The sequence below is a fragment of the Notamacropus eugenii genome, chromosome 2 (genome assembly GCF_028372415.1).
Source record: "Notamacropus eugenii isolate mMacEug1 chromosome 2, mMacEug1.pri_v2, whole genome shotgun sequence".
In the NCBI taxonomy this organism is placed as follows: Eukaryota; Metazoa; Chordata; class Mammalia; order Diprotodontia; family Macropodidae; genus Notamacropus; species Notamacropus eugenii.
Window position 1 is genome coordinate 60712475 of NC_092873.1, and position 132702 is coordinate 60845176.

The following is a 132702-nucleotide window of genomic DNA, read 5'->3' on the forward strand; positions in this document are numbered from 1 at the left end:
TTCGCTTTTACAGTGCCTCACCCCAATAATTAGGGACCCACAAGGAGGTATCAATGCAAGGTACTGCCCCAAGGCATGAGCTGCAGCCCCACCATCTGCCAATGGTATGTTAATCAAGCACTAGAAAGCCCCAGATAGCAGTACCAGTGTAAGATCATCCATTACATGGATGACATTCTTATAACTGCACCCCAGCTCGAGGAACTAGAAAAGTGTTTCCAAACAGTAGAAAGGAACCTTCACGGACTAGGATTAGTCATTGCACCTGAAAAAATACAGAGAGGACCCATTTACAAATATCTGGGATATCAAATACAGGGCACCATCATTAGGCTGGAACCCCCAAAATGGGATATAAAGGTCCAAACACTCAATGATGCTCAGAAATTGGTAGGTGCTATTTGATGGATAAGATCAAAGGTGCCCATACCCCTACCTCTCATGCAACCTCTTTATTCACTACTGACGGGAGACTCCCCCTTAAATTCTCCTCGAACCTTGACTCCTGAAGCAGCCAGGGCCTTAGAGGCAATAAAGAAACATTTTTTGGAGTCCATCACAATCTGGTGGGACCCAGAAAGGGATGTGGAGGTATCCATTATCTCCACTACACCTCCCTATGCCATCACACATCAAAAAGAGAAACCCCTGGAGTGGGTATATCTAAATAAAACAGGAAGCAGTTTTCTAGATAAATGGGAATTTCTAGGATAGCTGGCACTAGAGGCAGTGAAAAGAGCTACCCATATATTCCAAAAACAACCAATTCTCTATACTACACTCACCTCCAAAGATGTAGAAGAGCTAGCTCAGAACCACGTTTCCTGGGCCACAATACTCCAGTGGGCCCAGGTGAAACCAAATTCGACCTTCCTATTCAAAGAGTTGCTACAGTGGGCCCCAACACCAACAAAGAGGTACTCCCCCAACCTAGTAGAGGGGCCTAACATTTTTACAGATGCCACAAAACATCAGAAAGCCTCCATTTATAATTCAGCCACCCAAGAGGTAAACATAGTTAACACACCCTACACTTCTACACAACAGAATAAGTTGGAAGCCATAGTCCAAGCTCTCCAGATATATAATAGCACACCCATCAACATCATTACTGACAGTATGCATCCTTGTTGATTTCATGGATCGAGGACTCTATCATAGATTATCAGTCCACCATCTTTTCACAATGTAAGCAGTTCTTAACCACAATTAGTAACTGGGTACATCCCTTCTATGTTTTACATGTGCACTCACATACCAATGGCGCAGGACCCATCTTTGAAGGAAATCAGATAACAGACAATTCACTATACCTAGTGGGGCACATTACAGAACCGCAGGCAAGGGCCCAAAAGGCTCATGATAGGTTCCATTTAGCTACAGAAGCCCTTTGTAAATTGTATGGGATAACTCTAGAACAGACTAGGAAAATCATCGAGTTGTCTCCAATGCATCCCCTTCCACCTGCCTCCAGACTGGGGTGTCAATCCTCGTGGTCTGGCGCCCAATGAAATTTGGCAAATGGATGTCACCCATGTTCAGGGCCAGTGCATACATGTGACAATTGACACATGGTCCAGATTCCTTATGGCAACCTTACAGTCCAAAGAATTGACCACTAAGGTTATTCAATACCTCTGGCACTGTTTTTCTATTTCTGGCCTACCCTTAGAAATCAAAACAGATAACGGTCCTGCTTACACTTCTCAAACCTTTGCACACTTCCTCCACGACCTAGGGATTAGACATGTTACAGGAATACCTTACAATCCACAGGGCCAGGCCACAGTGGAAAGGGCCAACTCCACCATAAAGGTGATCCTTGCAAAACAAAAAAGGGGAAGAGGCTGCCTGACACAATCAAAGCTCAACACAGCTGTATATACACACAACTTCTTGCATCTTTCAAAAAACTCACACACTACTCCAGCCATGAGATATTTTGTGACTATCCCATGGCAACCCCAGAGGGAAAGTGATACCCAGGCTGGAAATAAGGGCACATGGGACATGACAAAGGACCTGGCCTCAGGGAAATGGCAAGGACCATACAAGGTATTAATATGGGGTCCAGGGTATGTTTGTGTTTCCACAGGAAAAGGGGATGCAAGGATTCCCATCAGAAGGATCCACAGGTGGAAGCCACCGTTGGAGACAATGAAGACGCCAGAAGCGACGGGTCCAGAGGCTCTGGAAAAGGACCATGCACTGCCTGAGTCTACTGCTGATGGCCCTGACCTTAGAGATAGATGAGTTACAGAATTTGATTAACCAGATGGCACAAGCCGCCACCGAGACACATAATCGCCTTGAGCCCTCTCAGGTGGCACAAAGCATTGCAGACTTCTTCCACCATGAATATAAAGCCTGGGGAAAATATGCTTTAGGATTAGTGATTACTCTTCCTCTTGTTGTAATCATTTTATGCTCCATTATTCCTTTAATGCTTAAGATGTCAATCCATATGTTAAAGGCCTCCCTAACCCACTTGCCCACCAACCGCTACTCGCTCTAAGGCCCTATGCGCTCTGCGCCAAATAAAAAAGGGGAGATGTGGAAGCATAGGCTCAGTCTCATAGGAACAGTCTCGGGTCAGGTAAAGGTGAGGGTCTCTTGAAACCGCAGAGCTCTCATGAGGCCCCCCAGGTAACAGTCGGGAATTGAGGGAGTGAAACGGGTTATATCTTCTTTTCCACCTCTTCTCGGCGGGAATGCACTGGGGAGAGCATCCCACCCTTGAGATTGGTCAATGGTCTGAGCACGCCTTTGTTAATTAGCCGATGGGCTGGGAGCATGCACTGTCCACAAGCAAACCATGCGGCTTGGAGAGCTTAAGTAGGGACAGGAAAGCCTGAGTGGGGGGGAGGAGGGGCTCTCTCTCTCTGGGAGAGCTTGTCCTGCATGCTGATATGTAGCTTATATCCTGAATAAAACCTGAACCTCTGCTTCACTCTGGTGGTCTCTTCTCTCATATGTTCCTCCAGCTGATCACCGAAGCGACCTGGCAGCCCACGACATTAGGCCGGACATAATACAACCTCAGACACTTACTAGCTGTGTGACCCTGGGCAAGTCATTTAACACTGTTTACCTCAGTTTCCTCATCTATAAGATGAGCTGGAGAAGTAAATAGCAAACCATGCCTGTATCTTTGCCCAAAAAAATCACAAATTGGGTCATAATGAACTAAATGACAAAGTTTACAATCCTGGTTCATACCAAGCTTGTGGATCACTAAAACTCTCACTTTTTTCACAACCGCTGTCTAATACCCATCTTCTAACTTTTGGAGTTTTCTTCATACTCTAGCATCCAACTTTTTAACTTATTCCCCTATCAAATTTCATCTTATTAGATTCAGCCTAAATGCTCTAATATCTCACGATCCTTTTGGATCCTCATTCTGGCATCCAGAGTGTTAATCATCCCTCTAAGCATTGTTTTATGTGTAAATTTAATGAAAATGTCACGCATGCCCTTTAATGAGTCACTGGTAAAAATGTTATCTTGAACAGGGTCAAACAAGATTTCCCAGTGATTTTAGAGGACTTCTCTCCCCAAGACATGTCAACATGGAATCCTTAGCAGTTATTCATTTTATTACATTCATATTTCAACCTCTCTAATAAGGTTCTCATGTTCATTACATTTAAAAATTCTCTAATATGATTTTTTAGATGGGAAATAAGATTTGCTGACAGGCAAAGACAATTCAAAGGGTTTGACTCCTGAGTTGGTTAAAAGCTTTCCCACATTAATTACACACAAAGAATTTTACTCCATTATGGGTTCTCTAATGGTTAATAAGATTTTTCAGATATCCCCTTTTGTGATACTTCTCCCTAACCCATTATATTGAGGGTTTCCCACTAGTGTACATTTTCTGATGTCTTTTATCTCTCTGAAGCCTTTCCCAAATTCAAAAAAATGCAAAGGGTTTCTCTCCAGTAAGTTCCATGATTAGTAATGAGGTGATTCCTTCTGCAGAAGGAATTCCACACACTCATTACAAAGGACTTATCTGCACTGAGTTCTCTAATAACTTTATTTTTACTAAATAACTACTTTGTTTTTACTAAAGACTTTTCCATATCAACGTACCAAAAGTATTTCTCCCCCAACATCAGTTTGTTGATAAGAAATAAGGCTTGTCCTTTGGCTGAAGCCTTTCCTACATTCATCATATTCAAAGGATTTCTCTTCAGCATGTATTCTCTGGTGGCTTTTAAGTACTACACTCTCAAGGGAAGCTTTCCCATATTCACTATATGCAAAGAGTTTCTCTCTAGTATGAGTTCTCTGATGGGTAATAAGATTCCCCCTTTGGCTGAAGCCCTTCCCACATTCATGACATGCAAAAGGCTTCTCTCCAGTGTGAATTCTCTGGTGGTTAATAAGGTGTTCCCTCCTGCTGAAGCCTTTCCCACATTCACTACATTCAAAGGGTTTCTCTCTAGTATGACTCCTCTGATGAATTTTGAGTAATTCATTTTCACTAAAGGCTTTACCACATTCACTACATGCAAAGAGTTTCTCTCCACTATGGGTTCTCTGATGATTAATAAGATGTCCTCTATGTCGGAAGGCTTTCCCACATTCATTACATTCAAAGGGTTTCTCTCCGGTATGTATTCTCTGATGGTTTTTCAGTATTTCACTCTCACGGAAGGCTTTCCCACATTCATCACACACAAAGGGTTTCTCCCCAATATAAGTTCTTTGATGGATAATGAGGCTTGACCTATGCCTAAAGGCTTTCCCACATTCAGTACATGCAAAAGGCTTTTCCCCAGTATGAATTCTCTGGTGGCTTCTTAGTATTTCACTCTGGCTGAAGGTTTTGCCACATTCATTACACACAAAAGGTTTCTCTCCAGTATGAGTTCTCTGGTGGGTAATAAGGTGTGAGCGGTGCCTAAAGGCTTTCCCACATTCATTGCATGCAAAGGGTTTCTCTCCAGTATGAGTTCTTTGATGTCTAGTAAGATGTTCCCTTCTGCTGAAAGCTTTCCCACATTCACTACAAGCAAAAGGTTTCTCGCCAGTATGAGTTCTCTGATGAGTGATAAGGTTTGTCCTATTTCGGAAATCTTTCCCACATTCATTACATTCAAAGGGTTTCTCTCCAGTATGAATTCTCTGATGGCTTTTGAGTACTACATTATCACTAAAGGCTTTCCCACATTCATTACATGTAAAAGGTTTCTCTCCAGTGTGAATTCTCTGATGTCTCTTGAGTACTACATTCTCACAGAAGGATTTCCCACATTCATTACATGCAAAAGGTTTCTCTCCTGTATGAGTTCTCTGATGGCTTTTCAGTACTTCACTCTTACTGAAGGCTTTCCCACATTCATTACATTCAAAGGGTTTCTCTCCGGTATGTATTCTCTGATGGTTTTTCAGTATTTCACTCTCATGGAAGGCTTTCCCACATTCATCACACACAAAGGGTTTCTCCCCAATATAAGTTCTTTGATGGATAATGAGGCTTGACCTATGCCTAAAGGCTTTCTCACATTCAGTACATGCAAAAAGCTTTTCCCCAGTATGAATTCTCTGATGGCTTTTGAGTATTTCATGCTGGCTGAAAGCCTTCCCACATTCATTACATGCAAAGGGTTTCTCTGGTGGGCAATGAGGTATCCCCTCTGGCTAAATGCTTTTCCACATTCATCACATGCAAAGGATTTCTCTCCTGTATAAATTCTTTGATGGTTTTTGAGTATGTCATTCAAGGGCTTTTTTCTTATACAAGTTTTCTGATGGGTAAAAAGGTTTGACCAGTGTTTAAAAGCTTTCCCACATTCATCACATGCAAAAGGTTTCTCTGTAGTATGAGTTCCCTTATGTCTGATAAGGTGATCTCTCCTACTGTAGGCTTTTCCACATTCATTACAATCAATGAGTTTCTCTTCTGTATTAGTTTTCTGGTGGCAAATTAGATTTGCCTTCCAAGTAAAGTCTTTCTTACATTCATTATATGCAAAGGATTTCCTTCTAATATGAAGCCTTTGTTTGGCTGAGCCTTGTTTGTGGCTGAAGGCTTTTTCATATTCATTGTATTTAGTATGTGCTAACTTATTTCCAGCATACATTCTGTGAAATTTAACTAGGTCTGAGTGGTAACTGAAGGGCTTCCTGCATTTGTTATACTTAGAAAGCTTCTTCCCTAAGGCAAGTGTATTACATGTAATTAGGTCAGGAAAATTCTGGAAGCTTGTTCCATGAGTCTTATATTGATGGAGACATTTTCCCATAGTCTCTCTGCACAGTGAAATCAAGACTGACTTCAGATTAAAATTTCTCCCAAATACAGAACACTGAGGTAGGACCACTTTATTAAAAGTTGTTCTGGGCCTAACTGTTACTTGTCTGGATTGTCTCTCTTGCTTGTACTTCTGTTTCTCCAAATTACCACATTCCCTAGCTTCCCTCATCTTGGAATGCCTGATTATTGTATCCTTTGGCAGTCTTTTCTTGAATGATGTTCCCATCCAAATACCCTGTATCAGACTTGAGTCCTTGCTTTCAAACCTGTTCTCGTGAAGGAAATCTGAAAGAAATAAGAAACAAAAGGTCATTAGTTATTGTTAGCTTGGGCAAGGGAGAAGAATCTATTTCAGAGCAAGTTCCAGTTTCTATCTTCTCTTCCAAGGAGAAAGGTGCTCAAGCTGGACCAAGCAGAAAAATAAACACAATTTGAAGGAACTGAAGTTAAAGTCCTAGGTGCTGAGGACTAATTGAATTAGATTTTAGAGAAATGAAAGCATTTTTAGATGTCATTAAAAACAACTCAGCAAAACACAATTTTTTTTTGCTGTGGAATACAAGAGTGGAAAACCACATAGAAATGAGAAAAGCCTAGCTCAGAAAATTCTTCAACTAGAAATACATTTTAACTTGGAATCTATACAAATATAATTAACAGATCTGGGGAGAACCTAACAATTAATGGATTCTCCCAAGATTATTAACAACAAAAAAATAAAATCAATGTAGTTTAGTGATTTTTTTATTTAAAAAAATTACATTCCCCAATTGATAAATGGTCAAAGGATATGAACAGGCAATTTTCAGAGGAAGAGGTTAAGGCTATCTATAATCATATGAAAAAATGCTCTAAATCACTATTGGTTAGAGAGATGCAAATCAAAACAACTCTGAGGTACCACATCACACCTATAAGATTGGCAAACATGACAGAACAAGAAAATGATAAATGCTGGAGAGGATGTGGGAAAGTTGGAACACTAATTCATTATTGGTGGAGCTGCGAGCGCATCCAACCATTCTGGAGAGCAATTTGGAACTATGCCCAAAGGGCTACAAAAATGTGCATACCCTTTGACCCAGCAATATCGCTACTAGGACTATATCCCCAAGAGATCATAAAAATGGGAAAGGGTCCCACATGTACAAAAATATTTATAGCAGCACTCTATGTAGTTGCCAAAAACTGGAAGTCAAGGGGATGTCCATCAATTGGGGAATGGCTGAATAAATTATGGTATATGAATGTAATGGAGTACTATTGTGCCATAAGAAATGATGAACAAGAAGACTTCAGAGAGGCCTGGAAGGACTTATATGACCTGATGCTGAGTGAAAGGAGCAGAACCAGGAGAACTTTATGCACAGCAACAACCACAGTGTGTGAGAGTTTTTTCTGGTAGACTTAGATTTTTGTAATAACACAAGAACTTCTTACCAAAAAAAAAAAAATCCCAATGGAGGACCTCAAGGCAAAATGCCTGCCACACTCAGAGAGAGAAATATGGAAGTCACTCACATATTGTAGCAGATCATGTTTGTGTATGTGTATGTGTTTGTGTATCATGTTCTGATTTGTTATACGATTTCTTTCATTTATCTTAGTCTGACTACATAGCATGACTATAGTGAAAATATACTCAATAGGAAAGTATATGTAGAATCTATACAGAATTGTATGCAGTCGTGGGGAGGGAGGGGGGGAGTGGGGGGTAGGTGGGGGGGATAAAATCACAATTGTATGGCAGTGATTGTTAAACATTACAAAATAAAAAAAAAAAATTGAAAAAAAAAATTCAACAGAAAATCTATTGACTACCAAATGGAGTGAACATAAAATTCAAATCATAGACATTCATTACTGTCCATCAGCCAAAAAGTAAGAGTAAAATGATTTCAAAAACAGCCAAGAAGAAAGGAATGCAAAGTAAATTTCAACTTGATTTGCAAAAGTTTTTCTGTAAATACAAGAAATTTTAGAGGGGCGGAGCCAAGATGGCGGAGTAGAAAGACGCACATACACATAGCTCCGAACCCACAACCCACAGATCGGCTACAGGGGAGCAACTCATGGTGAATTCTGCACCCAGAGGCCACGGAATATTGGAGCGAGGGAGATTTCTGTTCCAGAGGGACCTGCAAACCTCTCGTGGGGGGTCCTTCGCCCTGCGGACTGGGCACAGGGACTGGGAGCAGAGGGCAGTCCTGCAGTGGCCGCGGCACCAAGAGGAAAAGATCTGAGCAGGCTTCAGGGACAGGATCTCCAGCAGCCACGCGGGTCCCTCCACCCACAGAGGGACCTGCAAACCTCTCGCAAAAGGTCCGTCGCGCTGCAGACACGGAGCCCAGCCCAGCCCAGACCTGCTGCGGCCACAGCACCAAGAGAAACAGACCTGAGCAGGCTTCAGGGATGGGATCTCCAGCGGCCGCACAAGTCCCTCTGCCCACAGGTGACGGGGGTCGGTGAGAGTCTCTTTGGCGGGTCGAGAGGGGAGTGGGGTGCCCCCATGGCTCGGGCCCCCCCGGGAGGTAGAAGCTGAGAGGCGGCTGCAGACAGGGGCTCCCCAAGCGGGCGGGAGCCTGGATCCATTGTGGAAGGTCTGTGCATAAACCCCCTGAGGGAATTGAGCCTGAGAGGCGGCCCTGCCCTGACCACCTGAACTTAATTCTCACACTGAATAGCAGCCCTGCCCCCGCCAAAAGCCCTAAGGCGGGAAGCAGCATTTGAATCTCAGTCCCCAAATGCTGGCTGGGAGGATGAGGAGGCGAGGTGGGTGTGAGAATATTCAGAGGTCAAGTCACTGGCTAGGGAAAATGCCCAGAAAAGGGAAAAGAAATAAGACTATTGAAGGCTACTTTCTTGGAGAACAGACATTTCCTCCCTTCCTTTCTGATGAGGAAGAACAATGCTTACCATCAGGCAAAGACACAGAAATCAAGGCTTCTGTGTCCCAGCCCACCCAGTGGGCTCAGGCCATGGAAGAGCTCAAAAAGAATTTTGAAAATCAAGTTAGAGAGGTGGAGGAAAAACTGGGAAGAGAAATGAGAGAGATGAAAGAAAAGCATGAAAAGCAGATCAGCTCCCTGCTAAAGGAGAACCAAAAAAATGTTGAAGAAATTAACACCTTGAAAACTAGCCTAACTCAATTGGCAAAAGAGGTTCAAAAAGCCAATGAGGAGAAGAATGCTTTCAAAAGCAGAATTAGCCAAATGGAAAAGGAGATTCAAAAGCTCACTGAAGAAAATAGTTCTTTCAAAACTAGAATGGCACAGATGGACGCTAAGGACTTTGTGAGAAAGCAAGATATCACAGAACATAGCGAGAAGATTGGAAAAATGGAAGATAATGTGAAATATCGCATTGGAAAAACAACTGACCTGGAAAATAGATTCAGGAGAGACAATGTAAAAATTTTGGGACTACCTGAAAACCATGATCAAAAGAAGAGCCTAGACATCATCTTCCATGAAATTATCAAGGAAAACTGCCCTGAGATTCTAGAACCAGAGGGCAAAATAAATATTCAAGGAATCCACAGAACACCGCATGAAAGAGATCCAAAAAGAGAAACTCCTAGGAACATTGTGGCCAAATTCCAGAATTCCCAGGTGAAGGAGAAAATATTGCAAGCAGCTAGAAAGAAACAATTCAAGTATTGAGGAAATACAATCAGGATAACACAAGATCTAGCAGCCTCTACATTAAGGGATCGAAGGGCATGGAATAGGATATTCCAGAAGTCAAAGGAACTAGGACTAAAACCAAGAATCACCTACCCAGCAAAACTGAGTATAATACTTCAGGAGAAAAAATGGTCTTTCAACGAAATAGAGGATTTTCAAATTTTCTTGATGAAAAGACCAGAGCTGAAAAGAAAATTTGACTTTCAAACACAAGACTGAAGAGAAGCATGAAAAGGTGAACAGCAAAGAGTAGTCATAAGGGACTTACTAAAGTTGAACTGTTTACATTCCTACATGGAAAGACAATATTTGTAACTCTTGAAACATTTCAGTATCTGGGTACTGGGTGGGAGTACACACACACACATGCACACACGCACACATACATAGAGACAGAGTGCACAGAGTGAATTGAAGAGGATGGGATCATATAAAAAAAATGAAATCAAGCAGTGAGAGAGAAATATTGGGAGGAGAAAGGGAGAAATTGAATGAGGCAAATTATCTCTCATAAAAGAGGCAAGCAAAAGACTCATTAGTGGAGGGATAAAGAGGGGAGGCGAGAGAAAAACATGAGGTCTACTCTCATCACATTCCACTAAAGGAAAGAATAAAATGCACACTCATTTTGATAGGAAAACCTATCTCACAATACAGGAGAGTGGGGGACAAGGGCACAAGCAGGGTGGGGGGGAGGATAGAGGGGAGGGCATGGGGAGGAGAATGCAATCCGAGGTCGACACTCATGGGGAGGGAAAGGATCATAAGAGAATAGAAGTAATGGGGGACAGGATAGGATGGAGGGAAATATAGTTAGTCCTACACAACACAACTATTATGGAAATCATTTGCAAAACTACACAGATTTGGCCTATATTGAACTGCTTGCTTTCCAAAGGGAAGGGGTGGAGAGGGAGCGAGCTAAAGAAGTTGGAACTCAAAGTGTTAGGATCAACTGTAATGTTCTTACCACTAGGAAATAAGAAATACAGGTTAAGGGGTAAAGAAAGCTATCTGGCCCTACAGGACAAAAGAGAAGACGGAGACAAGGGCAGAGAGGGATGATAGAAGAGAGAGCAGATTGATCACAGGGGCAATTAGAATGCTGGGGTCTGGGGCGGGGAGGGGATAAAAGGGGAGAAAATTTGTAACCCAAAATGTTGTGAAAATAAATGTTAAAAGTTAAATTAAAAAAAAAAAGAAATTTTATTTATTTATATTTTAAATTTATTTATTTAGCTTTTAACATTCATTTTCACAAAATTCTGGGTTCCAAATTTTCTCCCCATTTCTCCCCTCCCTCCTCCCCAAAACACCAAGCATTCTAATTGCCTCTATCACCAATCTGCCCTCTCTTCTAACATCCCTCCCTTCCCTTGTCCCCATCTTCTCTTTTGTCCTGTAGGGCCAGATATCTTTGTATACCCCATTACCTGTATTTCTTATTTCTTAGTAGTAAGAACAATATTCGACAGTTGTTCCTAAAACTTTGACATCCAACTTCTCTTCATCCCTCCCTCCCCACCCATTCCTTTTGGGAAGCAAGCAATTCAATATAGGTCATATCTCTGTAGTTTTGCAAATGACTTCCATAATAGTCATGTTGTGTAAGACTAACTATATTTCCCTCCTCCTATCCTGCCCCCCCATTGCTTCTGTTCTCTCTTTGGATCCTGTCCCTCCCCAAGAGTGTTGACCTCAAATTGCTCCCTCCTCCCACTGCCCTCCCCTTCATCATCCCCCCCACCCCTCCTATCCCCTTCTCCTCCACTTTCCTGTATTGTAAGATAGGTTTTCATACCAAAATGAGTGTGCATTTTATTCCTTCCTTTAGTCGAATGTGATGAGAGTAAGCTTCATGTTTTTCTCTCACCTGCCCTCTTTTTCCCTCCACTGAAAAGTCTTTTGCTTGCCTCTTTTATGAGAGATAATTTGCCCCATTCCATTTCTCCCTTTCTCCTCCCAATATATTTCTCTCTCATCCCTTAATTTCATTTTTTTAAGATATGATCCCATCCTATTCTTCTCACTCTGTGGTGTGTGTGTAATCCCACCAACTACCCAGATACTGAAAAAAGTTTCAAGAGTTACAAATATAGTCTTTCCATGTAGGAATGTAAACAATTCAACTTTAGTAAGTCCCTTACGACTTCTCTTTGCTGTTTACCTTTTCATGCTTCTCTTCATTCTTGTGTTTGAAGGTCAAATTTTCTTTTCAGCTCTGGTCTTTTCATTAAGAATGTTTGAAAGTCCTCTATTTCGTTGAAAGACCATTTTTTCCCCTAAAGTATTATACTCAGTTTTGCTGGGTAAGTGATTCTTGGTTTTAGTCCTAGTTCCTTTGACTTCTGGAATATCATATTCCACGCCCTTCAACCCCTTAATGTAGAAGCCACTAGATCTTGTGTTATCCTGATTGTATTTCCACAATACTTGAATTGTTTCTTTCTAGCTGCTTGCAATATTTTCTCCTTGACCAGGGAACTCTGGAATTTGGCCACAATGTTCCTAGGAGTTTCTCTTTTTGGATTTCTTTCAGGAGGTGATTGGTAGATTCTTTCAATATTTATTTTGCCCTCTGGTTCTAGAATATCAGGACAATTTTCCTTGATAATTTCATGAAAGATGATGTCTAGGCTCTTTTTTTGATCATGGCTTTCAGGTAGTCCCATAATTTTTAAATTGTCTCTTCTGGATCTATTTTCTAGGTCAGTTGTTTTTCCAGTGAGATATTTCACATTCTCTTCCATTTTTTCATTCTTTTGGTTTTGTTTTGTGATTTTTTGGTTTCTCATAAAGTCATTTGCCTCCATCTGTTCCATTCTAATTTTGAAAGAACTATTTTCTTCAGTGAGCTTTTGGACCTGATTTTCCATTTGGCTAATTCTGCTTTTTAAAGCATTCTTCTTCTCATTGGCTTTTTGAACCTCTTTTGCCAGTTGAGTTAGCCTATTTTTCAAGGAGTTATCTTCTTCAGCATTTTTTTGGGTCTCCTTTAGCAAGGTGTTGACCTGCTTTTCATGCTTTTCTTGCATCTCTCTCATTTCTCTTCCCAGTTTTTCCTCCACCTCTCTAATTTGATTTTCAAAATCCTTTTTGAGCTCTTCCATGGCCTGAACCTACTGAATATTTATTTTGGGTGTTTGGGATACAGAAGCCTTGACTTTTATGTCTTTCTCTGATGGTAAGCATTGTTCTTCTTCATCTGAAAGGATGGGAGGAGATATCTGTTCACCAAGAAAGTAGCCTTCTATGGTCTTACTTTTTTTCCCTTTTTTGGGCATTTTCCCAACCAGTTACTTGACTTTTGGGTCCTTTGTCAGGAGTAGGGTATACTCTGGGAATCTGTGAGATCTCAGTTCCTCCAAGGTGGCACAATCAAGTGTGTACTGGTCTGGATGCAGAGAGGGATTTTTCTGCCCAGAATCTTAGGAGATACCTCTCCACAGCCACTTGGCCTCCAGTTCCCAAGTCAGAACTTGGGGCTGGTTTTCAGATAAGCTGGATGGGTAGGGCTGCCATTCAGGGTGAGACAAAGAAAGACTCAGCTCTTCAGTGCCCCCAGGGGTTTTTATGCTCCAACAATGGAACTTCTGTATGGGCTGCTGTGTAGGCTCTGTGGCTGCTGCCTGCTGCTAGAGCTATGGGAAAGCCCTTCTCCCTTCCTGGCCAGCTGATTAAACCTCATTTCTGACCTTTGCTGTCTGTAGGCCTAGGGATCTGAGGACCCGCTACTGTGACTGGAGATTCCACCCCCGAGGTATCCTCCTCCCAGAGTCTCTTTGTGCTGTGCTGCTTGGCCAAGGCTGGCCTGGGCTCCGTGCTCGGCTCCATGTCCAGCGCAACCGACGTTTCTGTGCGCCTTTCAGGTCACCATGGGCTACAAATCCCCTCCATTCTGTTGTTCTCCACTTCTGCTGCTCCAAAATTTGTTGAGAGTCCCTCTCTACAGGTATCTTATGGGCTGTGGGGAGGACCCTGCGTAAGTGTGTCTTTCTAGTCCACCATCTTGGCTGCGCCCCCCCAAGAAATTTTAAAAACAAAAATCTGATATATTGAAAATTAAGAGATTTGTCATGATAAAAATCCATGAAAAGAAAAACTGAGGTAAAAAACTCCAAGTATGATCAATTCATTTGTACGAATAGCAAATACCAATAAATTGGTTCCAAGACCCCTCAGTAAGTCAAGGATGCATCTGATAGTCACAGTAACTCTTTTATAGCATTTACACCCTTGATTGGCTGGTGCTGTTTACATCAGTTCCTCACCAGGTGGACCAAAATTCCCAAATTAATATCCTTTGCAAAGTCTTGTTGTGAGCAAACATCCTATGACCTGATTGACTCAGCTCCTTCCATGGTCAGCAAAAGCTTACAGGTCTGAATCTTTGTGGGTGGTCTTTAGTCCATAGGAATAGAAGAATCAAACTCTTACAAATTTTATTAACAGGCCTTATAATAATCAAGTCTGAATTTGATTTATAAATATTGATTAGATACACTAATTAGATATAATTCTCAATAATTAATCATGCACTGTCAATTTTCAAATTTCAAACAGGCAACTGAAGTTACAGGCTTAAGGGAGTTCAAATTCCCTTAATGAGGGGGCTAATCAATATTCAGTGGATTGATCATTAGTTGAGTATAAAATGACTAACCTTTATTAAGATAATACAAAATAAAGCAGCGTATCAATTTTCAATTTTCACAGATTAAAATCATCATTTTCACTGAAATAGGGTCTCATTTAAAAAATTATCAATAACTTGAATGAAATTACATTCACAGTCAGTATAATTTGCTAATAATGTAAAATTTGAAGGGATATCTAACAAAATAGATGAATAAAGATCCAAAGAGATCCTAAAAGGGTAAATCAATGGGTTAGAAATTGATAAAAATACAATAATGATAAGTATAAAGTTCTATATTTCAATCCAGAAACTTACCTCCGCAAAGATAAAATATGGGAGGTATGTCTAAATTGCAGTTCATCTGAAAAAGGTCCAATGATTTTAGCCACATGGAAACTCATTCAACTTAAGTAAAGCACCATACATAGCAGCCAATAAAGCAAATATGATCTTAAGTTAAAAAAGAGTCAGAGTAGAGAACCCAAAAGTTCAGCTTTGCCCAGGTCAAATATATCTGGAGGATTGTTCTGTTCTTAGTACAATAGAGTTATTTATAAACTGGAGAACATCCAAAGGAGGCCAACTAGAATGGTGAATTGTATTGGATGCCTATACAAGGTTCAGCCGAAGCCACTGGGAACACAGCCTGGAGAAGGCCTCCCCCACAACATGTATTTCCCCAAATACAGAGAAGTTGAGGATCTTGCCCTGGGCTAATCATTTGAAGAATCTCCTATGGAAGAGGTATCATACTTGACCTACTGAGTCCCAAAATGCAGAATTAGGAGATTTAAGAAGCAAATTTAGGTTAATACACTTCCTAATAACTAGAGCATTCTCAAAGTCAAACACACTCCCTTTGGAAGTGGCAGGTTTCCTCTCACTAAAAGTCTTCAAATACAAGCTGCATGTCACCTCTCACTTATGTTGTAGAAGGTATTCTGATCAGATATGGATTGTACTAGATAGCCACTAAGGTTCCATCCACCTCTGACCTGTTCCGATTCTGTAACATCTAAAGAAATAAATCTTTCTCAAAATTGGAGAAGTGATACATTATTATCTTTGCAAGAAAATAAAGTAATCATGGAAACACTGATTATAGAAAAATGAAAAATTCATGTGTAAATGAAGAAAATATTTCAAGTCATTAAAAAATTAAAAGCCAATTAAAACAGTGTATCTGCAGAGAAAAAAAAGACCAGGCTATATTTTGTTGAAGGAGGGCATAAGTAGGATAAATGTTACATGCATTTTGAAATTTCTATCAATCCAGACCCTGCAATTTGTAAATATGAATGGAACATGTTGTGAGAGTCTAAAAGCAGTCATTCACTGAAAGATGTAACCAAAAAGGGCTGTAGTTTAGCAGAAATTAGGCACGTACCAACATCTCACCCTTCGAATGCACACCACCTAGATTTAAAAGATCATAGCATAAACAAATTAGGGGAACAAGGAAAGAAAAATCTTTTGCACCTACAGAATGGTACAAAAGTTCTAACTAAACAAAAGACAGATAAAGGAATAGAGAAAATACTTTACACAAATAAAATCAACATATGAACTAATGTGGAGTAAAGTGAGTAGAACCAGGAGAAAAAGTTAGACGGAAACAACATCGTAAAGAAAACAACTTTGACTTGTTTTAATATTTTGATTGCTATTTCAAAATAATTGATTTCCTTTGTAATCCTATATATTTATGCATTTCATAGGCTTCACTAGACTAACAAAGAAATCCATGATACCAAAAAAATGAGAACCACTGTTGTAAAAAATAAAGTAAAATCTCAAAGGTGCAAGAACTCTGATTAAAGCAATGCCCACCACAACTCCAGAGGACAGATGATGACTCACAGAGCAGGGACTGGTTCAAGCACAGCATGGGACATCCATTTTCAGATGTGGCCATCGTGGATTTGTCTTGGTTCACTAAGCTTATTTGTTTGTGTTTTTTTCTTTGCATTTGGATTGGGGACAGAGATCAGTGGGAGTGGTAGCCAAAGGAAAAAGGATTATGGATCACTGCAGCATCGAAAAGAAAATGGACAAAAGAGAACTGAAGAAATCCCAAAGGAGTCAAAGACAAGAAAGACAACTCTGTAACATGTTAAGTTTTTAATACACCTTTTAAAAAGCAGAGAAGTGGTGCTGGGGATAGAGCTCTGGGTCTGGAATCAAGAAGACCTGAATTCCAATCTGACCTCGGACGCTTACTAGTTGTGTGACCCTGGGCAAGTTGTTCAATCTCTGTATGCCCCAGTTTCCTCACTATAAAATGGAGATAAAAACAGCAACTTCCTCCCAGGGTTGTTGTGAGGTTCAAATGCAATAACTGTGGTAGGATACTTCACATGGTGCCTGATATGCAGTAAGCTCTACCACAATGACAACTGTTACTGTTGTGGTTAAAACAAATTGTATGAAGGGGAGATCATGGTTTCACGGGCAAACATCTTTTTGTGTTCTACTTTGTAGATGGAAAGGCTTTCTTTCTTTTTGGTATTTAAGTGTACAATAAACCAAATGTATTAAAAAAAGGAAATGAAGGTAAGGTTAAAGCTGCAGAATAACATCCACTTTCAGACATGACCAACGTGTGTTTTAATTGGGTACAATTATGTGTTACAAAAGAGGACATTCTTTGAGAGGGGGCCGGAATAGCTGGGGAGGGGCAGGGGATGAGACAGAGGCATCCAAGAAAAAAGCAGAAGAAAAACCTGTGCTAATAAAGAATTAAAATGCAACGTGTACAGAGAGGTTCAGGAGACACAAGCAGCAGAGTTCTGTAACTAATATGCTACATTTATTTTATACTTTAAAAAAAGAAACAAACCGAACCTATCAGAGATTCACGGTTTCATATTCTGTTCTCTATGTAGGGATATGTTCATGTTTATTGCTATTTGTGAAATTCAGAATAAAAAATCAATTTAAAATGAAAAATAAGGTGAGGAAAAACAAGATACGACTAAATGTTTCAAAAACATTTTGGAAGGAACACAAATTACTAATAGCCACAAGAAGATTGCTCAAATCCTCCAATAATTATAAAAATTCAAATGAAAGCATCTTAAAACTACCCCATCAAATTCACTAAGTTCACAGGAGAATGACAGAATGTGACGTCAGTGTGACTGTGGAGATGCAGGCGTGATATTACCCAATATGATGAAATGCCGCAGTCTTTTTTGGAAAGCAATAAAGCTGTAACAATAAGAGAAAAAACCCAGTGTCACACGGTGGGCCTTCGTGATGCCACTACGAACAGGAGACCACAGAATGGATGGAGGGACAGGCTACGTGTGGTGACTCACCCAGACAAAGGCCTCCATGACCTTCTCCCTCGGACCTGCACAGTGCTTCTCCTCCCTCCAACAGGGAGATCACGTCCAGTGTACAAACAGGAATTCCTCAACAGCAGAGATAAATGAGAAACTGAGGGGGACACAGAGGTATCTGGGATTTCAATACTCTTCATGGAAAAAAGCAGGTAGCTAAGAAGGCCCAGTGGGTGGTACAAGGCTTTTTGGAGTGTATGCTTTTGTGTTGTATATTCTCAGGGAGGAAGACGGGTCATGATGCCAGGTCCGAGAGTTTGTCTGCCTGTACTGACTGTCTACAGGGGCAGACAAGATCTACAGGCTGCCATCCAAAGGCATGTCATAATACGGACAAGAGACATCCTTTATCCTCTTGTTTTTTCCTCTATGGATGCAAAGACCAAACCATTTAGAACGCTTATCAACCTCTCCCAGAGGGCTCTAAAATGTTCTAGAGCTTGATGCATGTTACCCACTGAGGGAGGACCTCAGAACCTGCTCTCACAGTGGTAAACACCTGTGGAGGGAGCAGCACTGCCTTTGGGAAATGACTAAGTTCTTTTTATGAACCCCAAGGTGGATTCATTCTTTTTAACACCAGCCAGTACTGTTGTAACCGGTGGAATAAGACGATCTAGAAAGAAATGTGAATATTGCGGGAAGGGCAACAAAGAGGTTAATTAATGGAGGGTCTGAACAAGCTGTGACACATGGCCAATTCAGAAGTCACAGACCAGGAATAAAGTATGTCCTAAGAAAATGCATGATAAGAAGGACTAGTGATGCATTGAGGAGATAGACAGACAGCCCAAGTACCCTACTCACGTCAAGCAAAAGGGAGGTTGCCTCCAGCATGCTGGGTGGGGACACCACACAGCAAAGTCATGGGAAAGCATGGGAAATTGTACACAGAATGGTCATGTGTTTATAATCTGCATCAATGGACAGACCTTATAAAGCAGCAACCCACACAAGTAGGAGTCACAGATTAAACTATACTCAGAAAGAAAACTAGTTCATTGGAGACACTTTTTGCTAAGAAATTAAGACCTTTTCACAGATCTCAGCTGAGACTCAGGGATGTAATCAATTGACAGGTGCTTAATGAGTACCTATTATGCACCAGATACTAGAACAAGCAATGCTGATACAAAGACAAGAACACAGGAATTAATGTCAATAAGTAGCTTTAATTCAATGGAGGAAAAAAACACATACATATATGAATAAAAAAATGTTTAAAAAAAAGACAATTTTGGCACTGGAAGCAGTGGGGATAAAGAAAGGCTTGCTTCATGGAGGAGGCAGCTGGCCCCAGAGCTAAGTTATTCAAAGAGTGAGAAGGTGGATTGTACAGTGGGAGCATAGGAAGTAAGCCAGGCACACAGTAGGTGCTTCGTAAATGTTTACTGACCAACTGGACCCTAGAGTAGCCAAAGCAGGAATAATGTGTCATAAGCCTGAAGAGGAAGTTTGGAGTGAGGCAGGAAAAGGTTCTAAAGACCATGGATTCTGTAACTGAGCATAGAGTTGACAGGAAGCCCTCAGAGCTTCTTGAGCACAAGAGTGAAGTGGTCCGACCTATGAACTTTAACTCGAGACTTTAAAAAATATTAATCAAAAAGTTCTTTATTACTTCCTAAAGACAGAAGGCGGGCAGCTAGGTGGTGCAGTGGACGGAGCACCAGGTCTGGGATCAGGAAGACATGAGTTCAAATCCAGTCTCAGACACTTACTAGCTGGGTGACCCTGGACAACTCACTTAACCTCTGTCTGTCTCAGTTCCTCATCTGTAAAATGGGGACACACTGTGAAGGGAAATGGCAAACCACTCCAGTATCTTTGCCAAGAAAACCCCTGCATGGACAAAGTCCACAGTGTTAGACTGAAAGACACAGACAGAAGACCATGGTGAGAGAGACACCAAGTTCAGCTCAAACATGGTTTTAACCTGTTTTAACCCTGCTTGCCTTTCCTCTCCAGTGTGGGGGAAAGTAAAACTCATGCAAAGCAAAGATCCAGGAAATGTGATCCCAGGGAAGAGGGGGAGGAAAAACTTCCTGGAGGAGGTGGTCTTATCATTCTCCTGGAAATTTAGCAAGAATCAGTGAACTAAGAGTTCATGAAGCAGGGAAGCTGTAGCATGAAAGGCAGCACAAGGATACTCTGGGATTTCCATGAGTACAACTGCACTGAGTCTATAGAACAGAAATATTATCTATTGGACGTAAAGGATCTGGGACACTTCCCATATGATGACCTTAAATACCCTTGCGCAATAAGTCAACACTCATCTGCATCACAATCACCATCAAGGAAAGTACAAAAACACTCTCGTGAGTGGATTCTGAGTCACAAAGGGACAGCTGTGCTCACCCACAAAGACCAGGTTCTCGTAGGTCTCCAACATCACATCCCTGTGCAGGGCCCTCTGGGCAGGCTCCAGGCACCTCCATTCTTCCCAGGTGAAGTCCACAGCCACGTCCCTGAAGGTCACCAACTCCTGAATCAAGAATATTCCTGCTTAATGATGATTCTTCTGGATACTTCTTGATTTTTTATGGAAGTGCCTCACTTTGTATTAGACTTAGTAGCATATATACACATATAGTTTCCCTGGAGGGTTCAAGTTCATCAAAAATCTCTCTTCATGCAGCCCCATACATTTTACTTGGAGAGCCCCAAACCAAACCACAGAATCAACCTCCATTTGATACTTAATAGGAATATTGGCAATCACACTCCAAATACAATTTCTAACATTATAGCAACTGTTCTCCATTGCTAATTAACTTATTCTGTCCAGACTGACAAGGGAAGCAATACCAAGAAAGACTAAGAGTTTTCCCCAGTTCTAAGCACCAATGGCAACCTGCTTGGACTCTAAAGTTACTATCTTCTTTATCCTGCAGAGATCTGGAATAAAATTCTGCCTCTCTGGCTATGACATTAATTGACTACAGATAACATACAGAGCACTGGGTTAAGTTTCCAGGGAGAGCTTTTCTCTAGTATTTCAATGGTACTCTGACCTTCACCTTGACTACTAACTCCCCTCAGATGATGGTGGAGACTGCTCAGGATCCTAAACCCTTAGGAAGAGCCTTGGGGATGGCAATGCTTCTATCTCAGTGTCCCCAGCCCCCATCTCCTAGCCCCAACGGAGACACAGTCTAGCCACTACTCTGGCAAGGGCTGCAGCCACAGGACCTGAAGACCCAGAAAAGAAAGGTCTTGTCACTACAAGTATCAGGCACAGACAAACGGTTCAGAATCAGAAGCTGATAGGATTTCATTGATGAAAATGGCATCAAAGAAGAGGCCTTACTACTGGCTTCACTGCTGTACCTTAAGAACCATGGACTCTCTCTCTCTGACTTGCAAAGATGCTGTCTCTCCCATTAAGATGTGAACTCTTGAAAGCAGGGGCTATCCTGCTTCTCTGTTTGTATCCCCAGTGCTAAGCACAGTGGGGAGCACTTAGTAAGGACTTCATTCCTTTATTCTCCAATTGTACAGGTTATAATCCATCTATGCCTTCTAAGCATGATTGATCAATCATTTTGTCTCTCCTCCCAGAAAAAACCTCCAGAAGGAGGTCAATCAGGATGCAGGAGCTTCCCTCTTTGTTTCTTATCCTGCATGGGTACAAATACAGCCTGGGGGCTGTTCTTCCCTCATCCCTCATTCTCTGACCCATCACTGACCCATTTCTGGTCAAACTTCTCCTGTTGATGACATTTTGTGCTGCTTCTGGCACGTAATTTTTGACTGGCAATAGACTGCATCCTATTGACACCCCATACATCACCTTCTGATGCCCTTCAGTTGGTGCCAAACAGGAAATGTCCAGAGTTAGTGGTATTCTTTGCTTTACCAAGGGTAAAAACAAGGGTAATGCTTCTGTTTCAGGCAAAATCTTGTGTCATTCAAAGAACTACATAATTTCCCACTTTAGCCCACTGACTTCCATTGGTTGTTTTGGGTCCAGTTTGAACAAAATACATGAACCTATAGACCAACTCTATGACCAGTCCATATGACTGGCTATCATAGTCTGGGCAACAGGCCTTCTTCCCCACCTTGGTTTTTCCTTTGATGATGGCTAGGTCAAACCCACCTGAGGACTATAGATCTCTTTCAGGAGGTTCTCTAGTGTGTATGGTCTGAAGGAAACCATATCAAAGACAGATTCACAGCAAAAGAGCATTTGGAAAACTTACCAACAATCTTTTTTATGATGGCTCTTGGGCAGGAAGAGTTTCCATGACAGCAGCAAACAGTATCCTTCTCTGAAACTTGACTTAATATAAATAATTAGAAGCTCATCCAAAAAATTCATTTTGTTGTCATGTCAACCAAGTAATTTTCTATAACCTTAGCACTCTCCTGGTTATCAATGATGCTGCCAAAAAGTCATGCAGTAAATTGAACAGAATATTCCAGACCTGCATCCCTGTATCCACAAAGCCTGGCACATAGTGAGAACTTAACTATGGTGAAATGAAGGGAAAAATAATCTTTGAGTCAACTAGCCCAATTTTTTGACTCACATTTAAACGCTCAGGTCCCATCATTCAGATGTTACTACAGTCATAAAGACAACTGGTTTTCAAATTATATACATTTGTTCTCAAATTTGCTGCTTCATATTATAGAGACATTCCAGTTCTATGGATTTACCTTCTCTGCCATGGATCAAGACAGCCAGAGGATTCTGGAGGAGAATCACTGAGGCTCAGGAGCCTTGATGAGACTTGGGTGAATTGAGAATGTTGAAGATTATGGAAAGAAATGTTACACCAAGAACTATAAGGCACAACACAGGACACAGGAAGAGAGAGTAAACTCAAACTCACTCGAATCCTCACTGTCAGGAACCCAGAATTCATTCCCTTCTCATGGTGTGTAGGCTGAGCTGGACAAGAAGAAAGATGTCATGGGGGAGATCAACCCAGCCTCACAGCTCTAGTCCAAGCTGTCACTGACACCAGACTCCCTCACCCCCAACTCCTCTCCACTGTCAATCCCACACACTAGGTCAAAGGTGTCACCCGCAAGGGCCTCATGTAGTCCACAATGCAGCTGAGTGAAGCCCAAGCCAGAATAAAATTGGGAAAGATTTAACAAAAGAAATTGGTGAAAAAAACAAATATATAAACCTGGGGGGTTTTCTAAGTCAATGTATGCCCACAGGGATCCTTATGTATGGTTCAGTGACCCTCAAGTCCATGTGACTTTGACTCTGCGGATCTACACCTGCACCCACACTGTCAATCAGATACCAATCACTACTGATGAGTATCCAGAGGCTGCTTCTCATCAGGCTCCTCCTACTTCTGCCAACCTTCAGCACTTAGACTTTAGGTACATAATCAATGTTTTGTGATTGATGGTTTAATCTCCTAATTGAATGAAACCACCTCCCAGGACAGTGGTCCTGGGTCAGAAAATAGCCTGCCCCAATGGAGAGAGAGAGAAGAGAAAGAAACTAAGAAGAGGACCAAGACTACCCTCACTCTCCTTCCCCTTGGGGCCCTTTTCTCACCAGTGGGCAGGTGGCACTGTCCCCCAACACCTCTCTCCTCCATGGTCACCGTCCTGGTTGGGATCTCCCTGCTCAGTCCTCACTCCAAGGCCTCTCTGCCCAGAGTCACCGCCCCATCAGCAGGGCCAGGGGATGCTCCTTCACCACATGGGCTGCCCTCAAGACATAGCGGAAGATCTCAGGGCAAGAGTTGCCTCTTGGGGCGGGGGGCTGCTTTTCCTGGAATGTTCTCTACACTCTTCACCTTCCAGGATAGCTGAGGTCTGCCTGGAAAAGGAAAAGCAAGGTCACTTTAAATAGGCTCTTCGTTCTGGGGTTCAGATCCCCCTCCCCAGCTGGATTCTTTACATCTGCTGCTGCCAGTGGGTCCCAAAGACTCTTATCAAGAGCTAATTGAGCAGGAGGAAGCACACAGGCCATCCACAGGCCCTAGACACAAGGACTGATGTGTAATATTTCATTAGAGAAGACACCATTAATGCCTCACATTGATGCCACAGCAAAGAGTCAGAAGTGCTGTGCACTGGGGTTTGGGGGGTGGTAAGATTACAGTTTCCCTTTCTCCAAAGATATCCAAACTTTTAAACTTATGCAAAGACCCTCAAAGCATGCACATGCTCCCAACAAACCATGACTACTATGCTTACACGTCCCTCTCAAGGTATATGTAGGTCACACACACAGACACACGAATGTTCACAAACACACCCAACACACTATAATTTGGTGCCTTCTGAGATAGTCACAGATCTTGAACACAAAAATAAGTGAGTAATGAACTTCATTCAATTGAGAAATATTCTATTTAAAAAGTGCTGTGTTGCTGGCACTGTAGGAGAAACAAGGTAAATCTTGTGATCTAGTACAGTGGTCAGTAAATATCAGAACACTGGGCAATTGAGGATTGCTTTCTTGAGTGTGGCAATGCATCCTTCCATGCACAGAGACCCAGACAGAGACACACAGATTCATTACATTAGGATGAGAGAAATGATGATCCAAACTTATCTCCAATCAGCCAGCTTAGTGCGATTTCATAGGGGTAATGATTGTTAGCAATTATTAGTATTATACTTATCTACTAACACACATTTAGTCAGTCAACTAACACAAGTATAGGAATTACATATATTTATATATATTTTATGTATTTTAGATACAGGAATAATTAGATATGGTTAGATGGATTCTTTCTTATATTGTGTCCTAAACTTTAACTACAAGCTATAAGTTCACTGTTCATTAACTTGTTATAAATAAAGCTCACTGGTTGTTATAAGGTTCACTTATTTAACAAATAAGCTGACCAGAGGACCTGCACCCTTTTGGATGATGGGTGCAAGCCATGCCCTGCATGGGTGGGATGTCTTGATGTGATATGGAAAGTCTCCCAACTTATTTTTGTATCTCAGACCACCCTCTCTTGTCCAGCATGATGAAGGGTTCATCTTATGACCACTCAGTCAGTGGAGATGACCCGTGCTATGCCCAGCCTGTGACCACCCATGCTGACCCTGCTGGAGTCAAAATCAAGGTCCATCATTAATGAAACTGTATTTTACTCTGCCCCTTCTATGTGTGAGTATCAAGCACTACAAAGCTAAGTGCCTGAAGTAAGGGGGCATCTCAGATGGTGAGAAAGATCTGAGGTCCGCTTCACTAGAGGGGGCCACGGACCTCTGATAAAGTGCTCCAGGCTCGGAGGGTTTTCTTGTAGACTGGACAATTTTGGACCCTGGAAGGATGTGCCCTGAGAACATCTTTTTTAAGACAAATATTGATTGAATTCTCAGTCATGAGAGGCTCGATTCTTAGTTACTAGACTAAAGAAAGCAAAGCTTAACTAACCTCAATTTCTTTCAAAATTAAGAAATTAAAGTATAAATAAAAGAGATTCTTTAAATCAAACTAATCTAAATAACACTCTCTGAATCTTATTTTCTTGGCTAAATGACATCTTTGCAAAGAAACTCCAGCATTCAGGCAGCTCAAGAAGCAGAGCCTGGCCCCGGCCTGGGGGCAGCACCAACCTGAGCCTGCCAGGACCTGGGTCGAGCCATGACAGCAGGAGCTGCCCAGGGCCTGGAACAGGGCTGGTCACCGGGTGGCTGTGCCCTCACCCACGCTGCCTGGAGAGCAGCTGCCAGGGGCACCCAGGAGGGAAACATCAAGAGGGCATTTCCCAGGACAGTCGCTCTGTGGCCTGGGACTGGGCCAAGCCTCCCTGCCCCCCCCCAGATCCTACGTGAGCCCCTTATTCCTCCCCCCAGCCCCTCTCCCCATTAGAAGGCGGATTGCTGCCTCTGTTTCCTCAGTCCCTGGAGCAGCCATTAGGATACAGTAAGCGCTTAATAGATGCTTGTTAACTGGCTGCCGGGATGGGGTTCCTGGGGCATGGAAGGGGGGAGGATCTGAGCGAGGAAATGGAGGGTCGGATTCAGGGGGTGAGGAGGAGGAGCTCAGGGGGCTGGGGTGGGGGAGAGGTCGCTGTGGAGGGTCCAGGACGCTGCTGGAGGTGCGAAGACTGGAGGCGGGCACGAGGCTACTCGACATGACTGTCACAAGCAAAAACAACCCCCTTCCCCCCCATTCTCATACGCGTGTGATCACGTGGAGATCCAACCCACAGGTGCTCTCAGGAAATGGTGGGGGAAGGAAAGCTGGGTCCGCGCGTGCGCACTGCCTCCCCGCTCTCACCCAGGGTAGGGGGGACGTGGAGAGAGCACCGCGCGTGCGCACTGCCTCAGGTTGACACCTCGAGTCCTCCCAGCAGGAACAGGGAAAGGGCGGGGGAGCAGAGCCGGATTGCGCGTGCGCACTTCTTCCCGGCTCACTCACCTCTCAGCTCGAGCGCCCACTGCAGGGGCAGAGGAGAAAGGAGCAGGCGCTGTTGGCGGGACAAGGCGGAGGTAAAGTCTCACTCGAGAGACTGCGGCTTCACGCCATGCCGTACAGAACAGTCCATCCCACAATGCATCACGCTCCGCGGCATTGCACCAAGACTAGAAGAGCCAAAAGGCAGCACGGCTAGGGATGCATTCTGGGAAATGTAGTCCGGAAGCAATTAGCCTCGGGCGCGCCCCTGGCCCCAGACTCCATTCCCCAGAAGGTATTGCGGTGTTCCTTTTCAAAGCGTGAGTCTGCGTACTGGGCGGGACTTTGTCCTGGACTGGTCTGCGCCCCCTAACGCTTTTACTTATATCCCTGGAGAAGACTCGTTTTACGCTGAATGTATTTTAAAAGAAACAAAAAGAATTCAGGTCACCTCCCCTATGTAGGCCTCAGGGTCATTCTCTGTGCCCAGAGTCTGACCAAGGTTGGGGGTGTGTCCCTTTTTTGGGGAAACTGGGTCCCTCAATGTGTCCTAAAATTGCCCAAATCATGTTTCTTTGTCTCTGCACTTTTTTCAGAAATTCAGCTAGCCTGTAATAAATAGCCTCTCAAAATCCAGTCCTCCCACTAATCCCCAAAGACCATTGACTCCTAATGCAAACATTAGGACCCCCAGATCTTCTTCACAAAGACTGGTTGTCTGGACCAGCGGTGTCCAACTCAAATATCAGGAGCCATTAATCCATAATGGGATCCCCGCAGGCCATATTGACTTAGTTCTAGGGTCTGGTGTTGTCTGTGTCTTAGTGTATTAGCGTGAATTCTCTTAAATGTCTCTCCATGAGATTTTAATCTGGTTCACTTGTTTGGCACCTGTGCTCTGGAGGATCACTCAAATCATGCAACAGGAAAGTATCCTTGGTCCTGGGACCATTGAAAGCAGTCCCTTTTTAAATTATATTTTATTTTTTAAAAATAGGAAAAACCTAGAGTCTCTCCCTCCCACCCTGTCCCCCTCTTGAGAATAAACGGGAAACAAAACCATTGTTACAACTTTGCAGATGGACCACAGGCACAAAAGAAGCAACTTGTTCCACACTCTGACCTTCACCGCTGTACCTGGAGGCCTTTGTATGGGACCACCCTGGTCTTCTGGAGTATGGTGGGTGATTACACTGGTCAGAGTCCCTGAGTCTTTCAAGGGTTTTGCTTTTACCGTGTTGTCCTCACTGTGTAAGCTTTTCTCCTTTAGTCTGCATCAGTTCATACAAGTCTTCCCAGGTTTCTCTGAAACCGTTTCTCTCTGTAAGGGGGCAGGTCCTATTCTTCCCTGATTATGCCAATTGTAGGCTCATGCCAGCTTTGTTATTAATAAGTTTTATGAGGGTTAATTGAGGGAACTTACTCACAAGAGTCCAGTCTGGGTGGCATCAAGACAAAGCAAAATGGATCATTGCATCAACTCCAGGTCTGGTTCCTGCTGTACACTCCACCTCTCATGACCTGCTCGTACATTCTTTCTAATAGTGTCTTCCACAGGGTTCCCTGAATGGTATACCAGTGGTTTTGTTAATATGCAGAGGAAACTACCAATTAAGTACAATGGAGGCACAACCTGCATCAGTACAAATCAAGTAAGGAAACAACAGGAGCAATACGAGAAATACCACAGTGGCTACCATTTTCTTCCATCCCATCCCAGGGAGGCAAAGGAGGAGTCAATGGCCTTTGGTGATTAGTGGGAGGACTGAAATTTGAGAGGTTATTTATTACAGGCTAGCTGAATTTCTGAAATAAGTGCAGAGACAAAGAAACATGATTTGGGCAATTTTATGACATATTGTGGGTGTCAACTGGGTGAAGCCCACCCCTCCAATAGAGAAGAGTCCAAGTTGAGTTGAATGCAGAAAGGTTTTATTAGAAAGAAAATCAGAAACTAGTGCTGGGGCAACCAGGTAATAAAGCCCCCAGCCTAGGAGAAGCAGATGCAACTTACACTTGAAAAACCACACAATAGAGGTTCTGGGAGGGGTTGGAGTAAAGAATTGACAGTTTTTCCCCAGAATCAGGTGGGACACAGAAGTAGGATGTTTTGCAGGAATAGTGGACTGCCAGGCTGGTTTAAGCTGGTTTGAGATGTATAGTTCATCAAGGTCAGCCATCGAACACCAGCAGAGGTGTCTGGGAGTAAGAAAGACTTTGGCTCACTTCAGGTTCCTGATTGGCTCCTTTCAACAAATAGGTTTACTCTGTTCTGATTATAGTAATTGGTTATAAAAGAAAAAAAACCAGGGACATAATTATAACAACATCAAAATTGGTCTTTCAGGTAAGCCTTAAGGCACAGAATGACTAAAAAGTATACCAGGATAAAGCATGCTTAGCTTTGTTTAATTTCAGGTAAAAATGACAGTTGACAACCCCTCTTGCAGTAGCAATTTCACTTCATAGCCAGACCTCACAATAACCAGGTGGGAAACATTTCTGTTCAAAAGGAACACAATGGGTAAACTGAGTGAAGAGGATCCTACTGTTGGTCATGCCAAGGCTGTTCCCTCAATCTTTTTTCCCAGATACAGATTCCACCTGAAATTCAGAACCACATTTCCTCTAAATAGCTTCTGGCATTTCCCTTGATGGTGGATTATTGACTTAATGACCCATCAGACATTGGATTGCACAACTAATCTATTCCACTAATTCACCACTCCATTTCTTAGCCAGTATTTGATTGTTTTGATGATTACCACTTTATAAAACAGTTTGAGATCTTGTACGACTAGACTACCTTCACATTTTTTTCACCTAACTCCCATTCCCCCAGTTGAAAAGTTACAAACATGCACAATCAAGCAAAACAAATTCCTTTATTGGTCATGTGAAAAAAAAGTCTCAGTCTGCATACTGAGTCTATCACCTCTGTTAGGAGCTAGATAGCATGTTTCATACTGAGTTCTGTGGTCACGAGGGGACCAGAGTTTCTAAGTCTTTCCAAGTTGTTTGTCTTTACAATATTTTCCTTGCATAAATTGTCCTCTTGGCTCTACTCACTTCACTTTGCTTCAGTTCATAAAAGTCTTCAGGTTTCTCTGAAACCACCCTTTTTATTTTTTTTTACAGTACAATATTATTCCATCATATAAATGAACAAAATATTTATTATCACTTGCTCTGTGCAAAGCACTATGTTAAGTGCTGAAGATACAAACAGAAAAGTAATGGCCTCAAGGCTACACATGGTCCTCAAATGCTACCCTCTGACTGAATCCAAACTTCATAGAACAAATCCCCTCAAAGGCCACATGTGGCTTTAAACCACAGGTTTCCCACCCATTAGGGATTTAGTGGCAGAGCAGATGGTCATGCCTCTTTAAGGTTATGTCCACTGATAAAAAACCACTACCTTAAGATATTAAACTGTTTGAAAATGCCAAGAGCTTTGGTGACAGAAACTTTCTTTTGTGTCTTCAATAGATGTGGCGAGCAGCAGCACTTGCCAGATCCCCTCTCTTCTGGTTGCTTCACAGGATAATGGCTGTGGCTACCTGGCTGGAAGCACTGCTATTCCCAAAGCTGTGGGTTTAGGTCCTAGGCTGTCTTCAGTCAATCTGGGGAGGATTTTGGTAACCGCAGAGATGGTGGTTTTGACCTGCGTGGCAATGCTGCCTCTTGTTTCTTGCCCAGGTTGCCCTTATTGTTCAATGAGGCTGGCTTGCCTACTCTGTAGAGGCAGTTGATATGCCATCTGCCATAAGTTATTCAGGCATTCCCCAACTTAGGGGCACCCCTCCCACAGCTTCCAATTCTTTGGCACTGCAAAAATCAAGAACTGCACTAAATATTTGTACTTATGGGTTCCTTTTTCTCTTTTTATACCACCCTGGAAAAGGTCTCTCAGATAAGGGAGGAAACTACCATAGGCCTTTCACTAGAGCTAACATCCAAGGCCTGATGCCAAAGAACAGATCCCTCAACGGGGTGGTACTACAGGCCTCCTGGCTGGACAGGGAGCCTCGAGCTAACTCAGAATGAGATGACCACAGGTACATTGGCCCTAATCCACAGGCAGATCACAAACTTGGTGGGGTGACTGGGCTGTGACCAGCAGGGGGAGGTCCCTGGGGAGGGTCCTGCGGGAGGAGAAGCCCAGCTGTTCGCCACACCCTGGTCCTGCTCCGCTTCCCCAGCCCTTCTTAAGGCTATTCCAATCAGCTGATCGATCATCAATCAACATTTACTGGATTTAAAAGCAGCATCCCCTGGGGCGGCCGACGGCGGTCCAGACGCTTCTAGGGAGCGTCTCCAAGGGGTCTGGGCCAGCGCCCGGCGTCTGCGATGGCTACAATGTTGCAGCGCATGTTACAGCCTCCCTTCGACGCTCGCGAGCCAGTTGGGAGGGCAATCGCTGCGATTCCCCCACGTTAAGTCTGAGAGGGCTGAGGCAGGAGCTTGCAGTCACGTGGAAGATTCCCGGAGGACAGCCCGGTAGAGACAAACACGAAGACAAGGCGTTTTTTGGGGTGGGGAGGGAGCGTGTCTCACCTTACTCCATTGCTTCCAATAGAGGCGGGAAAGACTCCCCGCAGACGTGCCTGGTCCCCACGTGTAGGGGGAGGAGCAGGCATTACTGCTTAAATAAGGGTGACCGCGGAGCCTTCTGGGAGATGGAGTCCAGGGCGGCGTATACACCTTGCGGCCCCGGTGGGCGCGAGGTAGCGTGGCTGCGCCTGGACTCCATTTCCCAGAATGCCCCGAGAGGTTCCTCCGGGTCTAGGACGGGTCTCTCCTTTTGCCTTCCTATGAGGGCTGTGGCAGAGCGCGTTGCCTTGTGATACTTTTCCGGCCAGACTCTGACCAAGCTTGGTACCTGGTGGGGCTGTAGGCCTCTAGGCCCACTAGTTGGGCGGGTGAGTGAGAAAATCAGTGCGCAGGCGCCAAACCATGACAGCTCTGAATGTACGGCCGAGGGCGTGGAACTGGATTGAACGAGTGCGCAAGCGTCGCGCTTCCGCCTCCCCTTTTCCTGCTCCGGGGGCGCAGTTCCTTGGGGGCAGGGCGGGTGGAGTGCGCAGGCGCGGCTCCTGGCGCGCGGTGCACGTGTGTGCGAGCCAAAGGATGTTTGGGGATGGGGGTGGGAGGAGGTGCGTGGTGGTTGTGTGACTCTGTGTGTGTGTGTGGGGGGGGGGGGGGGTGACAGTGTGTGTGTCGGAGGCCGCAGTTCTTGTGCACGTGTGTGCGTGCCCGGGGGACTTGTGCAGCCCGTGGCCGTGGGGCCTGGGGGTGGGCGTGGGTGCCACTTTAACTTAATGCCCGGGGCTTCGCCGAGGCCAGAAGCCATCCTGGGTACCTTGCCCACCTTATGGTCACTTCCGGGCCGCCCCCTCCTGTAGGGGCCGGGGACAGGGGGAGAGGAGGGGAGGGACCCTTGGAAGGCCCCCAAGTGCAGCTTTACTAGAAAGTGGAAACCCTCCCCAGGAAAAGGAGAAGACCCTACCCCGCCAGGGATCCCCCCAGGAAGGGGCAGAGCCCGGAAGGGCTGATGCAGCGATCCCCGACCCTCCTCGGACCCGAATTCAGAACAGGGGGAACCAAGCCCAGAGGACAGCGGTGAGAACTGGGGCAGGGCGGGGGGAGGGCAGTGGGGCTTTGTGGGGCAAGGTTCCGGGGGGAGAGGAGCCAGCTCAGCCCTCACCCTGTACAAGGCAAGAAACAGGGAGTGAAAGTGGGGGTGGCAGTGGACGATGATGATGGGGGGGCCGGTAACCCAGAAAATGGGACTGATGACACAGAAAGACTTGGTGGAAGGAAACCAAGCTGTGCTTCACGGTCGGTCCGACCTTTTACTTCTTTCTCCTTAACCAGCTCAGTCTCATCAGGCATTGGCTCTTCCCCAAGACAGGAGTATGGAGAATGAGGAGGGAATGACTTTTGGGTTCCTGACAGCAAAGATTCGGGTGAGTTCAAGTTGACTCTCAGGTCTTTCCTGTGCCCTATTTCATGCCATCTACTTGTTCTAAGAGTAATGCCCCTTCCTTTCTCAGTGCACTGGGATCGCATCTAGGCTGCTGAGTCTCAGTTATTCTCAAGCCTCTGTCTGTTCTGATCACTCAAGTAGAGAAGTCAGGTCAACAGAAATGGAATGGCTCCATAATATAAATTAGGAAATTTTAGAACAAGTGTTTGTGATTTGAAAAGTAGTTGCCTTTTATGCTTGTAGATGAATGGTATGAGTTAAACAGGTAAAGATCAGTCAAAACTTGTACTCCCTGACATCAAAGATTTCTTCTAATTTAAGATTTTTTTCTTACAATTTAGCAAATATTAAGTTGATCCACTAGCAATACCCAGATAAAAATGGAACTGCCCCTGCCCCTGCCCCTGCAGACCTTACATTTCACTCTAGGATAGACTTAGACACCAATAAGAGACAAGCAGAAGATACAGAATAGGAGAGAGAGGAAGTATGGAGGAGAGGCCAGGGGAGAAGGAACTATTTACAGGACAAAAGAAGGCACAAAGGAAGGGAGAGAATATAGGAGAAATAGAAGACATCCATCCTTGGTACCTCATGCTGGCGCTGCAGTTCTGGAGTATTGTGAACAGCATGCAGCCTCACTTGTTCGGTAGAGGATTGGCAAACAGTTGGGTGTCCAGAGGAGGCAATACAGAATGATGATGATACGAAATATTTGTATCAGTTGAGTGGTCTAGTGCAGGTGTGGGGAACCTGTGGCCTTGAAGCCACACATGGCCCTCTAGGTCCTCCAGTGCAATCTTTTGACTGAATCAAAACTTCATAGAAAAAAAATCCCCTTAATAAAAGAATTTATTCTGTGAAATTTTGACCTGATCAACAAGCCTCACATGAGGATCCTAGAGGGCCCCATGTAGCCTGGAGGCCAATTACATTTTAATCTGTTTTGGGCCTCAAGAGTTTTTGCCATCGTGCAGCCTGGCTATGTGTTTGACACTCCTGCTCCATAGTACACAGTTTGTCATTTTAATGAAAGATAGTATTTGATCCTATAGAACAAAAATACGACATTGAAGCCTCTCCTCCACCGATATGTATCCCATGGATATGCTAAGGTATTAGAAGCTTCCTTGATTCATATAACAACAAAGATAATTTTTGGATGCTCTCTAGATTATTTATATCAAGCATGGCTTCAGAGAAGGGGGAGACTGTGTTTGCTACAGTCATGGAGACTGTCCTGCTCAAGATCCATCCCAGAAATGTGATGTATAAAATGTTCCAGACAGAGTTTCTGGGTAATTAATCATTTTATTAATAGTGCTAGTATATTATTAATGAAAGACTGGTCCTTTGACCTTCTCTCTCAAACCACAGACTAATCATGGAACCTACTCAACGTTTATATGCCATTGGAAGAATGGGTTCCTGATGGTAGCAATTGATTCTGGTTAATAAGTAATGAGAAGAATGAATGTTATAATAAGAAGTGGGCTTATTCTAATGAGGGGCTGGACTGGGTTTGGGATCACTTTGTTTTGGTTGAAGAGAATTACCTGTATCCATATCACCCATCTGACAAAAGGGAGAATCCACATTTTCCCAGACCTGTCTGAGTAAAACACAATGGGTTGGAATCCATCAATTCACCTAACTTTATCTCTTGAACAGATCTGATTTCTTCCTCTCAATATGGACCCAGCACTTCAAAGTCTGCCTGAATAAACTACAGGGGCTGATTGCTGAATAAGGAAGTAGAAAAGGGAAAAAAATCTTTGTACTTATTCAAAAATTAGTTGTTAAATACAAGAGAGAAATAATCATTTCTCTCAGAGAGGATTATCTTTAGTATATTTTCCAAACTGTCTTCTGAGTACATAAGATCTCCATTAAGACTCAGCACATTGATGAACCTCCTAAATGACATTGATAAGCACTCAGAGTACTTTGACCTAGATATTCGAAGTGGAAAAGCCAAGGCAGAGAAGAATGACTGTTGTCCAGAATGTGACTGACCTTGGTATTGGTTGGAAGAGCGCAGCAGAAGGACTTTTGGGAAACTGCAGCACTTTTTAAAAAGTGTAAATAGTATTTTATTTTTTCCAATTACATGTGAAGAAAGCATTCTTCCCTTTCCTCCCCTTTCCCCAAAATGGCAAGCAATTTGATATAGGTTATACGTGTACAGTCATGTTGAACATTTCCACATTAGTCATGTTGTAAAAGAAGAAACAAAAGGAAAAAACCATGGGGGAAAAAAACAAAGTGAAAATAGTATGATTCGATCTGCATTTGGACTCTTATCAGGTGTGGATGTGGAGAGCATTCTCCTTTATGAGTCTTGAGTCTTCTGGTGTTGTAGAAGAGCTAAGGCTATCATGGTTGATCATCGCACAATGTTGCTGTTATTGTTGTACAATGTTCTGGTTCTGCTCACTTCACTCAGCATTAGGTCATTTAAGACTTTCCAGGTTTTTCCCAAGTCCGCCTGCTTATCTTTTCTTACAGCACAATAGTATTCCATTACATTCATATACCACAACTTGTTCAGCCATTCCCCAGTGGATGGGCATCCTCTCAATTTCCAATTTTTGGCCACCACAAAAAGCTGCTATAAACATTTTTGTACATGTAGGCCCTTTTCCCTTTTTTTAATAATCTCTTTGAGATACAGAGTTATTAGTGATATTGATGGATCAAAGGGCATCTGCAGCGCTTTTAATAACCCCCTGCTTCTGCATGAAATAAAACATCACTTGTTTTCCTAGTGGTTCATTATGACTGTGAATTATGCAATACCATCTTCTTAGAAGAATTTATATTTTGAGAAGACTAGAAGTGCAGCAGAAGGACATGAGATGGGTATAAATACATTATAGCATATTGCTAGTAAAGAATTGAGCCCAAGAATCAACTCCAGTTATCAAACAAAAAAGTATGACTGGAAAATAAAGTGGGCAAGTCATGTGGGGGGAATGAGGGATGAGAAAAGGCCATTCCCCAGGCTACACTGGTACCTGTGTGTGAGAAGAGATCTAGAGGAAGGTTTCCTGCTTGTTAGTTGGACCACCCCTGGAGGTCAGATGATGGAAACTAAGATGATATGTGCTGAGATGTGATTGAATTTCAACTTTCACCACTACAGAGAAGTACCTTTGTCAGGAAAGCCAGAGAACTACTGAAATATTAGAGAAAAGCTTTTCCTTAGAATTGAACACTGTCTGTTCGTTGTGTATTTTAAGTACATAGTAAATGTTATGATAAAGAGGGCCGAATTTTATTCCAGGGCTCCACAGTACACAGGAGATGGTGACCCAGGAGAGAGAACAGAATGCCATTAGTATTTGGAATTGGGGAGAACTCTTCACTTGTTATACTCTTTCTGGTATGCCTCTTGAATAAATCTGCCTAGAATAAATAGGTGGTCACTGAGGGAGAATGATAACCCAAAGGGTAGAAATTAATATTTGGAGTTTGCCATTGTAAGTAATATGGATGGTTCCCAATTCTGTTATAGAGTTTGGGAATCTTAAGAGGTAAGACGACTGATCTCCCTGGCTTCTTTCAGGCCCCAGCTAAACTCCCACCTTCTACAGGTAGCCTTTCCCAACCCCTCTTACATCCAGTGCCTTCTCTCTTGATTAGTTCCTATTTATTCCAGACATAGCTTGCTTTGTTTGATCTGATTGCATATTTTTCTCCTATTAGATTGTAAACTCCCTGAGGGCAGGGATTATTTTTTTTTACCTCTCTTTCTATCCCTGGTGCTTAGCACGGTCCCTGGGACATAAGGGGCTTAAACGTTAATTGATTAATTAAGATCATGATTTTCTTGAGTTTACTTGCAGAGAGAATTTGTGAATATGAACTTGAACAGTACTGACTACTGAATCTAATCCAAATTGAGACACACCAGAAATAGGTAATAAGGAAATATTTGGAGAAATGTTCCCTGGCTAAGCAGTTATGGGTTTCATTTAGGAATCGATGACATTCAAAGATGTGGCTGTGGACTTCACTTGGGAGGAGTGGAGACATCTGGATCCTGCCCAGAGGGAGTTATACAGGAAGGTGATGTTGGAGAACTGTGAGAACCTCATCTCTGTGGGTAAGCATGCTGCCCCCTGGGACTCAGAATCTAGGACCCATCCCATATTCTTCCATAAGTTTACCATATCAAATCCATCCCACATCTCTCTCTTCTTTGATATTAAGATCTAGCTTTTGTGAGAGTGTCAGTGGAGTTCTCAGGCAGTCCCCCTGTATTCTGTCACCCTCACCATGTGGCCAGCTTCTCATCTTTTCCTGTCATGTTTTCCTTAATTATGTCTTTTGTTCCTATTCTTTGGAATTCCTTCTTGATTATATATGTTGCATTCAGTTCAAACCCCCCATGTTCTTACTCATTGCCCTGTGTGTAATACTCACTTTTGCATCTTTGGAGACTGTTAGATTCCATACCTCTCTGTCTGAAAGCAGTACCTGTTGAATATTGAGAGTAAAAAGATGGCCCTTTATTTCCAGGGAACCTTGGCATCATTAAAGGCACTTTGAAATTTCACAAAGGCAGTCCAGTTCATCTTCCATATCTGCTCTCTACTGATGCTCACCTCTGTGATAGAGAAGATCCATCAGAGAATACAGGTTGAAGACGACAAAACTCCTCTCTCTAGGTTTTCACAACACTATCTTTTCCTGGTTCTCTTCCTATTTACCTGACTGCTCCTTTTCAGTCTCCTTTGTTGAATTTTTACTTGGGCTACCCCTGCTAGCCGTGCCTTTGTCCCAAGGCTCAGCCCTTGGCTCTCTTCTCTTCTCCCTCTATAATATTTTGTTTGGTAATCTCATCAGCTTCCATGGATTCCGTTGTCATCTCCATACTGATCACTCTCATATCTCTTGTCCAACCCCAATCTCTGCTGACCACCAGGATCACATCTCCAGCTGCTTATTGGAAATCAGCTAGTGGATGTCACATAGACATGCCAAACTTCCCATTTCCAAAATGGAGCTCCTGTTACCCTCCACTCCCATCAAACTACTCCCATCTTCCTTGTCTTAATACTGTTAAAGGCACCACTTTGTCATCGTTGACTCCTTCCTTTCTCTCACCCTCCATAAGACCTGTCAGTTCTATCTTTCTGATGTCGCTCCTGTAGCCTTCCTTGTCTCTGCTGACACTGCTGCCCCTCTGGTACAGGCCCTCATCACCTCATGCCTGGACTGCTGGTACAGCAGCTTCTGCTTGTCTTCTTGCCTCCAGTCCATCCTTCACTCAGCTGTCAGATTAGTTTTTTCTAAAACACAGATCTGATCATGTCCCATTTTTTCCCTTCCCCCTGATTCATTAAGCTCCAGTGGCTCCCTGTTACCTCCAGCCTCAAATAGAATATCCTCTGTTTGGCCTCCAGATCCCTGCATAACGTTCCCCCCACCCTCTACCTTTCTAATAATCTTATTCCTTACTAGTAATTAAGTGACCCTGGTTTCCTTCCGTTTCTCATACAGGCCATTCCATCTCTTGACTATGTGCCTTTTCACTGGTTGTCTCCCATGCCTAGGCCTTTCTTCCTTCTCATCTCTGTCTCTTAGCTTTCCTGACTTCTTTCAGGTCTCAGCTAAACTCTTGCCTTCTGTGGGAAGCCTTTCCTAATACCCTTTAATTCTAGTGCCTCCTTTTGTTGCATATCTCCGATTTATTTTGTATATGTAGACACGCATATATGTTTGTGTATCAGCTATTTGTACATAGTTGTTGGCATGTTGTTTCCTTCCATTGGATTGTGAGATCCTTGAAGGCAGAGTTGACTTTTGCTTTTCCTTGTGTTCTCAGAGGTTATACAATAGAAGGCACTTGACGAATGTCTGTTGATTTGATTTGGCTTAAGGGATGGTTGTCTGTGGATGGTCCCAGTGTCCCTATTTGTAAATAACGTTGTCCTGGCCACATCAAGTCCTGGAACTTTTAGAGTCTTCTAGAAAAGAACTATAAGCATCTAAATAGTTTGGCCTGGTTGTCACACGCAAAAAAAGGACAAGGAAGGACAAGTCTGTTGGACAAGGACAGTTTGTTGTCCAGATGTGTTTGGGTAGACAGCCTGTAAAACTTGTCCTTTAGTGTCTGGGACAGAGTATAGGTGGATGTGGAATTTGGCTTGGAATTCTGACTCATTCCATTGGAATACAAAAGAGTCTGTTTCTAGGATCTTTTGTACCACCCTCTGTTTTCTCTGCCTTTTACTTTTCAGTGAGTAGAACTGAATTCTTAGCTATATTTCTGTTCTCAGCATTTTCTCATTTCTCTCTCTGTATATAGGAATTCCTGTCTCCACAGTGGACATGATCTCCCTGTTGAAAAAACAAGATGCGCCATGGATGCCAGGAGAAGTCTTCAGTGACACCTGTCCAGGTAAGTGAAAATTAGGCAGACAGGTGTCATTGCAAGCAGCTCCTCGCTGGATCAGTTAGGGTGCCACCACGCTTTGTAGCGGCATCACTTGGTATGACCATTTTAGGGCTCTTGTTTTTTGCTGTATGACTTTCCAAATAGATGACACCATAGCCCTGTTGGCATTACATTTTATTATTCTCCTTTGAATTGAATGGATTTGATGTGTCCCAGAAATGTTTTCATCTGAATTCTTGGAATTATTGGAGAGTAAAAAGAGGGTTTTTTTTTTTTAAGGCTTTTGGTTTTTGTTGTCATTTTCAAAAATTATTTCTTTTCTTTTTAAAATGATCTTTTCATTTTTATATCACCTTTTTTTTAAATTTGTTAAAAATTTCTTTTTGTTATTCTGAACTTAACACCAACAACTGTGAATGTTTCCATAAACGAAGAACTGCTAAAGAGGACATCGCATGAAATGGCAAATCTACATCCTTCAGGTTTCCAAGGTTTTAAAATGATACGAGAAATTCAGCTCTTTGGTCTCAAAGCTGTTTTGTGTGTTTATTTTCCCCTAAAAAGAAAGAGTCCATTCCTTTTTTAAGTATCACTCTCAGTACCTCACTATGTATCCCCCACATCCTCCAAAATCAAGGAAGACAAATTCCTTCACTTGCCACCCTGCCTGAAAGTAAAGTATGCCTCATTCTGATTTTTTTTGCATCAGTTTCATTTTCCAAATATTCCCCACTGCTCTCCTCCCTAATGAGTCATCCATCTATGAATCTAGAAAATTAACACGTGAGCTTAGTCTAAGTATCAGCTGTGTTCTGCATTTGTCTCATCACTGCAAAGAGGCAGCAGACGTTTTTTCATCTCTCCTGTAGGGCTAAGCTTCATTATAGCTCTGTGGTGTTGAGTTTGGGTCCCCCTTCTTTCCATTTATATTGTATTCATTAAATATTGTGTTTTCCTGCCCTTGCTTACTTTATACTGCATCAGTTCACATCTTCTCTTGCTTCTCAGGATTTTTTGTCATCTTTATTGGTGCTGTGGCACAGTGATATTCAATTGTATTCACATACCATGATTTTTAAAATATTCTTCCTGGTTAGTGAACCTTGACTTTGGTTCTAACTCTTAGATACTGTTAAAAGGGCTATTATGAATATTTTGGTGTGTAGGGGACCCCTCCTGTCTTTTACTTCCTTGAGGTATATACCTAATAATGCAATTTCTGATTCCTAGGGCATACATTTCCTAACCTTAACTCCAGACTACTTTCCAGAATGATTGAGACAATTCACAGTTCTACTAGTAGTACATTAGTGTGGGTACCTTGCCATAAACAACTGAGAAAGTGACTAAAATACACATATACTTTAGCCTGTAGACCGTGTTTCTTAGCGAATATCCCAAGGAGATCAAAGAAAGGTTCCATGTATAGTCCTGCTTTTTACCCCTCTACATTTACCTTGAGATTCTCAACCTTTTGTTCCTTCAAGTGAAGGTTTTTTGTGATCTGCCTCTATTAAAGAATTCACTACGTTTTGATTTGTAGAGCAAAAAAGTTATAGTTTAATTTAGGTAAGTATATTGACATTATTAAGTTATTTCACCTTGAAATGAACAGTATGGATAACATACATATATGTATATACATACACACGCAGCTCTCCATATTTGTATATATTTCTTTCCATCTGTGGTGTTATAGTTTGTGCATATTGATTTCCTGCTTCAGTTGATTTCACTTTGCCTCAAGTTATAATTATCTTTCCATAGATAGATGCATAGACATAGATATTATCTCCTTGAGAGATCTCTTGCCATATCGACATTGAATTCTTAGCAACTACACTTGGCGACCAGTCACTTCTGAGTTTGGTTCTGTTCTGCCTTATCCTTTTTTTTCCATCTTCCCCACAAGAACAATGTGGCATTTTTTATCAAAACCTGCTAAACTCTAGGTAAAGTATACTTACAGCATTCTCCTCATCTACTATTTTAGTTATGCCTGGGATGAGCTCTTTATGAAACCGTGCTATCTCTTTTTAATCACTGCTTGCCTGTCTAGATATTTGCCACTTATCTCTCGAATAGTACATTCAGGAGTTTTTTCAGGAATTGAAGGGCAAATTTTGTTTATGTACTGTTCTTTTCCTCTTATTGAAGATTGGAGTAACATTGGCCTTCCTTCTGCCTTGTGATCAATCCCCTTTTTTCCGTGACTTTTCAATTATCACCCACAGTGGCTCAATTGTTTACAAATAACAGCCACAAATGCAAAAAAAGTCACTATTTCCAAGTCATATTTGTACTTGTGATATAAGGATTTGTCAGCATTTGGGAAACAGTAGAATATATTTTTTTTAAAAACACCAAACCACATGAATATACTAATTGTTATATAACATAAAACTACAACATTTATGCAAAAAAAAACAAAACAAAACAAAAAAAAGACTTCTAAAGTAAAGGTTTGTCAGGTCCATTTTTTCATATAATATAAATTATATACCTAAAATCAAACACTAACATTAGTTCCAGTAAGCAAATACATATGTCTCTATTTGGCATAAATCTTTATTTCTTTTGTTTTTACCATCATTTCCCACTGTACAATCCCTATCCTTCCCAGAGTGCCATCCCTTATGATAAAGATTTTTTTTTAAAGAAAGAAATTTGTTGTTGTTATCGTGAAACTAAACAAAGTAAAGTGCAGTGTTCTGTGGGATAAGCCCCTGAAGCCTTGGTGTCACTTTTCAAGCCTTTGGGAGCACTCTGTGCGCACCCCGCCCCATGGGGGCAGCAGGAGCAGGGAGTCCTCCCTCAGGTCTTCAGGGCCGGGCCCAGACGTTGGGATTTCTCCACATTTTGTTGGAACAGCTTCATTATTGTTCTTTCCATTTATGTTGTTGGAATTGTTTTGCCTGTGGATTTCCTGCATCACTTGTCTTCACTTTGCCTGCTCTTATTTTTTGTTTTTCTGTGCTGCTTTCTAGTCGTGTTCATCATTTCTATACTACAGTAATAGCAGATCTCATATTTTAATACTATTTGAAGATTTTTTTCACCTAAGGTCCTTCATTAGTTTCTTTTCTACTTTAAATTTCGATTTTGTTTCCATTGGCAAATACAGATACTCAGATATGTTAAAAGATCAGGGTTTTTAAAAAAGTGTTATGTGTTTTTAAGATTAAAAAATCAAAATCATTCAATGGCACATGAATATACTTCTGTCTGTAAATGTTCTTTAGTGTTTATCTTTAAAATATGTCTTAATGGTCAGTTATGGTACCAACATCCTTCTGTTCACCCTTCTTATTTAGCTTTATAATGTAGTTTTGTTGCTATTTTCTGTTGTCTATATCATGGGCAGTGTGTACATTTTTCTTTCAGCACTTATTTGTTCACTTTCACCATGGTATAGAAACCTCAGATTTCCTTGATTCTTCTTTTTCATCCTTCTGATAATAATATTCTGTTATATTAATATAACATGGGGTGGCTGGGTCACACAGTAGACAAAGTGCTGGACCTAAAGTCAGGAAACTCCATCTATCTTCTTGAGTTCAGATCTGGCCTCAGACACTTTCTAGTTGTTTGACCCAGGACAAGTCACTTAACCCTGTTTGCCTCAGCTTCCTCATCTGTAAAATGAGGTAGAGAAGGAAATGGCAAACCACTTCATTGTCTTTGCCAAGAAAACTCCAAATGGGGTCATGAAGAATTAGATAAGACTGAAACAATGGAAGAACGAAAGTATTAGTATAACATACTTTGCTCTCCCTGTTCTTTATTCTAACCAGTGACTCTGCTAGGAATATTTTTATTTTATTTTAAATATTTTTATACAGAATTCTTTCTATTCCTTGGATCATTGACCTAGAGCTGGAGAGAACTTCCAGGCCCTTCTAGTGTATCTAATTTTATAGCTGAAGCAATGAGGTCCAGGGAAATTAAGTGTTTTAACCTGGTTTACCTGAAGTCACATAGTTAATTAAGAGGGATGAAACCAGGATCTGAAACCAGGTTCTCTTGTTCCAGAGCTAGTGCTCATTGTGTTGTAATACATTGCCTCTGTTCCTGTCCAAATGTCATTTTAAAAGTAAGAACTAATGATTGTAAAGATTTTTCCCAGTTTCTTTGTTATTCTGTAAATATTCTCAAATATTCTCATTGTGGAAAAGTACTTTATTTTTATATTACATTATTTCTATTTCTATTATATATGATATTTTATATTATCAAACATTGTTCTCTTATAACATCTCTTTTTCTGTAATAGAACATTCTTTTTTCCACAGTCATTATTTATAATTATCACTTTTTCTAGCTATGTAGTATCACTTGGGACACCTGCTCCCACCCTTCAACCTGCACAAAGCTATCTTAACTAGTATACTTGGTAGATCAGAATCCTCCTACAGACCATTGCACAGAAGCCCCCCATTAATGTGTTTATTTTTACTAGTCAGCTTGCAGAAATCCTTAAAGCAAAGGCATGTCAGGAAATTTAGTAATAATAGTGACAACGTGCTCCATGTAACCTTTTCACAAATAACTACCTATACATTGGATTTCCACAAATAAACAACTCCCATTGAAAGAGTGGTTTAGATAGGGATCTCTTGTGTCCCTTGTATACATGGGGAAACTAGATGGCCATGACACCCATATGGATGGACTCTAGCTGTGAATTCATATGATTAGGATAAATGCATAGAGGGTCATCTCATACTTCTAATATTGCAGTGTTGCAGATGTCTTCCGCTGATGTTACCATATTTGTCTCCCCTTTTTACTGGATGTCAGTTCTCTCCCATTCTGAACTGGGCATTGCATCTCTGCTACACTCTCTTCATTGCTTGTCATCAGTCAATCTTATCTTGATTCTGTCTTCATGGAAGCCTAAATTCTGTTGAAAATCCACAGGGATAGTAAAACTTTCCCCTGTAGGAAGGAGCCACAGGGAAATCATCCAGCTCTTTCAATACCTTCCACCATTTTCTGGATGATAACATGGTTTGTAAGCCTATCCATGGCAAGCAGGGACTATAGCTGTTTTCAACCAGATCTTCCATCTGTTGACTGCTTTCATCTGCTTATCATCATGCCTCTCTTGTCTATATAGACCATAAGGGCAGTTCTGATTGAAGAAGGGGAAAAGACTTGTGAATTTTGTACCACTGGTCTCTCTTTTCTCTGTAGACGTATTTAAAATTAAAGAAAAAATGTTTGTGATTATAATTATTTTCATTTCATTCTTAGCTTTTTCATTTTTATAATCCATGTGGATTTCCATAGTCTATAATACCTTCCTTCAAAAGATAAAAAATATACAAATTATACATAATTGAGATTCTTGTAATTTTGGAGAATCATAGAACTTCAGTTTTGGATAAGACCCATCTATCTATCTAGTCCATACCTGATTTTAAAAAAATGTAATCTATTACCATGGTGTATGAGTTACCATTCAGATTGTGCCTGAAGAACTCCAGTGAGAGAAAATTTATTACTTTTTTGTTTGTTTTTAACATTTTTTAAAATTTTGAGTTCCAAATTCTTTTCCTTTCTCCAGCCCCTTCCTCTCCCATTGAGAAGACAATCAGTATGCTATCCATTATATATGTCAAGTCATCCAAAACATTTCCATATCAGCCATGTTGCAAAAAAAAAAAAAAAGCAAGAGAAGTAAAGAAAGTGGAAAAAATATGCTTCAGTCTGCACTCAAGAGTTCATCAGTTCTCTCTCTGGAGGTAGTTAGCATTTTTTATCATGAGCCCTTTGGAATCGTCATGAATTGTTGTCTGGATCAGAGTAGCTAAGTCTTTCATAGTTGATCATTCTTACAATATTTCTGTTATTATGTACAATGATCTGGTTCTGCTCACTTTACTTTGTATCAGTTCATGTAAGTCCAGGTTTTTCTGAAAGAATTCTGCTCATCATTTCTTATAGCATAATTGTATTCCACCACAATCATATGCCACAGTTTGTTCAGCTGTTCCCCAATTGATGGGCAATCCCCTCAATTTCTAATTCCTTACCACTGCAAAAAGCTGCTATAAATACTTTTGTACATGTAGACCCTTTTCCTTTTGATCTTTTTGGGGTATAAGACCTGGTAGTAAGCCCACTATTTCCTTAAGTGGCTGGTGACATTTTTAGAATCCTTTAATTGTTGAGATTTTTTTTTTTAATTGAACCCAAATTTGCCCTTTTGCAATGTCTATCCATTGATTCCTAATTTTGAATTGTGGGGCCACAGAGACCAAGTCTAATAGCTTTTTCACATGACAGCCTTTCATATAATTATGTTTCCCATAAATTTTCCACGGAGGCATCATAGTAGATAGACCTAGTCTTAGAAAATAGTAGTGCTGGGTCCTGCCTCTGACACACTTGGGCTATGTGTCCCTGGACAAGTCGCATTTACCTTTTGGTGCATCAGGTAATTTTTCATTGGTAGTGGAAATTGCTTGTGCAACTCTCTCCCTACCCTGACAAAATCATATCTGTTGGGAAAAGCAAAACTATTGTCCAGGGTAAAAATCCCCTATTCTTTTGGATTCTTGTACAAGATCCAAGGTTATTCAGCATGCTTATTACTCTTGGTTGGATGTTCCTCAATTTACCAATACTCCTTTTATGATATAGCATGCAGAACTAAATACAGTACTGCAGCTGTGGTTTGACCAGGGCAGGATCTTGACCTTCGATATTTTTTACCTCTCAGTGCAGCTCAAAATAATATTTGCTTGATTGGTTGCCATGTATTCTGCTTTAATTCTGTTGAGCTTTTGATTCCTTAAATTTTTTTCAGATGAACTGCTCTCTGGCCACACCTCCCTGCTTTATGCCTTTCAAAATGAGTTTTTCAACTCAAATGGAGGGCTTGACATTTGTATCTATCATATTGATTACTTTCAACCCATTGGTTTAGCCTGTTGATCTCTTTATAGCATTAGCTCTATCTTCCAGTTTTGTGTCCTTTATACATTACATTGGCTAATTGTATATTCCTTCAATCATTGAAGTAAGCAGGCTAGTATTTTTTAAAATAACGATCTCCTATCATGTCGAACAATAAGATCATTAATCACAGCCGGCAATCATGTTTAGGTTTTTGTCATTTCTTATTTTTTTGTTGAAAACCTTTTGCAAGTCAAGTGGATGTTTGATACGTGGTGCCTTTTGGGCTGCTTTTAAAATCGTAATGTTGTAGGTAGACAAAAAATAATGGTTCTGTATGAGTTGAATTTGGTGTAAACTAAAATTTATTGAACTAATAAATACTAGATTTAATCTGCCTCTTTCCCTGGTGTTTTTTGGAAAAAATAAAGTAGACCTTCCCGAAACATTGTTTTGCCCTTTGAAATTTTGAGGAATCTCAGTAATTGTTAAATTTTCCCCAGTTGCTTAGATTTCTATCACTTTACTCTGCATACATTCCAAGTTGAATAAATTTCCAGACAAGTGATTTTCTGAGCTAATTTCCCTCATCCTGTCAGTTTTTCTACTCATCTCTACTGCCAAAAATATTTGTTTTTTATTGAGTGTTATTAATAATCTCTGTAAGTGCTTTCTGTGGCCTTTTATGTAATTCATTTAGTCCTGGTCAGCTAGGTGCCCTATTGGTGTCTTCTCAGTTGTTTTTGGTATTATTTCCCTCAAACAATGAGACCTTGGTTTTTGCTAAGAGTTATATAAAGTATAAACTCCTGAAGAGGAGGCCTTTCCCAGTTCCCATAATTGCTACCACTTTTTCCTTGCATCGGTTCATCTGTTCTATATGTATCTTATATATCCAAATTATGTCTGTGTTGTTGACTCCAGTAGAATCTAAGTTCCTTGAGAACAGGAAATTGTTTTTGTTTTTTCTTTTGTACACCCAGTGCTAAGCACAGTTCCTAGTATGTAGTAGGAACTAAATATATGTTTGCATAAATTGAATATCAGTCTCAGTGATGACAGACAGAAATTAGTTCTTGCTGTAAAGAAGATTCTGTCTTTCAGAAAAGCAAACAGTGATTAAAGACTTTTTAAACATTTTTTTCAGATTCCCTTAGTGAGAAGATCAAGTTTGAATCTAAAGATTCCAATCCAAGGCAGGCCTTTTGCATGGAAATGTCATCCAAGATAAGACTGTGCAAGGCTACGGTAGCCTCTCATTCCACCATGAGAGAAACAGGGGAATGTGAAGCTAATAACATAGAGGAGCTGAAGCCCAACCAGGAGAGACAATGGAGACAAGGAACAGTCACTCCCAGAACAACTTGTAATCAAGTGCTAGCACCTCAACACAATCCTAGAAATATTATTCTAGTGTCAGACTTGGTTGCAGCATCAAAAGGGATAATAGGAGAAGATAAGTTCCCTGAAAAGAGCTTCAGGGATGATTTTCCTTACTTAATTACATATGATGCATTGTTCTTCCAAAAGGAACTTTTTAAGTATACCACATGCAAGAAGCCCTTTAGATACCATTCAGACTTAATTAAATTTCATAGAATTCATGCTGGTGAAAAGCAGTATGAACAGAATGAATATGGAAAATCCTCTGGAAGAAGATCAGATATTATTGGACATCAGAGAATGCATAGTGGAGAAAAAAACAACAGTTATTATAAAGATGAGAAAGTTTTCAGCCATAGGGGAAGCTTGAGTAAATATAATATAATTTATACTAGAGAGAATTCCTTTGCATATAATGAATATGGCAAAGCCTTCAGTGAGCAGGAAATCCTTAGGTCACCTCTGAGAATTCACATGGGAGAGAAAATCTCTGAATCTCATGAATGTGAGAAAACTTTCAGCCAGAGGGGAAACTATATTAGCCATCAGAGAACTCATACTAGAGGGGAAAACTTTGTTTATGATGAATGTGGCATGAACAGTAAGGAACAGCTTATTGTGCATCAAAGAATTCATCATGAAGAGAAACTCTTTGCATGTAATAAATGTGGATCAGGCTTCCAAAATGGAGTAAGCCTTATTACCCATCAGAAAATTCATTCTGGAGAGACGTCCTTTGCATGTAATGAATACAGGAAAGACTTCAAAAAGAGTGGGCATCTTACTGCACATCAGGGAATTCACATTGAAGATAAACCCTTTGTATGTCATGAGTGTGGGAAAGGCTTCAAACAGAGTGCATATCTTATTATACATCAGAGAACTCATACTGGAGAGAAACCCTTTACATGTAATGAATGTGGGAAAACCTTTACCCAGAAGGCAAGCCTTATTACTCATCACAGGACTCATACTGGAGAGAGACCGTTTATATGCAGTGAATGTGGGAAAACTTTTACACAAAGGGCAAACCTTATTACCCATCACAGGACTCATACTGGAGAGAAACCCTTTGCATGCAATGAATGTGAGAAGACTTTTACCCAGAAGTCAAGCCTTATTACTCATTACAGGACTCATACTAGAGAGAAACTCTTTGCATGTAATGAATGTGGGATTGCCTTTACCCAGAAGGCAACCCTTATTGCTCATAGAGGAATTCATTCCAGGGAGAAACAGTTGGCTCCTAATAAACGTGGGAAAGGCCCTCAAAAGAAAAGAGTTACTACCCATCAGGGAACTCATACGGGAGAGAAACCCTTTGAATGTAATGAATGCGGAATAGGCTTCCGATACAAAGTAAACCTTAATATCCATCAGAGAACTCATACTGGAGAGAAACCCTTTGCATGTCCTGTATGTGGGAAAGGCTTCAGACAGAGTGCGCATCTCATGACCCATCAGAGAACTCATACTGGAGAGAAACCTTTTGCATGTCATGAATGTGGGAAGACCTTTACTCAAAGGTCAAACCTTAATAGCCATCAGAGAACTCATACCCAAGAAAAACTCTTTGCATGTAATGAATGTGGGAAAACATTTACTCAAAAGGGAAGCCTTGTTTCTCATCAGAGGACTCATACTAGAGAGAAACAGTTTATATGTAATGAATGTGGCACAGGCTTCCTACACAGAGTAAGCTTTATTGTCCATAAGAGGATTCATACTGGAGAGAAACCATATATATGTAATGAATGTGGGAAAGGCTTTAGACAGAGTGGACACCTCATGATCCATCAGAGGACTCATACTGGAGAGAGACCCTTTACATGTAATGAATGTGGGAAAACCTTTACCCAAAGATCAAACCTTACTAGCCATCAGAGAACTCATACTGGAGAAAAACTCTTTGCATGTAATGAATGTGGGAAAGCATTTACCCAAAAGGGAAGCCTTATTACTCATCAGAGAACTCATACTGGAGAGAAACAGTTTGTATGTCATGACTGTGGAACAAGTTTCCTTCATAGAGTGACCCTTATTATCCATAAGAGAACTCACACAGGAGAGAAACCATATGCATGTAATGAATGTGGGAAAGGCTTCCGACAGAGTGGACACCTCATTACCCATCAAAGAACTCATACTGGGGAAAAACCCTTTGTATGTAATGAATGTGGGAAAACCTTTACACAAAGGGCAAACCTTACCAGCCATCAGAGAAATCATGCTGGAAATAAACGTTTTACATGTAATCAGTGTGGGCAAGCTTTTACCCAAAAGGCAAACCTTAGCACCCATCAGAAAACTCATGCTAGAGAAACGTTCTTTGTGCATAATGAATGTGAGAGATCTTTTACTCGTAGGACAAATCATATTAGCTATCATAGAACTTTTACAGAATGAAAATTCTTTATGTGTAATTAATACAGAAAAGGCTTCAGCCATAAAAGATACTATATAACAGAGAATTAATCCTGGAAAAAAAAAACTTAGTGTAACAAATGTGGGAATGCCTTCAGTAGGAGAGGATGCCTTCTTGTGTGTTAGAAAACTTATATTGAAGCATTTAAGTATAATAAATAGAGTTGCACCAAATGGCTTATTGTCACTGTGTTGAGTTGAATACCCCAGGTGTTGGTGTTTCACTGTGGACTGTGTAACATTTTTACAATGACTTGCATAAATGGCATACTCATAAAGTTTTCACATGAACCAAAATTGGGATAGATAACCATGTATAAGAGAGCTACTTAAAAGGATCTTGACATCATTGGGCTGAAAGATGAAATTCAGTAGTGACAAATGCACATAGAGTACAAAAAAAAGTCAACTTCACAAATGAATGCTTATTAAGCACTTATTATTTGCCAGACCATAGGTATAAATACAAAGTAGTTGTTGTCATCAAGAAGTTCATATTCAAATGAAGTAGACTGTATGTAAACAGCTATGTACATAAGATATACATAATATATATGTGTGTATGTATATATATTCACACACAGGTATATACATATATATATATGAGGAAGGGGATCGTTCCAGGTGTGGAGCAACTAAAGCAAAGCCACAGATGTGTTGAATGGGTGAGCATTTAGCAGGTTGGCAACATCAGGATCAGAAAGCTTATAGAGTAGAGCAAAATGCTCCATGTAATCGAAACTGTCCATTTCCTGTGATCTTCTAGCCTTTCTTTGATCATCTACTCTTTCCATAGATACAAAAGGTAATTTCTTCGATGTTCCTCTAATGTACTGTGATTTTACTCTTTATGTATAAATCCTATATCCATTTAGAGGCTTTTTTGTTTATTTTGTTATGTAGTGTTTTATATTGGCTTATACCTAAATTTCTCTCCAATTGCTTTCAGTTTTTCCAGCAGTTTTTGTCAACATATTGAGTCCTTATCTTAGTAGTTAGGGTCTTTGGGTTTATCACAAATACATTCCTTTATCTATTTACATCTCTGTTGTATATTTAATCTATTTTTAAAATAAATACCAAATAGTTTTAATGATATTGCTTAGTAATAAAGTAAGTTTGTAAGTTAGTGATAAACTACTTTTTTGCCCTTCTGTGTGTCTCCACCATTTAGCATGCAGAAGGTGCTTAATAAATATTTGTTGACAGACTGCTTTATTTTTTTAGGTAATATTTTTGAAAAATCTCACTTCCTACCCTCACTGAGCATTTTTTTTAAATAAAAAAATACTATTGTTAATACATGGTTGCATAATTTGGAAAAATGAATTCCTTTGTGGTCCATTTCTGAAAATGCATGTCTCTGCATTTTAAGTGCAGTGCTTCTTTGTGAGGAGGTGAATGTTGTGTTTCATTAATTTTTGGAGTTGTGGTTTATCATTGCATTGACCAAAGATGCAAACTTTTTGAGAATTGTTTTTCTCTATAATGTTGTCATTGTAAAACATTCTCCTGCTTCTGTTGACTTCACTTTGCATCATTTTAGAGGTCTTTTTTGTTTACTCTGAAACTGTCAATTTAACTATTTGTTATGGCAAAATAATATTACATTACATTACTATGCCACAGTTTTTTTTAGCCACTTCTCAACAGGAGGATAATACCTTAATTTCAGTTTTTTGGCTACTACAAAAAGACCTGCTATAAATATTTGTGTAGATATTGAGCTCTTTCCTCCTTCTTTGGGGTATAGGCCTAGTAGTGGTCTAGCTGGGTAAAAGTGTATATAGGTTTTAGTAATTTTGGGGGCATAACTGAATTGCTTTCCAGAATAGTTGGACCAGTTACCAACTCCATCATTAGTGTGCCAGTGAACTTATTTTCCAACACCCCATCCAGGGTTATTTTCCACATTCCTCATCTTTGATAATCTGATAAATATGAAAGGGAACCTAAATGTTGGTTTAATTTGCATCTTTCTTAATTATTTATTAGTGATTTAGAAAATTTTTATGTGACTATTGATAAATGGAATTTCTTTGAGAACTGCCCATTCTTATGGAGTCAGGTCTGATGTAGGATATTTGCATGGGGCATTAGCCAAAACAAATCTGTCAAGTGACAATCCCTGGTATTCCAAGATGAGAAAAGCCAGGGAATGTGATACTGTTAACCAGAGAAAGAACCAAGAGAGAAGTTCATCATCACCACTCCCCAGAACATTTTTTTGGGGTGGGGTGGGGAAGAAGCTTTAGTGTGGAGTCAGTTTTGTTGCACTATGGAGAAGGAGCTATGAGACAGTGTCTCCATAAATCTAAGATACTTAGAACTTTCACATGTAATTGCATGTGATACATTCTTCTTAGGAAACAATAATAACTAACGTTTGTGTAGTGCTTACTAAGTGTCCAACACTGCTAAGCCCTTTTATAATTATCATTTAATCTTCACAACCACACTGGAAAGTAGTTGCTATCTTTGTCTCATTTTCGAGATGAAGAAACAGATGTACAGAATTTAAGTGACTTGTCCAGAATTACACAGTTAGTAACTGCTTGAGGTTGGAGTTGAACTGTGCTACCTAGGTGCTCAGTATCACGTGCAGAAAGCCCTTCAGTTACCACAGAGACCTCATTAAATTTCATAGAACATATCCTGGAAGAAATCAGTATGAATAAAATGAACGTGGAAAAGCTTTTGGCAAAAAGTAAAATCTTATATTTCAAAGTAGTGCTACTGTCAAAGGAAAACAAATCCTGTACTCTACTTATTAGGCACAAGTCTGCCAGAAACCTCAGTATCCTGCCAGATTAAATCCGCCTGATACTCAGATCTCAGTACCTTCTGCTCCCCTGATTGAACTCTTTGATTGGAAAACAGGGCCATGGACTCCAGAGTCTCCATTTAAGAAAGGAGTTTATTACAGGCATCTGTAATAAACTTTTCCACCAGCTACATTCCTTTTGAACTTCTTTATCATGCCCCCATTTCTGATACCTCCCTCCCCTTTGTCCATCTTCCTTATGTGTTCATCTTTTCCTTTCCATTAGATTGTAAGCTACTTGAGGATGACAGGGACTGTCTTTTTTGAAAATTTGTATCTCCAACACTTAGCACAATGCCTGGCATATAGTAAGCATTGAATGTTTATTGTCTGATAGAAAGTTTTTATTAATTTGCCATTATTTTAAATCCAAGCATTTCTAGCATAGAGAAATGTCCAAACTGACATAGTTCCCTTTCTCTATGTCCTATATGGCCTCAAGGCAATTTGATGTAACATTTATAAAACAAGGAAAATTTCACAAAATTATAAAAACAGTTCTAGGTTGACATTCTATTCATCTAATAAATCAAGGCACTTAATCTTTCAGAAATCCACTGGAGAACTGTCTTGAGCTCATTCTTCTTTGCCCATTCCCTGAAGTCCCTCCCTCTGATTAATACCCTAATCTCTCCAGGATTTGAGAAAAGAAGGTGCAATAATCCAATCACTTCAGGGGGTGGGAAAGGCAATGATGTTAACTGTAAGAGAATTAAATTTAGTCATTGCCCTTAATCCATTTTCTGAAGAAGGTTTTAGCTTTTGTTTTTGACCTTTTAGGAGACTGAATAAGAGGAAGTTAATATTTATTAAGGCATACTATATGCCAGGTATTGTGCTAAGTGCTTTGCAAACATCTTGTTTGATCCTCACAAGGGTCCTGGGAGGTGCCAGTATTATCCCTTTTTCACAGTTGAGGAGACTGAGGGAGACAACTGTTAAATGATTTACTAAGGGTTAATTAGCTAGTAAGTGTGGTCAGATTTAACTCGTTTTCTGATTTCAGGTCCAGCACTAAATCCTCTACATCACAAAGTTTGCACAGAATTAGACAAGATATTATTTCTTATTATTTTCAGTTGAACTAAAAATAAGGTTTTTTACATGCTTCTAAGCTTTTCTACAGCACCACCTAGTGGTACTCCAGTGTATCCCCAGCATTCTACCTAATACCTTCCTGCCCCTCCCCATTTTCTACTTCCTTTTGTGCATTCTCCCTTTAGATTGTAATGTCCTTGAGGGCAGGTACTGTCATCTATACCCCTAGTGGTTTACACAGTGTCTAGCACATAGGAGGCACTTAACTGTTGATTATTTAGTTTTTTGAGATACACAACACATCAGAAAACTGTAAGCATTTCACCTACCTGTGACATAAAAAGATCCTTTCATGGAGAAATCAGGCAGACATGCAGAGAAGGAGAAGTAGCCTCGTAGATCTGGACTTCACCTTAGGTTTACTGAACGAGGGACGGATGCCAGCCTTTGTCACCTGATGGCCCCTAGTGGAGGCTAGCAAAGGTGAGGAGTTTAAAGCCGGAGTTCAGGTACTACCCTGATTTGAGTGATATGTATAGCCAAGAGGATTGAACAGGTGTGTATTTGGTAGGACATCTAGCCCCATGTGTGAGAAGAATGCTTGGTCCAGAAAGAAAATCGTCATTGTGAAATCAAACTGAGAATAACAGTTAATAGTCCCATAAAGTCTTGAATAGCAAGTTCCAGTAATCAGTTTCAAATACAACTATAATCTCATGTTGGTTAAGGAACATCTTTAAAGTGAGCCTTCAGTAGCTCACATGCATTTCTACACTTGTTTTAGTCCCTCATTAAATAACAACATAAAATCAAATTTTCCATTTCTCCCCATATAACCTTCTAGGTCTTCGGGTATCACAACTTCACAATAGTAACAAACTTTGAATAAAGTTAAATTTCCCATCAATGCAAAAGTGTTCCACAAATTACCTCCCTCTAAGAAAATTGCACTGAAATTATTTTCCCTAAATTGTAGATGTCTCTTAGTTTCAAAAATTAAGTCACTCAATTGTATTAATACCCAATTATTCTTACATCATTTTGAAACATGTAAGGATCTTATTGCAGATATACTTTTATTACAGTAACTTTAAGTGTATCCCAGTCATAGTCTATGGGATAATGATTCCACATTGTGATTGTATCTTTGTTTCTTTTCCTTTATCTAATTATTCTCATAACATTCAGAATGTCCTATTCCAGGGATTTTATTCCTTCACATGGCTATGACTACCCATTCAGATTGAAAACAGCAAGATTTCACACACTTGCATTATGCTCATATTTTTCACTAACTACTTGCTTTGATTACAGAAACCTGCCATAAAAAGGAAAAGCAAGGACCTGATTAAAGTATTATAGCCTTCCATATGCAGTATCCCATCCACCTTATTAAGACTCAGGAATAGTCAGGTGGAAAACATTCCTTTTCAAAGGAACACAATGGGAAAACTGAGCCAGAAGGATCCCATCCCAGGCTGATGCTAGGATGATCCTTTCAGCTCTTTCCCATATGCAAGCCTCCACTTGCAACAGTCACATTCTCTGAGTAGCTAATGGCATGTCCCACAGATGGTGGGTTATGGAACTCAGAACGCAATTTGTTATACTCCCAGAAGCTTTTCATTAGATGGCAAGTTTCTATTGATCAAAACTTTACAAGGACTGATATCTTAAATTTTAAATTTGTACTATACTTTTAAGAAAGCAAGTTTACCCAAGTTTTGAGGTTGGCTACTTTCTAGCTTCGAGCTACTTGGGTAATGCTTCCAGGCTTTCTAGCCTGGGGGCTCAAGGTCATTACCTGTACGGCCCTCACTGTAGCTGCTGCCCCTTCCTTCTTCCTTTTTGCCAGGTGGGGAAAGGTAAAAGCTCTCTCTTCTTATGTTGACTGAGGAATGGGGAAAGGGAATGAGGAGACTGTGAGGGCGCTGTTTCAAAACTCTTTACTCAATCTCAAAACTTCCAGAGAATGCTAAGAAGCCTTTTTTTTACCTCTACTCAAAAATTTAGAATTAGACGTTGAATGTGCCTTTCTTAGGGTACTTAAAGCACAAAAATCACCCATTTAAGGCCAATCCAAGGATATTGATGAGGATACAAACAATGCCTTAAGGGTTAAGAGTTGCCCCCTTTCCTAGTTTATTCTCTAATCTGGGGGTGTCCCAAATTCTCTTCTCCTTATCTTGAAATGCCATAGAATTTCCCCCTTTTCCTGGACCATAAAACTTCTGATCTCCCCTATTTTGTGTCTCCTATCCTGTCATCCATCTTTAATCCTCTATAGAAAGAGGATATACAAGCATAACTCCCCAAATATCGTCTCACCGAGAGACTCAGAAAATTCACAGTAAGTTTAAATACTGTCGTCAGCATCAAATTACTACAACAAATTAGCTTACAAGTAGAAATTTAGTAAGCCTTTTAAAATTATACAAAAGATTTTGCAAAATGTTTCTTCATAAAAATATTTCCCTTTCTTAATAACAGCTTACAATTTATCCTGATACTATTAATTCCTAAATACCACAAAGTTCCTAAATTCTCTGGTCACCAAACCCCTTGCACACCTTTTCTTTGCATAATTACCAAGTTTCCTTTCACAAACATACTTTTGAAAACACTTGATTTACAGCACGTGGTCAAATAGAATGACAATAGCTTCTTAAACTCATTCGTCATTTTTCTCTGACTGTATACTTCTTAATCCGATATCATTTTAGAACACAAGATAAATTGTTTTTCTAACACAAATGGTACAATTGTTTACTAATGATAATGTTTAATATAAAATTTTGGAATAATCTCTTTGTTCTCTGAAGTAAACTCAGAGAGTGCCTCTTCCTATGTCAACAAAAGCCAGCCAAGGCCGACTCTACACTCCTTAAGGAGACCTTTAACCTAAGACACTATATCTTGAATAATGGGACTTTCCTTTGTATCTTATTATCTATAGACATATACTAGGTTATGGCATATTAATGGTAAAGAAAATATAGACATCTTAGGTCGTAATTTCTATTGAACATTGTTTACCCTTTCCTATGTCAGTTATCTGTTTAGGGGAGGAAGCCTGCCACTTACTAGTGGTGGGATTTCTTTCCTTATCACCGAGACATATGCTTACCCAGCCTGGAATCTCAAGGCCTGACTGACATTGCTTTGTTAATTGTCCTGTCTTACTGAATTTATGATTTGCTTAATTAGGAGAGTTTCTTTCTCATGGCAAAATGTACTTAAGACAGATGATTTCTGTACTAGGTAGTCAGAGTCACCTCTGACTCCATAGTGCTATGTAACTGTTTTCTTTATGGGGAATTGATTAATTAATTAAATCATAAAATGTATGCATTTAGCCTGTTGCCTTTTCTTTAACCAAGTTTCAGGTCAACACTAAATTACACAATTTAGAAATGTATCAATGCCCTGAACATTATTATGTATTTAAAACTTGTAACAAACATCGATTTAGGTGAATCACCTTGCATAGAGAATCATTCATCTAGTAATTAATATGTGGAAGCTGTAATTTTAAACCATTGTATATATTTTCATAATAGCCAAGATTCAAATGGAAAATCTGCTATCATAGAAATATCAGTATTGTTGTTATTATTATAATTATTATTACTTGTTTATAACCAAATGTTTCAAATTATCAAATTTTTTCACATCCTTTCTTTTAAAAATCGATTCATATACAACAAAATCTAGATTAAAAATTGCTTTAACACCATTTCTACCAAACTTTACAATCTAAGAAAACTTTTAGAAATACAGTACAATTTGGAAATACACTAGTAACACAAACAATATACTTCAGATGATAACAATTGTATTTCTTATTACTTCTGATATTTAAAAATCACTTCAAAGTTATCAGGTTTGGAACAATCACCTTAAATTAATAATGTTGTGTCTAACATATGTCAGTCATTGTGTTAAGCACTTTTCAATCATAATGTCAAATAACAATGTGTACACATTTTCATTACATATATATATATGTATATATATATATTTATATAATTTTTTAAAGTCCAATACTCCTGGCCTCTTAAAAGGAAATATTATCCACAAATTCATATATTCCCTTAAAAAAACATGTGCCTATATATTTCCAGCTCTGAATAACTTTTCTTCTACTTTCTTAAAAAGCTGAAGACCTGCTTCTTTTTAGACATTGGATAAAGAGTTGCTTTAGGCATTTCAACTCCTTACTCCCATTCTTCTGTGAGAATTTTGCAAAAAGTTTGAATCAGACTAGCTAAAGAGTTTAGCCCAGACAAAAATACCTAAGAAATTTGAATCAGTACTAACAAGGTGTGGCCAGCTTCCCCTTCAAGCAGACACTGTTGGAGCTTAATAATTAATTGAACCATCTTTACCGTAGTCAGTACCCATATTAAATTCAATAAAACCTTCCCACAGATTCATCCCAAAAGGCTAATAGATATAATTCCTTCTAACTTTCTATAACTTTGTATGTTGGTTTTCAAAATCAAGTTCAATATGCCCAAATCATCTGAAGAAGGATGGTGGAGGGAGTGGCTGAGAGCACATGGACTTGCTGCTGGCCCAACCCCTATATAAACAATTTCTTTTTCTTTTCTACCTTTCATATATTTTTCTCTCTCCTAATCTTTCAAGGTCAGACTGCCTCCATTTTCCTTTACATTCCAAATAAATAAAAAATGAAGCTCATCCCAATTTTGTCCTGCTCTTTTGCACCATAAAAAGTACAGAGTTAAATGCCTAACAATGTACATACCAAGACAGCCAAATTTCTCTCCCCACCTTCTGCAAAACCCCTTATTTTGCAATTTTAAACACACTGTCTGATATCAAATACATTGATTTAATTTAAATCTAGAGTACAAACTTTAGCTTTAGGATTCAATCAGGATTGAATACCTGAATTCAAACCTTCAGCTTTTCATTCTTGGCTGCCTGGGTTTGAATTTGTTGTCAGTTCTAAAAGTTGCTAGCTCTACCTTCAAGCCTCTGGAGAGTTTCTCCAAACCTTAAAAATTTCTGGCTGCTTTTAAAATTTCTCACCACAAAACATAAAACATTTCATACAGAGAAGACATTTGATAAAATAAGTTGTGCATGGATCTAAACCAATTTAGAATTAGAATTAGAATTCAGACTGGTCAAAAATTCTGAGTTGTAATTTACTCTGATTGATTTCTAGCCAATTTCAAAAGGATATTATTCTCGAGAGATCTCTGCCTCCCCCAACATATGCTGGTATATTTTTCACACCCTCTGCTAAGGGACTATTTTTAGAGGGGTGCCTTTCTCTCCTTCCTATCCTATCTTCCTGTGCTGAGACCTTTATATCTTACAGCTCCCTTCTTTTCTCTTTATGAGCCAGTCCCTGATCAGCCACCCTCCTTCAATTTGTCCAAAACCCCTCTCAGACCTATGGGATGCCCCAACCATCAAAGTGATACTTAGTCAATTTTCTCACCTTGAACTGTGATCAGGGTCTCCTGGTAGCAGTGGATATATGTGTCTCTTATTATTTTACCCAAGTTCCTGGGTTCATAACTATTCCAAAAATAGTCCCAGGAAGTTAGCAGTTTGAAGAGGGGAAACTCCCACTTGCAGATGTTCAGACCCTTGAAAAATCAATGGAGTCCCTCCCTTTCTCCATAGTGGGTTCCCCTTTCCAATGCTAGATCCTGGATGAGCCCCCAAATTGTGAGAATCATGCTTACTCTAGAAGGCAAATTCTCATTATGAAGCCAGAAAAGTTCTCATTACATTTATTTTACATTCATTGCAAAAGGATAACTCCCTAATCGAGTACACTTGTTCAGATAAATGCAAGGCTTTTTATTTCCAGTCCAAGATTTAAATTTCCCCCTTCCTCTCCATTAGCTTAGATGCAACTACCTGAACTGCCCACTTCATGTTCTCCTCCCTGTTGTGTTTCTCCTCAAACAGCTTGTTAAGTCTGGTTCTGCTAGGTCACAGCTTTGATTAGAACCAGTTATCTCTGTCTTATATCTTGTTGTCACTCAAAGCTGGGAGTTGTTATAATTCTGTAGTAACAGAATTCCTGCTTTTGTTTCCCACACAGGTCATAGCCCTTTGCTTTTTTTCTTTCCTTCCCTGAATAACTGCCAAGGGAAGCCAACATCCCTGACCCTGCTTTCCCAGGTGACCTCATTTTTCACTTGACAAGTGAGAGGAGATGGGGGTGGGGAAGAAAGCTATTCTTCCTTTACCCCTTGTTGGCAGACATTACCCATCTGTGGTTGGAAGACTTCCTTTAAAAACTCATTTGGGTTTCTATGTGAGTCTAAGATTCTATTAAATATTCCTGCCATTTACTATGATTTTTGCTCATGCTTTTATGTGTTCTCTTCAGAATTTTGCAAAGAGGATTCTTTTGTGATGGCAAAGAATTAGAAGCTGGGTTGGTTCCCATCCATGGGAAAATAGTTGGGCAAGTTATAGGATATGTGTGATGAAATACTATTGTACTGTAATAAATGATGAAGGGAATGATTTTAGAGAAACCTAGAAAGACTTGTATGAACTGATGCAGTGTGAAGTGAGCAGAATTAAGATAGCAATTTATACAACGATAATATGGTAAAGACATACAACTGTGAAAGACTTAGGAACTATGATCAGTGTAGGGACCAACCATGATTCCAGAGGACTAATGATGGAAGGAATGATGGAGGACTCAACTGTTGATAGAAGGGAAATACTGAATACAGAATAAGAGATATTTTTTTTTACATGGACAGTGCATATAATTTGAGCTGATTGATTACACATGTTTGTAACAGGGGTTTTATTTTTCTTCCTTTCTCAGTGGTGGCAGTAGGGGAAGAAAGTACATTTTTTCTGATTGAAAAAAATAAAATTTGACTAATGAAAAATGTTAAAATAGTTTGCTGATTTGAAAAATAATTTTTTTCTTCTTTTGTGTCTTTATTGTTACACCAGAATTAACAAATGAAAATGTATTTGCTATATGCCAGGTGCAGTATGCTGGAGATAGGAATACATAGGTGAGATAATCTCTGGCCTCAAAAAAGCATACATTCCCAGAGACAATATATACATGTGACCAAGGAAGAGAATTTTAGTTTTGGCAGTCTTAGGAAACAGTACCTTGTTCCATAAGACAGTCAACTGATATTCCCTTTCCAAAAGTAATGGAGTGTAGATTTTGTTACTGAGCTTACAAGAGATTTTTTTCCCGATTTAATTTCCCAAGAAATATGTTATGCTAGTATATTAGCAACTAATTAGTAATTTGTGATCCACCCTTTTCCTCTTCTTTTAAGGTCCAAATCCTGAAAAGGTCAGTCAGTCTCTGAAGAGGGTGGTTGAGTGAAAAGATTACTCTTAGCCTCCAAAGCAAGAGCATGTTTATTAGGTTTGGCAGGACTCCACTCAACTGAGAAAACTAATGTGAATTTACAGTATATACAGAATCCAGCTTGGGTGATTCTTTGCCTGGGAAGGATGCCCCTGCCTTTGGTTCATCCTTGGGAATCCATCTGGGCCCCAGAATTTCTTTCAGTTAACTTTTGCATCTCCTTTTCCATCTGACCAATTTTTCCCTTTAAGGAGCTATTTTCTCCATTTAATTTTTGTACTTCCTTTTCCATTCGACCAATTTTCCCAGTTAGGTTTTGTGTTTCCTTTTCCATTTGATCAATTTTCCCAATTCGGTTTTGGGTTTCCTTTTCCATTTGATTAACTCTTCCTTTTAGGGAATTATTTTCTCCAGTTAACTTTTGAACTTCCTTTTCCATTTGTTCAATTTTCCTTTTCAAAGTGATGTTCTCATCAGTGAATTCTTTTTTTATAATTTTAAAATCATTGGCCAGGTTTTCTTCTATTTCCTTCTTCAGCTCTTCCAGGAAAGCTAGTTGTGCTTGCGAGAAGTTCATAGTCCCTTCTGAAGTTTCAGATGGAAGTACAGTCTCAGCTCTGACCTCTTTGGTGTTTGTGTTTTGGTCCTTATCCCCATAGAAAGATTCTATGGTTTTTTCTCCCTTCTGCTTTTTCCTATTCATGATGTTGGCTGAGTGTTGTAGCTTCTGGTTCTTTCAGTCAGAAGGTATAGAACTTTGTGTTGAGCTGATGTGTGAAAAAGCTAAAAGCAGGTTTTTGTTTTTTGTTTCCCAGATCAACCCTGGGGTTAGCTTGTTAAGTGTGTGGGAGGGGTGGTCTGGTCACAGGAGATCTCCTCAGCTGTACTGAGGCAAAGGCAAGCTCTGGGGATGATGATCCCAGCTTCCCTATTGTCTTCCCTTTCCCCTGGAGGGCTGAGGCATGCCTAGATGCTAATGCGTGTTCCCACCCCTCCTGGGGCTCGTCTCCCGGGCGCTGAGGCTTGCCTGGGTCTCAGTGCGAATTTTCTCTGCCCTGGGTCCTCTGTCCTTCTGGATCACCTCTGCCACAGTAGGAAGAATCCCCCTTTGCTATTTTCCTAGCCTCTGGTGTTATGAGACTATTTGACCCCTTCCGCTGTTCCCGCTGATCCAGGATTTTTCTGGGGAAATATTTTATGGTTCTTTCACGGTCATCGGGGGGAGGAGAGAGCATTTACTGATCACTCCACCATCCTGGCTCCCGGAAGTTCAAGTAGGTGACTTACCGAAGTTTAGTCTTTAGGCTGAAGGTTTCAAGGGCTGCTGCGCTGATATCTGGCGCTCAGCGGCTCTCACCGGCTCAGTTTGGCTGGTCTCCTGCTCCGCTGGTTCCTCCTGCCACTCTCGGGCTTCTCAGGTCCCTTCCGCCCCGCTGCACTGACCACGCTGTGCTGTGCGCTGGGGGCTCACCCCCCACGGAACAGATCCTTCCTGTGGACCTTCCAGTCTAACCTGGGCTCCGAATCCGTCAAAGTCTGTCACCCACTGGATTCCGCACCTCCAAAGTTTGGTCAGATTCTCCTTTCAGAGGTATCCAGAGGAATTTGTCCAGGAGCTTAGGTGAGTCGTTGCTTTCACTCCGCCATCTTGGCTCCGCCCCCAGAATTTCTTTCTTAGGGGGCACATTTATGGCTTGTTCAATTTATTTTTCTAAAATATGTTAATTTAAGTATTCAATTTCCTCTTCTGTGTATCTGAGCAATTTACATTTTGTAAACATTCATCTATTTCCCTCAGCCCTTCAGGCTTATTGGCATTTAGCTGGGCTAAATAGCTCCTAATAATTGCTTTAATTTCCCTTCTTTGCTGGTGAATTCACCTTTTCCTTTTCGATGCTGATAATTTGGTTTTCTTCTTTCCTTTTTAAAAATCAACTTAACCAGTGCTTTATCTGTTTTGTTTGCTTTTCGTAAAATTAGCTCCTGGTTCGATTAGTTTAACTTTTTTTGATTACTTTCGGTTTTATTAATCTCTCCTTTGATTTGCAGGATTTCCAATTTGGTGTTTGATTGAGGATTTTAAATTTCTTCTTTTCCTAGTTTTTTTTTTTTAAGCTACATGCCCAGTTCACTTACCTCCTCTTTCTCCATTTTACTGATTTAAAAGTTGAAGGAGACGCCCCAAATTAGGTACACAAACGCGAAGCCCCAGGAGGAAGGCAACACCAGCCCCAGGGCAGCCCTGCTCGTGCCCAGTGGCCAGACGCGAACGCTCTGGGAAAATGTGGAACAGCGGGACCCCGGTGCCTTCTGGGGGATGGAGTCCGGGCGAGCGCTTGCCCGGCAGGAAGCTTCTCCTTCTGGACTCCATTTCCCAGAAGGCGCGGCGCTGCTGCGTACTTCCTGTTGCCGTCTCCAGCTTGTCCTTAGCGAATGAGAGTAGGGCATTGTGGGAACGTTCTTCCGGTATTAGGAGTTAGGAGTAGCTGCCATCCAACCTGGGAGGGCCGACTTCCAAACTTGGACTCTTGGTGCGCATCCGAGGGGGGCTGAGTCCTGCGGGGGAGATGGGAGGGGAGAGGGAGTGCGCAGGCGCGGTGATCCCTTCTCCGGCCCCGCCCCTACTGCGGCCTTCTACTCTTAATATAGGGGGAGGGGGATTGCGTGAGCGCATGCGTGACTGCGCATGTAAATATCGGACCTGGGCGGGGGCGGGGGAAGGGGAGGGGTTGGGGCACGCCCCGCCCCCACTTCTACGCTCCCTGGTTGGTTTTTCTGAGGGATGGGCCGTGCGCGTGGACGCTCAGGTGCACCCCTCGCACCCACACGTCTCCACGCTGCGCTCACACACCCAAGTGCACATGCACCCCACCCACAAGTGTGTGCGCCCCCACCACCGGCGCACTACACACACGGCACCCAGCAGACGTGCACACATCCCCCCACGCGCACACACGCCTCAGGCACACGCGGGGCTCGTTCCCCTCCTGCCGGGCAGGGGCAGCCGGGCCAGAGTGGGGGGCCCCGCTGAAGTGACCTCGCTTCTAGCCACCCCGTGCCAGCTCTGTGGGAAGGGCGAGGTGGGAGATCCCCCAGAGCGAGCCCTGCCCCTCCTTGCCCCTCCTGCCAGGGCAGCCCCAGGACAGCTGCGGGCCACGGAAGGCGTGGTAGCACTGCTGGGGAGGAGAGGTGAGCCTTGCCCACCCAGCCGGCTATGGGGAGGGGAGGGCATGAGCCCCCAGGGCCGAGGAGCACCTGGTGCCAGCCTCGAGCTCTCAGGGGTCAGAGGGGCCCTCTGGCTTTCCTCTCTCGCCTTACCTCATTCCGCCCAGTTTGACCTTTCCTCTGGTTTTGGTCTACGAGTACTTTTGATTCCGCTCTCTAGGTACTGAATGAAGTGAGGGGTGCCAGCATGAGCAGCCCCCCCGGGGCTTCATGGCTTTGCCAGCTCGGGAAGTGGAGGGGAGAAAGGCAGTGGGGACGGTGAGCCAGAGGGAAGGGTCCCAGAGGAAGATTTGGGGTGATGGTATCCAGGCCCTGTTGAGGGGTCTACTCGGGCGCTGTGGGGTGTGGGGGGGAGGCAGGGGGCTCGTTCTCCCATAGATTTTTCTCTTTGTCCAGGTTGTCTCCTTCCCCCAGGCAGCGGTGCCCTTGATGAGCACTGGATGGCATCTGGGGTCATCACCACCAGCTTTCAGGTGAGTTGAGGTTGTCTTTCTTACCTGTCATTTCATACTTTAATTTCTGGTTGTCCGATACATGCCTTGCCTTTATCTCAAGGGTGTCAACTTTACATCAGAGGACCTAAGCCTATTACCTTCCCAGAAATTTGTGGTTTTGATGGATAATACAGAATATGCTGTGTGTGTATAAATGTATGTGTGAATATACATGCATGTGTATAGTATAGGTGCTTGTACACAACGCAGCATATATACATATGTGTGTTATTATAGCTAGAATATATCACTTAAAAATTGACAAATGGTAGATTGTAAGTACAGGCTTTGATAAGGAATAGTTTCTGTTTTCAGTATTATTAATTATGCTGATTATTTCCTTAATGTTGAATTGTCCTTCCATTGCTAGTGTTAATCTGACTTGATTGCAGAGACTGATTTTTTTAGATAAATTGTCACTCTTGTGCAGGATTTTCTTTAAAACTTTTAGATTGATATTCATTAGTCTATGTTTTTCTTTCTTTCCTTTATCCTTTCCTGATTTAGGTCTTAAGATTTTATCTGTCTTGTGGATAGAGCACTTATCCTGGAGTCAGGAGGACCTGAGTTCAAATCCAGCCTCAGGCACAGGACCTGAGTTCAAATCCAGCCTCAGGCACTTGACATTTACTAGCTATGTAATTCTGGGCAAGAAAACCTCTCCCTCCTCCCCTCCCCCCCAAAAAAAGATTATGTCTGTCTTATAAAATGTATTTGGTACAGTCTTTTCTCAATTTTTTTGGGAAAAGTTTGTGTAATATAGGTAAGTCAGTCAATAAACAGTGATTTAACACTGCCCTGTGCCTGGCGCTGTGGTAAGCCCTTGGGATATGTAATATTAAGGGAATTTGAAGATCTTTCCTGCCCCTTACCAGACCCATGTGACCGGCTTTGAGCTTTGGCCCAGCCCACAGCTTGAGTCACATGGAGCCCATTGCTGAATGGGTGGAGCGGGAAGAGAGCTGAGGCAGAGCAGCTAGTGCTGCCAGTGTGAGTGAGAGAGGGAGAGATTTTGCCTAGGGGAGCTTGTTCGTGGGGAGGCCTGATGGAGGGCAGGCTTGGGGATGTCGGTGCTCCCTGGATTGGCGATGTGTATAAACTTTGTTACCATGGTGAATTTGGTTTTCTGGTATCTGAATAAACACCTTGGTTTTGTCTTTGAGGAAGAGTGTAAATTGTGCAAATTTACCCTGGAAGTACAGATGCATTTTCATAGTGGCTGCTATGGGTGTCCCACTGGCGTTACAGGATATGAAAAGGCGGAAAACCAGTCACTTCCTTCAAGAAGTTTATGTTCTAATGGGGGAGACCACATGCCAACAGATAGAGACAGAGCAGGCTCTATACAGAATACATAGGAAAGAAAGACCTGGGGGAGGCTTTCCTGTAGAGGGGGGGATTTTAGTTGGGACTTAAAGGAAGCCAGGGAGATCAGTAGTGGGAGTGGAGGAGGGAGAGCATTCCAGATTTGAGAGACAGAGAAAATGTCCGGAGCCAGACATGGAGGGTCTTGTTTGTGGAGCGGCTGGTCACTGGAGAGAAGAGGCTGTGTCTGCAGCGTAGGGTGAAAGACTGGAAAGGTGGGAGAGGACTGGCTTATGGTGGGCTTTGGGTGCCAAACAGAACATCTTACATTTGCTTCTGGGGGCAGTAAGGGGCCCCTGGATTTTATTGAGTGTGTGTGGGGGTTGGCGGGTGACATAATAGGACCTTCATGTTGGGACAGTGACTTTAGGGTCTGAAAGGAGGATGGAGTGGAGAGGAGAGACCTGAGGCAGGCAGACCCCTAGCAGTTTCTACCGTAGTCCAGGTGTGGGGATGAGGCCTGCACCAGGGTAGGGGTAAGGTCCGAGGAGAGAAGGGGCAGATTGGAGGGATGGTGTAGAGGTGATATGGACAAGCCTTGGGAGCAGATTGTATATGGGGGCTGAGAGAGAGTGAGGGGACAGAATGATCCCCAGGTCATAAGCCTGAGGGCTGGGAGGATGGTGACAAGGAAGCCAGAGGTTTGGAGAAAGATTTGAAAAATTCTATTGTAAATTCATCCGCCCGCCCCCCCCCCCTTTGATTAGTTTAATTAAATTTTAGGAAATTGGATTATTTAAGATTTCTATTTGGTGTTCCATTAATTTGAGTACTTTATTCTTTTGCAAATAATCTTCTATACCTTTTTGAATGCTCAGAGTTTTTCCCATATAACTGTGTATAATAGCCTCTGATAATTCTTTTCATTTCTTCTGTTTGGTGTGATTTCACCTTGTTGGTTTTTAAAAATTAATTTTATTTTCTACTCTCTTTTTAATCACGTTGCCTAGAGAGTTACCAATTTTGTTCTTTTCAAATGGTTTGCCTTTTTTAGTTTTTGGTTGGTTGAGCAGCCTTCAGTTTCAATTTCTGTTCTAATTTTCATGATTTCCTCTTTTTGGATTCTTTTAGTTTCAGTTGTTATCTTTCTAGTTTTTAAAATATATGTATTTAGTTTGTCATCTCTCTTTTTTTTTTACTTTGTTATTGTGTGAATGAATGAACATTTATTAAGCTCTTCCTATGACTAGATGGCTGGATGGGATGTACAGATGAAGCCTGGTTTGGTGTCTAGGAATACCCAGTAGATACAGCAGCTCTCTGGACTAGTTTGCACACAACCACCAGTCAGCTGGGTCTGGACCCAGGTATGGAGGTCGGGTCTCAGGCATAGTTAGAGGGAGAGTGCTAGCCAGGGCGAGGGGGGAGGGTGGATGACTAGTTTGTGTGCTATGGCTTATGATTTTTCCTCTATGTGCTGCTTTAGCTGCATCAGAAATTTTGGTATTTTGTCTCATGATTATCATTGTTTTTCCCTTTGTTATTAATGGTTTCTGTGGTTTATTCTTTGATCCAGTCAACATTTAGGATTTCATTATTAAGTCTGTTTAGCTTTGTTTCTTTTGCTTGTGCTCCCTTATTTTTATTACTATTTTTATTTCCCCATGATCTCTAAAATATATGTTTAGCATTTCATTTTTATAAACATTTATTTGAAATTGTTCAGAACTCCTGAGTGCAAGATGAAGGAAATTAAAATGCATTTGGGAATTGTTTAATAAAATACATAAGAAATGCACTACAATATAGTGTGCATTTGTGGTTTTCTAAGTCAGTTTGGAGCCCTTCTGTTTGAGTTTGGCGCCCCCTGCCCTAAGGCATAGTCTGTACCTTTATGAAAATGCCATCTAGTGCTGAAAAATTTGTATATTCTTAGTGATCTCATTCAGAAGGTGCCATATTTAGCTCTGAATTATCTGACAGTTTGTTCTCCTCTGCATTTCCCTTTTTGTTTTTCTTTATTTTAAATCTGTTCATCTATTTGAGGAGCATTGAAGTCTCCTGCTTGTTGTATACTGTTGTCTTTTTAAAATTCAGTTAATTTTTCCTTTAGGAATGCAGATCCTGTGTAGTTGGTACATTTAAGTTTAATGCTGACATCAGTTCATAGGATCATTGATACAGAACCAGGAGGGACCTCAGAGGCCTCAAAGTACAATCCTTTACTTCCTTAGCTGTAAAATGATGATGATTCCCAGAGTAGGGAAGAGACTTAGGACCAGAGGATCTTTGATCCCCACAGACCACTGAGTCTTTTCATTTTACAGATGAGCAAACTGAGGCCCAATGAGGTGCAGTGACTTTCCCAAGGTCACATGGGTCATGAGCATCAGAGACAGGATTTGAATCCAGGTCCTCTGACTCCAGAATCTTTCCCTTGTTCTACATCTGTGCTTCCTTTAAACAGAATATAATTTCTGTGTTTATCCCTGTTTATATTGTGGATTTTTACTTTTGCTTTGCCCAGTTGCATAATTGCAATTCCTGTTTTTCTTTCCTGATTCACTTTCATCTATTTTTCTTATTTTTTTCTAGCTTCTTATTTTTATTCTGTTTGTCTTCTTTTAGGTGTGTTTTGTGTAAGCCACAAGTTGTAGCAGTGTTTTCTTATTCACTTATTTATCTTTCATTTTACTGGTTTCACTAATTCACATTTAAAACTGGGAGAGCTAAGTTTATGTTTTTCTCCTCATGTTTCTAGTATTGCTTAAAAAAAGTGCAAAGTCCCTCCTCTAGCTTCTTTTGAGTGAGGGTGGGGGTAAGTTTGTTCCATTTTCTAAAAAGGATTTCTTTGCTTCGTTCTCATCATTAATTTTTCTTACTTTCTCTCTAGTCAAAACTTTTCTGATTCATGGCCTTTGTTCTTATTTATTCTTTAATCTCTTTATATCTTAATGCAGTTAGAGTTTCTGAAGTACCAGATTTGAACTGTGACTTGTGACCAATTTGTACATTTCAAATCTCGCTCCATCATCTCTTTTCTGCCTCATTTTCAAAAATATCAAGTCACAAGGGAAATAAGAGAGACTGTAGCCAGGCCCAGTGATAGAAATTGGTGCATCCGGCATCTTTTAGCATAGCTCCACCCCTTGCTGTCCCCAGGATCATTCTCCTTTTTTTTGACTGAGTCCTTGTTTTCCTGTCTTTCTGGGCACTGGCTTGCCCACAGATCTTCTTGCTCTGTTTCTTCAGGCAGGATGTTTAGATAACACAAGACTCTTCTGTATCCACTAGAAACTTCAGAAGATAATGAAAGGATATATTCTGAGAAGCAGAAGCTCAAAATGCAACAAAGATGCAGCCTGAAAACCTGAATCCACACAAACAAATAGATGCTTAATACAAGACTGTGGTCTTGAGACATTTCTGAAAGCAAAAGAAAACAGAAAAATGGATGTGAGCAGAATGTTTGACTTGCAAACATTACAGACTACTAACATGACAAAGGAAATAAGTGCAGTGGCCAAGAATGCCTTCTGAGAGTCTTCACTGAGTGTACCATTGTCCTGGTTCAATCCAGTCCCAGCATACTGGAGAGTCTCTCCCTTTTTTAGATTTTATTTTTATTTTCATTTCTAGCTTCTCTCCCTTTTTCCACTCCTTTCCCCACCCTTTGAAGAAGAGAGGCCCTTAAAAGATACCTGCAAGAGTTCTAAAGGGTTTGATTCTTTTAGCCCCAGTAGAAAAACCAAGGTGGCAGAGAATGCTGCTTGTCCAGAATGTGGTTTATAAATGATGGATGATAATTGTGGGAAATGAATTGAGCCCAGAATTGCATATGATTAGAAGAGAATAGATTCCTTTGCTTATGGGAAACTGGGCAGGGCCTCAGATGACTCCAATTTCTGCCTGAAACAAAATTTCATCATTTAACACCAGTATTTTTCTGTTGATGCATTATTGCAGTGAATCATAGAACATTTATGAACACTGAGAACTAGGTCAGTGAGAGGATAGTAGGGCCCATGTGTAAACAGACCACAGCTTACTTCCAGTGAAGAATTGTGCACAAGAATATAAAAACGTTACTAGAAAATGATGGGAGGAGAGAGGGTGGGTGCCCCCTGTGTGCTGGCACTGTGCTGTGCAGACCTTATCTCATTGTATAAGATTATTTGTAAATGCAGAACAAGGGATGAGACAGACAGTCCCCAGTATACCTTGTATAATAACAGAGGATGGTCCCTGGCACTTTGGTTTGATGCCCTGTCGAGGTTTTCTGGGTGGATATAGGCAAGGTTCTTTGAGGCTGAGGAGGCATTGATGTCCATACTCATTGGTGGAGGGATGAGCCTTATCACAAAAATCATGGATCCATTGAAGTATTATTAGTACAAGGATCTCCCTTAGGATGGAAATCACTTTGCAGGTAGTTATTCAATGCTATATGAAGGGATGTAGGGGCTGCATTTTTATTTGAGAATGCCACAGTACACAGGAGGCGGTGATCTCTGAGAAAGAGCAGAGGACTATTAGTGGTTGAAAATGACCTTGCAGCTTGAGAGAGTGTTTGTGGGACCTTGCCTCCCTAGGCGGTCTCCCCAGAATGTAGAGACTAGGATGGAAGTGGTTGCTAAAATGTTGCTAAATAGAAATGAATATAATTAATGCTGGGAACGTGACTACTGATGGTAGTGTTGTGCATCTGCTGTTTTTTTTAGAGCTTTAGGAATAATGCACATGATTGTCTTGGGGTTCACTTAAGAGGATATATCAAGGTGAACTTCACCAATCAAGGAAAACGATTGATGTGCTGCTAGGTCAAGTACAAAGTGAGGCCTAGAGCAAGTAGCTAATTAGAAAGTAGTTGAAGTAGAATATTAAAAATTTTGAATGCTCTGCAAACTTTTTCCTTGATTGCTTACAACTTTGTGTCTCTTGAGGCATGAGTTAAAGATTTAAACAGGAATTTTTTGATTCAGGAATCTGTGACATTCAAGGATGTGGTTGTGGACTTCACCGGGGAAGAGTGGCGATGTCTGGAGCCTGCCCAGAGGGCCCTGTACAGGGACGTGATGTTGGAGACCTATGAGAACCTGGTCTTTCTGGGTAAGTACACCAACTGTCTGTCCTTGGGGAGTCTTGTAATTGGCTGTGAGTGTCCTGAAATGCTGAGCTAAGTTTGGGCTTGTTCTGCAGGAATGTTCTAGACCCCGCCTCTCCCATAGCAGAGGATCCCTATTCCTTATGACCAGGAGAGATGATACTTCTGTTCACTCTTCCTGGGTGAAAAATGTCCCGTAGCTCCATTGTACTGGTCCCAAGGCTGCTCCCGGGAATGTTTGCTAAAACACATGAAGAGTTTGGAGGCTGTCTCCTCCAGGAGACTTGCCTGCTGTGTCCCTTGGGATTTCTGCTCTGCTTTGTATGAATTTCCCTTTTTGTAGACTGGAAGCCCCTAGAGGCAAACAGTTCTGTCTTAATTAAACTAAGTCTCATTCTCCCCTTTCAGTTCTGTGCATACAGAAAATACTCAGTAAAGCATGGTGGATTATGACAGAAATTTCCACCCCACACCAGTGGTCACAGGTCCTACTTTTCAGGACTTCAGAGGGTCCCTGTCACTTCTTAGATCTTGTGCCCAGTATTCAGTCCTGCCCACCTTCCAGGCTGCTCCACATTCCTCTCCTTGAAGTGTTCCACAGCTGTCAGAAATGGCCTTTTTGCTTTTCCTTATAGAAGAAGAAGATTGTTCATTAGCCTGTGGATGTCTTGTACAGTTTGCTTTTCCTTTTAAGTAAATAGTAAGTTCAGCATATTGCTTTCAGGCTCTCCTGTTTTGCTCTGTTTTCTTCTGCTTTCTCCTGTTCATTCTATAAAAAGGCTCCAGTGACCCTCTCTTCCTTGACATCCCCACATACTTGTACATATTATCAATGTATTCTGTGTCTGCTTATATGTGTAAATGTTGTTTCCTGCAGCCTAAGGTCAGCTCCCTTTTTGACAGGCATTTGTATGCCGTTTTTTTCATCCCTAATGTTTAGCATGGGGTTCAGTGCTTGGCTAATGTCATCTATTGATTGAAATGCCAGAATCTCAATTGAGATACATGGAAAAAATGTCTTGGCCTCTAAGCATGGATTGGGTCAAGTGAAGTTGATCCATTAAGTCACATGCCCTCCGAATACCAAACATGTGCTATGCACCTCAGGGTCCTTTGCATCACGCTCTGGGCCTCTTAGCCACTTTCTTTTCTGTAGCTAGAATTGAATTCTTAGATAGCTTTCTAAGCTCCCTTTTCAGCACTTTATCATTTCTGTGCCTATATGTAGGACTTCCTGTTAACAAATTGGATGTGATCTCCCTGTTGGAGAGAGGGGAAGCCCCATGGCAGCCCGAGGGAGAAGGCCCCCAAGGTCCTTGCTCAGGTAAGCGAGTAGGTAAAAAACTGGCAGATGAGAGTCATCTCCATGTTGAGTAAGGTGACAACTCCTCAGTAAGGTGGCCGTACCTCAGCTGTGTTGTACTGTGTCTGACCTCTCCTTAGAGTCAGTTAGGCCTTTCTTTCCTCTGAGCACATCAGTTCCCCAGTCTCTCTCTTTCCTCTCATCTTTCCCTGTCTCAGGGAATGAGGTAGTGTTTCTTCTTTTGAGTTGTAATTTAAACTTTAGTGGCTGTCAGCAAAATAAGTAAAATGAAAGAATCTCACTTTATCACCCTGTCTCCTCTGTAAGGGGGAGAGTTTAAAAGAACAGCAAAAATCCAATTCAGCCAAACCAACCAAGACATCCTCAAAGTCTGAGGTTAAATGCTGTTTTCCATTCTCACAGTCTCCCTCTTCTCTTGCCCTTGGGTACCCAGCTAGTCAGACAAGTCCCACGAAATCAGTCACAGAAACAACCAGTTGTGGGGAAAGGTCCCATCTTTTTGAGAGAGAATTGCTCTTGGCCTTTTTCTGTTCTCCCCCTACCCCTGCCCCACCATGCAGCTTTTGTCAGAGCACCTTGCCCTGTAGTCCTCATTGTGTCCAGGGGAGGGTCCACCTGGAGAGTACAGTCATGGAATAAGGAATGACTTATTCATTCCTTAGAGAAGAGCAGGCCCAGGGCCCAGTGGCAATGAATGTGGATGCCACAGAAACGGAAGACCATAAGGGACCCTACAGCACCAGAAGGAGGAGCTGCCTCAGTCTCATGTGGTTCCGACTTTAGGGAATCTCTCCTCATGTACTTAGGCATGTACCTATTTTTTTTTAATGATTTTATTGGGGCAGTTTTTTTACATTGTAATTTCCCCCAGTATCCCTTTTTTCTCCTCCCAAAGAGCCATCTCATATTACAAATAGTATGTTTATAAAGACCAAAACCAAAAAACCAAAAGCAAAATAGAAGGAAGAGAGGGAAAAAATCAGTATAATGTATCCATACATTAAAAAAATCCAAAAATATATTCAGTGTACAAAAATTCTGGCCTCCCACTTCTGCCAAGCAATGGGTGTGAATGTCTTCTTGTATCTCTTCTTTTGAGCCATGCTTGTTCTTTATAATTTTACAACAATCACTTTTGATTTTTTTGTGGTTCTTTCTGTGAGCATTGTTGTCATGTGTATATTGTTTTCTTGTTTCTTGCCTTCACTACATCTATCCATTTTTATCACATTCACCATTTCTTACAACATAGTAATTCATGTACCACAGTTTGTTTAGCCATTTCCTAATCGATGAGTATTTACTTCCAATTCTTTACTGTTACAAAAAATGGTACTATAAATATTTTGGTGTATATGAGGCCTTTCTTATCAATGATCTTGCAGAATAAGCCTAGTAATGAAATCTCTGGGTCAAAGTGTATTTTATTCAGTTTACTTGAATAATTCAGTTTGCTTTCCAAAATGGTTTGTACTGATTCACAGATCCACCACAATGCACTGGTATGCCTATCTTCTTACAACCTCTCCAGCACTGATTATTCCCTTGCATACACCCATTCTTACCATGTTGTATGTTTTAATGGGAGTGTTCTCATTTATGGGTGAAACGTTTCATTGCTACTGTTGTTATCTGGCCATTTTAGTGAATGACTGTTTTAAGTTTGTTGTGTCATGTGGCTGACTATTAACACACTGGTAGGGGTTGATGAACTGTCTTAGTTTTAGGAGTCTGAACACACTTTGAACTTGGAAGAGTAATACCTCCAACACCTAGATTTTGAGTTCAAGTTGGCAGGGTTACCAGTAGGGGGTGCTATACTTATTTTTGAAGAAGACCTTCTGTAAGTCAGATTGCTATCATCTGATTTGTCACACTTTTCATCATGGCTGCTTTTAAAATCATCTTGTCATATTTTTGAAGATTGACAAAAATGTTTCTGGTTGAGATGAATTTATTTTTTACTGCTTTGGGTATTCAGTCTTTTGTCTTTTATCAGTATTTTGAGAATTTGAAAAAATTTCTGAAATATTTTAGACAGTTTCTTTTTTACAATTTGGAGGAAGAACAGTAATTCTGAAATTTTTCCCAATTGCTCAGTTTTCTATCAATCTTAGCTGCCTAAATTGCAAGTTATTTTCCAGCTCTCATTTTTTAACTCATTTTTCTTCCTTCCTGTATGGTTTTCCATATACTCCCCTGAAGAAGATATTTCATCTTTTCCTGATTGTTGTTTTCTGAGGATATCTGTGAGTGATTATTTAGTCCTTAGTAGCCAGGTGTTCTCAGTATCTTCTCCCTTGCCCTTGATTTTAATTCCCTCTAAGTAGTGTTTTACCTAGGTCACATTGTGTCTTGTTCTCTTGATCAAAGAGATGGAAACTAGACCTTATTATGAAGAAAGTTCTTTTGTCTCATGGCCAACAGTGGCCAGTAACTTTTTTAACATTTCTTTCAGATGTCCTTAGTCAGGAGAGTAGGTGTGAACCCAGAAATGCAATTCTGATAAAATGCATTTACGTGGGGGAGTCATCCAAGACAAGACTTCCAGGGAAAATTCCCAGGCTTTCCGGGACAACAGAACCAGTGGAACCAATGGACTGCTGTATTAACTTAGAGACAGAGAAGGACAGCCAGGATGGACAATCCCGACTAGTAACAGTCCCACAGCGAACAACTTTTAATGAAAGGACTGTACCACATTGTCCTACTTGGGGAGGAAGTTTTAATCTGGCATCAGTCTTTGTTCCATCATGGAGAAATTCTGCAGAGAAAGATCTCCACAAATATAAGACTCTTGAAAAACAAGTAAAGGGTTTTTCAGACCTACTTATATGCAATACTTTTTCCTCAGGGAAGAACCTTTCTAAGTATGACAAATGCAAGAAACCCTTTAGTTATCACTCAGACCTAATTAAATTTCATAGAACACATACTGGAGAAAAACCCCATGAGGGCAATGGAAGGGGAAAGACCTTTGGTAGAAGATTGTGTGTTATTGGGTGTCAGAAAATTCTAATTGGAGAGAAACATGAATGTCACAAATATGGGAAAACCTTTAGCAAACAGAAAAGATTGATTGAAATGAAGAAAATTAATATTAAAGAGAAGTCCTTTGAGTGTAATGAATGTGGGAAAGTCTTCAGTGATAACAAAATACTTGAAAACCATCACAGAATCCATACTGGAGAGAAAACTTTTGAATGTGATGAATGTGGGAAAGGCTTCAGTCAGAGAGGAAACCTTATTACTCATCTGAGAACTCACACTGGAGAGAAACCATTTGAATGTAAAGAATGTGGGAGAGGCTTTAGTCAGAGGGGGACTCTCATTAGTCACCAGAGAACTCATACTGGAGAGAAACCCTTTGAATGTCATGAATGTGGGAAAGCCTTCAGTGAATGGGGATCCTTTAATAGACATCTCAGAACTCATACTGGAGAAAAACCCTTTGAATGTCATGAATGTGGGAAGGGATTCAGCCAGAGGGGAACTCTTATTAGCCATCAGAGAACTCATACTGGAGAAAAACCCTTTGAATGCCATGAATGTGGAAAAGCCTTCACTTCAAGTAATGGACTCAAAACACACCAGAGAAATCATACTGGTGAAAAACCCTTTGAATGTCATGATTGTGGAAAAGCTTTCAGTGAGCGAAAAGTTCTCAGAATCCACCAGAGAACTCATACTGGAGTGAAACCCTTTGAATGTAATGAATGTGGGAAGGCCTTCAGTGACAGTAATGTCCTCAAAAGCCATCAGAGAACTCATACTGGAGAAAAACCCTTCAAATGTCAGGAATGTGGTAAAGGCTTCAGTCAGAAAGGAACACTTATTAGCCATCAGAGAACTCATCCTGGAGAGAAACCCTTTGAATGTCAGGAATGTGGGAAAGGCTTCAGCTGGAGGGCAAGCCTTATTGCCCATCAGAGAACTCACACTGGAGAGAAACCCTTTGAATGTCATGAATGTGGGAGAGGGTTCAGACAGAGGGCAAACCTTACTACACATCAGAGAACTCATACTGGAGAGAAACCTTTTGAATGTAATCAGTGTGGGAAAGCTTTCAGTAAAAGTAATATTCTCAAAACACATCAAAGAACTCACACTGGACTGAAACCATTTGAATGTAATCAATGTGGAAAGGCTTTCAGTGATGGTAATGTTCTAAAAAGCCATCAGAGAACTCATACTGGAGAGAAACCTTTTGAATGTCAGGAATGTGGGAAAGGCTTTGGCTGGAGGGCTAGCCTTATTACCCATATGAGAACTCACACTGGAGAGAAACCCTTCGAATGTCATGAATGTGGGAAAGCCTTCAGTGAGTGGGGATCATTTAATAAACATCAGAGGACTCATACTGGAGAGAAACCCTTTGAATGTAATAAATGTGGGAAAGGATTCAGACAGAGAGTAAACCTCATTACTCATCAGAGAATTCATACTGGTGAGAAACCTTTTGAATGTAATGAATGTGGAAAAGCCTTTAGTGAGAAGGGACATCTTATTAGACATCAGAGAACTCATGCTGGAGAGAAATCCTTTGAGTGTAATGAATGCGGGAAAGGCTTCATTGAGAGGCCATCCTTTAGTAGACATCAGAGAACTCATACTACAGGGAAATCTCTTGAATATAATGAAAAAGAAATAGCCATTAGTCAGTGGGGAACCCTTATTAGCCATGAGTTAACTCACACTGGAGAAAATTCTTTGGATATATTTGATGTAGGAAAGAATTCAAAGGACAAACTTTATTATAAACATAACAGAAGACTTAGTTTAGAGGAAAAAATGGATATTGTGAAGGCTTGAGGGAGAAAACAAACTTATTAGACATCAGAGAATTTGTAGGGGAGAGAAACTATTTGAAAATTTTATGTATATACAGATGTATTAAAACCTCCAGCACCAATACAACAACCTACGTAGTGACTACAGTAATATAAAACAATCTTGAAAATTGTTAGAAATCTAGTCAATGAAATGATAATTTCTGTTGATTGCATTGTAATGAGTTATCATAAGACTAATTGGCAGTGAAATCACTGACTTTGTGTTCAGCATAGGAAATACATTTTCAGACAAGGGGACTTTATTTAACTATACTTACTTGTTACTAGAGAGAACTTTTATTTGGAGTAGGGGAAGTTGTTAGGGGAGAGCAAGTGGCTAGTTGTTGTTCAGTTGTTTCAGTCATGTAAAACTCTTTGTGAACCCATTTGGGTTTTGTTTTGTTTTTTTTTGACAGATACGGGAGTGGTTTGCCATTTCCTTCTCCCCCTCATTTCAAAGATGAGGAAACCAAGGCAAACAGGGTTATATGACTTGTCCAAGATCACCTACCTAGTAAACGTCTGAGGCTAGATTTGAACTCAAGAGGATGATTCCAGGCCCAGCACTCTATCCATTGTGCCACCTAGCTGACCTAGTGATCCTAAAAAAAAGTATCAGTGAAATATTTTAAAATGCAGAGAAAAGAGCAGAAAAAATTTCAGAGAAGCAGTGCTTATTTATTTCTCTTGTTAAATTTAATATTTGCTTAAACTGCACATAGTAGAATTTCTGTTTGAAATACAGTCCTCTTCTTGTTCTTTGCATGTTGAGGGCCAGGGTGGAGTGCAGTTGACAAGATCAGGATAGACCTTCGGGGAATCTGTTCTTTGAGACCATGCTCATTATCATCCGGAATGACTCTCCATGCCCCCCAGATGTTGCTGTCTCTGTGAGACAAACATGAGAATTACAGAAAACAAGGGATATGTAAAATAGATGTCCTCTAAGCTAACAGTCTTTAAAGACAATAAGACTGGCCAAATCACTGGGACAGGAGACGAGCAGAATGTCACGTAGACTTGCAGTTTCTATGTATACCCTAACCCTCAGATCAATAAATGGAATTGGTCTATCTTTTCCTGCCTCCTGTGTCTCTTTTCTTCAGCACATCACCAAGCCATGTAGGGCCGTCCGCTACATTTGCACATGTAGTATTGCATAGTCACATAGGATGTGCATATTTGGAGTAACCACCCCAGATGTTCACACGGACTATCTGTACCCAATCTGTGCTAGAGCATTCCGAGCTTGTATTGGTCTGATCAGCCACAGTTGTACACACTGAAACTTCACTTTATCATGGTGATGTCATTTTGGTCCTCTTTGAGAACGAAGGACAACAACCAACCAATCAGCCAACGTGTAGTATTGTAATTTAGTAACACTTGAACAAAATAATAAAGGTTCACAATTTTATATGCAGTCCTTTTTCTGTTCTTTGTATCTTTATGTGTAAGATGATAATAAGACAATTTCAGTGGGGAAAAAAGAAACCATTTAGCTAGATGATCTGTTTCATTTGTCATCACAGTGTTCTTGTGGGAGAGAAATACTGTAAATATTATGAGTATGGAAGAAGCTTCAGCCCATCCCAGGACTCATACAAAAGAGAAAAGTTAGTGTTCTAGGTGGGAAGATGCTGTGTAAAGATGGCTGTGGTACTAGGTTGATTGAGATGTGAAGCATGTTGTGGTCAGGAGGTCAGTTAGAATAGTGCTCTAGAGATACTCATCATCTTTAAAAAACCACCACCAACAGCAAACTACAGCCCTGAGATGGGAAGAGTTCTGAATCAGAGTATATTAACTTCCCTAGGTACTGTGCTTTTGATTTCTGGAGGTGTAGCTTGGATAATGCTCTCCCACATGGAGACAAGAAGAAACAGAATAATGGCTAGATGGGACATGAAGGGCACCTATATCAGTGGCAGTAGTTGCCTATAAAGTTGTTGGCAAACCTTCCTGTGCTAGCTGGTAGTAGTAGGGATGGTGGTAGTAGTTAGTAGTCCTTTTCATTGCTGTTGTCATCTCCTATGGTTTGAATGATCATCTTTATGCAAATGACAATTCTCAGAGGTTTCATAGTATGTGTGTGTGTGTATGTGTGTGTGTTGATAGGTATCTTAAATTCAACACATTCAAAACTGACTCATTATCTTTACTGTCTTCCAAAATTCCCCCTTTCAGTCAAAGGCACCATCATCCTTTCATTTTTCCCACCTTCTCATGATGCTGGACTCCTCACTCTTTCTCACTTCACATATCCAATTAGTTGTAAAACTTGCCATTTCTACCTTCACAACACTTTTGAATCCCTCTCTGTCTCTCCACTTTGATCCTCATCACTGCAAAACTAAATAGTTGAAACAGCCTTTGAATGGGGCTCTCTATCCCAAGGCTCTTGGCCCCTAGTCCATTCTACACACTGCTTGCCAGAGTAATTTTCCTTAAGCACAGATCTGACCATGTCACTCTCCCCTACTCAACTCTAATGCTTCCTTCTGCCCCTAGGATTAAATAGAAATGGTTTAGCTTTTAAAGCCCTGTGCAACCTGGCTATGATTTCTCTATGTAGTTTCTTTTTTGTTTGTTTGTTTTTCTATATGGTTTCAATGAACATTATTTGCCTCTTATACTCTTATGATTCAGTCAAATTAACCTTTGCTTTGCTCCTCATGCAGAACACTTCATCTCTCTCTTCTGCCCTTTGCCTTTATACTGATCATTCCACATGCCTGCAATGAATTCTCTCCTCATTGTTGCCTCAAAGGTCCTTGCTTTCTTTAAGAGGAAACTTAGGCTTTTCCCTTTCCTACCAGCTGCTACTGACTGCCTGAAAGACAGTTGAGGGACTCACAGCAAACTAAAACAACTGAGGTGTCACCTTCTACACATCAGCTTGGTGAAGATGACCTAAAAGGAAATGACAGTCTTTAGAGGAACCGTTGGAAGACAGACATGCTAATGCTCTGTTGGTAGAACCATTCTGGAAAAGCTTTTTGAATCAGTTCCCCTTTCCCCCAAGTCACTAAGTTGTAACTACCGTTTGACCCAGTGATAGCATTACTGGCATATATCTTCCCAAATCATGAAATATTATTGTGTTGTAAGAAATGATGAAAAGGACAGAATTGGAGAAACTGGATAAAACCTGGAGACCAACTTCAACTATGACCACAGAGGCCATGGATTTCCCACAAGTACTGACAAATTGGGTCCCCAGAGCACAACTACCACTTCCCTAGAGATTCTGGGGTAATCTGGCAGGTTTAAGAAGTGATTTCTTGGATTCTTTTGTTCATAGGCCCCACCAATGTGTTTCCCCATCAGTTGATATCAATTAACCGACCAGATGTATGGGAGCTGCCCCTCCTAAATCCCTCATATATGCTATGTACAACATAGATACAAAATAAATGAAAGGTAGTTTGGGGGGGGTAGCAGCTTGGGGGACCAGAGAAGGTATAGAGGATGGCACTTGGCAATGAGCTGGTTATTGAGTGGAGCCAGGGATTCCATGGGGTGAAGTGAGAAGGAAATGTTCTCTTGTCCTATGTCAAGATACAGAGAAGGAAGTCTGAAGGTTATGTGTGCAAGTAGACCAATATGGTGAGATTGTAAATGGCAAGGAGGGAGTAAAACGTAAGAGCCTGAAGAGTGAGGAAGGGACAAGTTGTGAAGGCAATACCAAACAAATGTCTATGTGGCCCTAAAGGCCCCAGGGAGCCATTGAGCTTGTTGAAAGGAGGCAGTGACTAATTTTGATACCTCTTCTCAATTTAATCAGTATTTACTCAGGTCATTGTGATTTAATGGATATCAGTGACTGAAAGTGGAATCGAGTTAAATTGGATTTAGTTGGTGTTGGAATTATGAGTTATGTGTTAATTGGATCAGATTTGTCAGATTGAGTCATACTGTATTAGGCCTGTTGTATAGATTTATTAGTACTTACAGTCCCCTCCCCAAGTGTTGTTTGCTTGAAATAAGGTTCATAAGCCTCAGTAATACCGCTTCCCACCTATGAATCACTACTGTTCCTCCTAAGTGACCTTTGCTTTAAAACCACAACTTTCTTGGTCCCTTTGGATACTGTCAGCCAAATATTAGTGTTTAGTGGCCTTTGGAAAACCTTCCTCTCAGTATTCTTTAATCATAGAATATTGCTGACAAGTGAATGGCCCAGGTCCTTGCTGACAGGGTCTTGGGACTTTGAGCTGGGTCCCCAACTGCCTCTGACAGAGGAGTTGTGATTGGTGGACAGTGCCATTAACCAAACATAGGAGTCCCCCTGCTTCTGGAGATTAGCCCATCATAACTTTCTTTGCTTCTGAAGAGACCTCCCAGGAACTGGGGGATCTCTCAGGGACTCCCCGAGGTCTATAAAACCCCTTAGTCCCCTGAGCATTGAGGTCCTTGACCTTAAGAAATATCTTGGGCCCAATTGCTTAGCGGTCTCCCTAATAAGTAATTGATCCTGCTTGGAGCTCTGTCCCAGTAATTTGTTACAGGTTGGAATTTTGTGGCCCACATGTGATCATATCTTTCTTGCAGGCAAATCAATTTAGTGGTTGTGTGGAGAGTGGGATGGGAGAGGTTTCAGGCAGGGAAAACAAGTAATATTCCCAGTAAGAGGGGATGGTAATGGCTCTGTGAGTGGAGATAGACATGGCAAGATTTGGCACCTGACTGGACATGTGGAGTGAATGAGTGGGTTAAGAACCCATAGTGAGATCTCTACAGACACCCTCAGGCCCCCATTCACCAGTGTCTTTGGTCTCCATGACCTGTAACATCATTTAAGCCAGGCCACACATGGGAATGTTCATACCCTTGATCTTGCAGTCTCCCTAATTTACAGCTCTGAAAACTCTTCCAGGTTATAACTTTTTAATATTCCTTTAAAGTGTTTTTAAATTTTGAACTTAAACATTGAAGAAGAACATTTCCTTTTTTTTTTTTATTTAGCTTTTAACATTTATTTTCACAAAATTTTGGGTTACAAATTTTCTCCCCTTTTATCCCCTCCCCCCCCAAACCCAAGCATTCTAATTGCCCCTGTGACCAATCTACTCTCTCTTCTATCCTCCCTCTTTGCCCTTGTCTCCATCTTCTCTTTTGTCCTGCAGGGCCAGATAGCTTTCTTGACCCCTTAACCTGTATTTTTTATTTCCCAGTGGTAAGAACATTACATTTGATCCTAACACTTTGAGTTCCAACTTCTTTAGCTCCCTCCCTCCCCACCCCTTCCCCTTGGAAGACAAGCAATTCAATATAGGCCAAATCTGTGTAGTTTTGCAAATGATTTCCATACTAGTTGTGTTGTATAGGACTAACTATATTTCCCTCCATCCTATCCTGTCCCCCATTACTTCTATTCTCTTATGATCCTTTCCCTCCCCATGAGTGTCGACCTCGGATTGCATTCTCCTCCCCATGCCCTCCCCTCCATCCTCCCCCCCACCCTGCTTGTGCCCCTGTCCCCCACTCTCCTGTATTATGAGATAGGTTTTCCTATCAAAATGAGTGTGCATTTTATTCTTTCCTTTAGTGGAATGTGATGGGATAGACCTCATGTTTTTCTCTTGCCTCCCCTCTTTATCCCTCCACTAATAAGTCTTTTGCTTGCCTCTTTTATGAGAGATAATTTGCCCCATTCCATTTCTCCCTTTCTCCTCCCAATATTTCTCTCTCACTGCTTGATTTCATTTTTTTTTTTTAGGATATGATCCCATCCTCTTCAATTCACTCTGTGCACTCTGTCTCTATGTATGTGTGCGTGTGTGCATGTGTGTGTGTGTGTGTACTCCCACCCAGTACCCAGATACTGAAATGTTTCAAGAGTTACAAATATTGTCTTTTCATGTAGGAATGTAAACAGTTCAACTTTAGTAAGTCCCTTATGACTTCTCTTTGCTGTTCACCTTTTCATGGTTCTCTTCATTCTTGTGTTAGAAAGTCAAATTTTCTTTCCAGCTCTGGTCTTTTCATCAAGAAAATTTGAAAATCCTCTATTTCATTGAAAGACCATTTTTTCTCCTGAAGTATTATACTCAGTTTTGCTGGGTAGGTGATTCTTGGTTTTAGTCCTAGTTCCTTTGACTTCTGGAATATCCTATTCCATGCCCTTCGATCCCTTAATGTAGAGGGTGCTAGATCTTGTGTTATCCTGATTGTATTTCCACAATACTTGAATTGTTTCTTTCTAGCTGCTTGCAATATTTTCTCTTTCACCTGGGAATTCTGGAATTTGGCCACAATGTTCCTAGGAGTTTCTCTTTTTGGATTTCTTTCATGCGGTGTTCTGCGGATTCCCTTGAATATTTATTTTGCCCTCTGGTTCTAGAATCTCAGGGCAGTTTTCCTTGATAATTTCATGGAAGATGATGTCTAGGCTCTTCTTTTGATCATGGTTTTCAGGTAGTCCCAGAATTTTTACATTGTCTCTCCTGATTCTATTTTCCAGGTCAGTTGTTTTTCCAATAAGATATTTCACATTATCTTCCATTTTTCGAATCTTCACGCTATGTTCTGTGATATCTGTCTTTCTCATAAAGTCCTTAGCGTCCATCTGTACCATTCCAGTTTTGAAAGATCTATTTTCTTCAGTGAGCTTTTGAATCTCCTTTTCCATTTGGCTAATTCTGCTTTTGAAAGCATTCTTCTCCTCATTGGCCTTTTGAACCTCTTTTGCCAATTGAGTTAGGCTAGTTTTCAAGGTGTTAATTTCTTCAACATTTTTTTGGTTCTCCTTTAGCAGGGAGCTGATCTGCTTTTCATGCTTCTCTTTCATCCCTCTCATTTCTCTTCCCAGTTTTTCCTCCACCTCTCTAACTTGATTTTCAAAATCCTTTTTGAGCTCTTCCATGGCCTGAGCCCATTGGGTGGGCTGGGACACAGAATCCTTGATTTCTGTGTCTTCGCCTGATGGTAAGCATTGTTCTTCCTCATCAGAAAGGAAGGGAGGAAGTGTCTTTTCTCCGAGAAAGTACCCTTCAATAGTTTTATTTCTTTTCCCTTTTCTTGGCATTCTCCCCAGCCAGTGGCTTGACCTCTCAATATTCTCCTCACACCCACATCACCTCCTGGTCCTCCCAGCCAGCATTTGGGGACTGAGATTCAAATGCTGCTTCCCGCCTTAGGGCTTTTGGCGGGGGCAGGGCTGCTATTCAGTGTGAGAATTAAGTTCAGATGGTCAGGTCAGGTCGGGGCAGGGCTGCCTCTCAGGCTCAGTTCCCTCAGGGGGTTTATGCACAGACCTTCCACAATGGATCCAGGCTCCCGCCCGCTTGGGGAGCCCCTGTCTGCAGCCGCCTCTCAGCTTCTATCTCCCGGGGGGGCCCGAGCCATGGGGGCACCCCACTCCCCTCTCGACCCGCCAAAGAGACTCTCTCACCGACCGTCCTCACCTGTGGATGGAGGAGCTTGTGCCGCCACTGGAGATCCTGTCTCTGAAGCCTGCTCGGATCTGTACCTCTCGGAGCCGAGGCTGCCGCAGGTCTGGGCTGGGCTCCGCGTCTGCAGCGCGATGGACCTTTTGCGAGAGGTTTGCAGTTCCCTCTGTGGGTGGAGGGACCCGTGTGGCCGCAGGAGATCCCGTCCCCGTAGCCCACTCGGATCTTTTCCTCACGGTGTCGCGGCTGCTGCAGGGCTGCCCTCTGCTCCCAGTCCCAGCGCCCAGTCTGCAGCGCGAAGGACCCCCCGCGAGAGGTTTGCAGGTCTCTCCGGAACAGAAATCTCCCTCGCTCCAATATTCCGTGGCCTCTGGGTGCAGAATTCGCCGTAAGTTACTCCCCTCTAGCTGTTCTGTGGGTTGTGGGTTCGGAGCTATGTGTATGTGCATCTTTCTACTCCGCCATCTTGGCTCCGCCCCCAAGAAGAACATTTCCACATATACATCAGACACAAGAGGATTCTAAAGAAAGCTGTAGGCTAGTTCATGTAACTTGCCTTAGAGTATGTAACATTATGTACATTACTTTTGAAACTGTCCTGCCTACTTGTGCTTCCTTCTGAATTCAGGGCAGTTCCATAACTATGTATAAGACCCTGTGTTGGGTTCTGGACAGTTCCTTCCCTTGCAGTTTAATGGGAAAAGACCACACCAAAGGAGGCTGGAAGGGGAGGGGAGGACACCAGATAGGTCCTGGGCTTGGTGAAGGTGGGTCAGGCAGCATTGCTGCAGATGGAGCCTGAAGTAAGCGGGAACACCCAGGCCTTACCCTCTCTAAAGGAAAGCTTTTGGAGGAGTGGGGTACTCCACCATCCAGCCCTTCAGCCAGAGGGGGAGGAGGCAGAGGGAAGGTGTTGGGAAGGTGCTGATCATCCAAGGCTGAGTCAAGCAGCATGGGGAGGAGAAGGTTTCAGTTGATCTGCTTCTCCTGGGAAGAGCCTCTTGTTTCATGGATTTCAGACTAAGCCAAGCTGCCAATGGAAAGTGGAATAAGCTGAAATTTCCTTCTGTTCTCTTCTCTGCATTTAAAAAAAGTGATAACAGCACTTTTTTGGGGTGGAACTATTACTGCTACAGGGCAGCTGGGTGGTGCAGTGGATAGAGCACCAGACCTAGAGTCAAGAAGACTCACCTTGGAGAGTTCAAATCCAACTTCCCACACTTACTAGCTGTGTGACCTTGGGCAAGTCGCTTAGCCCAGTGTCCTGTTTCTCATCTATAAAATGATCTCGAGAAGGAAATGGCAAACCACTCCAGTATCTTTGCCAAAAACACCCCAAATAGGGTCACAGGGTATTGGACACAACCAAAAAAATGTTTGAACAACAACATTATTCCTGCCCTTTCCTGCCCTCACTCCCAATTTAAAACGGATAAAAAGACAAATTTACAATCAACAAGTATAGTCAAGAAAAAGAATCCACACAGTGGCCATGGCCATAGTTCCTGTTGTTCCTCTCCTTAGGAGGTGAGTAACAAGCGTCACCATCAGTTGTCTGATAGGGAGTCATCAATTGTATTGATAAGTTCTTTCATCTCTGCAATGTTGCTGTCCTTGTGTCGCTTGTTTTCCTGTTTCTCCTCACTTCACTGTCAGTCTGTGCCAGCCAGGATTCTCTAAAATTGGCTCTGTCATCATTTCTTAGGGCCCAGTGACAGCCCGTTACATTAATGTTCAGTTTAGCCCTTCCCCAGTTGTCTCAGAGGCAATCAGAGGCACCTCCTTAGAGCCTAGTTCTTTTCTCTGCCTCCTCTCCCCCTTTCATTTCCCCCTTCAGAAGTTTAATTTGTGACTACTGTTACATTAATAAGCATGTCCTATCCCCATTCCTACTTATTTCCCTGTTAGTGTTTTTATACCAGACTTTTTTTTTTGCAGGGGGAATGGGGTGAGCAGTTAAGTGCACAGCCCTTTTTGTCCAGGTCGGATCTTATCCAGAGGTTTATCAGCTGCCTGCTCCTTACCCCTTCTGCCAGGTTTAGATACATTCTCACCACCACAGTGAGGAGAAATAGAGAGTCCTAGCCCTTTCTTTCTCCTTTCCACACTAAAGTATTACTCCTTCATGCTCCCTTCTGCTTGCCCTTTTCAGACCTTTAGAGCAGAACCGTCCCCCACTCCTGCCCCACTCTGCTTTCTCTGATTTATCTCCTGTAATACCCTTTGACGAATGAAGTTTCTGAAGGGACTTTTTATTTCTTTTCCTACTAAGAAAATATTTTCATTATATCTTAGGGCTCCTTCCCGGTGCTCAAATAAGTTTACCTTTCTGGGTCTGTTTGGACTCTTGTCTTTGCATTTCAAAGTTCCCATTCAGCTCTGGTCTATTCATCATTGATACTAGAGAGAACCCCCTGTTCCATTACAGAGGTGCTCTCTCTCACTCGCTCTCTCCTCCACCTTCCCTCCTCCTCTCCCTCTCTCTCTCTCTCTCTGTTACACACACACATGCACACGTGTGCGAACGCACACAAATTATACTCGACTTCATAGGGCACATTATTCTTCATTGTAAGCTGAAATACTATATTGCAGTTATCTTCACCCATAACTGCCAGGTATTATGTGATTCCAGCTCTAATTCCTTGGTACTTGGAGCTACTGGTTTCAGAATGTTTGCAGTTTTTCTTCTTTGATATTGGAATTCAGGATTTTGGCTCTGACATTTCTGGGTCTTTTCCTTTTGGAGTTCTTTTCAGGAGGTATTTGTTAGGTTCTTTCTACCTTCATTTTGCCTTCTGGTTCTAGTGGAACTGGGCAGTTTTCATTAATGATTTTTAAAAATGTGGTGTCCAGAATTTTTGTAAATCTTAGTTTTAAGCGTTTCTAATTATTCTTAAAGTGTCTTGCTGAGGGAAATTAGATTATACTATACTGTTAATAAGTAGTTATTAATTTGTGATCCATCCTTTTTCCTTCTATTTTTTACCAAGACCCCCCTTCTGAAAAGGCCAGTCTCTACAGGATAAGACTGAGTAATGTGAGCCCTCCACCCAAATAGGAGCCTGGCTTTTTGTTTATTCTGTAAACAAAAGCCACACTGAGGTGGTAGTGGATGCTACTGGCCAGAGAGATTCTTGTGTCCTTGGTCCCTTCTTTAGTGTTTTAGGTGGTCTGACTCATGAAGAAGAAATAAAACCCCAGAGAACCTGATCTGGGTGTCCAGATTTCTAGAAGGGTTCCAAAACTCATGACCAAACTTCATTCTTAAGCTGCGAGGAGCTGAGGACTATATCCGGGGAGGTCCCAATAATGTGCTCTCAGGAAGACAGTTGGGCATTTAAGGTGACTCAGAGACTCTCTTTTCATCTTTGATTATAGAGAGAAGTCATTGACCATCCATTTATTGATTATTGACTGACCTAATTAATAAAGTAATTTTTAATACCTGGAAACTGTCAGAATTTTATTGACTTCTGCTTGACCTTCCAGGTCAGTTTAAAAAAGTGTGTGTGTGTGTGTGTATCTTAATTTTCTTCTATTTTTTCAGTCTTCTGATTTCATTCTAGCTTTGTTTGCCGTTTCATGAAGTCATTGAATTTGCTTGATCAATTTCAGGGAGTCTGTTACTTGGACAGGCTCAGCACCTTCTCTTCTAAGCTCATCACTCTCCTTCCAAGATTCCCCTCTCACTTCTCCCAGTGCTTGCTTGCCAAATGTTTAGTGAATTCCTTTGCTTTTTGGAGGTGTTCCTTTCTAGTTACTGCTGGTTGCGGTCCCTCCCTCCCTTGGGAGGCTCTCTAGCACGATTTCATTCACCTCCGACCAAGGACCCGCATTCGGAGCCCCAGTCCTTTGTTATCACTGCTTCTCCAGCCTTCTCTCTTTGAGTTTCTCCTTCCCGTCTTCTCTCCGCTCAGAACCTTCAGAACTCAGAAGCCAGAACCTTCCCCGCCCCTGGGTCTTCATCCCCTCTTAGACTCGCTCTGGCCCTCTCTGCTGCTTCATCCGCTTTTGCCGCCGAAGGCTTAGGTGCCGTCCGAGGGACCAGGAGGAGTGGATGGGAAGCAGGACCAGTGGTGTTACCGTGGTGGAGACGGGCCAGCCCGCCTGGCTTTCCCAGGCAGTGATGGTTGTAGGGGCTTCTCACGAGGCTTTCTCACCAGGGGTTGGGAAGGTGGGGGGCGGTGCTGGAGGCGGCCCTGCCACGGTGCCGCTTACAGTTCTCACCTTCTCTTGCGCCTGGGGGGTTGGGGAGGTTATTGATTTATTACCGTATCACTGATTCTGTTCAAACAACTTTTGCTTTTTTCTGTTTTCTATTTCCCCGGTTTCAGATTTCCCTCCGCAGTTCCTTGGTGTTTGTTTTCGGGGTTTTCAATCGCACATTCGCTTCATTAGTCATGAGCCATTTAGGCTCATTTTCCGTTCTGCTAAGGTGCTCTCCAAGTGATTTTTCCCTTTTCCTCCCATGACCGCTTTAAATTAGCCTCAGTGAGCCTGGCAGGCTGCTTCTCCGGCCTTCCTCCCAACGCACGGCCTCCTGCAGCCCCGGCTTGGCCAGGAGGTGGCGCACACTTCACCGTGTACATAGTGCGCAGGCTCCGGCCCTCCCCCAGAAAAGAGGCCGGGGAGCCTTCTGGGGGTTGTAGTAGTCCACGTGGCAATGCGCATGCGCAGTGCGGGCCAGTCGTGCAGTCTGTCACCACCAAGGGCTGTCTGGGCTGTCAGTACCGAGGGCGTCTTGTTGTTGTCTGATTCTTCGAGAGCCCATGTGGTGTTTTGTCGTCTCCTTCGCAGCTCATTTTACGTATGAGGAAACTGAGGCAAATAGGGTGAAGTGAACTTGCCCAGGGTCACAGAGCTAGGAAGTGTCTGAGGGGAATTGGAACTCAGGTCTTGCTGACTCTAGGCCCTGCGTTGCTGTGCCCACTGCGCCCCCTAGCGGCGCCTGTTAGGCACTGTCGGAATGGCTCTTCCGGGCTTGAACTTGAAGTCTGTGGGGGCGGGGAAGGCTGAGGGAGTCGGTGCGCATGCGTGAGGCCACCCGGTTTGCTGCCGCAGAGGCCGCAGAGGCTGCAGGGGCCGAGCCAGCTTGGGCTGCGAGGGCGGGGGAGCGAGGGAGCCAGAGCCAGTGCGCAGGCGTGAAGCAACAGCTGCCGCAGAGCCCGGGGCACGTCCGCAGGAGCCGGCTCCGGTGTCAAGGGTACTGAAGGGCATCAGTGAGGGTGGGCGCCCCGCGGGGGTCTGAGCGTGGGTCCGGGGTCTGCGGGCAGGGGGGAGAGTGCGGCCATGCGTGCGGAGGGGGGCAAGGCAGGGGGGAGGGGCGCCGCGGCCTCGGTCCCTCTGGCGTCTGGTGTCATTCATTCCTCCCGAGCCCTCGGACAGCCCGAGTGACAGACGCATCTGGCCGGGGCTGGGGGAGGGGCCGCGGGGACAGGCTGGGGGTGGGATGGGGCCATTCATCTTGCCTTTGCGCCCCCAGGTCCCGGCCGGCTCTCCAGGAGGCCCCCCGACTGCTGGGAGAAGCAGGGGGGCTGCCCCAGCCGCCTGGAGCGCCATGGAGGACCCGGACAGAAGGCTGGAGGGGGGAGGTGAGCACTTCTGGCCGAGGGTCCGGCGGCGGCGGCGGACCCTCGGGGGGCGGCGGAGCTCTCCGTTGGGGATGGGCTGCCCTCATGGTCCCAGTGCGGACCCCTGCCGTGGGCCTGGGAGCTGCGCAGGCCCCCATTCCTTCTGGGGGGCACGCACGGAGCGGCGGGCGGGGGTGGGAGCCCCGGGGGGGCAGCCGCAGCGCGAGTGACGCGTGTCTCCTTCTCCAGGGGAGCCCCCTCGGGAGGGAAGGCGGCGGCGGCGGAGACGGAAGGACCGGGAGCCGCTGGTGCCCAGCCACCTTCAGGTGAGGTCACGCGGCCCCAGGGGGCCCGCGTCTGCGGAGGCAGACCCCAGGTTCGTGGTCCCTGGAGCCACGTCATTCCCTGCTTTGGACCTGGCCCAGTCGGTCCTTCCCGACTCAGCGAATGTTCCAGCACTGTCCAATCCTTCCCCATTCCAACGCGCTAGGGCCACCGAGGTCAATAAAAACAAGCCACTCCCCGCCGTCTGGAAGCTTAAGGTCCCCCTCCCCACGATAAGGGGGGCCGCTCGATCTGAGGAAGGAGGAGAAGACAAAGCTGGAGGTCGGGAGATGGCGGGGAGCTCGGTACGAGATGGAGCCAGCCTTTGGTGCCAGGCAATTCTGGAGCAGGAAGGCTGTCTGTCCAGAAGTCCCGAGTCAGCCATTTAGAGGGACAAGACGCAGCTGCCCAGGAGGGCCCTCCAACTCGTATTATTAGCAATGAGTAATGGAGGGAAAAAGAGATTTGAGTGAACCTTGATATGAGACCCAGTTAAAGCAGATCAACCTGAGAGCATTTGTCAGTGAACCCGGAGTGAACTTCTTATGAACTCCAGGGGGAAGCAGAAATATCAAGTAAAATAGAAAAACAGTTCCAAGAACCCAAGCCTAGGCAGGAGGGCCCCTCTAGACCTGGCTCAGTTTTGAGAATTCTTGAAGAACATTTTCCAGCTGTTCAGAAAAAAATCATGAGGTGTTATTTGTTCTGGGGGAAAAAAATCCTTCAGTAGCTACTGAATCCTACAACTATTTTCCCCTTGCTACAAAAACTTCTGTTTTGGGGGGAGATTAAGTGATTTGCCCAGGGTCGCACTACTAGTGTTTTCGGCTGAATTTGAACTCAGGTCCTCCTGACTTTAGTACTGATGCTCTAGCCACTTTACCATGTAATGAGAACACCTTGAATGAAATGAGAAGGAAATCAACAGTCTGTGTTCTGCAGCCTAACCCAGCTTTGACAGGCAGACTGCTGAGTGCAAAGTGAAGAAAACAGAATTCCCCATAGGGTTTATTGATTGTTGATTATTTTTTTTTAAACATTTGGTTGTGCATGGGAAAATCTAGCACTAAAGGTCTCCCCCTAATCCGGCATCACATGTTCTATGCTCATTATGCTACAGCCATGCAGAATTATTTGGTGTCCTTAACCACAGAGATAATTTGTTCTATCAAACTGGGTTTAAAACAGGGTCTGCACAGGGTCTGTCCCAAGGTCTTCCCTCCAGTAGGTTTTCTGATACTCCTGTTTGGGTGTTAGTTCCCTCCAGATCCATCTTATTAGAGAGCAGCCCAGAAGAGACCCGTAAGAATTAAAGGGTTTGGTCGAACTATCCCCGAAGGAAAAACCAAAGCTGTGACTCCTGCATGTTGTCCAGGTTGTGATATGCATTCCACAGACTGGCCATCCTATTGGTCCTTCAGTTGGTAATTGTTGAAGCACGATCAATTTAGTGGTTAGACTGACATTAACCGATACATTGGGTCTGTGGCCTCTTAGTGACCAAAAACCATAAACGGAGGCCTACCAGTCTTCATATAGTTTGGGGAGAACAAAGAACAGGATTGGGTAGGTAGAGAAAAACAGCTAGCACCCAGTGGGACTAGAAACCACCCTTCTCTGTCATTAAGAAATTCTTAAGGATTGATTTCTGGGCCCCATCTGCATCTTGTAGTCTTTGCTAAGGGCTCACAGCTACCAGATTTGCTGTCTCCTTGCAAGAGATTAAAAAGTCCCCTAATTACACTAATAGGTAGGACTGACCACTATCTTTTGGGGGTGGTAACAAGTTAACTTGTTAGGCTTAACAAACATATCCAGAAAGTGTCCTGGGGTAGGGGGTTGGGAGGGGTACCAGTAGAAGTGATAACAACTTTTCTTTTAATCTAACTTTACCCTGATTTAGAGGAAAATCACAATTCCTGAGCTCAACTCAAGGACATAGAAAGGTAGCTTTAGGTAGATGCAGACTAAGTTATAAAAATCAATACAGCATAAAATCAGCTACGTTATAGAATCCATGCAGAAAAAATGAGGAATATAAATTCTTTATCTTTTCAGTAGTTAATGTTATAATAATATAGAGGGCAGAATTTTATTCTAGGTCTCTAAAATGTGAAAGAATTGGTGCCTTACAACCAATGACTTCCATTAATGAGTAAAAATGAAAAGAATTCCTAGAATATCAGGCCCCTTGTGGATCTTGCCTCTGGAGATAATACATTGGTCACTGAGGGTGATAATGTCATGAACTAGGAATTCATATTTGTGGTTTTATTTCTTGTGTATCTTGTGCCATCAGTGTTTTGGAGCTCCACATGTGCAGGGTTAGTCAGGGATGAGTTGAACAGTCAAGGAGTGCAACAAACGATGCCCTGAGGAAGTAGAGTAACTGAGAAGTGTTTGACGAAGGGATTCCTGACTGAAGTCTGAATGTTTTTGGTTTAGGCATCAGTAACGTTCCAGGATGTGGCCGTGAGCTTCAGTCGGGATGAGTGGAAGCGCCTGGATGCTGCTCAGAAGGCCCTGTACCGGGACGTGATGCTGGAAAACTATGAGAATCTGGTCTCCCTGGGTGAGCACAGTTGTCTTCTGTTACACCTGGGGTAGAGGGGATGGGGTCTTGGTAGGCAGTGGATGGTCTGAAAGTGTGGCTGATGTTTCAGGAGTATTTGAGACCATGCTAGTCAATCAACAAACAGTGATTAAGCACCTACTGTGTGCCAGTCATGGTGGTAAGCCCTTGGGATACAAAAAGAGGCCAAAGACAGCCGTTGTCTTCACAGAGCTCACAGTCTAATGGAGGAGACAAAGCAAGCTCTATACAGAAGACATAGGAAAGAAAGAACAGAGGGAAGGCACTGGAGTTAAGGGGAGGCTTCTTGCCTGGTTCTAGTTGAAAGGTCTTTCCTTTGAACAAATGCTTTGGAGTCTACAGCAGTGATAGGAAGAGATCCCTGCTGCTCCCATGTTGACTTAGAAAATCACAAATTAGTATTCTCTGTATCATGTGGTATTTTTATTTATTTTGTCAAACATTTCCTAGTTATATTTTAATCTGATTCTGGCCCTCCCTAGACTCTCAGGTCAAAGATTCTTGCCCCACTCTCTCAGGGAGTTGAGAATGTTTGCTCCAGGAAACTTTCCTTCTCCCTCTTCTCAACAGTTTTTCCAAGCACTTGGCCTCAATTTCATTTCCCCTAGACTGAAGTCTCCCTAAGGCAAGCAGCTCCCCTGTCTTAGTTCAACTTTGGCTTTCCCAACACCATTCTTGGCTCGCAGTAAATATTGAATAAATGCTTGATGGGTTAAAAAAAAGAAGTCCCTGGCAAAGTCACAGGTCACAGGTCTAACCACCACATTCTCCTGTTGTTCCCTGTTGCTTTTAAAGATGAAGTATAAAATCCTTTTTGGTTTCCAGAGGCCCTCACAGCCTGGCTGTAGGGTTTTCCATGCACATGGTGCCCTCCATCAGACATTCCAGTTCTGTCTTCAGACCTTTGCACTACAGACCTCAGAAGCCACCTTCTTCATGAGTTCTGTCCTCATCCCCATAGCTACTAGGGCTTTTGCTCTGAAATAACCTGTGTCTGTCATTTCCATATTTTGTATCCATGTGGTTATATGTGTCCATGGGATTTACCCAAATAGAAGGAAGACCCTTCATGAGCAGCCATGCCTCCATTTTGTCTTTGCGACTAATACGCACAGCACGACTGGCCCATATTAGGGGTTTAATAAATGTCTACTTCTTGATTGCCTCTGATACCTAAATCTCAGTGAAGATATGTGGGAAGGTCTTGCTCTTTTAGCCTGGAATGGATCTTTCTAGGCCTAAATGAGAACATTCTCTGGGAATGTAAAATGGAGTATGCTCCACAGATCTTTGGATTATCTCCTTGCCTTTTTAGTGACCCTCATTTCTGCAATATCACTGAATTCTCAGTTAACTTTCCAGCCCATCCTCAGAACTCTCTCCTTTTTCTCCCTGTTTAGGGCTTCCTGTTTCCAAGCTGGATGTGATCTCCTTGTTGGAGAGAAGAGAAGCCCCACGGAGGTCAAAGGAATGTGTCCCTAGAGACCCTCAGCCAGGTGAGTGATTGAGGGAAAGGCAGGCAGATGCCAGCAGCATCTCCTCTGGTCAGTTAGGTGGCTACATCTTTGCATGGTTGGCTAGTAGCCCACAGCGAAGACCCCATCTAGCCCAAAGGGTGTCTTTGACTTGGGCAAATCCCTTTCCTAATGTCTCTTTTTCACCTCATCTCATGTTTCCCTGACTCAGAATGAGGTATATCTTCCTTCTTTTATGTGTTTTTTAAAAAATAATTTAATATTTAGTAATCACTACTTTAAAAAAAAAGCCACTTCTTTGATACTACAAATTTGCTACAGATATGCAAGTATTTTGGTGTCTCTGGTTTCTTTCTTTTGGTCATTAACTTCCTTTGGGTGTGATCCTGGTAGTGGAATCCTTAGGTCAAAGCATAAGGACATTTTAGTAATTTTCTTTAGATTATTCCAGTTATTTTCCAGTATAAGTGGACCAATTCAGAGTGCATTATGTGCTCACATTTCTAAAACTACCCTAACCTTGTTTACTCCTATCCTTTGTTATTTTTGCCAATTTTCAGAGTGTCAAATGAAATCAGCCAGGCAACAAATATTTAAGTGCTTAGTGTGTGCCAAGCACTGCGAATACGTAGGCAAAATCATGGTCCTTTTCCCTCAAGGAGCTCACATTGTAATGGGAGAGACACACCATGCAAATCACTCTTTTTACATACAAGATAGATACAGTGCAGCAGCTGCATGTAGAAATCTCTTACCCGGCAGGAAAGTAGGAGGGGAAGAGGATAAGAAAAGTGAGGGAGTGGATAGAAAGGAGGACAGATTGGGGGATGTAAACATCAGAAGCAAAACACTTTTGAGGGTGGACAGGGTGAAAGGAGAGAGTAGGATAAATGAGGGAAAATAGGATGCAGGGAAATACATAGTTAATCATAACTGTAGAAATTGTTATAGCAAATTTCTCTGAAACAGACCTCATTTCTCAAATATGTAGAAAACTGAGTCAAATTTATAAAAATATGAGCCATTCCTCAATTGATAAATAGTCAAAGGATATGGACAGGCAGTTTTCAGATGATGTAATCAAAGTTGTCTATGGTCATATGAATGAATGCTCTAAATCACTTTTGATTAGAGAAATGCAAATTAAAACAACTCTGAGGTACTGCCCCACATCTGTCAGATTGGATAATCTGACAGAAAACGAAAATGACAAGTGTTGGAGGGGATGTGGGAAAACTGAGACACTAATGCACCATTGGTGAAGTTGTGTACTGATTCAGCTGTCCTGTAAAACAATTTGGGACCTGTGCCCAATAGCCTATAAAACCAGGCATGCCCTTTGACCAAGCAGTACCACTACTAGAATTGTATCCCAAAGTGAAAAAAAAAGAAAAGGACTTAGTTGTACAAAAATATTTATAGCAGCTCTTTTTGTGGAGATTGGAATTGGAAACTGAAGGAACGTCTGTCAATCGGGGAATGGCTGAACAAACTGGGGTATATGATTGTGATGGAACACTGTTGTCCTATAAGAAAGAATGAGCAGTATGCTCTCAGAAAAACCTGGAAAGACTTACATGACCTGATACATACAAAGTGAGATGAGCAGAACCAGGAGAATGTTGTATATAGTAACAGCAATACTGTATGATAGCCAAGTGTGAATGACTTAGCTACTGGCAGGAATACATTGATCTAAGACAGGGCTTCTTAAACTTTTTTCCACTTGCGGTCCCCGTTCTGAACAACTTATGATGAAAAATGTTCTCCATCTCCAGAGAGAGTACTTATGGAGTCTAAATGCAGATCAAAGCATACTTTTTCTTTACTTTCTTTATTTTCCTTGGGCTTGGGTTTTTTTGGGAGGGAGTCTGTTTTCTTTTCACAAAATGATTAACATGGAAATCTGTTTTGCCTGACTGAACATGTATAATCTATATCAAATTGCCTTTTTCAGTGTGGGGGCAAAGGAAGGAGAGAGGGAAAGAATTTGGAATTCAAATTTTTAAAAGCATAAAAATAACTTTTATGTGTAATTGGGAAAAAAATTAAAATTTAATTAAAAAAATTAATACATTATAGATAGGAATGGTCTCACAGGGAAGACATTAGCTGTTTGGAGAGGAGAGAGTGAAAACAGGTAAAATTTGAGCTGAATCTTGAAGGGAGAGCATTCTAGGCATGCATGAAGGATGGCCAATGAGAGAGTACTTTTCCTTTTAGCTTCTTGGGTTCAGGAATGTGGAACACTGCATATAAAGTCAGATGTTTCTAGTATGTTGGTTACTGAACTGCTGGTATAAGTTAGAAAATGTGGGTGGTGTAAAAACAAAAGAGATAATTGGAGATGTATTTTAAAACATGCAGAGATACAAATAATATTAAAGTGGTTATACGGCAATTTATAAACTTTTCTCACTTTCAGGTTATTGTTAGTATAGATTAATTTCAACAGGATAGAAGAAATTTGTCTTGGTTACATCCGCAGAGGCTTCTGAACTGTTTTCTTCTGTATATTTTTTCCTAAAGTTGTGGGATTTTTTTTCCCGGTTTTTTTTTTTACACAGTTATAGTTTGTGTGTGTGTGTGTGTGTGTGTGTGTGTGTGTGTGTGTGTGTGTGTGTGTTATTCTGGTTCTACTTTCCACAGTCAATCAACAAGCATTTATTAGGTATCTACTATATTCCAGGCACCTACTAGGCAGGAGTTAGGGAACAGAATTAGAGTCAGAAATAGAATTAGAGTTACAAATGGAATTTGAAACAGAATTAGCATTAGAAACCTCAAAATTAGGTTAGCATTAGGTGGAATATTATAATAATTCACTGGTCTTGTACTGCCACAAGTCCCTCCTCTTCCTTTCTCCCTTGTATTCTTTGATCCAGTGATTCTGGCTTTCTACCTCTTTCAAGAGCAAGACTCTCCCTCTCTTGGCTCCAGACATTGTTTCTGGCTGTCCCACATGTTTGAAATTCTCTTCCTCCTCATCTCTGCCTCCTTAGTACAGATTGCTCAACTTCCTTCAAGTTCCAGCTAAAATTCTACCTTCTCCAGGATAGCTTTCCTAATCCCTCTTAAACTCTGGTACCTTACCTCTGTCAGTCATCCCATCTATCCTATATATAACTTGTTTGTACATATATTTTTGCTTATTATCTCTCCCATTAGATTGTGAGCTTGTTGAAGGCAGATATTTTGCCTTCTTATCTTCCTCACTTAGCACAGTGCCTTGGACAGGGTAGATGCTTAATAAATGCTTATTGACTGACTGAAGTGAGGAGACATGTGGATCCATTAGGAGGCTGTTACATTAATTTAGGGGAAATGTTATCAGCACCTGAATTGATGTGAAGATAGAAACGGTCAGATCAGACAAGTAATTGGCTATATTAATTGAGGGCGCTTATGAATTTGGGAGACTGGAAGATTGGTGATGTCTTCTACAGAAAGGGGAAGTATGCAAAAGGAGTGGGTTTGAGAGGAAAGAGAATGAGTTTTTGAATGTGTTGAGTTTGAGATATCTCTGGGACATCCAGTTTGAAAAGTCCTGTAGGCATTAGTTGATGTGGGATTGGGGCTCAGGAGAGAGGCTGGGACTGGGTGGAGATATAGCTAGATAGAGATAGCTATGTCTGGGAGCAGACGAGGTTACCAACAGAACATAGAAGAAGTGGAGGCCCTGAAATAGGCTCTTGGGGAGCCCCTGGAGCTGGGGAGCAGAAAGAGTCTGATATGGAAGATGATCCAACAAAGGAAACTGGAGAAGTAGTAGTAGTAGTAGAAGTAGTAGTAGTAGTAGAGGTAGTAGTAGTAGTAGCAGTAGCAATAGCAGTAGTAGTAGTACTTGTTGATTCAGAGAAGTAGGAGAACCAGGAGATCCTGGTGTCATATAAACCCAGGAAAGACAAAGAGTGATCAGCAGTGTCAGTTGCAGCAGACAGACTGAGAACGATGAAGGCTGAGACAAAAACTAGATTTGGCAATCTTGGGATTTTTGGCAATTTTGGAGAGAAAAATTTCAGTTAAATGATGAGAGCAAAAACCATATTAAAAGGAGTAGAGTTTTTGTATTTAAAGGGTTTTTTAGGGAAGATGTTTTTGTTGTTTTTTGGATTAGGAGACCTGACCATATTGCAAGTCAAGTAGGGAAGGAACTGGTAGATGGGGAGAGGTTCAAGATTTGAGAAGAAGTGATGGAGGTCACAATCTGTTGAAGAAGGTGGATGAAGTGAGGTCAAGTGCATGGTCAAGTACAAGGCCTTGGTCATGAAGAGGAGAGGGAATGATGTTCCGAGGGGTTGGGAGATGGAAAAAAGGGGGAAAGGAGTTCATGTCAAATGATCTTAATTTTCCGAGTAAAGGAAGAAGTCAGATCCTTAGCTAATGGCCTGGGAGTGGGAGAGTGGGGGAGTGGGGCAGCAGGAAGAAGACATGAGAGGCTTTAGGAGAGAGGTTTGGAATAGTTTCTGTGGAGAGAATTAAGGTTAAATAAAAGGATTGCTTTACTGCAGTGAGGGTCCAATTGAAGTTGGATAATGGGACTTTTTTCATGTGTGTGTGTGTGCGTGTGTGTATTTTAATTTGACAAATACCAGACATACATAGAACAGAAAAAGGACTGACTGCACACAAAAGTGTGAATCTCCATGATGTATATATAGCTTGTTTTTCCCTTTGAGAAATAAAACAAATTAACCATGTATGTAAGCTTTAAAGCTATACTGCTTGCCTGGGATTCCTTTTTGCCCTTCCTTTTGTCTTCTTTTGTGCATTAAAAAATTCTTTAGTGACTCTTTTTTCTTTCTCTCCCCGTCACAACCCTCTTCCTAACCTTCTTCTTCCCACACCACTCCCACAACTGACAAAAAGAAAAATGAAATAAGCAAATTCTTTTAACAAATATGTATAGTCAAGCAAAGCACATTTCCACCGTGGCCAGGTCAGAAAATACACATCTTATTATGCTTCTTGAATTAATCCCCTTTCTGTCTGGAGGCAGGTATCAGACACCATCACTGGTCCTCTGGATTCTTGGTTGGTTATTGATCAGAGGTCTTGTTTTCACAAGATCATTGCTCCGTAATGGTTCTGATTTTGTTTCTCTCTGTGTCAGTTCGTATAAGTCTTCTCAGTTTTCTCTGAAATCATCCCTTTCATCATTTCTTACACTGCAGTAAAAACATTCGTTACCTTTGTACAGCACAGTTTGTTCATCCATTCTCCAATTGATGAATAGCCACTAGTTTCCTTTTCTGCTATTACAAAAAAACTGCTAAAATATTTTGGTACATATGGGACCTTGACCATGATAGCTTTGGGGTAGAGACCAGTGGTATCTCTAGATCAGAAGGTGTGCACAGTGAATTTTGGGGGCATAGTTTTCAAATTGCTTTCTAGAATGGATGTCCTGTTTCACACACTCCCACAACAGTGCCTTCATGTACCAATTTTGCAGCAACCTCTCTGTCAATTGTCACTTTTGTTTTTTGCCATCTTTGTCAATCTGATAGATGTTGAGGTGGGACTTCAGAATTACATGAATTTTTAACGTACAAAGTTAGCATGCTTGTATCACTTATGAAATTCTCATATTGTTTCATATTCTTATTTATAATTTCCCTTGGCATAATTTAGTTTATTCAATTTTATTTAGTCTTTTTCTAATTGCTGGACACGTGGCTTATTTCCAAGTTTTCCTATTATAAATACCGCTGTTATGAACAGTTTTGTAGAGAGAAGGCTTTTCTTCATCATTCTTAGAATGTACTGTTAACCAGTGCTACTGAAACTGAAATAGAAAAGCATCTCTATAACTGCATTTTGACTTAGAAAATATGCTATCATATATTGTATTTTTATTTATTTTGCTAAATATTTCCCAATTATGGCATCTGGGAGCCTGCAAGTTTGACACTTTTACCCTTAATAGTGCTATCAGTAATCCAAAGGTATGAACAGATTAATTGCACATGTTCTGGACTGCTATATTTTATTCAAAAAATACTGCATTATTTCTTAACTCTTGTACTAGTCTCGTACTGTGTTTACTTCACATTTCCAGCATTAAATTTTATAAATCTTTAATTTATTGGATTTCATGTTACATTTTAGAGTTGTTTTCATTTGAGTTTTTAATGATTATTTGAAGTTTTTTTGTAGTGTTTGACAATTGATATACTTCTTTAAAAATTTTTTCCTTATCTTTTGTTTTTACATCATCTTCATTTCCAAATATTCCCTACCTTTCCCCTCTCTAATGAATTCCTTACAGTAATGAATGAAATATTGATAATATTTCCTTATAATTATGAATGAAAAATAAATTTTAAAATAAATGTCCAAAAACTACTCAGAATGTTAACTGATCCTGACAGTACTGTGCATATAGTGTTATATACCCAGAGTCTCCCACCATTACAAAAAGAGGAAAGTTAATTTTCTCATTTCTTCTGGGTCAAGCTTGATCATTATCATTATATGTGTTTGTGTGCATATATACATGTATACACACACACATACCTGCATGTATATACAGTGTAGAATGTATATATGCTTTTTTGCATATGTATACAGAAACATAAAACGTACATATCCACAAAATGTGTGTGTATATTTTTTGTTTTATATATGTGTGTATATGTATGTATGTATATGTGTATGTACATGGATATTATGTATCTATGTGTGTATTTTTATGTATACATACACCCCCACCCCTAGATTATACATTTTTTGTTCTTACTATTTATATCATAGATGTGTTTTTTATCCCCAGTTTTGCTTATTTCACTCTGCATCAAGTAAGGTAAATCTTTCAATACTTCTCTGAATTTATTTGGTTTCCTGATTTTTCTAGTGGAAAAATTATGTATTACAGTTATGTATCATGATTATTTGCTTGGCTCTTTACCAGTTGTTGGAAATATATTTTGTTTCCACAAGGTACTATTTAGATACTTTGTTGTGTATATTAAATATACCAAAATACGTTTAACAACTTTTCTTCTTCTGAAGTATATGCCTAGCAGGGGGATTTCTGGATCAAATGATATGGCTTTTATAGTCACTTTTTCACTATAACTCCAAATTGCTTTCCAGAATTAGACCAATTCACAGCTCCATCAATAGTACTTGCCTGACTTTCTTTAGGCAGCTGGGAAAGTAACACAAATGTGTATAGATCTAGACTAAGACATCTTACTTCTACCCCATGGAGGTCAAAAATGGAAAAAAAAAAGTCCCATATGCATTCATCCTTTCAAAAAAAATTTTCTTATCTTATTTTTCCTTAAGATTCTTAACTTTTTGTTCCTTCAAATGAATATAAGTGGGTTTTGTTATTATTTTGTTTAACTCAATGAAGCATTCCCTTGGTAGTTCAATTTGTAGCATGCTAAATCTATAAATTAATTTAGTCAGTATCAATATTTTTATCATTGGCTAGGCCTATATATGAATTCTTGATTTTATTAAAAAGTTTTGGAATCATATGTATTTAAGCCTTAAGTATGCACTTTTGTACATTGAATCTCATATATTTTATACCTTATGTATTTATTTTAATTGGAATTTCCCTTTTTAGCATTTATTCACAGGTTTTGTTATGGTTGTATTGAAATGTTATTGATTTTTGTGGATTTATTTTATATCCTACTTTATTGAAGTTATTTCAGTTTCTTTGCTGATTCTCTGAGGTTTTCTAAAATAGATAATTTATTAATATACTTTGTTTAGTCTCCTCTTTATTAATGGTTTTCTTTAATTTCCTTCTCTTGTATTATTTCTCAGTGGATTTCTAGAATAATGTCACATAATGGTGGGGAGCTTGCCTTGTTCTGGTAGACTTCAGTTGAAGTCCTCCCTCTAACAAGTAGAGGTTGGGTGATCGAGGTCAAGGTGTTGGTTGGAGAATACACCAATGAAATCCCAGGTCCTATTTTTTTTTTTTAAGTCTTTCTCAGGCTAAAGATCCTTCATTCTTTTCAGCTGTGCTTTCTATGGAATTCCATGCTAGGAGTGTTCAGCATGTTGGCTGGCCTCCTTTGTTCCATAAGGCTTATCAGTACACTTACTATTATGTGGCACCCAGAACTAAACACAGTACTGCAAACGTGTTTTGGCCTGGGCAGGATTTTGACCGTTCTCATCCTGTACTCTGTGAAGTCTGATGTCATATGATCTTTGTAGTGGTCATGTAAAATATTTCATGTATGTTGAACTTGAAGTTCACTAAAAACTCCAGATATTTTTTAGGTGAATTGTCTGGTCATGCTTCCTTTTTTTCCTTGTGGAGATGGAACCTAAATGTAAATTTTTTGCATTTATCTATTACATTTCTAATTATTAATTTTAGCCCACTGGTTTGGCATTTTGGGATCTTTTTAATCCTAGTTGAATCCTATATTGTTAGCTTTCCTTCCCAGATTTGTGTCATTTGTAAATTTGATTATTTTTGACATAGATGATTTTGTGTGTGTGTGTGTGTGTGTGTGTGTGTGTGTGTGTGAGAGAGAGAGAGAGAGAGAGAGAGAGAGAGAGAGAGAGAGAGAGAGAGAGAGAGAGAGAGAGAGGCTATGGAATGCAAGTAATAGGCTTCTAGGACTCTATTTCAATCCTGTAATCTTTTTACCCCAAAATAAAATCATTTATTAAATTGAATATGGTAACTCTTCCTTGTCTACATCCCCTTCTGAATTTCCTTCTCTCTGTAGTGTATTTAAAAATGTTTTGTTTTTACTCTTTATTTTATTTTCATCTGTATTAATAGACTATAATTTATTCAGCTATTCTCTAACAAAATAACTCCAGTGGTACCCTATTATTTCAAGGATCAAATATAAACTCATCTATTTGTCATTTAAAGTATTTCATAACCTAGTTCAAATCTACATTGCCCCCTTTATTTACACTTATTCTCCTTCAAAATACTGTGATCCAGTCAAGCTAGCTTTCTTACTGTTTCCTACACACTTCATCTCAGACAGTCCCATCTCCTGTTTATCTTTGTACTGAATTTGGAATTGGAGGAAGAATCCTACTCACTTTCATCTCTTAGAATCCTTAATTTCCTTCAAGGAAGTTTTTACATGAATCCTTTTCTGTTTCTCTCCCCCTGGCTGGTGGTACCTTCTCTCCAGAGATGTACTTAGAAACAACCTGAAGGAGTGGGGGGAATGTGTGGACAAATACACTTTTAAGCTTAATCTGCATTGTTAACAAGTTATGCATCACTTTAAGTCTAGAAACAATAAGCAAAACAAAAACAGAAACAAATTGGGCCCAGATTTTTAGCATTTTACAAGGGAAATATATGTTCATACTTAAAATTTAATAATTGTCTCTCCTGAGCCAGTTTGACCTTGCTCTAACACACAGGTGTTCCCCTGTCCCTCAAGTCCTTTGCATCTATTTTGTATTTTTCTAGTTTTAATTTCCTCTAATGCTATATAGTAATTGTTGGTAGTTTGATTAGTATTGCCCTGAATTTGTAAGTTCACCTAGGTAATGGTGTCATTTTTATTATGTTGGTCAGTCATTATATTTAGTGGCCAACCACTTTATTTAATATATTTTATTACCTAGTCCAACTATGAATACTTAATTATAACTCCCAATTATTTAAGATTTTATGTCTAAAAAGAATAGTTTGTGCCTTACCTGTCTTTGACTTCAGTTCCTCCTCAACAGTGTTTATTTTTCCTGTTCCAAATTGAACATTGTTCTTCTTGATGGAAGCAAAATAAACCAGAATTTGCTGTCACAATGTTCCTTTTTGTCAGTACAACCAAAAGTGGCTAGTTACATGTTTTTATTTCTTTCAGATTCCATTAGTCAAGAGCCCAGGTTTGGAACAAAGGTAACAGATCGGATGCAGGACATTTACATGAAGACATCATCTAAGAAAAAACAACCAAAGGTTCTTCCTCTGCATTTCAAGATGGCAGATACTGGAAAATGTGATGTTAATTTAGAGAAACAGAAGGGCAACCCAGAGAAACAACCCAGACAAATAACAATCACTTCCAGAAAAACTTTTAGTAAGGGGAGGGTACCTAACAGAAGTTTTAGCATGGGGTCAGTCTCTGTTCCACCGTGGAGAAGGAAAAATGTTAGAAAATATGAGACACTTGGAACAAGCTTTGGGGATATGAAGAAGAACCTTTGTAAGTATAACAAATTTAGGAAACCTTTCATTTATCACTCAGATCTGATTAAATTTCATAGACTACATGGTAGAGAAAAACTTTATGAACACAATGAATGTAGAAAAGCCTTTGGGAGACAATCAAATCTTGTTAGAAAATTAGGCATTTCTACAAGACAGAAATATTACAAATGTAACAAATATTGGAAGGTCTTTAACCGGAGGGGAGAACTGATTTATCAGAGAATTCCTCCTGGAGTAAAATTCTTTGAGTGTAATATGTGTGGGGAAGCCTTTAAGGAAAAAGAAATGCTCAAAAAACATGAAAGAATTCATACTGGAAAGAAACATTTTGAATGTAATAAATGTAGGAAAAGCTTTAGTCGAAAAGAAAATCTAATTACCCATAAGAGAACTCATACTGAAGTGAAATCCTTTGAATGTAGTGTCTGTGGGAAAAGTTTTGGACGGAAGGTACACCTTGTTAGACATCAAAAAATTCATACTCGAGAGAAATCATTTGAATGTAAAGAATGTGGGAAAGTCTTTGGTGAAAGGGGACTCTTTAGTATCCACCAAAGAACGCATACTGGAGAGAAATCTTTCACATGTAGTGAATGTGGGAAGGTCTTCAGTGAGTGTAAAGCTTTCAAAAGCCATCAGAAAATTCATAGTGGAGAGAAACCCTTTGAATGTGATGTATGTAGGAAAGCCTTCAGTCAGAAGGGACACCTTATTTCTCATCAGAGAACCCATAATACAGTGAGACCTTTTGAATGTAATGTGTGTAAGAAATCCTTCAGTCAGAAGGGACACCTGGTTTCTCATCAGAAAACTCATAAATGTAGTGAATGTGGGAAAATATTCAGTGATAGTAATGTACTCAAAGACCATCAGAGAACTCATACTGGAGAGAAACTCTTTGCATGTGATAAATGTGGGAAAGGCTTCATACAGAAGTCATACCTTGTTAAACATCAGAGAACTCACAATGAAGAGAAACACTTTGAATGTAATGAGTGTGGGAAAGTCTTTCCTACAAGGGAATACCTCAGTACACACCAGAAAACTCATACGGATGAGGAACTCTTTAAGTGTAGTGAATGTGGGAAAGGCTTCAGCCAGAGGGAAAATCTTACTAAACATCAGACAACTCATACTGGAGAGAAACCCTTTGAATGTAATGTTTGTAAGAAAGCCTTTAGGCAGAGATCACACTTAGTATCTCATCAGAGGACTCATACTGGAGAAAAACCCTTTGAATGTAATGAGTGTGGGAAAGCCTTTGGTGAGAAGCGAACCCTTAATAGACATCAGAAAATTCATTCTGGAGTGAAACCCTTTACATGTAATGAATGTAAGAAAACCTTCAGCCGAAGGACAGCCCTTATTGTTCATCAGAAAGTTCATACTAGAGAGAAAGGTTTTGAATGCAGTGAATGTGGACAAATCTTTAGTAAGAATGAGATGCTAGAAGCTCACCAGAAAATTCATGCTGAGAAGAAACCCTTTACATGTGATGAATGTGGGAAAGGTTTTGTGAGGAAGGCATACCTTATTAGACATCAGAGAACTCACACCGGAGAGAAGCCCTTTAAGTGTAATGACTGTGGAAAAAGCTTTGGCCAGAAGGTACACTTCATTTATCATCAGAAAATTCATGCTAAAGCAAAAAATTTGGAATGCAGTGAGTGTAAAAAACCCTTTGGTGACAAGGTACTGCTTAGTAGACATGAGAAAACTCATTCTGGAATGAAACCTTTTAAATGTAATGAATGTAAGAGATCCTTCAGCCAAAGGACAAGCCTTATTATCCATCAGAGATCTCATGCTGGAGAGAAACTCTTTCCATGCAATGAATGTGGGAAATTTTTCACCCAAAAGACAGTCCTTATTACTCATCAGAAAATTCATACTGGAGAGAAACCCTTTACATGCAATGAATGTGGGAAAGGTTTCATTCAAAAGGTAGGCCTTATTAACCATCAGAAAACTCATACTGAAGAAAAACCTTTGACTTGTAGTGAAAAAGAGGAAACCCCTAATAATAATAAAATACCCCAAAGCCAACAGAAAGTTCCTCCTGGAGAGAAGCGGTTTTTTTGCAATGAATGTGGTAAAGGCTTCTGCTGGAGAGCCAATCTTATTAGACACCGGAAAGTTCACACTGGAGAGAAACCCTTTGAATGTAATGAATGTGGGAAAGCCTTCACTGAGAGGAATTACCTTGTTGCCCATCAGAGAATACATACTGGAGAGAAACCCTTTGAATGTAATGAATGTGGGAAAGCCTTCAGTCGAAGAACAAACCTTATTACCCATCAAAGAATTCATACCAATGAGAAACCTTTCCCATGCAATGAGTGTGGAAAAGCCTTCAGTAGGGGTAAAGCCCTCAAAAAGCACCAGAGAATTCATACTGGAGAGAAATTCTTTGAATGTAATGTATGTAAGAAGGGCTTCAATCATAGGGGACACCTGGTTTCTCATCAGAGAACTCATAAGAGAGGGAAACCTTTCTCATGTGATCAGTGTGGGAAAGTCTTCAGTCGAAGAACAGTCCTTGTTAGACATCTCAAAACTCATTCTGGAGAGAAACCATTCTCCTGTAGTGAATGTGGGAAAGCCTTCGGTGAAAGTGAAACCCTCAAAAGGCATTGGAGAGTTCATACTGGAGAGAAACCCTTTGAATGTAATGTATGTAAGAAAGCCTTTAGTCAGAAGGGACACCTGCTTTCCCATCAGAGAACTCATACTGCAGTGGAAATCTTTGAATGTAATGAACGTGAGAAAAGCTCCGGGGAGAAGGATCATCCTAATAGCCATCAGAGAACCCATATTAGAGGAAAACCTTTCAAATGTATTGAATGTGGAGAAACCTTCAGTGAGAGTAAAGACCTAAAAAACCATCAGAAAATTCATACTGGAGGGAAACCTTTTGAATGTGATGTATGTAAGAAAGCCTTTATTCAGAAGGAACACCTGATTTCTCATCAAAAAACTCATACTGCAGTGAAAGTCTTTGAATGTAATGAATGTGGGAAAACTTTCAATGAGGAGGATCTTCTTAATAGCCATCAGAGAACCCATACTGGAGGAAAACCTTTCACATGTATTGAGTGTGGGGAAGCCTTCAGTGAGAGTGAAGACCTCAGAAAGCATCAGAAAATTCATACTGGAGTGAAACCTTTTGAATGTAATGTATGTAAGAAAGCCTTCATTCAGAAGGAACACCTGGTTTCTCATCAAAAAACTCACACTGCAGTGAAACTCTTTGAATGTAATGAATGTGGGAAAACTTTCAATGAGATGGATCATCTTATTACTCATAAGAGAACGCATACTGGGGAAAAACCTTTCAAATGTATTGAATGTGGGGAAGCCTTCAGTGAGAGTGAGGCCCTCAAAAAGCATCAGGGAGTTCATAATGGAGAGCAACCCTTTGAATGTAATGTATGTAAGAAAGCCTTTAGTCAGGAGGAACATCTGATTTCTCATCAAAAAACTCATGCTTCAGTGAAACTCTTAGAATGTAATGAATGTGAGAAAACCTTCAATGAGAAGGATCATCTTACTACGCATCAGAGAACCCATACTGGGGAAAAACCTTTCACATGTATTGAATGTGGGGAAACCTTCAGTGAGAGTGAGGCCCTCAAAAAGCATCAGGGAGTTCATAATGGAGAGAAACCCTTTGAATGTAATGTATGTAAGAAAGCCTTTAGTCAGAAGGAACATCTGATTTCTCATCAAAAAACTCATACTTCAGTGAAACTCTTAGAATGTAATGAATGTGAGAAAACCTTCAATGAGAAGGATCATCTTACTACTCATCAGAGAACCCATACTGGGGAAAAACCTTTCACATGTATTGAATGTGGGGAAACCTTCAGTGAGAGTGAGGCCCTCAAAAAGCATCAGGAAGCTCATAATGGAGAGAAACCCTTTGAATGTAATGTATGTAAGAAAGCCTTTAGTCAGGAGGAACACCTGATTTCTCATCAGAAAACTCATATTGCAGTGAATTTCTTTGAATGTATTGAATGTGAGAAAACCTTCAGTGAGAAGGATCATCTTATTGCTCATCAAAAAACCCATGCTGGGGTAAAACCTTTCACATGTATTGAATGTGGGAAATCCTTCAAAGAGAGTAAATACCTCAAAAAACATCTGAGAACTCATCATGGAGAGAAACACTTTGAATGTAATATATGTAAGAAAGCTTTTAGTCAGGAGGAACACCTGATTTCTCATCAGAAAACTCATACTGAAGTGAAACTCTTTGAATGTAATGAAGGTGGGAAAACTCTCGATGGGAAGGATAGTCTTATTATTCATCAGACAACTCATAGTGGAGAGCAACCTTTCACATGTGATGAATGTGGAGAAGCCTTCAATGAGTGTGAAGCCCTCAAAAATCATCAGATAATTCATACTGGAGAGAAATCCTTTGACTGTAATCAGTGTGGAAAAACCTTTGGTGAGAAGGAACACCTTATCACACACCAGAAAACCCATACTGAAGAGAAAGCCTTTGAATGTAGTGAATGTGGGAAAAGCTTTAGCCAGAGGGAAAATCTTGTTAGACATCAAATAATTCACAATGGGGAGAAATCTTTTGAACGTAACAAATATAGGAAATCTTTTAGTCAGAGGATGCACTTCATTTATCATCAGGGAATTCATGCTGGAAAGAAACCCTTTGAATGTAGTGACTGTGGGAAAGCCTTTAGTGAGAAGCGAACCCTTAATAGACATCAGAAAACCCATACTGGAGTGAAACCCTTTAAATGTAATGAATGTAAGAAATCCTTCAGCCGAAGGACAATCCTTATTATCCATCAGAGAACTCATACTGGAGTGAAGCCTTTTATATGTAATGAATGTGGTAAAGCCTTCAGCCAAACAGGACATGTCATCCGACACCAGAGAACTCATACTGGAATGAAACCCTTTGAATGCAATGAATGTGGGAAATCCTTCAGTGAGAAAGATCATCTTATTACCCATCAGAGAAGTCATACTGGAGAGAAACCCTTTGCATGTAATGAATGTGGGAAAGCCTTCAGCCGAAGAACAATCCTTATTACCCATCAGAGAACACATACTGGAGTGAAACCCTTTGAATGTAAGGAATGTAGGAAAACTTTCAGCCAGCGGGGACACCTCATTTATCATCAGAGAATTCATACCGGAGAAAAGCCCTTTGAATGTAACGAATGTGGAAAAGCCTTCAGCTGGAGGGCAAACCTGCTTACTCATCGTAGAACTCATACTGCAACGAAACCCTTTGCATGCAAAGAATGTGGGAAGACCTTCATTGAGAGGCAAACCCTTTTTAGACATAAGAGAACTCATACTTCACCAAAATCCTGTTCAGTGTAATGAATGTGGGAAGGTTTTTGGTGAGAGGCAGACCATCACCAAACAGAAGAGAAAGAACACAGAATTGATATCCTTTAATTTGTCATTAATACAGCAAAGCCTTTAGTGAGAATAAAGTACTAAAAAGCCACCAAAGATTTCATACTGGAGAGAAAGGTGCTGTTCTTAGTAGAGTGGCTGGGTAGTATTAGGACACAAGACAAAACGGTCTGGTTGAAAGCTGGCTACATTTACTAGTGCAGTTTGCACTCATTCATCAGTCAAGACTTTTATCTGCCTCTCCTGCTCCAGCTTATCTTCTGACCTTCAATTCACATTTCTAATTGCCTTTTGACAAGTCAAACTACTTGTCCAGTAGACATCTTAAACTAAACATCTCCAAGACACAACTCATTTTTCCCCCTAAACACTTCCCCCTTCTACCTTCCCTATTATCTATTCACCCATCTCTCAGGCTCACAACCTAGGAGTCATCTTGAACCCACTCTTTCACACACACCCCAAATCCCAATGTATTGCCAAGACCTGTTGATTTCACTTCTGCAACATCACATATATGTTTACTTCTCTTCTCTGACACTGTCACCACTCTAGTGCAGACCCTCATCACCTCAGACTTGGACTATTTCAGTAACCTGCTGGTGGATCTGCCTGCCTCCATCCTTCCATCAACCATCAAAATGATTTTCCAAAAAGTGACGGTCTGCTCATGTCATTCCTCTACTCAATAAACTCCAATGGTATGTGTTGCCTCTAGGATCAAATACAGAATGCTCTATTTGGCATTCAAGCCCTTCATAACCTAGCTCCCTTCTACTTTTTCAGTTTTCTTACACTTCAGTCACCGCCACGTGCTCTTTGATCCAGTGACTCTGGTCTCCTGGTTGTACCATGAACAAGACACTCCCATCTCTTGGGCATTTTCTCTGACTGTCCCCCATGCGTGGAATGCTCTCTCTCCTCAATTCCAACTACTAACTTCTTTGGCTTCCTTTAAGTCCCAACTCAAATCTTTTACAGGAAGCCTTTCCCAACTGCCCTTAATTCTAGTGCCTTCCCATTGTTATTTCTTATTTATCCTGTATCTACCTTGCCTTGTATATATTTTTATGTTATCTCTCCCATTAGGTCATAAGCTCCTTGAGAGCAGGGACCGTCTTTTGCCTTTTTTTTTCTTCTTTTTATCCTTTGAGCTTAGTATGGTGCCTGGCACAAAGTTGGCAATAAATGTTTATCAGCTGACAAAGAAAAGCCATCAGAACTCCCAGGGAGGAGTTCAAAAGATGGGTAGATCAATTACCCCTTGAACTGGGGTCATGGTTTCTGGAGGTTCTGCTCATAGGATGCTATTCTAGGTAGGGACAAAAGGGGCAGCATCAGGCCTATGGCAAGATAGACAGCTGTGTGATGATGGGATGTATAGTACCTTCACATCCCGAGATACCATTAGATTGCAGTAAAATTCATAAATCAGTGGAGTATATGGGACTGATTCGGGATTTGATTTCTTAATTGAACATTTCCCCTAAACTACTGCAGTGTTATTTGTTTTTTTAAGGGTAACTTTACCCATATTTTCTTTCATTTTATTTTTTATTCTATGTAACAAAAAAATCAAAGATGAAAACAAGAACAAAATCCCTGTAAAATCAGTAAGTTTTATTTGCAATTAAAACAAATGTGAATATTTTAACATGACCAGAAAAGGTCTTCTTTGCTGTCTTTGCCCCTATGGCTTCCTGCTGCTCCATTTTGAGAAAGGGCCTAGAGCCACCATCTTTCATCCTCTGAGCTTTGCCCCCAGATGTTGCTCTGCCCTTTTATGTGTTGTCTTATTAGAATGTAAGCTCCTTGAGGGCATGAACTGTCTTTTTGTTTCTCTTTGTATCTCCAGTGCCTGATACATTGTAAGTGTGCTTAATGCCTGTTGACTCTGGAAGTCTTTATATTTACACAGGCGTGATATTGTTGTTCCTTAGATAATCTTCCTCAGTGGCTATGTTGCTCTTACTCTATAGTCTTCACTTTGTATTACTTCAGAGAAATATTTTTCTTTGGAATTTACAAATGAGATGATAGTGGATAGAGTGCTGGGCCCGGAGTTAGCAATAGTTGAATTCAAATCTGACTGCAGATGTTTATTAGCTGCATTACCCTGGGTAAGTCATTTAGCTTCAGTTTCCTCAACTATAAAATGGGGATAATAATAGCACCGACTTCCCAGGGTTGTCGTGAGGATCAAATGAGATACATGTAAGTTGCATAGCACAGTGCCTGAGCGTAGTAGGGACTATGTAAATGCTAGCTGCTATTATTATTGTCATCATTATTAGATGTGTCATATATTGGGGCACATCAGTATTACATTATTTTTATAAAAATGTGTTTACCTATTTCCCTGAGTCAAAGAATGTGAAGGGGTTTTTTGCTATTATGAATAATGCTTCTATGAGTATTTTTGTGCAAATAGATTCTATATCCCTGTAACTGCTATTGTACCCTAATGCATGAGATCTATGTAAATGCTACTGGGCATGGGACTGAATTTCCATGACTCCAAGAGAGATTCAGGTCTTTTTCTTTCTTGGAAAAGTCCCTGACATCAGCCTGATATACCAAATGCCATCATCGTAGACTCTTTTGTGGCCATCTTGTTTGTCAATACTTTCTGCTCTTGGTGGATTCACTTGTACTTAGTACCTTTTTCACAGTTACTATCTACAGCTACCAGCCCTCCTTTTGCAGAGCTATAGTATTCATTCATTTGTTTCATTCTATCACTTTTTGGACAGACTTATCAATTAAGAGTTTCTGTCAAACTACATTGTTATTCCAATTTTTTGTTGATGTTTTAAAAAAGTATTAATGTGATAGATATCAGTAGATAATGTGATAGATATCAATCATTTCCGATACAAATGAACAGAAAGAGAGGGGCTTAGGGCGATCTGTGGTGATCAGACTGCAGACACCTAGCCTGTCTCCTGATGCTAAGCCTTTCCAGAATGGCATCATGAAGAGCCACTACCATCAAAAGTATGCACCCATCCTGCCTTCCCCCTTTGCTCAGGCCTCCTGACTATTCACATTTTTTCTGATGGGATGGAGCATCATCAGGGTTTATTGTCCATCCCAGCCTTTCCTCCCAGGATCCTCCAAGCCTTACCATATGCTGTGCCTCTATGCCCTTTAGTCCCCTAGTCCTCTCATCTGAACTACCTAAATAAAGGCCTTTTCCATGTAGGACTGTTGGCCTTGCCATCTCCCCACTGCTGCACCCATCTGCTCTGCAGTGTGTTCTCTCCCTCAGTGAGTGTGAGCTCTTTGAGAGCAGTTGTGATTTTTGTATTTGTATTCCCTATTGCTAGCCCAGTGTTTGGTGTGTAGTAAGCACTTAATCATTGTTGATTTATAACCCTAAACCTTTAAAAAAATTAATTCTGAGCTTAAGAAACACCAGTTAAAAGCTAGCATTTCCATATACACAAACAGAATTTCATATGAAACTGAATCTCAATTGTTTTGGCTTGTGTTTGTTTGTAGCTATATAATAAATTCAAATGTAACTTTCAAAACTGTCTTGCTTATGTGTGATTCTTATCTTCTGTGTATTTTAAAATAATGCTTCAATATCCCTTTTGTCTTTCCTTTTCTTCTGGCAACCCTATTCCCAGTCCTCTCCCACTACCTCCTCCAATTTATTAGAAACAAAACCTTGTAACAAATATGCCTAGTCAAGCAAAACAAATTCCCGTGCTGGCCATGTCCAGAAATGTATGTCTCATTGCAGCTTGAGTCCATATACATCTCTGTCAGGAAATATGTAGTATGCATCTTTAGCAGGTCTCTAGCATCAATTCTAGTTCTTAAAAGTTTTTGAAAGTTTCTTTTGTCATCAAAAGGTTCGTGTTACTATATATATTATTTTCCTGGTTCTGCTAACTTCACACGACTACAATTCTTATAAGTATTTTTGGGTTTCTCTGAAAGCAACCACAAGGTCATAATGTAGTAATCCATTGTATTCAGATACCAGAATTTATTCAATTGTTCCCCAGCTGATCAAGTATATACGTAGGTGTCATTCATTCTTAGCAAGATGACCATCAAGCATATCTTGTCCAAAGAACACTGGGGCAAGCTGAAGAGACAGGGTCCAGCCCCCGAAGGGCGATGACCACACACATAACTCCCATATGAAGTACGCTTGTCACCGAAGAGTCATTGGCCAACATTCAAGTCTTCTTTACTGTAACCCTTTTTTAAAAACAACTCTCATTCTAACCCACCCCTCAAACATAATTCACAGTCGCAGATCTCAATGAACTGGCCACACCTTTAATGACTAGGCATTTCAGGCATTGTTATTTAGTTTTCCACAGATGATTGATTACTCAGCCCAAACATATATGGAAAGTATTGATTCATTAAGACAATACTTTAAAACAGTCCTGGAAGGTGAGAGTTCACTCCTTATTTGCAAGAAGCGTGTACATAAAGGTCAGCTGTCAGTCCCCATCCTTTACTTATGTCATTATTCCCCTCTCTGGTTGGACTAGAAACATAGGTTATCAGTTATTGATTTTAACAATAATATTATCAGCCAACCCCCAGCCCCCAAATCCCCATTAGGGTTGTCTGAATGACAAGACTTTGAGCTAAGATTAATTAGAAAATATATTCAGATTAGATGCAGTATCTAATTAAAGTCCTAACACATCTATCCCCAAGCATTAATTAACTTCTTTTATGGGATAAGTTTTACATAACGTGGGGCTTGGTTTATTCAATCCTTTTTCTTGGGCAGTTTCTTCCATTCAGGTATCTGTGCAAATATAGACCAAGGAATGTAAGTATCATGGCTTTTAGGTTTTGTTAGGAAAATAAAAAGAAGAAAGCTTAGAATTGAATTACTTGGCCCCTTCTCTTGGTGTCTTCTCCCATTTCAAAATGCCTACATCTCTTAATGTCCAGCACCCTCCGCCACCAAACGTGTTGGCCTCAACACATTTAAGCCTCAGGACAATCAAACATTACTCCATCATGTCATTGTTCCTCTTTGAAAATGAAAGATAAGTAACAACATTGAAGCTGCATACATTTTTACATGTACTTGTCTGCCCCATTAGAATGCTGTGGTTTGGGCCTTTTCCCCCTCTGCATGCTTGGCTTTGTTTGACCATCTTAGCTCCTGTGCTTCTGTCATAACTCCTTTCCCCCCGACTCCAGAGGAGTCTGCCCTTTCATTCACCACTTGGTGAGGCTAGTGATGACTATACTTCCTGTAGCAAGTTTTCCTCCACTCTGGTGGCAGGTCTGTCAGCTAAAAGAGCTCATGTATTTACCAAGGGCAGCATAAAGCAGTGGAGCCATGCTCAGGATACAAGCACAAAGACTTCAATTCAATGTATTAAGCACTTCCTATGTACCTGGCACTGGGCTCAATGCTGGGAAGATGCAAAGAGACAAAAGGAGGCCCTGCCCTCAAGGAGCTTCAGGAATGAGGAATGGAGAAAGCAACATGTAAACAAATATAGACAAAGTGAGCTCTCTACAGGATGAACAGGAAATAATTAAGAGGAAAAGATCGTGGGAATTAAATGTTAGGGAGGGCTTCCCCAGGGAGGTCAGTTGTGGGAGTGGAGGGAAAGGGCATAGGAAAATGGCTTCCTATGCACAGTGCACCTGCATCCTAACGGGGAAGACAAGCCCGTTTAAAGATGGATGCAAATTCAATGTTATTGATCTTTTGTTTTTGAAGCAAACCAGTGGCATCATGGGGGTAATTCTTGACTTGCACGTGAATTGGATTGAAGTGAGTCAGAGCTGCACAAAGTCCTCAGCCTCTCTCTTCCTGAGTCATCAAAGTCCAGTGGCAGGACAAATGTCAGGATGGCTGGCCATGGCCCAGGAGGTAGTAGATGACTTTGGTGCCTTCAATGGCCACAGGGGAAGTCTTCAAACGCTGGGGGTAGACATGACTCACTGACAGGTTTGGGACCTGTCACCCTCCATCTGGTTTAGCCATCTGCTGAAAAGCTTTTACCAGACTATGGCCCCTGTGTATGCTACCAGTTTTTGGAGCCAAGGTGGGTAGAGCTGGTTGGGTGAAGATGGACACCAAAGGTGAATGAGCAGCTCCCACACCAGTGGTGCTAGGTCTTCCTGAACACTCCACACACCCCACAGCTTCACTGCAATGTCAAATACAAATACAGTTATCCCTTCCACGTTGCGACTTTCTCCATTGCAGTTTCAATATATCACAGGTTGGCATAAGAAATTAAATCAGAATTTGGGGGAGTTTTATAGAAGTCACAGATGACGCACAAAGACCAGCAGATGACACAGGAAAAGATTGAAACTCAGAAATGCATTAAATATATGTACAGTATTTTATAATATCAACATTTTATCTGTTAATACCAAAATAATTCATACTTCTTCTGGTATGGGGGAAGGGGGTCAAAAAATTTTATGTGGATTTTCCAGATTCAGGGAGTATGGGGTGTGTGTGTGTGTGTGTGTGTGTGTGTGTGTGCGTGCGTGCGCACGTGTGTGCTGTGCCCCTTACCCCAACAATGTGGAAGGGATAACTGTATATATAAAATAATTTAATATAGAGTAATTGAGGACAGAGGGCTCTGTAGTTGGGAGATCAGGAAAGGCTTGATTCCTAAATGATCTCTCCTTGAACTCTTTTGCAAGTCAGTTATTTTTGGTATTAGATATCTTACCTTTTTTTCAATATTTTGATTTTGTTCTAATATTTATTATTGTTTCATAGATCACTGATTTCTGTCATTGGGTAAGGTTTACCACTTTCTCTCCCTATTCTTTTCCTTCAGAGTTTTGTTCTCTTTATTTCTTTAAAAATCTATTCATTCTTCTAGATCCAGAGTTCTTGTGGAAAACCCATTTTTTCCTTTGAGTCTTTTCTTGCAGTTAGAGGTACTCTCTCCTTTGGGGAGGAGATTTCTAGATTTGTAATAATGTTCAATACTGTTGGATTTTTTAAAAATGTGCCCATCTTTCCAGCTTTAGTTCCTGAATTGAGGCCCCCAGTGCACTTTTAGGTGGGGTGATTTGCAATATTTTGTCTCACTCTGGGTTTCCTGGGTTCCTGTGATAAGCGCCTGCCAAGTTAGATCACCTTACATCTCTGAAATTCAGGCTTTCTCAGGCTATATCTTGTCCCCTAGTTGTGCTGAGAGACTACTCCGTGTGAGTGTTGGCCTTGTTGGTGGGGCTTCCTTTATTTCCTTTGGACTTCTGGCTGACTTTGTACACAAAGTCTAGGGTGGAAGAGGTCACTGTTATTTTTTATTGGATTTCTCTATCATTCTGATGGTTCAAATTTCAGGGTAGTAGGTACATGGGAACTGGACAGTCTTTCCCTTTTGGGCAGCCATCCTGACCAGAATTACTTCACCTTGTTTTACAGAGGAGGAAACTGAGACCCGAGGAGATCCATGAGTATGTACTTATGTATGTCATTGCTTCTATTGGAATGTGTGTATATGGATATTTGTGTGTGCATGAGTGTGAGTAAATAAATGGATAGTATATGTAAGCAGACATATGTAAAGGTGAGTGTGTGATAGTTCAGGTGTATATATGTGTGTATGTCTGTTCTCAGCACCACACCTTAATGCGTCCGTGTGACCTTCCTCTGGCATTTCCTCTCCACACATCTTCCAAGGAGAGCTGCTTCTACCCAGGAGCCAAATCCTACCCCCTCCCAGCTGTTTCTGCCCAGGATCTTCCCCCAGTACTCTGGGGACTTTCTCCAGACTGGGGCAACCTAGATGGGCCAGCTCCTGCCTGTTTTAAGGAAGACCTCCTAGGCCTTATGAAGCGCAGCAACACTCTAAGGAGCTTGAACCACAGGCCTTGAACAGTCTCATCATCTGCTTCTCTTAACGGGCCTCTCTCTATCCATTGATGCTTGTCTCTGAATCATTCCTCAGCGGTTAATGTACTCCTGAGCCTTTGTACTCTTTCCTTCCCAATGATTCTGAAACCCCTTCTGCTATCCCAGGACAAACCTCATCCCCAAGTCCCTTATTCCCATCCCCCTCCACTCTACTCTTCCAGTGTCCTGCTCCAGCTCTACCCACCCTTTACACTGCCTTCTGAGTGCTTGTTTCATCAGCAAACTTGTTTTCTTTTTTCACTCCCAACATCTTTTCTGTCCCACCGAGATCTTGTTCCCTGCTGAGGACGGTTCTTCTCTAAATGGTCACTGGTGGTGGTGGAAGCCAAATGACAGCTTGTTCCCCAATGCTTCTTCCATGCTCTGCCTCCATCAGCTTCACTCATTGACCTCTTCTTCTTTGTGGTCCATTCAACATATCAAGTTCTGATAGCTAACATCTATTGACCCCCAGGAAAATGTCCTTTTTTCCTCAATGAGTCTAGTACCTGACTTATAGTCTTTTTCTCTGGACCAATTCCTGTCTTGCTCCTCAGAGACTTAAGCATGCCTAATACTTCCTCTAGATCCTTAACTCCCCAGTTTCTCAATCTACTCAGTCCCCATGAATTGTTCCACTCCATCTCAGTAGCACATCCAGATAGTCATAGCCAGAATCTGACCATCAACCACAAGTATTCCACTTCTATGTTTGTAAACTCTGAAATTAATATATTTTATACCACTTTTATCATTCAGCATTGCTCTATGACCACTAGCTTTTTACCTCACTGTGGCCTCTAATCTTTCCATCCCTTGCTTCTTTTCTAGGCCCCCTCCTTCCCCTTCCACATCTCACTGCAGAAAATCAGTTCAACCCTAGACTGTCCTCTGTACTCAAGTCACCTTGTCCTATGTGTCCATCCCAAACCTTGAATCACTTCCACCATGTGCTGCCTTTACTCCTATTCATGGACTGCTAGATAGAACTGTCCTAAATCACAAAAACTGCTAGACTGAATCTACTACAAATTTGTGTTTCATAATCTCACCTGGGCCTTCCCAGCAACATGGCAATCCTTTTGCACCTCCATAATTAATCTGATACCCTGCTCACTACAGTGTTTATTCTGAACCTTCTTGTTCCTTCTCAAGCCTCTCCTCCCATGCTCTCAGCTGAGGACAACGTCATAGTTCACTGAAAAGAGTCCCTCTTCTTCCTTATCCCACACATCAGTCAGATGTCTCTCACTGTCTCTTCCCTTATTCTGTCTCACATAAAGAGCTGGCTCTTCACTTTGCTCAGGCACATCTTTTAACAAGTATCCTCTATCTTATCTTCTCTAGAAGATTGCTTCCTTCGACATTGCCACTCAGATATCTTTAACTTTTCCATTCTGTCATATGTTTTCTTCTCACTGAAAAGAAATCCATATTTCCCCCATCCTTAGAAGGGGCTCACTTGATCTGACCCTCTTCCATAGCAATTGTCCTATATCTCTCCTCCCCTTTGTGACTAAACTCCTTAAGAAAGCTGTCTATAATCTCTATACTCTGAATTTCATGCCTCTACTTACCCTCCTCTTTCTTCCAAGCCCTCTACAATCTGGCTTTTAATTTCTTTATTCATTTGGAAGCTAGCTTCAAAGTTACCAGTGGTCTCTTTTTAAGTTCAATTTTACTTTATTTTCAGTTCCAAATTCTCTCCTCCATGCTATTCAGAAGAGAAAACAAAAAGAAAAATATTATAAATCCCATACTAGGATCCCAGTCACAGTTGTGGGGCACAGTCCCAGGGTAAGGAGGAGTACTAGCATACCAGAGCTTGTAGCCACAGAGGAGTAGGGACCCTCAAACAACTTATATACTTTATCATGTAGGTCATTCAGCCATTGTTTCCTTGTGACTAGTTGAACTCTACTGTAAAACTTACAGAGTTCCAGGGCAGCAGGCCCCCTGTTTTGGCTCTCTTCTCTGGGGGACAACTTAGTAAATTTTCTAAAACTATATTCAGGTTTGGGTTTGTTCTCAACCAACAATTTGGTGTACTAATGGGATCCCTGATGGTTAATGCAAGAAGTCTGGAGGCTCTCTGTGGCTGTGGATGCTGAGTAAGTCTCTGTGAGCTCAGGATCAAGGTGAGTGGGTCCAACCCATATGTGATTAATTGGCATGGTAAGAATCTGATAGGTATTCTGGGGTTAGCCCTGGTCAAAGCTTCTCCTGGCCCCAAACTAAGTCATTAAGAATGAGGACTCTGGTTGTCTAGAAAACTAGGGAGCTGTACTTAGCCTTAGCGCCTTAGCCCAGGGAACTATTTGAGATTTGAGTGGATTCGTGCTATCCTGGCACAAATTAGTATCCCTCTTGAACAGCGCCCAGGGTTTTGGGGATGGAACTTCAATCTGGTGAAATTCAGCTAGTCCTTCAGCAGATCTCTCTCCTCTCTCTCTCTCTCTCTCTCCTCTCTCTCTCTCTCTCTCTCTCTCTCTCTCTCTCTCTCTCCCTCTCTCTTTCTCTCTCTCCCTTTCTCTCTCTGTCTCTCTCTCTTTCTTTCCTCTCTCTTCCCTCTTCTCTCTCTCCCTTCTTTCTGTCTCTCTTTTTCTTTCCTCTCCCCCTCTCTCCTTTTCTCTTCATTCCTGTACTTCTCTCATCAACCCTCGTCTGACTACCAAAAGATGTCAGGTTAATGTAGGAAGCCAAAATTTGGTCAACACAGGCAGTAAACTTGGAAAGAATGGGGCTTCCATTTCAGACGTCCTCCTGTGTGCACAAAGTTATATTTATCTTGGAAATTTTGAAGAGAAAACCCAATTAAGCCATAAAAACTGGTGTAAAAACTTGCCAAAAGTGAGCTTAGAATAATGGAAAAGATTAATGAAGTTTTATGTCTAAAACAGTTATCTGTAGCATGTTACAATTCTGATGCTAAACTTTCCTCATTAATAATTAAGGACTTATTTCCACTGACCTTTTTATCAGACTTTCAGTGGGAGGCAGAGTTTTAAAATAGGCAAGAAAAATCCAAGAGAAATCTAAAGTAAACATCAAAGACTAATCACAGGGGACTCTGTATGCACAGACTGTTTACCTTTTTTTTTTTTTAAATTTATTTATTTAACTTTTAACATTCATTTTCACAAAATTTTGGGTTCCAAATTTTCTCCCCATTTCTCCCCTTCCCCCTCTCCAAAACGCCAAGCATTCTAATTGCCTCTATCACCAATCTGTCCTCTCTTCTAACATCCCTCCCTTCCCTTGTCCCCATCTTCTCTTTTGTCCTGTAGGGCCAGATAACTTTCTATACCCCATTACCATTATTTCTTATTTCCTAGTAGCAAGAACAGTACTGGACAGTTATTCCTAAAACTTTGACTTTCAACTTCTCTTCATCCCTCCCTTCCCACCCATTCCTTTTGGGAAGCAAGCAATTCAATATAGGCCATATCTCTGTAGTTTTGCAAATGACTTCCATAATAGTCATGTTATGTAAGACCAACTATATTTCCCTCCACTCTATCCTGCCCCTCATTGCTTCTGTTCTCTCTTTGGATCCTGTCCCTCCCCAAGAGTGCTGACTTCAAATTGCTCCCTCCTCCCACTGCCCTCCCTTCCATCATCCCCCCCACCCTGCTTATCCCCTTCTCCCCCACTTTCCTGTATTGTAAGATAGGTTTTCATACCAAAATGATTGTGCATCTTATTCCTTCCTTTAGTTGGATGTGATGAGAGTAAGCTTCATGTTTTTCTCTCACCTCCCCTCTTTTTCCCCCCACTGAAAAGTCTTTTGCTTGCCTCTTTTATGAGAGATAATTTGCCCCATTCCATTTCTCCCTTTCTCCTCCCAATATATTTCTCTCTCATCCCTTAATTTCATTTTTTTAAGATATGATCCCATCCTATTCAATTCACTCTCTGTCTCTGTGTGTGTGTGTGTGTAATCCCACCCAGTACCCAGATACTGAAAAGTTTTAAGAGTTACAAATATTGTCTTTCCATGTAGGAATGTAAACAGTTCAACTTTAGCAAGTCCCTTATGACTTCTCTTTGCTATTTACCTTTTCATGCTTCTCTTCTTTCTTGTGTTTGAAGGTCAAATTTTCTTTTCAGCTCTGGTCTTTTCATCAAGAATGCTTGAAAGTCCTCTATCTCATTGAAAGACCATTTTCCCCCCTGAAGTATTATACTCAGTTTTGCTGGGTAGGTGATTCTTGGTTTTAGTCCTAGTTCCTTTGACTTCTGGAATATCATATTCCATACCCTTCGATCCCTTAATGTAGAAGTTGCTAGATCTTGTGTTATCCTGATTGTATTTCCACAGTACTTGAATTGTTTCTTTCTAGCTGCTTGCAATATTTTCTCCTTGACCAGGGAACTCTGGAATTTGGCCACAATGTTCCTAGGAGTTTCTCTTTTTGGATCTCTTTCTGGTGGTGATTGGTGGATTCTTTCAATATTTATTTTGCCCTCTGGTTCTAGAATCTCAGGGCAGTTTTCCTTGATAATTTCATGAAAGATGATGTCTAGGCTCTTTTTTTGATCATGGCTTTCAGGTAGTCCCATAATTTTTAAATTGTCTCTCCTGGATCTATTTTCCAGGTCAGTTATTTTTCCAATGAGACATTTCACGTTATCTTCCATTTTTTTCATTCTTTTGGTTTTGTTTTGTGATTTCTTGGTTTCTCATAAAGTCATTCTCCTCCATCTGTTCCATTCTAATTTTTAAAGAACTATTTTCTTCAGTGAGCTTTTGGACCTGCTTTTCCATTTGGCTAATTCTGCTTTTTAAAGCATTCTTCCCCTCATTGGCTTTTTGAACCTCTTTTGCCAATTGAGTTAGCCTATTTTTCAGGGTATTATTTTCTTCAGCATTTTTTGGGTCTCCTTTAGCAGAGTGTTGACCTGCTTTTCATGCTTTTCTTTCATCTCTCTCATTTCTCTTCCCAGCTTTTCCTCCACCTCTCCAACTTGATTTTCAAAATCCTTTTTGAGCTCTTTCATGGCCAGAGCCCACTGAATATTTATTTTGGGTGTTTGGGATACAGAGCCTTGACTTTTATGTCTTTCCCTGATGGTAAGCATTGTTCTTCCTCATCAGAAAGGATGGGAGGAGATATCTGTTCACCAAGAAAGTAACCTTCTATAGTCTTATTTTTTTTCCCCTTTTTTGGGCATTTTCCCAATCAGTTACTTGACTTTTGGGTCCTTTGTTAAGAGTAGGGTATACTCTGGGAATCTGTGAGATCTTGTGCCAACCAAGGTGGCACAATCAAGTATGTACTTGTCTGGATGCAGAGAGGGATTTTTATGCCCAGAATCTTTGCAGATACCCTCCATAGCCAATTGGCCTCCAGTTCCCAAGTCAGCACAGGGGGCTGATTTTCAGATAAGCTGGATGGGCAGGGCAGCCATTCAGGGTGAGACAAAAACCAGCTCTCCCAGGGTCTCCACCTAGGGCTGAGGTAAGACTCAGCTTTTCAATGCCCCCAGGGGTCTTTACGCTCCAACAATGGAGCCTGCTGTGCAGGCTCTGTGGCTGCTGCCTGCTGCTGGAGCTATGGGAAAGCCCTTCTCCCTTCCTGGCCAGCTGATTAAACCCCGTCTCTGACCTTTGGTGTCTGTGGGCTGAGGGATCTGAGGACCTGCTACTGCAACTGGAGATTCTGCCCCCAAGGTGTCCTCCTCCCAGAGTCTTGTTGTGCTGCGCTGCTGCTGGGCCAACGCTGGGTTGGGCTCTGAGCTCAGCTCCATGTCCAGTGCAACCGACGTTTCCTTGGGCCTTTCAGGTCACCATGGGCTGGAAATCTCCTCCACTCTGTTGTTCTCCACTTCTGCTGCTCCAAAATTTGTGGAGAGTCCCTCTCTACAGGTATTTTATGGGCTGTGGGGAGGACCCTGCTAAGTATGTCTTTCTAGTCTGCCATCTTGGCTCTGCCCTGTTTACCTTTTATAGGAGGAGGAAATGTAAAATGTATGTCTAAGATTGTTATTAGAAATTGGGTACTTTGAAAGAAAGATTGGGGTAGACTTGAGTATGATGTGATTCTAAAAAGTAACCATTTAGGGAAAGGTAAAAAGAGTAATTATTTTTATACGAATGAGATTTGAGAGGAAGAACTGAAAAAGAAATTAGATGGGGGAGGAGAGCTGGTAGTTGTGGAAACCTATCCTCACTGAGTATGAGTTATAGAGGGAGCAAAACACAGATAGCTCAAAGGTTATAAAAGTCTTCTAAATACAGAAAATATAAAAGACTAAGAGGATAGGGAAGGGGAGGGAATAAGGGAGGATGTCAGAGTTGGGGGAGAGGATAAGGGAAGGATCTTTGGTGGGGGATAGGTTAAGTAATAGGAGGGCAAGGTAGTAGGTAGAATTAAAGTAAAGGAGTCAGGAGGGACGGGAAATAAAAGATACACACAAACATAAAATAAAGCCCAGGACTAGAATTTATTAGAGAAAAAAAGCAGGGGTAATAATCATGATCTCAAATGAAGATAAAATAAATTTAATCAAAAGAAAAACAGGGAAACTCCACTATATATCTACCACATTAATCAATATTGTTTTAGACTATTTAAAATAATCAGACAGGATAAGATTGGAATATTGTTGTATTATAGAAAATGATGCTGGTGGACTTAGAAAAATATGGAAAGACCTATGAAGGAAGAGGTTATTCACCCTCAGAGAAACAGAGGTCAAACAAGTATAGTATGGTCTTACATAGAGGCATATGAATGTGTATGTCTATATATGAATATAATTATAGCTAAGTATATGTATGAAGTGTACATACATGTGTATATGTATGTGTTTATATGTATATATGCATATATGTGTATGTATATGTGTGTGTGTCTCCATACTTAATTGTAGCTGTCTGGGGCAGGGGAGAGAGCAGGAGGGAAAAGTGCAGAGAACAAAAGAAAACTTACAAGGAAGCAAAGAAAGGATAGACAACTCAGAGCACAATGCATGGTATTTATTATATAGGCTTTCTTGAAATGGAAATTTACTGCTGTTTATTTCTGCTGTGCACATGGCAATGCCTTTTTCTTTTCTTATTTTGTATGTAAGTTTATAATATATTTCTTTTTCTTTTTTATTGTGTACTTAAGTTTTCGTACTTAAATAATAGGCAAGAAAACTGCAAGACATCATCCCTGTCTTCTCAGTTTTATCCAGGTTAAGGTCGCAGAGATGAAGACAGACAACATAGAAAGGAAATATTTTTCAGGTTTGGAGAATTTTATGGCATTATAAATAAATTTTATGGCATTAAAAAATCGAGACTAAATTTGTAGCTGACATGTAATATCTTTATTGCAAATTTATAAGTTTTGGTTTGAATGTTTTTTGTAAATGCTAAAATATCTTAGTGGATTATTTTGGGAAGAGGTTTGCAACTCTAGGACCAAGATTATATGCAAAGAGCACTTAAGATCTTTTCTCCCTCTTCACTTTAGGAGGATGAGAGATTCACAATTTTAATAAGAGGTAATTTCACTGCGTATGAATGCTGAGAAACCCTTAAAGCAAAGAAAAAAGAAAAAATAGATTTCAGTCTGCAGTCTTTAGGCCTTCTCAAATGAAAATTTACTCTTAGAATTACTTACCTTGCCACTGTCTTTTCTTCCGTGAATGATTCAACATAACTTCATAGTTTGTGTAAAGTAGAAGCAAAGCCAGCTAAAAGAAATTGAAATAGACCATGCAAGTCAAAATTTAAAAGTTTTGCAACTGATTAGTACACAGTATAAGAAATTTGTACAGGAGAGATTTGGTGGTGTGTTAGATGGGGATACGATTGTTCAAAAAACGATGAGATGACTAAAGAAAAGTATTAAGGGTAAGTGAAGTGTTAAGTAAGCGTATGAAAAGAAAGTTGTAGTTCTGAAGTTTGTGGATTTTAATCAAAGTTAATTGGAAGAGAATAGAGAGAGAGAAGGTTAAGCAAGAGGAAATAAGAGAATGGGCAGAAAGTTTTTAAAAAGTTGGAATTCATTTGCACTGACAGTGTGAATGAAAGGGTTAGAAATAAAGGATTTGGAAAGAGAAGTTTGAGAAGGCTTTGGTTTGTTTGGTTTTTTTTTAAATCTCATTGAGATAAGAACATGAGAAACTTTCTCTGCCCATAATTTGCAGACATTGGTTGGAGAAAAGCTTTCTAGCAATTTAAGCTGGACAGTATTCTTTCAAGTTATAAATGTTCGTCAAATGGAAACTAAAGAATAAATTTGCAGCAATTATTTGAGTATATCATACTAAAATTCTGTTCTTGAAGGATCATTAAAAGGGTGTGTTCCAACTTTAGAGTCTCAAGGGCCACAAAGAAGGAGATAAGAAATTGAGACTGCCATCATAAATCTTTGGAACTGAACTGTAAAAGCAATGGCCTCTATAATTTGGGGTGCTGGCAGCTAATGGCCATGGGGAAAATAGAGGTTTTGAGTTATACCATTTGTGATTGTAAATTCAGATTTGATTTGATTTTTGCTCTAAAAGTAAATTATAATATAATCTCATTCAAAGTGAGATGTATTCTCCCATTAGAATAATTTTGATGTTTGACCCTGTATAGGTAGATCAGACCTTAACACAAAATACATTTTATATTTGGTATTAAGGTGATATGCTTAGAAATTGCATGAATAAGAATCAAAAGTATAATTGCTTCAAAATTTCTGGATTTTGAATGTGATCAATCCACATTGAGAGATGGATGAAGTGATTTTCTATGTAAGATGATGCAGAAGTACATTCAACTGAATTGATGTTACTTGACTGGCAAAAAATGATAAATTCATAATATTGTTATGCTATTGTTAGGTTTCTAATTTCTCGTATTGTGATTTTTTTGGAAAATTATTGTATAAGAAATGCTGTTAATTTGAAAAAATGATATCCAATATGTGATTATGATGGAATACTATTGTATTGTAAGAAATGATGAGCAGGACATTCTCGGAGAAACCTGGAAAGACTTACATGAACTGGTGCAAAATGAAATGTGCTGTGTACAAAGTAACAACAATATCGTAAGTTAATCAGCTGTGAATGCCTTACATATCCTCAGCAATACAATGATCCAAGACAGCTCTGAAGGACTTATAATGGAAAATGCCATCCATCCTCAGAGAAAGAACAGATGGTATCTGAATACAGTTTGAAGTATATTTTTTACTTTATTTTTCTTGAGGTTTTTTCTTGTCTATGTTTTCTTTCACAACATGACTGTTATGAGTACACATGTATAACCTCTATGGAATTGTTTGCCTTCTCAGTGGGGAGTGGGGCTGGGGAGGGAGGAAGAAAGACAATTTGGAACTCAAAGTTCTAAAAAGGAATGTTAAAAATTGTTTTTACATGTAATTGGGAAAAAATAAAATACTTAATGAAAGCTTAAAAAAACAAGAAAACTGATGCCCAGAGGGTGACGAAATGGTGTCATTAGAAAATTTAACTCCTCTTTTGATCAGAATGCTGTGAAATTATGAATTTAACCTCTCACTAGAGACTGTTTTCATCATGGTTAAAAAATTCTTTCAAGCATTTAATTGGGTACATTTTGCTTTAAAATTAATAACAATTATTTAGTGTTTGGGAAAAGTAGAAAGATTAGATTATTTTTGCTAAGAACTCGGGTATATATGTATATATACCCGAGTTCTTAGCAAAAATAATCTAATCTATATATATAATATGATGGGCTTTCAAATGTTTCTATTAAGAAAAGATGAGAAAAGAATAAGTGTAAATTTATATCCATAAAGCTTAATCTGGTTTTCTCCACATGAAGGAGTTACTGGAAAATCAAATTTAAGAGGTTGTGTTTGGTCTTACTAAATGGTGTTAAGTTTTATCACTAGCAGGTTTTTGTGCCATTGCCTAGGGAACCTCTGCAAGTAACTTGAAACCAGGGAAGTGGATCTATTAGAAAGAACATCCCTCAGAGCTGCTTTGTGAACTAGACCTTTTCCAGAATTTCAAAGGGAAAATGTTTCCAAGGACCAGGTGGCTATATGGGATGGCTAAGACCCAAAATGAAATATGTTCATTAAATGGACATTAGGAGTGGGTTATCAGTAACAAGACTTTATGTTAATTAATACTGATGGTCATTATTTTACTACTCTTGCTTTAATATTTCCTGGTACTCATGTTTGCTTCCAGAAGTATATGTCCAAATTCAGGGCATTTATTGTTTATTGTATGAAGAACAATACCATTTCTCCTGCAACTTCTGGTTAGTTAAAAGCATGTCTTCTACTAATATTAACCTCATCTGACCAAAATGTGACTCATGGAATAATAATGTTATGGGAAAATTATTTTGCATTCCTCAGGTAGAAGCCAAAGGGGAGTTTGAGGTCCCCAAAGTGATTTAATTGTTAGCTCCCATAACTCTGTGATTCCTTTGACTCTGAGTTTTATCGGGTACCTTGGTGATATGTAAATATTCTTTCTTTTTAAAAAAATATAATTTATTTTTCATTTCTCAGCATTCACTTCCACAAGAATTTGAATTCAAAATTTTCTCCCCATCTCTCCCCAACTCCCCACCCCAGGACAGCATGCACCCCATCCATCCCTTCCTCCAGTCTGTCCTCCCTTCTATTAACTCCCTTATTCCATCCCTCTCCCCCCTATTTTCCTGTAGGGGAAAATAGATTTCTATACTGCATTGCCTGTACATCTTATTTCCCAGCTGCATGCTAAAACAATTTTTTCACATTCATTATTAAAGTTTTGAGTTCCATATTCTCTCCCTTCCTCCCTCCCCACTCACCCTCACTGAGAAAGTAAGCAATTCAGTATAGGTCATACATGCGTAGCCTTGCAAAACACTTCCATAGTAGTTATGTTGCAAAAGACTACCTATATTTCCCCCTGTCCTATCCTGTCCTTCATTTATTCCATTCTCTCCCTTGACCTGTCCTCCCACAATCGTGTTTGCTTCTGATTATCCCTTTCCCCAATTTGTTGTCCTTTCTATTATCTTCTGTTTTCTATCCCCTTCCCTCCTGCCTTCCTGCAGGGTAAAATAGATTTCCATATCCAATTAAGTGTATATTATTCCCTCCTTAAGCCAAATCCCATGAGAGTTAGGCTCACTTATTTCCTTTCATCTCCCCCCTCTTCCCTTCCATTGTAAAAGCTTTTTCTTGCCTCTTTTATGTGAGATGATTTGCTACATTCTACAACTCCCTTTCTCTTTCTTCTAGTACATTCCACTCAACAGTAAATTTTATTTATTAGGTATTATCCCTTTATATTCAGCTCACTCTGTGCCCTCTGTCTATGAATATATATATAATATATATACACACATACATATACATGTGTATATATATATATACATACATATAACACAACATACTCATGTACTTATACATACCTATACACAAATACATATATATACACATGCCTACACATATGTATATATACATATCTGTATATATATACATATAACACAATACAACCATGTACCTATACATACCTACACATATATAATATACACATACATATATACATATATATGCCTGTGTGTGTGTATTCCCTCTAACCACCCTAATACTGAAAAAGGTCTAATGAATTACAAATATCATCATTTTCAAAATCCTTTTTGAGCTCTTCCATGGCCTGAGACCATTGCATATTTTTTTGGAGTTTTTGGATGTAGGAGACTTGACCTTGCTTGTCTTTCTTTGATTGTATGCTTTGCTTTTCCTCAACTGAAAGGATGGAAGAAAATAGCTTTTCACCAAGAAAGTAACCTTCTATAGTCTTATTTTTTTACCTTTTGGGGCCAATTATTTGACTTTTGAATCTTTTGTCAAGTGGAGGGTATACTACCCCAGGCTTCAGAGGTTTTGTTCAGCTATTTTCTAAAATATCTCTAGACCTGTAAGTTTTCAGTTCCTCCAACATGGCATAGTCAAAGGAGAGGTATTTACTCCTCTCCTGGTCTGTGGTCTGGTCTGTGAGCAACCAAAAGCATGTTTTTCTGCCCTGGAACTGCAAGTAAGATTCCATCTCCACAACTACCACCAGCTCCACCACACCAGCACTCCTCCTCACCCCAGGACCACCACTCAGGACTGAGACCGAGATCAATCACTTGATTCCCCCATGGTCCATAGACTGAGAGCGCCAGAAGTGGACACTGCTGCCACAGTGGCTGCCACAGCCATGGGGTTGGAGCTGAGGCCTGACCAGGCTCCCCTCTAACCCAGGTGAAAGAGTTTTTTCACTGACCTTTGAAGCTCTTTGGTGTTTGTGGGTTGAGAAATCTGCAAACTGCACCAGCTGCCCATGATTCCACACCCTGAAGCTCTCTCCAGTCCTGTCTGTGCTGGCAGGCCCATGACGGGCTGTGCTCCACTCCAAGCCTGGTGTGATAGACTTTTCCTGTTGGCGTTCCAGTAGGTCTTGGGCTAGAAATCTGTTTCACTCTGTCATTTTGTGGCTTCTGTTGCTCTAGAATTTGTTTAGAGTCATTTTTACAAGTATTTTAAGGGCTTTGGGGGAGAGCTAGAGCAGGTCCAGTGCTTTTACTCTACTATCCTGGCTCCACTCTAAATCTCCCTTCTCAACCAGCCTATTGTGAACCCTTTAAATATAGTTTATAATTTGCAACCTGACTTAATGTACCTACTCAGTCCAACTAGGTTTGTTTTCTTAGGTGTATGAGATTATGATTCTGCTTAACTAAACTTGTTCAATTTTTATGACACCAAAGGAAACATGGGATTATTGGATGGGGATGTATTTAATTTTTCCAATTATATATAAAATGATTTTGGCATTCTTTTTAAAAAAACTTTTGAGTTCCAAATTATTTCCCTTCCTTCCTCCTCCTTGAGAAGGCAAGCAGTTTGATACAGGTTATATATATGCAGTTATGTAAAACATTTCCAGATTAGACATATTGTGAAAGAAAACACCAAAAAATCCAAGAAAAATTCAGTTTAAAAAAAATGTGCATTGTCTATTCAGACTTTAGTTCTTTCTCAAGGTAGATAGGATTTTTCATCAGAATTCCTTCAGAATCATCTTGAACCATTGTATTGATAAGTCATTCATAGCTGATCATTGTACAATATTGCTATTACCGTATATGATGTTTTCCTGGTTTTGCATCCTGGTTTCAGTTCATTTTGCATCAATTCATATAAGTCTTTCCAGGTTTTCCTGAAAGTATCCTGCTCATCATTTCTTAGAGAACAGTAGTATTCCATCACAATCATATGCCACAACTTGTTTAGCCATTCCCCAGTGGATGGGTATCCCTTCAATTTCCAATTCTTTGCCACCATTGAAGGAGCTGCTATAAATATTTTTACACATATAGTGTTTTTCCTTTTTCTTTGATATCTTTGGGACACAGACGTAGTAGTGGTATCATTGGACTAAAGGGTATACACAGTTTTATAGCTCTTTGGGCATGGTGCTAAATTGCTCTCCAGAATAGTCGGATCAGTTCACAACTCCTCCAGCCGTGCTTCAGTGTCCCAATTTTCTCACATCCCCTTCATCATCTGTCATTTTCTTTTTCTGTTTGTTATGTTAGCCCGAATCTGATAGGTGTGAAGTGATACCTCAAAGTTGCTTTAATTTGCATTTCTCTAATGAAATGATTTAGAGTTTCATATGTCTATAGATAGCTTTGATTTCATCTGAAAACTGCCTGTTCATATCTTTTGACTATTTATCATTTGGGAAATGACTTACATTCTTTTTTTTTTTCCAATGTTTAATCATTTCATTTATTTTTTTTATCATTTTTTAAATGTTTATGACTTACATTCTTATAAATTTGACTGGGTTCTTTATATATTTGAGAAACGAGACCTTTATCAGAGAAACACTGTAATTTTTTTTCACATTATTACTATGTATTTCCCTTCATCCAATTTTCACATTTGTCTTTCTCTTCTTTCACCTCATCCCTCCTATTTTGCTTCTGACCACTGCCTGAACCCACCCTTCTATCAGGCCTCCTCTCATTTCCCTCCCCTTCTACTTTCCTGTAGGGCAAGATAGATTTCTATCTACTCCCTTTTTGAGTGAATTGAGTGTTACTCCATTTTTAAGGGAATTCAGATGAGAGATTCAAGTCTTATCCACCCTCTCCATCTTTCCTTTCACTGTAAACACTCTTTTGTGCCTCTTTTATGTGAGATAATTTACCCCATTCTACCTTTTCCTTCTCCCTTCTCCCAATGCATCCCTCTTCTTGATCTTTAATTTATTTTTTTAGATAATCATCCCGTTGTAATCATCCCTCTAATTTTAAATTTTTAAACATCATCTTATCATAGTCAACTCATACCTGTGCCCTCTGTCTTTGTAAACTCCTTTTACATGCCCTAATAATGATAAAATTCTTAGCAGTTACAAGTAACATCTTCCCATGTAGGAATTATTGAATATTTTCAAAGTCCTCTGTTTCAATGAATATCCATTTCTTCCCCTGAAGGGTTTTGCTAAGTTTTACTGGATAGGTTCTCTCTTTTGGAGCAAAACTTAACAAGTTCAATGCCTCTTCCACATAATCTATCTTATGCTCAGAGATGGCTATAATGTTTTCCCCAAGTCTTCTCTGGGTTAAATAACTCCAAACCTAGGACCAGATGTTTATTTGGCATGGACCTAAAACCTTTCACCACCTTGCATTGCTCTCTTCTGAAACAAATTTAGCATATCATTGTCCTTCTTAAAATATGCTGCCCAGAACTAAAACAAATATTCTAACTGTGGTCTGACCAGGACAAAGTATGGTAGGACTACTGCCTACTCATTCCTGGAAATGATGCCTTTCTTTTATTACACTTTAGATTTCATTACATTTTTTAGTTGCCCAGGTGCTCTAGTACTCATAGTAAGCTTGCAATCCCTTCCCCCCCAAACCCACATATTTTTCAAATTACTATGAATCCATGCTACCCAATCTTGGAATTTGGAAGATTTTTTTTTTTTTAAAAATCCAAATGCAAAACTCAATACT

At 40.9% G+C, this 132702-nt stretch overlaps 3 protein-coding genes and 2 long non-coding RNA genes across 13 annotated transcripts; 2 read left to right on the forward strand and 3 right to left on the reverse strand.

Moving 5' to 3' along the window:
* Positions 1 to 4027: 4027 nt before the first annotated feature.
* Positions 4028 to 26497, reverse strand: LOC140525313 (uncharacterized). Its single transcript, XM_072640579.1, is given in 5 exon segments — positions 4028 to 5627; positions 5630 to 6556; positions 20299 to 20425; positions 22146 to 23737; positions 26309 to 26497. Coding segments are annotated over 3 exon segments (2496 nt in total). The 5' UTR covers positions 20333 to 20425; positions 22146 to 23737; positions 26309 to 26497; the 3' UTR covers positions 4028 to 4092.
* A 4554-nt stretch (positions 26498 to 31051) lies between these two features.
* LOC140525314 (uncharacterized) lies at positions 31052 to 50490 on the forward strand. 9 transcript variants are annotated; one of them, XM_072640581.1, is made up of 8 exons: positions 31101 to 31209; positions 31778 to 31909; positions 32165 to 32256; positions 35563 to 35661; positions 36258 to 36384; positions 36801 to 36920; positions 38593 to 38685; positions 46733 to 50490. In XM_072640581.1, exons 4-8 carry the CDS (start codon positions 35608 to 35610, stop codon positions 49372 to 49374), a joined length of 3036 nt encoding a protein of 1011 aa, XP_072496682.1. In that variant the 5' UTR covers positions 31101 to 31209; positions 31778 to 31909; positions 32165 to 32256; positions 35563 to 35607; the 3' UTR covers positions 49375 to 50490. The 9 variants fall into 9 exon arrangements, with proteins under 9 accessions (XP_072496686.1, XP_072496682.1, XP_072496681.1 ...); XM_072640580.1 differs by lacking the exon at positions 31101 to 31209 and adding an exon at positions 31338 to 31443; XM_072640583.1 differs by lacking the exons at positions 31101 to 31209; positions 31778 to 31909 and adding exons at positions 33450 to 33574; positions 33948 to 34357 and having other exon boundaries at positions 32169 to 32256.
* Positions 50491 to 60178: 9688 nt separating this feature from the next.
* LOC140525317 (uncharacterized) lies at positions 60179 to 62990 on the reverse strand. Its single transcript, XR_011973997.1, has 2 exons — positions 62742 to 62990; positions 60179 to 62316 (listed from the first exon to the last, which is right to left on the reverse strand). It is a non-coding gene; the product is annotated as an uncharacterized lncRNA (long non-coding RNA).
* A 203-nt stretch (positions 62991 to 63193) lies between these two features.
* On the forward strand, positions 63194 to 113352 carry LOC140525316 (uncharacterized). Its single transcript, XM_072640589.1, has 8 exons — positions 63194 to 63794; positions 64227 to 64303; positions 70612 to 70738; positions 71962 to 72057; positions 74516 to 76648; positions 76875 to 76904; positions 77306 to 77316; positions 104573 to 113352. Exons 1-8 carry the CDS (start codon positions 63278 to 63280, stop codon positions 109775 to 109777), a joined length of 8196 nt encoding a protein of 2731 aa, XP_072496690.1. The 5' UTR covers positions 63194 to 63277; the 3' UTR covers positions 109778 to 113352.
* Positions 113353 to 124996: 11644 nt separating this feature from the next.
* On the reverse strand, positions 124997 to 125386 carry LOC140525318 (uncharacterized). Its single transcript, XR_011973998.1, has 2 exons — positions 125309 to 125386; positions 124997 to 125221 (listed from the first exon to the last, which is right to left on the reverse strand). It is a non-coding gene; the product is annotated as an uncharacterized lncRNA (long non-coding RNA).
* Positions 125387 to 132702: the final 7316 nt, after the last annotated feature.

What these genes read in the sequence shown, in the direction of transcription:
- LOC140525314 (XM_072640581.1), top strand. Translation starts at nt 35,608, where the DNA reads ATGCCATTAGTATTTGGAATTGGGGAGAACTCTTCACTTGTTATACTC. An exon ending in AGATCCATCAGAGAATACAG is followed by an intron (nt 36,921 to 38,592) that starts GTTGAAGACGAC and finishes CTCTGTATATAG; the next exon opens with GAATTCCTGTCTCCACAGTG. An exon ending in CTTCAGTGACACCTGTCCAG is followed by an intron (nt 38,686 to 46,732) that starts GTAAGTGAAAAT and finishes CATTTTTTTCAG; the next exon opens with ATTCCCTTAGTGAGAAGATC.
- LOC140525316 (XM_072640589.1), top strand. Translation starts at nt 63,278, where the DNA reads ATGCGTGACTGCGCATGTAAATATCGGACCTGGGCGGGGGCGGGGGAA. An exon ending in TCATCACCACCAGCTTTCAG is followed by an intron (nt 64,304 to 70,611) that starts GTGAGTTGAGGT and finishes TTTTTGATTCAG; the next exon opens with GAATCTGTGACATTCAAGGA. An exon ending in TGAGAACCTGGTCTTTCTGG is followed by an intron (nt 70,739 to 71,961) that starts GTAAGTACACCA and finishes GCCTATATGTAG; the next exon opens with GACTTCCTGTTAACAAATTG.